Source organism: Aptenodytes patagonicus, chromosome 2 (genome assembly GCF_965638725.1).
Source record: "Aptenodytes patagonicus chromosome 2, bAptPat1.pri.cur, whole genome shotgun sequence".
NCBI lineage: Eukaryota > Metazoa > Chordata > Aves > Sphenisciformes > Spheniscidae > Aptenodytes > Aptenodytes patagonicus.
Genome location: NC_134950.1, coordinates 32,082,351 through 32,226,529, shown reverse-complemented (window position 1 = coordinate 32,226,529; position 144,179 = coordinate 32,082,351). Strand labels below are relative to the sequence as shown.

General features: G+C 40.4%; 4 protein-coding genes and 1 long non-coding RNA gene across 9 annotated transcripts in view; 2 read left to right on the top strand and 3 right to left on the bottom strand.

Annotated features, from left to right (window-relative positions):
* The window catches only part of IMPA1 (inositol monophosphatase 1), an 11,824-nt gene extending 2,593 nt beyond the window's left edge, over positions 1-9,231 (bottom strand). The window contains exons 1-7 of the mRNA XM_076329492.1: positions 9,167-9,231; positions 7,347-7,428; positions 6,015-6,148; positions 3,891-3,995; positions 2,487-2,532; positions 2,238-2,346; positions 1,390-1,498 (exon numbers count right to left, since the gene is read on the bottom strand). Coding sequence (XP_076185607.1) covers positions 1,390-1,498; positions 2,238-2,346; positions 2,487-2,532; positions 3,891-3,995; positions 6,015-6,148; positions 7,347-7,409 — 566 coding nt within the window. The 5' untranslated portion in view covers positions 7,410-7,428; positions 9,167-9,231. The remainder of the gene's footprint in view (positions 1-1,389; positions 1,499-2,237; positions 2,347-2,486; positions 2,533-3,890; positions 3,996-6,014; positions 6,149-7,346; positions 7,429-9,166) is intronic.
* Positions 9,232-16,389: 7,158 nt separating this feature from the next.
* Positions 16,390-26,106, bottom strand: ZFAND1 (zinc finger AN1-type containing 1). The gene is made up of 8 exons (XM_076329491.1): positions 26,010-26,106; positions 24,777-24,819; positions 22,746-22,785; positions 22,258-22,385; positions 22,081-22,172; positions 21,080-21,204; positions 17,052-17,207; positions 16,390-16,904 (listed from the first exon to the last, which is right to left on the bottom strand). Exons 1-8 carry the CDS (start codon positions 26,062-26,064, stop codon positions 16,734-16,736), a joined length of 810 nt encoding a protein of 269 aa, XP_076185606.1. The 5' UTR covers positions 26,065-26,106; the 3' UTR covers positions 16,390-16,733.
* Positions 26,107-27,162: 1,056 nt separating this feature from the next.
* Positions 27,163-42,882, top strand: CHMP4C (charged multivesicular body protein 4C). The gene is made up of 5 exons (XM_076329490.1): positions 27,163-27,427; positions 34,667-34,844; positions 35,809-35,923; positions 39,308-39,416; positions 41,639-42,882. The coding sequence occupies exons 1-5, from the start codon at positions 27,232-27,234 to the stop codon at positions 41,701-41,703; spliced, it is 663 nt and encodes a 220-aa protein (XP_076185605.1). The 5' UTR covers positions 27,163-27,231; the 3' UTR covers positions 41,704-42,882.
* Positions 42,883-55,050: 12,168 nt separating this feature from the next.
* On the bottom strand, positions 55,051-83,714 carry SNX16 (sorting nexin 16). 5 transcript variants are annotated; one of them, XM_076329487.1, is made up of 9 exons: positions 82,851-82,954; positions 82,505-82,583; positions 78,222-78,684; positions 73,682-73,768; positions 68,441-68,589; positions 62,618-62,687; positions 59,533-59,669; positions 57,185-57,301; positions 55,051-56,900 (listed from the first exon to the last, which is right to left on the bottom strand). In XM_076329487.1, exons 3-9 carry the CDS (start codon positions 78,639-78,641, stop codon positions 56,792-56,794), a joined length of 1,089 nt encoding a protein of 362 aa, XP_076185602.1. In that variant the 5' UTR covers positions 78,642-78,684; positions 82,505-82,583; positions 82,851-82,954; the 3' UTR covers positions 55,051-56,791. The 5 variants fall into 5 exon arrangements, 4 of the variants coding, with proteins under 4 accessions (XP_076185602.1, XP_076185601.1, XP_076185603.1 ...); XM_076329486.1 differs by lacking the exons at positions 82,505-82,583; positions 82,851-82,954 and adding an exon at positions 83,670-83,714; XM_076329488.1 differs by lacking the exons at positions 82,505-82,583; positions 82,851-82,954 and adding an exon at positions 82,036-82,104.
* Positions 83,715-84,313: 599 nt separating this feature from the next.
* On the top strand, positions 84,314-122,261 carry LOC143156274 (uncharacterized). The gene is made up of 3 exons (XR_012994591.1): positions 84,314-84,444; positions 84,585-84,654; positions 121,786-122,261. It is a non-coding gene; the product is annotated as an uncharacterized LOC143156274 (long non-coding RNA).
* Positions 122,262-144,179: the final 21,918 nt, after the last annotated feature.

Here is a 144,179-nt window from a genome sequence, read left to right as displayed (position 1 = left end):
CACAAGCATCATACGCAAAGTGAAATGAGCTAGAGAAAATGTGATGGAATGCTGCAGTGAAACAAAGAAGCAAAACTTCATTCCCAATTTTTTAAGTGGCTTGAAGCGCTCTCCCAATATAGCAAATTTCCAGAAATTACATTTATGAATTCTGTTAAACAATTTTGTTTTAGAGTAAAAACACATCTTGAACAACTTCTTAACCTAAAACATATTATGGAAGATACCTACCCATGAAACAATAACAGATATTCTACTTTGCTTTTTGAATACAAGAATTCAAGTAGAGTGTACACTGTTCTCGGCATTGAAAAAACAGTTACTTCAGCTTCTCTGGTGATGCTCAGTAAGCATCTCTGACTTGCAAAAACCCCTAACAGCAGTAATCACAAAAAATAAATTACGCAACATAAATTTGGTCTGGGTAACTTTCATCAAAACCCTTGTGCTACAAATTCCAGTTTCTTTTGCACTTAATAAGTGTGACTTGTACAAATAATTGCAGTTATTTAAATTATCAGTAAAATGTACATCAAATTGTAACTGATAGCAGCTAAGTTACTGCAAGAAGCAACTTAAATAAACTCCAATCTCAATTTACTGTTTACAAATAAAATACCAAAGTTGAACTGACAACAAACCCAAAATGTATTCCCTGCTTACAATTTAGCATATATTTTTTAATGACACCAGAAGACTTTTTGACAGTAGAAAAAAATCTACGTGTTAAGTGTCAAAACAAGAATCCTGAGAATCTCAGCATAAAACTACAACCCCTTTTAGATCAGAAACATGAGTAGGGTTGAGTAACAAAAAACTGTCTACTGAAACCACCTTTAGACGTAAAATGGTTTGTGGAAATGTAGGCTTTGGCTTATCTGGAGGACAGGAAGCAGGGAATGTAACCAAAATAAGAGCAGTTTATGGATAATTTCAACTACTTGGACAAATTCAAAAAAATTGTATGGTGTTGAAAGAGGAAAGGGAGATCTACTTTTGTCTTCTGATACATATTAAAAACCAACGATTTTCATTACTACAGGGAACGGAAACTAAGAAATGTAATATAGCTTCTGTTTATCCAGTTTTACTCCTTGTGTGTTTCTGAAAAAAAAAGAAGGGCACAAAATGGTATTTAATTTTTTTAACTAGCAAATAAAATATTTTTCAGTCCTACAACACCAAACATGCTTCGCTTCTCAATACTGATAGTTAGGGTTCTCTTAGATATGTCCCCGCTTGAAAAAGTTAAACACACTTAGAGTTTCTCTGCAGAAATCATATTTCACATTTAAGGTGTCAAATGTAATGCAACCAATCCTTCCTAAAAATGATCATATTTACAATATTAACACTATCAGTAAATGTAAAAAATAGGAAGTATCTTACCCGTGAATAGGAATACTGAGAAGCCTTTCCATGTTAGAAAGAACTATTTTTACAGTCTCTGGATCACGATTTGATCCCAATTCTGTTACTAAAAGGGATTTTGTAATGTCTGGAAAAGAAATAAAACCTCACCTTTCCAACAGTACAACTTATATAACAACAGTAATTAGCAGGGTTTACTTCATTGCTTTCTTACAAGACTGAATAAAAGCAAGGTATTTTAATATAAATATTACATATACTGAATGTATAGAAATCTGTTCTTACATGGAAAATGGCATGAAAAAATAAAATACAGCAAACACAGCATGATCTGGTTCAATTGTGCATATACATTAATCAATGTCATTAGTAAATAAAATTCTGTTGCTATAAAAATTAGAACAGTCCTCAGATCTTTAAAGGTCCCACTAAGTGTGGATTTTACTTCACACAGGGTAGTAAATATACAAGAGTGATACTGATTTAAACCACTAGTTCGCACCTGGAAGAAGCTGAATTGTTTGGTAGATTTGTCAGACTCTAAAGAACAGTCACAGACGGATTACAGACAGACAGGGAATTAAAAAAACCCAAACAACCAAAAAAACACAATCCACAGACACACAGGGAATAAAATCTTCAATTGCCGAGTTCTGATTTTGCAAAGATCACAAGCACGTTACATGCATCAAAGAGAACATAAAAGCTGTTTCTCAAAACCGAACAACCCATGGCCAAAAAAAGCCTGTCTTTGCAAAACAAAACTATGAGCTAAGAAATAGGAATATATCCAGGTTTAAAACTGTTGATGCCTCATTTGCAAAATAAATGTAATTTCTAGAAATAAGCTACTCAGTTCAGCTTACCTTCTTGGCCTGATACTTGAAGTTTTTGACCATTGCAGAATGCACCTTTTCCTTTTCTGGCAGTATACATCTTGTCTTCTATACAACTATACACAATTCCAAACTCTGTCTGCAAGAAAAAGTAAAGATACCTTGAGGTTGTTTTCCCTTTCTTCCTATTTACTGTGAAAATACAGATCTTAGTTATAACTAGCAACAAGGAATTAATTTGGTTTTGACTGATTAGATATTAAGTAATAAAAAGTATACCTTTTTGTTTACAACAAAGCCAATTGAAACTGCCACAAATGGAAACCTACAAAACAAAACATTTCACTAATTTATAGTGAGACACTATGCTTCTTTCATTACCATGCTTACTCTTAATAAAAACAACGTTCAGTTAAATGTAATGTATATTTCAAAAAGAAACTTGGACTACATAGGAAATATTAGTTTTCTGGAACTTGCACAATTTACTACGAAAATAGACCCAACAACACCAATTACCATTTAAAATACAAACTTTTCCACCCACTGAAACTAAGCCTGTTACAGCTTAGGGACTGTCATCCCTGTTACAGCTGTTACGAGCTTAGGGACCGTCATTTTATAGCCAAAGAATACAAGCAAGCCTCTACGCTACTAACCTTTCTCAGAAGGAACAAGCTGGCCAAAATGGTCTCATCAAAAGACGCAAGTCACCTCTCCCCCCACCTCCACTTTCTCCACCAAAGCAATGAGAAAGATGGATACTGAGGTGAGAAGGAAGAATGCAGGGGGAAGAGTGAAGGCAGTGGGAGTATATAGGACATGGTGGGCTGCATCTCAGTCTAAGTTTTTAACGATCAACCAATTATTTTTTTATTATTATTTTTTACTCTTCAAAATTTGCAGTTCCAAAACATTTGCTTTAATTACTAGCTGCAAAAAATACAGACTTCTAAGTCTGTAAGTCCAGCAGAACAGGTTCTTTTCTTATAGCTTTCTGAACATGTAATTTAGCAGGATTCAGCAGCTGTTTAAAGCCATGGCACACATAGCGGCAGTCATTTCAAAATTGGAATCAAGTACGCTCAGAAAAGCTCATCAGGGCCAAAATTTATCATGTTTCAAAGACAGAAGGAACAGGCAGTCAGCATTACACTGGAAGTAGTGTACCTACTAGTGTCATCCTCACCCCGGTGCAAAATACCACTAGACAGTCACTGGTGATATTCTGCTTTCTTTCACGGTAGCGGCTCCTAGATCACAGCGAATTTGAAATTTCTTAGAAATCAGCACTTGGAGCTGTTATCACTTCTCACTAAGGCCTCTCTGAAGATGCTGCAACTCTTAATTCTGAGTCCTGTTGCTCTACTGTTAAAATCTGCCCACCTATCTTTGGCACCCGTGCTAAAGGCTGCTGACTCCTGCTATATAGTATGGGCCTCTCACAGAACAACTGCTGTTGGTTACAGAGTGAGACTATTATAATACTTACAGAAATACTAAAATAATTACAAAAACTGCCCAATGGCTCTCAATAAATGCAAATAATAATTTGTAACTATTAACAAGTTCAGCGTATCTCTTTTAAAGCAATTTAAAAGTGAAAAAAACTTTCATGGAACTGGAGAAAGAAAAAAGGTAATCAGTTGAAGTTGCTAACATTAAAAAAAATGAAAGGTGGACCTGTGTACGAAGTTGGTAGTTCCGTCAATAGGGTCTATAATCCATGTGGGGTTATCCGTCAAAATGCTGCCCTCTCCAGCTGCAACAGATTCTTCTCCGATGAAGCTAGAGTAGCAAACACATTTAAAAGATACAAAGAAATTGTTTAAGAGGTCTGAATTACAACACTGTCCTTGAAATTAAAATTCTTAAAGTAACATGTAGGTTTTTGTACCATCAGTGATCATATGGAAAAAGTTGAGAAATACACAATTTATCTGAAAAGCACCAACCACATCTGACCAAGCTTGCATCGATATTTATGATGTCAGAGATAAGCATAATATGTGGGGAAAAGAACTTTACGTAATTAACTTTACATTTTAACATTGAAGTTTTCATCATTTTTTCCACTAACAGCATCATCAAATTTTAGTCAGAATACTTGTAGCTATTTACACCTTTCAGTTTATTTGTACTATAAAACACTACCTTTTAGCTTGTGTTTTAGCTGAAGAAAGCCTTTGTGGTCATATGCATTTGGTTCGACCACTGCAGTAACTGTTAAATTTGGTCTGATTTCAACCCAAATATGACAGAAAGTTGTTAGTCTCAAAACTGTTTAGTTTTACAAGCATTACAAAAATGGTAACATGGTAAAGGGATGAAATCCAAACCAGAGCTCCTCCTGAAGAAGACGGCAGAGTGCATGCTCAACCATAATACTAAACTCAAGGGATACACAAGGCACAGCGCCACAGGAACCCAAATTTCACATTTTTTGCTGCTTATGAAAGTATTTGTTTTGAACTGCAAAATTATTGGGATGAGTGTAAACAGGTGGAATTCTCTTCTACGCCTTCTGCATGTTGTTAAATTTATCACATACTACTCAACCTATGAAAAGTATGCATCAAACACATGCTTTCCTCCACAAACATGTAAAATGAGGAGAACTGCTGAGAGTAAACAAATAAGGTCCCTTTAATATTGATTAGGCATTTTATGAATAACTATGGAAGTGAAGATGATTGCTCAGAAAGAAACAGCTTGTTTCCAAAAAGCAGCGGATCTTCACAAAGACAAGAGAGAGACTGAATAGCTATTTAGGTGGATGAGTAATTAATTAGAAATTCAACACCAGTATGTCTAATGTGATCTCAATTATCTAATATAAAAAGAAGCTAAAATATTCTAAAATGTTTATCAATGTCACAGAAACTGTTATTTCAAGGTCATTCCACAAGTCTGTATGCTTACACTAACTTGGCTAGGTTACTGACATTTTGCATCACCTCAGTTGTTCCAATTCTATGCATATTTATTATGTTTCACATATACAGCTACAATAAGAAAATCTCCAAGAAAATGCAAGAAAAATTAGCAAACTCACTTTAAGGAAACTGTATTAAACTTGAGCCATTATGTCAAAATGGGAAAGAAAGTCCCATGTAAGTAAAAGTAAGTAAAATACATACAATTCACCCTTCAAGAATAAATGTCTTTCAGGGATGGGGGAGGAGGGGTGGGGGGGAGGGGAAAAAAAAAGGGAAGAGCAATAAAAAAAATCAGTATTTTGTATAGCAGACTTTCAGTTATGCAGAATCAGAAGATCCTGTCTTCTTTTAAGGATGTTTGATGTTCTTAAACTGTATGAGATTTGCCAAAGGCACACTCAGTACCATGGGACCCATCCAGCATAGACAGCAAAGGCATGCTAGTTTCAACAGCCAACAGCAGACAAGAAATTTGGGGTTCGGGTATCTTGAGGCCACCTTTGATTCTTCAACACAAAAAAACTAAGAAGTTATTTACAGCTGGTTCAGCTGGAAGTGACTTTCAGCATAAGTCTTGAGCAAGGCTAAACTCGTGTCAGTAGACCCTGGGGACACCTTGTTTTGTTACTACAGCCCTCTAAGCGAATGACAAAATTAGCTAGCAATTAATTTAGAAGCATTTGGGCAAAACTTCAACCCACTACTACTCTAAACTACTTAATATACTGAGAGTAAGGGAGAATTCTGTAACTTTCCAGCATGCCAATCATAATGAAATTTTACCAAGCAAAATCACAAACTTTCCATTTTCTTCTTCCAGTCACCTCTCCCCTTCTTCTATCAAACGCGTATTGGTAAGAAGCCGTACCTGTGAGAAGGATACTTTTCTTTTATCAAAGAAATAATGAAGTTTTCTACTTTTTGATCAGTTTCTGTCACTAGATCTACTGGTGAACTTTTAGTCATAATGGATATTTCTTCTTTGAGTGCTCCATGGATTATCTGTTAACAAAAGAAATAAAAAAAGAAAAAAAAACTTTCTCCATTAGCAGTATGGAAAATACTAGTTTTCCCAAATATCTGAGCATCATTTTTACTGTAATTTCTATACTGCACGTACAAAATACAAACACAAGCAGTGACAAAACCTGGATTTAACTGCAGGAGCTGAGGCTTACCCTTGCATCTATCTCCAGTCCCTACTCAGCACAAATTTTTACATGACCCTAAATCTAAGTACTACAAGAAGATCCACTGGTACATGAAACTGAGCTCTATTTTGTTAGGACAAGTTTTAGATTTATGAATTTAAATACCAGAGTTGAATGAAACACTTAAGACTGAGCTTAAGTCAGCTATTTTTAGCCAGACCCTGCATTTATGATCTTAAAACTATCAGAATCAGCTTAAGCAAGAATCCATGCCTCACAGCCCACAGAATTATTTTACTATAACTTAGAAAGATTTTCTGAGGGAAGACTTTAATGAGGTCATTGCAGGGACAATGTTCTGCAGATTCTGCAGCTCCAGGAGACAGAATTAGTACATGTGCCATCTTGTCTGGCTGCAATAGCATTCAAATGTACCAAGCAGAACTACCAAGAACTGAACATTTGGTAACCACTTAGGCTAAGGCTCTGCCAAGATGTGCAAACACTTTCTTGTTCTAAGCCATCTTAGATCACAAAAGGGCAAAGTACTGCCACTGCAAGGGATACTTTTTATTTATAGAAGTAAAGCAGTCTTCATAAGAGAACATGATGTGGAATCTCGTGCCAACAACAAGCCACTGTATAAAGTTGACTGAGGTGTTCACAAGAAAGACTGTCAACAGCGTTCAGGTGGTAAAATAATAAGGTAGACAGGTGCAGTTTAAGGGGAAAAACAAAGATGCTCTTTGTTTACCACAATTCAGAATTTATTTTTTTTTTTAAAATCAGATTTAAGGAACAAAAGATACTTCTTAGTCTTTAATCAGACTCTGGTCCAAAGAAAAGTGCAAAGTTGTTTTCTTAAATTAACCAAGCTGTAAACATGAAAGGCACTCCAATCGTGAACTTGAACATCATTGAATGACTGCTAATTTATGTTTTTGACAAAATACTCCTCAGAAGAACGTCTAACATCAAACTCCTTCAAAAGCTATATACATACTAGACTCAATAAATAATGTTATTATTTATAAATAGTTTATACTTACGTCCCCAGCTTTCCTTGCTAAAGCAACTGCATAATCCATACATTCTTGCCAAGGATCTGCCATCTTTTCTTAGATATAGAGCCTACCAAAAGGATAGATTAACACAAAAATGATTATGGCTTTTTTTTTTTACAAATTCTAATTTTCTACTCCCCCTGTTCTGGACTGCACTGTTTTCTCCTTGCTGGAATATGGAAGTTTGTTCTATCCTTTACTCTGAAAAAAAAAAACTTTAAAAGTATTAAAAGCTTAGTCTAAGTTACCAGATTTTTTCCCCACATTTTGTGATTATCAAAAAGGCATAACATAAAAACATTAACAAGTACAGAGCCTCAGTCTTGAAAGATACATGCACATACAAGACTCCACATTTAGACACTGACCTCAGTGTACATAAAGGCTCTGAAAAGCAACAGTGCGGTTACACACAAGCACATTCTCAAATACAGTGTACAGCTCAGGACCTTTTTGTTTAAAAATACTAGAATCTTCACTGTAATTTATTGCAGAAGACTGCCGACATACAGCTTAGTCTATTTCTAAGTATGGTTTAAATGACTTTGAATATCTTGAATTAGAAGATTAGAATCTTAAACCCAAAATCTATCCTTTCTGTATTTTAGTCCTCCATGCTTTGTTCTAGGGGTTTATTCCAAACACAAATATGAAATGGTTTTGATTCTACATGAGAAAGTTACCAGGTCCCACAGTCATTTAAAAGTGTCTTCTATATTCTTAAGTATTATGAAGCCATACAAGCTACCTTATCTTCTATGTATCGCTACTTCCGTGAGCAATGTGAAATACAAATCAGCACATCACACATTATTTCTTATACACCCCCAACAGACCACAAATTCCTTCAATGACACAATGGTATGCTGAATTTTGAAAGTCTGTTTCATTTTTGAGACCTAGCCCTTTCAGAAGCCTTCTGGGTACTTCCTATTTAAGTGATTCAGTCTTTAAGCCATGAGCTGGGTAACAGTTTTGTAACACTTGCAGATTCACAAAGATTAATGATCATAAAAAAACCAGTAGTGAAACAATATCAAAAAACCTGTGCAATTAACATGACCGATGCGTTCCCAGTCCAATTATCCTGATCTAATGGTCCTTGCCTCTTTCAGTCTTGGTCCTAAAGAGCTAGAGGTGGCTAGAAAAGCTAGGTAAAATGCAAAGGGTATGATGCTTCAATTGTGTTGATAATGTTCTTTACTGATCATAGCCTTTAGAGTATAGGTTCTGTTATATAAGCACATAAGTAATTTGTCAGGACACAGAACTGGGTACAATAGCACTAGATAAAGTTACTCTGTTATCCATAAAAGACTGGTAGTACTAGTGGAGCCTTAAGTACGCTGACATCCAGTACAACGGCACAGCCTCATGCAGCAGAGGAAATAAAATCATTTACATTTAAAACCTCACTAAAACAGTAACTCCGGGACACGTTTTCTAGTTAAACACCAGCACCTACATTGACGGGAAGAAGTGTATTTTTTTTCCCCAGCTTAGTTTTGTCCCCTCTGGACGCCCCGTGACGAGTTTGTCCCACAAACTCGGGGCGCGCATTCGGAGTAGAGGTTTTGGATCCCGAAATAGAGGTTTGGATCCCGGGCTGGAAGGGCTGAAGGACGGCCCACATCGCCCGGCCTTGGTGAGAGCACCTCCCGCCCCGCGGCTGTGTGGCCCTGCCATCGCTCGGGCCGGGCTGTGCCCGGCCCGAGCGATGGCAGGGCCACACAGCCCCCGGGGCAGCAGCGCATCCCCCTCACGGCATCCCGAAATGGCGGCTGAGGAAGGAAGAAGAGGCTCACCGCTGCCGCCCTCCGCCGCTGTCACCTCCGCCGCTGCCCCCGCTCTCGCTGAGGCGCCGGGCCGCGCCAGTGCGCAGGCGCCAGGGGCGAAGCCGTTAACCCCGCCTCCTCCGCCCGCTATCCGGTGGCTGCCGCTGCGCCTGCGCGGGGGGGGGGGGGGGGGGGCGCGGGCGCGGGCGCGGGCGCGCGCGTGTGGCAGCTGGCCGTGGCGGGAGGGGTAGTGGTCGTCGCGCGCGGCTGCCTCACTGCCTGCGCCCTTAAAGCCGCGGTTAAGGTGTTGAAATTAGCCTTTAATATCGACTTCTTTTTAATAATTGGACGTGGCAAGATGAAGATACCGTAAGTGCTCTCCCATGGAGCACGCGATTGGCGTTTACCTGGGCTTTTAGCTGCTGAAGGCGCCACTTGTTGAAAACCTTTTTTCACGCGTCGAAAAAAGCGTGAAGGCCCGTGAAAAAGAACGTGAATGTATGTGCAACAGTCCCCTCGGAAGTAAAACAGCATTTAATCAATTCAGGTTACAGTGCTTAAAAACAGTAAAACGAGCCAAGTTTCTTAAAGATGTGGTTCTTTATTATGTCTTGATTTTTTCCTCAAAAACTGTCAACACCCGTAAAACAGCTGCCTTTGCCCCCTCACTAGCCCCTCCTGCTGACGGTTCTGCTAATTAAGATAATACCAAATCAGTACCCAGAGAGACAACTGGTATTTTTAAAATATATGGTAAACACATTTTCTAGAAAACTCCCTAGCGTTCAAACAAAGATTTTTGAAAACAATTTGCAGTGCAAATGATGCATTTTCAAGACTACTATAATTAAAGTTATACAGAGGGAAAAAAGCTTTCCTTTGCAAGACTGACTGATACCAGTTTCATTGTTTTTCTGTGGTCTTTTGACCCTCTTGTCTTTCATCAAGTAAAGGTAAAACACTGAGGTGTTTTACTGATGTAATCTAGTGTCATATGTAAAATGATGATCTACTGTAAACGGGACAAGGGTTGTAGTTCGCTGTATGACTTAAAATGATCATAAACTGTCTACATCACCAAAAGAAGCAGCTCTACCCCGTTTCCCCAATGCCAATCCAACCCACAGCTAGGCACTGGTTCAAGGCCAAATGGGGGTAGTGTTGTCCTTTCCACATCAGTGAAGATACGGTTTCCATTCCCAGCAGTGCTGTTGTGTGGGACCAGTCACTTCGCCTTTTCATGTTTCCTCCTTCCCATTTCGTAAACAGGAATAGTCATATAAGCCTGTTTTTTAAAGTCTTCACAGTCATTAAAGAACTGCAGAGATGATAAGGTGTGTTTTTATTAATTATTTTGCAAGTATTCTTTAAAAGGTTATACAAAAAGCATATAGCCAGTTGAAAGAGGCACTTGGGCTCTGGTTCGTTTTTTGTTGAGGCAAGCTGCCAAACATGCCTCAGTACAAAATATGTTGGACTGCACCAGTATTATGGAAAGTGGCTTGTTTGACATTGTTAACAGTATACTTAACGTTACAGCAAGTGTTTTACAGGATCTATAAGGGGATTTCAAATTCTGCATTGATCCTAAATCAGCAGAAGTAGAACAAACAGAAATGCCTGAAATTCTCTCCTCATAAGTGTAATAATTTCCCTAATGCAAACTGTAAGTTCCGTTCCAGCTGAAAGGAAATTTTGTATTTCATGTAAGAGGCTACTATAAGGAGAACTGAGCTGCAGGGAGGTGTATTTTTATGTGACACCTGATAAGCAAGATGAACAGAGGTGATCTATTGATAAAAGTCTTCCAACCAGACTGATCACACTCCAGGGCAAATACTTTTCTGTCTTTCTAAAAGAGACACACAAAAGGAAACTGATGAAAATAAAAGTATGAGAGATTACTGCCTGCTTTCTTAGCGTCATGTATTATTACTTGTTTGCTACAGCATTGCCCAGATGATCTAACAGGTCACATATCCAAGCAAAATTGAGCTCTTGATGTTAATATAACCCTTTCCAAACTGTTTCGTATACCACTGTATTGGGTTTGCGTGGCAAGGTTTTGGTAGTGGGGGGGCTGCAGGGGTGGCTTCTGTGAGAAGCTGCCAGAAGCTTCCCCTATGTCCGATAGAGCCAATGCCAGCCGGCTCCAAGATGGACCCACCGCTGGCCAAGGCCAAGCCAATCAGTGATGGTGGTAGCACCTCCGGGATAATGTATTTAAGAAGGGCGGGGGGAAAAACCTGGGCAATTGCAGCCGGAGGGAGGAGTGAGAATATGTGAGAGAAACAGCTATGCAGACACCAAGGTCAGTGAAGAAGGAGGGGGAGGAGGTGCTCCAGGTACTGGAGCAGAGATTCCCCTGCAGCCTGTGGTGAAGACCATGGTGAGGCAGGCTGTCCCCCTGCAGCCCATGGAGGTCCACAGTGGAGCAGATATCCACCTGCAGCCCGTGGAGGACCCAACGCTGGAGCAGATGGATGCCCGAAGGAGGCTGTGACCCTGTGGGAAGCCCATGGTGGAGCAGGCTCCTGGCAGGACCTGTGACCCCATGCAGAGAGAGGAGCCCACACTGGAGCAAGTTTGTTGGCATGACTTGTGCCTGTGGGGGACCCACGCTGGAGCAGTCTGTTCCTAAAGGACTGCACACTGTGGGAGGAACCCATGCTGGAGCAGGGGAAGAGTGTGAGGAGTCCTCCCCCTGAGGAGGAAGGAGCGGCAGAGACAACGTGTGATGAACTGACCACAACCCCCATTCCCCATCCCCCCATGCTGCTGGAGGGGAGGAGGTAGAGAATTCGGGAGTAAAGTTAAGCCTGGGAAGAAGGGAGAGGTGAGGGGAAGGTGTTTTATTTTCTCATTACCCTACTCTGGTTTGATTGGTAATAAATTAAACTAATTTCCCCAAGTCGAGTCTGTTTTGCCCATGACGGTAATTGGTGAGTGATCTCTCCCTGTACTTATCTTGACCCACGAGCCTTTCGTCATATTTTCTTTCCCCTGTGCAGCTGAGGAGGGGAGTGATAGAGCGGCTTTGGTGGGCACCTGGCGTCCAGCCATGGTCAACCCACCACAAGCACAAATATATGCCAGGCAATTTTGTAGCAGTATTTGAACTGGAACAAGGCCAGGAGCTGTTTGCAAAGCCTTGACCTTGTGGATTCTCTAAAATTACTATACAGATGTAACAACCAAAAAGCTTGATATTCACCTATTTTAATAGTTTGGCTGAAAGTACTGTTTATTATAAAATCATTAAATATTTCTTTTGACAAATTCCTCTTCTCAGTTAAGTAACTTTGCATACATTTTCTTTGCATCTACTAGAAGTGAGTTTAACATTTTATTTATTAACTTTGAAGTGAAACAGTTCAGCAACTTCTAAACACAAGCCTGTAGAATTAACAATGGTTTCAAATGTCAAATGTCACCTCGAAAGTGTGGGTTTTTTTCTTCAGATCCAGTTGTTTAACTTTCTCTATGAAAATGTGCTAAGATAACAAGCTTTAGAAAAACACAAAATTGTATAGGCTAAGTAAAGATATGCTAGAGTCTAATCAGCTGAAATGTGAGCAATTCTAGCCCAGGCAAGATACTGAAGCTCTCGGAAGTTTCTGCTTTTGTTCCTGGAGTCGATGATTGGGACAGAGTTTTCACCTCTCTTCAATTATTTATCTGTCAGACTAGCTTAATTTGGTTTTGCTTCTCAGTTTCTGAAAACTAAGTGGAATGAGTTTCTACATACAATCCCAGACACATTCTTGGAAGAAGGTGAAAATGAATGTGAAAACTTTTGGAGTCTTACCAACTGTGACTTGCCATATTTGTACTGTCATTTACAGGCTGCTGGCCTTTAGCAATAACGGGCGACTGATGAAAGCAACCTTCCTGGTTGCTTTCCTTTGAGATCTCCCCAAAGATTTACTTCCTGCATCCCTAGTCTATCTTCTCTCTATCCACAACAAATGTTATTTTAATTGTTTTGCCTGCAACTGCTAGGGCAGAAAAATCAGGGGCAGAAGGAGGGGGGTAAGGAAAGGAGGATTTTCTGCTGAAAAAAAAGTATGTTCTGTAGCAGCATTTTCCACTTGCTTCAGTAACAACAACGGGGGGAGTGACTTCAGTTTGGGGCTCTTCCCCGACTCACCTGTCCCACAATGATGGTTGACCTCTTACTGCATATTCCTTACCACAACAGCCTAAGATGCAAAGAAAGGTGAATAGAGAATTGCAGAGGAAAGGGAGGAAAAGAAATAACAAGGGAAAAGGGAACTGTTCCTTTTGCGCTGGAAAGGGAGATGACAAACAGCTGGAGAGATAGGTGGGGGAAAGTGGAGAAATGCACATATACTTCCTGCTGCCAGGAAACAACAATTTCCAAAATATTCAGCCACTGAAGACCCTTTCCTTCATGGAAACCAGAAGCACCCTCCTTTTTGTGACATCCACACCACATCAGGTAAAATAATTTATCAATCAATACCTAAGTCATGTTAAAGCTACAGTAAAGAATACTGTAAAGCAAAATAAGAACAACTAACAGTGACATGCTAACTGAGATGGTTTTGGGTTTTTTGCAAGTCCAATCAATATCTAATAGTCCTACAGATATTCCTAAGTTGTTATAAAGGTATACTACTTGGTAGTACCGAAAACCATGTGTCCCGGTTTCAGCTGGGATAGAGTTAATTTTCCTCCTAGTAGCTGGTACAGTGCTGTGTTTTGGATTTAGGATGAGAATAATGTTGATAACACACCGATGTTTTAGTTGTTGCTGAGCAGTGCTACACTAGTCAAGGACTTTTCAGCTTCCCATGCTCTGCCAGCGAGAAGCTGGGAGGGGGCACAGCCAGGACAGCTGACCCAATCTGGCCAAAGGGGTCATATGCCATATGACATCATGCTCAGTATATAAACTGGGGGGGAGTTGGCCAGGGGACGGTGACCGCTGCTCGGGGACTGACTGGGTGTTGGGTGGGGAGCAGCTGCATCACTTGTCTGGTTTTTTTTCTTTTTTTCCCTCTGAGTTTCTCTCTCTCCATTACAATTTATTATCATTATTATATTATTATTTCAAATATTAAACTGTTCTTATCTCAACCCACGAGTTTTCTCACTTTTGCTCTTCCGATTCTCTCCCCCATCCCACCAGGGGTGTGTGTGTGTGTGAGTGAGCGGCCATGTGGTGCTTAGTTGCTGACTGGGGTTAAACCACGACACCATGATACTTTACAGCCACTTGAACAGGACCCTATTACCGTTCTGCCAATGGAGAGCACCTTTGAAAAAGATGCTAGGCAGGCTCCCTCTTACATTGTGATATTTTTTTCTTTTTATTGCAGCTGTGCCTAGAATGGGTATGTCATGCATGGCTATTTGTGTTCAAACCGGTACAAATGAACCAGAATCTAGCATTATAGCCAGTGGACAATGGTTCCCTTTAGGCAAGCATGTACTAGAGAAAAACCTCGACAGTTTTTCTCAGTTAGTGAACACAGTAACTGGATGAGCCAAAACACCAAATCCAGATTTGTGAATGCCCAGGTGACTGTGGTGTGGTGTCCACCTCCACCTGCAGGTCTGATTACACCTCTCTGCCTCACGTCAGCTCTCTGAACCAAAACTCCATTTCTCACAGGACTAGCAATATTCCTTAGCCTTACATCCCCTGCCCTCCCCACAGAGTTTCTCCCCACTTCTATGTATGTCCTGCAGTGGCAGGACAATGTCCATGAAATGCATCATACTGACATTTTTGAACAATGTAGACATTCAGTTTCCCTGTGGCCCAGTTACATCTCTGGGCATTACTGAGTACGTTCAGTCACGGTGCATGTACAAGCTGGAATATCCTTGCGAGCATGAGAACAGCACGTGAAGATAGTTGCCTGAAAGCAAGTGCCCCGTGTCTGAAAAAGAAAGGTAGCTTTTCTCCTTTCAAACTTGCTGAAAGGTGAGTCACACTGATCTGGCAGCGAGTCAGGCTGTGGGAGACACAGATTTCTCCCCCTCAGTCTGAATACTGCGCCCTAATCACAAGCCATTAGGTCATTTCAGTAGCAGTGGATCACACCTTACATGCTGCAGCTGAAAATCTTGCTAGCCTATTTAGTATCTGATGAATAGGTTTGCCTCAGTAGTTCACTCGCACCGCACACCACCACGGAGCAGTAGAAACACACTACAGCTTTGCAAATGGAGATTAGGCTTGTGCTTTCCACTGCTCTGTTTACACCCATTCATACATGTCCTTCCTGTCATTGTAGGATTGCCTTTCCAGCTCCTCCCAGTTGGAGAACACTGGCTGAATAATTGTAAACAGATGAAAGCAAATTGGAGGGATTAGTCTTGAAAGGGTTCTACTCCTCTAGCTTAAATAAGAGACAAGCTCAAAGCCACTGCAGAATGAGTTTAGGTTGTAACAGGCCCGTTCAAGAAAGATGAAGCAAGGCTATCTTGGTTATACATCAGAACTTATGGTTAGGAAAGTGCTGGCCCTAATATTTGTATGCAACATTACAGGTTTTTATGTTTCAGTAATTCAAAACAGCTGTAACTGTGATAAAAATAATCTTGTGGTTCTTCCTTGCCATGTTTGCTTTGAATTTACAATCCAGCTTTGAAATCCACTGAAAGAGATCCAAAAACTGGAGTACAGCTACTGATATTCTGAACGATCTTCTTAATGAGCACCAAACAATTTCAAGACACTGACAATTGAGAAAGCCATTAATTCTATAGGTCATACTTATGCACCCAGAGGTGTAAGTTCTTTATGTACAATCACTGTAAACAACCGCTTTAAAACTTAGTAAGTCCATCTTACAGACTGCTGAAGAGGAAACAATAGAGATTTACCTAAGGTCGGAAATGCCAGGATGAAACTGCAAGCTGTTGAATGCTGTGCTTCTAGTTGAACTGTATTTCTTCCTCTCTTACCACATTTCTTCCTCTTTTATACAAGAATTAGAAAAGGATAATTTCAAGTTCTCTTTTTATCCCCCCACCTAATCACACAATGATGCTGAGATTTACAAACACAAGACAGACATCTGTGGGAATTTACTTCTGCTTCAGAAAGCTTTCCTTCTAAACGTCGTTATGCTATTAGGAGGAGAGAAGGAAATGTGGACCTTGGGCATGGATGGTGCTGGATTCCAAACTCAATGAAATCTGTTCTTGTAGATGTAGAAAAGATGCTGCAATAGTGTAATGTGTTTCTTTCCTTCAGACAACTGACACACTGCAAGTTTAGATTTTCATTATTTATTGATTTCAATACATACTTTTCCCATCATTTACACAAAAATAAATATAAAATTTAAGAAAACATTATTGACATTATACAGCTAAATAAAGCAAGAATTTATTCTAGAAAGTGAGTATCTGTAATATTAGTTATTATAATAACTAATTTTCCTTTCAGGACATAGTTCTTTGTCAGTCAAGCAATTGAGAAATTGATGGGAACTGTGTCTTTACAACTGAGGACAGATTCTGGCATACCAGTGATTTTAAAAGAAAACTGGACTTGGTTTGAATACCACACTTCTAAAAAAATCAAAGATTTTTTTTGTTTGTGATAATTTACTGATTAACTAAAGTACGACTCTGTATCTTCTATGAATAGAACATCATTATCAAGATACTCCAAAATTATATTTCCACCATTGTACAATGGATAGTCTTTATTAGATAGCCATTTTTCCAATGTGTGCTCAAATGGCAAGGCTTCTCCAGAGGCAGTATGGCATAATCTCAATTTCTGTAAGACAAACAGCACAGAAATTAACATCAAGATTTGCCTATCTGAGATGCAAGAAGTGGAGTGGGGGAGGGACAAAAGGGTAAAAAAAAAAACAAAATCAAAACCCAACAACCTGGAAAATATTTGTTATTATTACTGATTTACCTGGGATGTTGATTTGTTGTTGTCATTTTTAAGGCTTGCTAAGGAAGCTGCAAAATCTACTACTTTGCCAATACTCCACTTACTGCAAAAGAACATGGGCTTGCTTTTCTCTTTGTTCCCCTTCGGTAAAAATACTTGAAAGTAAATTCTTTCTGTCTAGAAAAACATGACAAATAAACAAAAAATTATTCACAGAAGAAACACATAATTCCAGTCATACACATCTAATAGTTTTTCAGTAAAAAACTTAAACTTCAACCCAAAAATTACCAACTGAAACTTATTCTAGTCCATCAGGACCAAAGCCCCATTTTACTGCAGAATATAAATGACTGAGATCGTCAAGTCCAATCCCCTCCAGCCGTAGGCACATATATGACGGACAGTAACTTACAGAAAGGTAGAGAGAACGTCTTTCGCCAGAGTCCCACAGCTAGACTGTTATATATAGACAGACATGAAAAGGTGTCTGCCCTGGGGATACTAGAGAATAACAACTGCTCTGGGAAGAAAAAGGTGAGTTTAAATAAGCAGTGCTGGCTTTTGGCAGCAGTATAATGTCTCAAATTGGAATGCAAAGGTGGTTAAAACAGAACAATTCACCGTACTAGAAATGCCCGCTTCACAAACCAACATTCCGGTCATGGCCAGCTAATCCTTTATCCTCTTCTTCCTCCTTTCATGTACTAAATGCTCTTTCAGTATCTACTAGACTGAAACATTTGTTTAAGAAATTTCAAGAGTAACCTACGAGGGAGAGATTTTGAACAGGATTGGGACAATCCCTTCTTCAGGTTTATTTCTTCTTGACATTCAACAGAAGACACAGAGCAAGCATAACTGGTGTATTCATCAGTTAAGACCACACTTGCTGAGTCCAAGCCAGACACTATCAAACAAGACAGAAGTCTTCTTTTTAAAGGATTTATTTATGCCTTCCCTAGAAAAATATGGAACTGCCCTTCCCCCAGCTATGTTCATAAAACTGAGTCTGAATTTCAACCTGTGCATTTTCCTCAAAACTTGAGTGCTCTCCACACACAAGAAAATCTTTTAACATCCAGGAATATTACAAAGGGGCAAGGGAAGCAGGACCTGAATCTTGCTAAAATGTGAATGACCACAACTTGTAAAACAGCTAACACAACAGCTGTCCTATTGTGGACACACGCTAACATCACTCAACTGCTATCAGTGCCCCGGCACCTTCCTACAGTTGCTCCCCCAGTTCTAAGGATGATGAGACAGTCTCCCACGGTTCACTGAAACTGAATTCACAAAACAGCTCATTCTACTGTCATTCTACAGGATATGCCTCCTGGAATTTCTGTGCCATATCCAAGAAAATACCGATCAGTCAGGGACACAGTAACTAACACTATTTTGCAGTATGGCCCTCCTATTTTGAGCTGGTCAGTCTCAAGAGGGGTAACTCGTACCAGGTTTGACACCAAAAGAAGCAATCATCTGCAGAAAACTAATCTGAACAAAGAGGCCAGAGAAACGATATTTTTAAGATAGTCTGATTTTCTTGATCATAGAATAAGAAAGGTCAGGAAGGATCTCTGGTGTCACGTGGTCCAAAACCATGCTCAAAGCAGGGGAACTTTAAAGCTGGACCTAACTATAAAGGTAGATCAGGTTGCTCCAAGTCAGATTCAATCAAGTTTTGAGCACCCCAAAGATGTAGATTCCACAAATTTTCAGAGTGGCTTGTTCCAAAGTCTGACCACCCTAACTATGATTTTTCTTCCTATTATCTAACTGGAATTTCACATGTTGCAGCTTGTGCCCATTGCCCCATGTCCTTTTGCTGTGCACCTCCAAGAAAAATGTGTCAATCTTCTCTATATTGATGAGAGAACTATGTGCCTAAGAGGCATTCCAGAAACTTCATATTCAAAAAATGTGTCATCAAACTGGAACAAGCTGGGCAGAAGGCAGCTAGGAGTCTAGGAAGCAATTTAAATAGAGAGGTGCTGAAGGTTAACAGGCTTAATTTATCAGTGTTAGAATTATCGCTATTCTAGATGATAAAACAATTAATATCCAAATGAAAAAGTGAATAGTAAGAGAAATGAGCATACAGTAATTTGTGCTACACTTTTTAGAGCTTACTGGCTTTGGAATTAGGAAGCAACTTTTAAAATTTTCTTATATATATATTGAGGGTGGATTTTTAAAATTATGTTCCACAGTATTTGAAATTAATCACTTTCCCTCCAGCACATATTTATTGAAGTGGTACTATCCGTGAAGAATACTACAAGCAGGTCTCTGTATTATGACTTCTGCCTAAGCAGAGTTACCTAATTTCTAAGCATGATGAAGTATAAAAAAAGAAATTCGTAAGAGGACTCAGTAATGGAATAGCTGTAGTTGTTTTAAAAACAATAATTAAATGTACTCTACTAAGATAAGACCTAACAATAAGACTATCACATAGAATGTTTTCAGTATTATAAAATCAATATAACAGGCCTAAACTTGGTGTGCTCCAACATAACAATGTAGTGAAAAGTAATTTAAATACAGTTCTTTTAAAAGGATGCGTAAGTACAGATCTAAAGTGAAACCCTAGATGAAAAAATCAAGGTGTTTCTAAACCCAACATAATCCTGATATGTGGAAAAGACTTGAACACCAGGTTTGACTGGCCACGGTAGTGAAAAAACAAGGACTCTGTGAAATACTTCAAGAATCAAAGACATTAAAGGCTGAAAGAAACATAAAGCAACTGTCAAAACTCTTTTCCAACCCAAAGGCAGGAACAACTGACCTCAGGCCCTTCATACCTCATCCAGAAATGTAATAAATGTCTATTAAATCTGAGTAGCAGAAATAAGAATGGAGCTCTGCAGAACACAAAGCTCAGTTTCGTATAAGACAGGTTCAATCTGACTGGTACAGAGTTGTGCAAGCTGTGTCCTGTCTCTCTCAGAAGCCTCTCAGTACCCAGCATAAAAAGCATCCCTTTGAGAAGGGTTTGCCATGCGTGACCGGTACCCCCTGCTCCTGGCCCCTGGTAATACGGTTAGCATAACTAACACCATTTTATACGGCAAACGGCCATTCTCTGTGACCAAGCTGGTCACGCATCAGTTCCCTCTCCTGATGGCCCTGAAGGTCCTGCACACCAGGCAGACGACTTCTCCCCCTCCCTATCAGCCTCAAGCTCCCTGGGTGCCAGGCCGATTACTCCCCTCCTTACCCATCTTGAAGGTCCCAGGCACCCAGCCAACCTGGTGATGATGACCCCGTCACAGAACAGGGAAGCCTAGCAGCACACAGACCACTGTCCATAAAATCAAGCAGTCACAAGCCCTAAGCGGGTCTTGGACCAGAACTGCTGCTGGACTGCAAAACCCGTGATCCCCCAGCGGCCAGGGATGCCTCCAGCGTCATCTGCTTCCTCCGAGGACTGAGTGACTCGTATTCTTTTACCTGTTTCAAGTCTAGATGATGACTGTGATATTGATACTGCAAGCCAAGTATTAAGATTTGACCTGATCTGCAGAGGGTCCAGGTGATTAGGAACCGTAAGCTAAGCTGTGCTATAAAATTCTGTGCTACACTACTTACAAAATTGTGCTGCACTGATTCCGATTATAAAAATCCTGTGCTACTCTGATCATAAAATTCTATGCTACACTGATCATCAAATTCTGTTAAAATAATAAAGCTTTAATTGTAACAACTTAGTGCCATCACCATTCTGCCAAGGATGCCCAAAAGAACCTGTCTGTCCCCGCAGTGTTGGGTGACAGCTGTATGGCAGGCAAATACGTTTCCGCTATAAAATAAAGGAATTTGACCCAACTGCTCCAAACTCTACACAGACACCTTATAACAGACATAAGACTGGTGAGACTGTTTTTGGGTACCAGGCTGGAACAGATATATAAATGATTGTGGGCTTGAAGAATTAAATCCAAATCCAAACTGAAGGAACTAGATGAAGAACAAGAAATTTAGAAAATTTCCCATTTTCTTTGAGAATTCAATTATTGAAAACAAACATGACTGACCTGAGGCAAGGACTTGTCCCCGCACGCGTGCATTTTCAGTTTCATTAATGTCACTTTTGCTGCTGTCTCACTGTTTTTTGCTCCTTTACGTTTTTTGCTTTTTGCTTCCTCATTTTTTTTAGAATCTGAGAACAATATTATTCCTGTTAGTGTGATGATTCAGACTGCCTCCTGAACATGTCTTGGAATTAGCCTATTGGGCCTCATTATATCTCCAAGGTTCCCACCCCTTTCATGTCCTCCCGAGGCCATGAGGTATCAGGTACTCCTCCTATTCAAGAATATTTGGAATTGTTACAGTTCTAGCAGAACTCCTTTACACTGAAAAGCAGGTGAACACTATCACGAGGTAAACACAGGTTGCAAAAGCCAAATAGATATCAATTCCTAAGTTTCTACACCTGTGGCCATCACAGCATTCATATGGCAACAGTTTCAGGTCCTCCTTTCTACACATAACCCCACTGTCCAGTTAGGCAGTGCTGTTTATTCTCTTTCCTGTCCTAGAGCTTGTTTAAAAGCTGCAAAACATTACATTGTAGACTCACATTTTTTTTCCATCTTGGTTGTGAAGGTATAATCCCAGCAGATTGGCATGCGCACCCAATACAATACAACTGCATTATTTGCACCTGAATTAATATGCAAATAATAATGGCTAGGTACAATTCATTACATTGTAGTACTTGTAGAATGAGAACAAGACAATAATTCTGAAAGAAACCCTTTAGATCTTTAAAAAAAATCTTTAAAGATCTTTAGATCTTTAAAAAGATCTTTAAAGATCTTAATCTTCAGAGATTCTCTTTATAGACATATGCTACTGTTGTCTTGTCTCAGTCTAGATGAACAGTATCACATGCTGACATGTGAGTTTAGGGCTATTTAAACAAGGAACCCCCATCCTTTCTGCTTATTTGGCCAAACCTGAACCCTCAGAGGTCACAAGCTCAAACAGCCTTCTGAAGAAAACTGTAGAATATATATCCCACTGTACTTGCCTATAATATGTTTAACTAGCTGCTGGGTGGCAGCCATTCGAGGTTTTGGTGTGTCCAGCTTCTCACATTCATGGTCTGATTGATGCCGGTGTCTGTAAACAACAGTGTAAAACTTTTGTTACCTTTTCCATATGCTAATGAATGAGTATTGATGTTTAAACGCTCTGTTCCACTCACCTTAGACAAAAATGTTTTTCACAGTAGGGACATAAAACTGGCAAAAGCTCCTTTCCGTTGCAGTCCTTGTATGAGCATGGGTAAGATCTGTGCTGATTTGGTTTCACAGAATTGTTTCTTATATTCACCTAGGCATTAGTACAAAATAATTTGTGTAAATAAACAGATATTACAGATACAAGTCACCACCCCAGCTTTCCAAAAGAACTGTGCTAGCTCTCCATTCTATGGGCAAAACTAGTCCAGTGATCCTCTCCTACTTTTGTCCTTGTTAAGATTAGCTCAGAGTTACAAAAAGAACCATCATCCTACTCAAACTCAATTTACGTCTGACAGGCAGAAGAAGATTAGATTCATTTTTTTAAGCTTGTCACATTCTCAGTTAAGTAATTCATACTTATATACTATGTGTATATACCTAATCTGAAAATAAACAGTTAAGTTGCACAGAATTTTCATTTTAAGGTAGTCATATATTATTAGATTACCTCAGAACACCCATGAGCATCCCGGCTCCTGTGCTGAAGGCTTTGTGGCAAAAGAAGAAAATATCACACCATTATCAACATTTCAGGAAAAGAAAACTGCATGTGAAAACATTTAAGCGTTTAAAGAGTGATTGACAAGTTTTATCATGGGAATACTTCAATTAAATAATGAATCTTCTCCAAAATTTATTCTAACCTATGCATTTCACATCTTGAATGGATTGATCATATTCTTCCCAAGTAGGTACAACATTTAACTCTTGGAACTCATGCCCCAAGATAACAAACCATTTCAAGAGAATAAGAACATTAGCATGCTTAAGAATTCAGCTCAAAGCAACTGGAGTTTGTCTGTTTTAATGGATTTTGAATCACCTTCCACAACAGCAGAAATCCCTTGAAGGCTTCTAACATGTTAAAGTGAAATCTGCCCTCAGTTTATCTGAGCTTATCTCAGCTGCCCTCTGCTAATCTGAAGTGTAAATCAAAGTGCAGGCTCCAATTAGAACCTTGGAAGAAACTTCAATTTTTTTTTCTATGAGAAAAAATACCCTCCCTCTCCCCCCAAAAAATCAGTACAAAACAGGGTCTAAACTAGATGCCTTCCAAAATAATCTACCTGTATTCTAGAGATATTCCCACTGATTTCAAAGCTCCACAATAGCTGCTCGGGAAAAATGTGGCAAGTTCAATGAAACAAGTATTTTTTAACTAAATGTATCTGAATTGAGTCACAGAATGTTTTATACAACACACAGTCTACACAACTGCCACACTGAGATCTTACAGGAAAATCAACTTGATTTCCTTTTATGACAAGGTCACCCATCTAGCTGACCTAGGGAAGCCAGTAGATGTGCTATTTTTGCATTTTAGCAAAGCTTTTGATACTGTCTCTCACAATATCCTTTTGGACAAAATGCCCAGCACACAGTTAGACAAGCCATAACATGTTGGGTAAGCAACTGGCTGACGGGTCAGGCTCAAAGGGTTATAGTAAGTGGGGTTACATCAGGCTGGCGGTCAGTCACCAGTGGGGTTCCCCAGGGCTTGATTTTAGGGCCAGTGCTCTTTAATGTTTTTATAAATGAACTGGATACAGGAATCAAATGCACATTAAGTAAGTTTGCCGATGATACTAAACTAGGAGGAGCTGTGGACTCCCTTCAGGGTAGAGAGGCCTTACAGAGAGATCTGGATAGACTAGAGAGCTGGGCAATCACCAACCGTATGAAATTTAACAAGAGCAAGTGCCGGATTCTCCACCTGCAATGGGGTAATCCTGGTTATACGTACAAATGGGGGGACGAGAGGCTGGAGAGCACCCCCACGGAAAGAGATCTGGGGGTTTGGGTTGATGGCAAGTTGAATATGAGTCAACAGTGTGCCCTGGCAGCCAAAAGGGCCAACCGTGTCCTGGGGTGCACGGAGCACAGCATAGCCAGCCAGTCGAGGGAGATGATTGTCCCACCCTACACTGCACTGGTGCGGCCCCACCTCGAGTACTGTGTGCAGTTTTGGGCGCCTCAATATAAGAAGGACATCAGACTATGAGAGTGTGTCCAGAGGAGGGTGACCAAGATGGTGCAAGGCCTCGAGGGCAAGACTTAGGAGGAGCAGCTGAGGTCACTTGGTTTGTTTTGTTCAGCTTGGAGAAGAGGAGGCTGAGGGGTGGTGACCTCATCGCCATCTACAACTTCCTCAAGGGGGGGCAGCAGAGGAGGAGCTGCTGATCTCCTCTCTCTGGTGACCAGAGGTAGGACACAAGGAAATGGAATGACGCCGCATCAGGGGAAGTTCAGACTGGACATTAGGAAAAGGTTCTTCCCTGAGAGGGTGGTCGGTCACTGGAACAGGCTCCCCAGGGAAGCGGTCACGGCACCAAGCCTGTCAGAGTTCAAGGAGCGTCTGGACGACGCTCTTAGTCATATGGTTTAGTTTTAGGTAGTCCTGTGAGGAACAGGGAATTGAACTTGATGATCCTTACGAGTCCCTTCCAACTTGAGATACTCTATGATTCTATGAACTCACCAAAAGATACCTGAACAGCCATCACATACAAAGGGGAGAAAATCTGAAACAAAAAGATTTGTTTTCAGTTAGACAATGTGGTCGTTGTTTTGCTAATAGTTTCTAGCTTAATTTTTACATGATTAACTTTTGCTTACCTATGTCATGGGGTAGGCGTCTTTAAAAGGACACTTAGCAACTGCATCTACACAGTACCTAGAAGTGGCTTTTGTAACACAGTTACACTGTTAACTCCTCTAGTTAGTATTACTGAAAAACATGAGAGTAGGTAAACTATATTTATATACATTCCAGAAGTTGGAATTTTGCTTTAAATTCAATTTTTTTCAGTATCAAACTTTGAAACTAGAATGCTTGGCTAGCCATCAAACTTACCAGTTATGCTAAAAACTGAATTTATTGCGAGACCACTCAGAATACTATTTACTGACTGCTGGAGCACTGGACAATTTACATTTTCATTACATGGACTGCCAACTGGAGGAGACGCTATCCCTTCCAAAAAGCCAGCACCTCTTCCATTTGACAGTCCTGATGACCCTGCTCCTTCCTCTCTATCCTTCATATCATACATACTGTCCTTGTGTAATTTAAATTGCACATACTTCTTAAGTCTCTGCACACATCCCCCATCTACTGCATCAATTCTTACAGATAAAATCACTTCACTGTCTGCTGAACTCAGCCACGTCACCAACGGCAGCAAACGCCCACCTCCAGGCCACTACTCCATTTCTCCAGCCTTCAGGTTTGGTCTTGATGGACCACCATGCAACAGGACTACACAGCTCAGGTCACAAAGATCTCAGTGGCTTCATCTATAAGACCGAGAGCTCCCATCAGAAAGCTTTCGGTACAAGTGTTTTTGCTGCCTCTTTCTGAAAGGTTACATTTTCGCTAACGTCATTCCCGAGATCAGTGAAGGCAAGCAAGGGTGAAGAATGGAAAAGCAGGCAGTAACAGTTGGCAAAGCCGGGGATTGAACACCTAGTGACATAACTGACATGACGGGCCCTGCCCACGGATCGTGCAGGGCTGCAGCAGCGCCGAGGACGCCCCGACGGGCAGGCACCACCTCGCGGCCCCTCACCGCCGCCGCCGGCCCCGCCGCCGCCGCGCCCCGCCCCGGGCACCGCCCCCGGCCCAGCGTCCCCGCCTCCGCCGGCGGCGGCCCGCGGGAGGCCGGGCGCTGTGTCCGCGACCCTGCCGGGGAGCCGCCGCGCCCTCCCTTACCGAGCTGGCGGCAATCCGCCACCCCGCAGTGCTGCCCCAGCTCCAGCTCCGCCATTTTCCGCGCGCCCCAAAAGGCGGGGGGGGGGGGGCGGGGAGAGGAGAAGCTGCAGAAGCGGGGCGCGCAAGGGCTGTCGGGCGCGACTGCTGCGCGGGGAGGGGCGGAGCTGCTATGCAGATGTACCGACGATCCCCGCCCCGGGGCGTGGCTGGCGGCGCTGTGGGTGGGTGGCGGTTGAGTCGCTGAGGCGGGGCGCGGTAGGCTGCGCCGCACCGGCCCGGGGCTGCCTCGCCGGGCTCCGGGAGACCTGCGCTGACGAGCCCGTGTCGGTGTAAGCAGAGCCCCAGGCTTCCAGTCCGCCCAGGGCCGCGGCGCTGGGGCTGTTCGTGCATCGGGCTGCTGTTACCGGGGAGAAAAAGTCTTACTTCTGTCGTTAGTTGCGTCAGCCCTCCGGACAGAGCCTGTTCCGAGAGGCAGAGGGAAGGGGAACGCAGCTTTCCGAGATGCTTCTTGCACTCCTGTAACTTATGAGCGCCGCTGTGGTTTCCGTAGCGACGCACCTGGACTTTTAAAAGCCACGTTCCTCAAGAATTCAGTGTTTACTTTCTCAGTCCTAACCCGCGTGCGTTCCTGTGCCTGAGCGTCCTCCGGCAGCGCGTTAGAGACGGTGACTAACGCTGGGTCTGTGTCACCCCCGGCTCTGCACGCCGCGGTTACGAGGAGCCGTTCCGCCCGCGTCACCTGCTCGTCGCTGGCCGGGCGCGGGGTGTTCTGCCCTGGCCAGCGCTGCTACAGCCTGCAGCCCTCTCAGAATACACCTTCTTGCGGTATGAGACTGAGAGAAAACGGGGGGAAGCCCAAACTAAGCAGCCGCCTCCGCAGTGCGGGCACGCCCGCCCGGTCCTGGCCGCCCTCCGCCCCGCCCGGGGCTCTGCCCTCTCCCTCCCGGGGACCCCTGCGGGCTGCTCCCCGGAGCTCGCTTACACTTCCCGGCGCTGGCGGAGGGCACGCGTGAGGCCCGCGGCGGGCAGCGTTCGTTCGGCCTCCCCGGAGCCGCCCCTGGGCGGGCAGCCCGGGGCGCGGCCGGGCCCGCCCCGCCGCCAGGTGCGGTGCCGCCGCCCGCGGGCCCAGGAAGTGCCGTCACGGCGTGTGCCGGGCGGGCAGGCTCCTGCGGGCCGGCCAGACCCTTCCGTCGGCGGGTGCCGAGCCGGGGCCGCCGCCGCCATGAGCAAGATTTCCAAGTTCTTCAAGGGGGGCGGCTCGGCCGCCTCCAAGGGCCGCGGGGGGCCCTCGCCGCAGGAGGCGCTGGCCCGGCTGCGGGAGACGGAGGAGATGCTCAGCAAGAAGCAGGAGTACCTGGAGACGAGGATCGAGCGGGAGCTGGCGGCGGCCCGGCAGCACGGCACCAAGAACAAGCGAGGTGAGTCCTCGCCTCCCGGCGGCCGGGGCCGGGCCGGGCCCCGCTGCCCTCCGCCCGTCGCTGGGGAAGCCCGGGTGTGCCCTGCCGGGCCGGCGGCTGCGGCAGCAGCTCGGGTGCTTGCGAGGCTTTAAATCCCAGGGTTCAAACGCCACTAGGTGCGGGGCTCTGTCAAGAAGAGGGGAGACTCGGGGTCCCGCAGGGGCTGTTGCTGGGTCGGGCCTGTCGGCTCCGCAGGTATGCAGCGTGGTTCGCGATTCAGCTGCGGACTCCGAGCCAGCGTCACCACGGTGCGTGCACGCTGGGGCACGATGGTGGCTTTGGGTCTTTGGCCTCTATTAGTATTTAATGCATTGTGGATTCATTGTGGTGGGCTGATAACAGGGTGCTTTATTCTTAATTAATTCAGTGTCTGTTGTTCCCTGTGCGATACTTTTGTTCATTTTTTGTGCCACGGTCGCAGCAGGTATCAGCTGGATAAATGGTGCTGCAAAGTACTGTTCAATGTGGGAAGGGGATCACAGCTTGGGTGTTGAGCATTGGTTGTGCAGATAGCAGATGAGCTGAAGCATGTGAGGATCTCCTGTATATTCGTGGATGAATTCACGTTATCCCCACTGTGAGGGTTGGAGAATATACTGCTGGCAACTGAGGAACAAAGTGACTCTATGATTTGCCTCAAATCACATAGGAAGTACGTGGTATCACTAAAAAATGAATGATAGTTCAGAGCATTAGTGACTACTGGTCTGGGCTGCTGTTAGCTGCAAAGGAGAGGATACTAAGGGGTAATAAGGTCTGGATCCTGCTTATACTGATGTCATCTCTGGGAAGCAAATGATGGTAGCCAATGACTTGGGGATATACAGGCCTTTGAGAAACAAGGTAATTACTTCCTAAAGTCACCTGGAGTCCTGTTTGTCTACTCTGAGCTTTATTTTTCTTTACTTCAAAACAGAACAAAACATTTCAAATTAAAGATTCACGATGTAATGAGAAAGTAGCTCTTTCATCTGCTTTCTCTGTTATTGGATAATTTAAAAAGTCAATGCCATGTAACTTAGAACTTGTGAGGAGTTGCGTGTTAAAGGTGTTTTGGTTAGCCCTTTTATGTATTTGTAGTACTTCAGCATTTAATAATTATTAGCAAAAGGCATTTATTTAGAAAGGATTTAAAAGCATCTGTCGAGATGGGACAGATTTGAAGGCACAAACAGTCACAGGGAGTAAAGCCAGTTCAGCAGCGCAACTGAGCCTGCTGCTCTGTAGCACAGGAGCTGTCAGGGTTGTCCAGGTCCTAACTTTCTACTTCCCTGCTTCAACTGGAGTATCTGTCTTGTCCCCTTGTGCAGGTACTGGCACCTCTGTGCTGGCGCAGTGAGCTAGTTCAGTAAGGTGATCCAGCTGAAACCTAATTTGCTGTGGGACAAAGTGACCAGGTGGCTCTCGGGACTGGTTCACTGTGCAATTCCCTGAGTGACAGGGCTGATGCAAGAAAACAGGCCTGCTCCTGTGACTGTAGCAATTCCTGTTTAGATCCAGACACGCTGCTGTGGAACTTCATCCTAAGCCTGGACTTAGGCTGGCATGGTTGCAGGAAGAAGCAATGCTTCCTGCCTTGCTTCTGCCCCTGTGCTGCTCCCTTCCTTTCCTCGTCAGAGCTCCCTGAAGGGTGTGTTTCAGAAAGCTGCATGCAGCTGTAAAATGTCATGGGGTTTTTTGGCTGGGTTATTTTTTTACCCAGGGTAGGTTAAGTTCCACTTACCCAGTTGACTCCGCAGCTGCACAAGTGCTTGGGCACCTGTGAAGCCGAGGGCGGTGCACAGGCAGGAATGAGCACTTGTTGTTGGGAGAAGGTGGATCTGCTACTCCTTTAACTCGGTTGGTTGATGCTGGTTCCAGGTGTTCATCACACTACGGGCTTGTGCTTCAGGTGGGCAGTGTTTGACATATGAAGCTTTTCTCCCAGATCTTTGTTTCCACTGCTGTGCTCAGTATGCAACTCCCCTGGTTTTATCTATGCCATTGTTTGTGGAGTAATGCTGCAGACCGGATTGTTGAGCTGATCGTGGTTAAAAATAACTCCTTTTTATCTTGCTGTTTGCTCAGGAACCTAGAGTTAAGGACAGTAAAGAGACAGGAGTAGGGCAAGAAGTGCAGATTGGGAATTTTTTCATGCCAAGAACGGTTCTAAAGCCAAAATGGGATAGTGTAACTACAGTCAGAAGAGAAACAACAGAAACTAACCTCGCTGTGCCGAAGTCCTTGAATTTGGCAGGCTAGTGAGTGAACTTAAATCCCCAAGAATACCCCTTCATTTGATACGTCAATTGCTTTGCAGTTTAATTGCTGTTGATTTACATATACCAGTGTATATAATAGCTGGTATACTCTATGGTTCAGAGGAAATCTGTGCTAACCAGCATCTATTGTAGCATTACGTAAACATACACACAAATGAGAGAATAAAAGTTTTAATCTACATTGCCTTGTTAAGGTGAATGTTTCAAAGGGACCTTGCAGGTAATTTTTTATGTCGTTTTTTTCTTAATTGCATCTGTGGCGAAGCCTGTGGAAACTAAAATGGGAGTGTCCGAGACTGGAGCAAGATGTATGTAGGTATAGAAAATGCACCAAATTAGCATGACCTCATTTGATTTTTAGGCGCCTGAGTCTGAGTCAGTTATACTGACACGAGAGAGCAGACTCAAGCACCAGAAATTTTTCATGAGTTCAGATGATTCCTGAATGGGTTCATGTGACATCACTAGGCTTAACTTGATTTAAAAGCCGTAACACGTTAGCTATGCAAATAGATGTGAAACATGACTTAAACATTTTTGGCTTCTCCTTTATGAAGTGAATAGCTCTGCAGTTCCTGTACCTAATCTGAAATTAGCTATGATTTTGGGGTGATACATTTCCAGCATTCCCCATTAATAACTTACTGTCACTAGACCACTTGAGGGTTTTCAAAACAGCAATGTGTGTTGGAATTCCTCCTGCAGAGGTTATGTCATGATAAGCAATGTTTCTTTTCACAGTTAGCACTGCCTTTTAATCTCTTCCCATTTCAGTTACAAACTTATGATTTTTCTTTTTATATCTCTTGCTGTACTTTTTTGGGTATCTCCGTTTCAGCCAGTGTGCAGCTGCCAACTCCATCTGCAAATTGGCCTTTCATCTTCAATATTTTGAAGGTCACACAGGAAAATTTAAAGGACAGAAAGTGATACTGAATATTTGAGAACTCTGTTTAAAAGGAAATGTGTTTTCTGAAGTGTGCCTGTGAAAACAACATACATGTGAATGAGTGTTGTTTCAGCCTGGAATCTTTCACAGATCCTAAAAAATGACTAAATTAAAAGAATTAAGTTAAAAGAAGCCATCCAGAATAGGATTAAATCTTAACCGTAAAGACCCACATAGTACTACTGAGGACAAAACCTATATAGAAAGTTGGAATAACAGGTAGGCTTTTACAAGTAGGTGCTGCAAAATATGTTGTGTGGTACATTTGGGCAGGGCTTATGTAGCCGTGTAGCATTCCTTTTCAATGAGTTAGTTGTAACCAGAAGTCTGTTGAAACCAGATGACGATGTAATAGTTGTGTGTTAACATGGACAGGGCTGTCATGCCTATGGCAGGGTGTATGACAGGTTGGGACTGAGGGTTTCTCGAGGGGAGATATGAGGAAGCCCTTAGTGTGTCTTTGTTCTGTGAGTTACAGCTATTGTTCTCTGATCTTCATGATCACGTTTCAAGTGTCTTGCCATGAACTGGAATGGTTATAATGAGTCAAGTGCATTATTGTTCTTACAACTTGCCTCAGCTGTAACTGTATGTGGCTTCCCTCACAAGGTTTTAAGGATTGTCAATGCTGATAATGAGTTCAAGGTGGTATGATTTTTATGTCTTCAGCCACATTTCTTTTGCTTGTCCCTGGTGTAAGGGACATCGGAAGCTGTAATCCATCAGTCCCTTGCAGGACTGAAGTGGAGGTTTGTGAACTGTATCCAAGAATGAGATCCAGTATTTTCACAGTGGTGTATCTTCTGAAAAAACACTCTTTTCCTTCCTCACCAGTTTCCCCCTGGGAATTTTAAGGATTACTAGACAATGCTTTTATTTCTGCTTTAGAAGATGAGATCAGTGATTCCTGTACTGATGGGTGTTGGTGGTGGGCTTGACAGGTAAAGGTGGTGTTATCACTGTACTGTCCTTTCATTCTGATCTGTCATGAAACCATGAGGAGGGTGCCACAACTCTTTCTATGTCACTAATTTTGTTCTTTCCTTTAGAAACCTGGATATTCAGTGTGGCCAGGATTACTATTGCCCAGCTGGCCATTTCTGCTTCCTTAATAAAGTATCAGCATAGTAGTGATATTGGAAAAGTGTCCTTCTGTATGTTAATAACAGTAGTTCTTTAATATGCATACTTAAACTGACATCATAGTCTGCTGTTGTTCCAGCCACTTATCTTGAAAATGAAATAAAAACTCAGACTAAAAGCAGTGGTTCCTAATCTATGAGCTGTGTCCTGCTTGCTGGTCTCAGAAGTAGAGCAGAGGAAACGTGCTAAAGCCCGGCCAACGGCTAACCACTTCATTATGAAATGCAGGAGTTGAATCGGCTTCTTCAGAGCACAACAGAGACAGAGTACGAGATTGCTTTTTTCCTGGAGAAGACCTCCACCTCTTCCTGATTGAATTGGTATTAATTACACTTGCTTCCTGAGATTCTACCCCTGCTTAGACTCTTCCTCCCTGGGCTGTCTTCCTTCTTTGAAATCTTTGGAACGGGCAACACTCTTTTTCAGTGCCATTCTTAGACCTTCAGTGAAGTAAGTTTATGTTCTCTGCTCAATTTATTTATTTTTGATAGATATGTTCTTCAGTTTGGCTATTATAATGCAGTAGCATTTCTGTGAAGCATTTCAATCTTCTTGTAAGAGTTGCACACAAATTTTAAAATGCTTGTATGTGCAGTAGAAAAGCACTTAAAGTTCATTGTAATCTGTAAAACACAGAAAAACAGATTTCGAGTAACAAGGAAATTCTCGTATCTTAGCTATAGGAGCTACTATTACAAAACACTGTGCAGTGAAGGGCATTCATTTAATATAAATGAGAAAAATCATATAGTGTGGTGTGGGAATTATGCCTTGGTTGATAAGGAAGGAGTATGAATTGATTTCCTATGAAGTACTTTGTTATGTAAGTCACTGGTAAAACTAAAGAGAATTAATAAAGATGATATGTTGCACTGCAATAATTGGGAAAAGCTGTTTATGAATAGGTGAAGTCACACACAGTCTAGCTGCTTCTGTGGTTTCTTAATTTGGGTGTGGTTTAATTCAATCTTAATACAGGAACCTTCAGGATTTTGAAAACAACTGCTTTGTGTGTAACTGAGGAAATCCATTCTCTCTCTGAGCAGTCAATAACAACAGCACCATTACAGAGTCCCATTTCTGAAAAACACTGACTGGAAGTATTTCCCTGTGGTAGCTACCTATTCCAGCTGAAGCCTTTCAGCATCAGCCAGTTAGTGCTCCTCAGTCCACAGGGCTTTAGAGTCTTCTCTGGCACAGCTGGTGTTATGCACAGTTTCAGACCATTAAATTTACCTGGAATTTCTGGCTTCCTAACCTAAGAATCCAGGATCAAATTTTGATTCAACTGAAGCTGAGGAAGGGAGTGGCTGGTGTCCTAATGCTACCAATAATAAGCATAAATAAGTAGGGAAATAATAAGCAGGTAAAAGGATTATTTGGCATTAAGCCAAACTGATGTATTTTGGAATTGCCAATGAGAATTGTACAGTTCTCACATTTGCCATTTGCATGACATCATCTGGGGTTCATGAATCTTTTTCAGAATATGCATGATCTTTGGACCATCCCCCAAAACCTGCAAAAATCTTGAATTTGAATACTGTGATTAATCTGCTGAGCTTGTGGTTTGCTGTCCTGAAACGTTTTACTGCAGGTGCTAGAAGGCATTGTGTATCTTAGCCTGTGTGAATGCTTGTCCTTGTGCAGCTGATGATGAGCAATTTTGACCATGTTGATTCAAGCATTTGTCAACAAAGCACTAAATTTTTTAGTGTGCTGTTACACACCATAAATCTATGCCCCCTCCTTGGAGGGATCCTGACTTCATTGCATGTGGGCAATTATTTGAATGGGACAGCAACAGTAATCGCTGCTAGCAGTTGTTTCAGTTTGGGGGGCTGCAGTTGCTTGCTGGCTCTGAACCTGATTTAAAAATTAAATGTAGGAGACAAGGGAAAGGACACGGGTATTAATAGCATTGAAAAAGCAATGGGTTAACTCAGTCTCTTTTGGTTTTGCTTGGTTTTTTTTATTGCCTGGCACATGTGTAGTTTGGAAAGGACAGTGGTCAGGAAATGCTTGTGGCAAGATTGTGTGTGTTCCACACCCAGAGGCTGAGAGAAAGCCCTATTCTCCTCCTGCTCGTCACATGCGTTTATTCTGGTAATGATTTACTCTGGGCAAAGTATGCTGCTCATAACTTAGCAAATATAAAAGACCAATCTCAACGATTACAGAGATAATGGGGAGTAACTGGATTTGACTGTGGCCATGTCTACAAAATTCTATATGTTTTCAAGTTCTAAGGTTTAAAAATCATGCTCCGAAGTGATTGTAAGAAATAGATGCAGCTGAAAGCCGAAGAAATGTGAGTCCTCCCCTGATGTAACCCACCTGCTTGGTTAGGCCATTTGGGCTTTCCCTTGCACCTCTGCTGCTGAGACGAAGTTTAGAAAGCAGCATTGGTGGAGGTGTGGTTATCATGACAGATCTTCTTATGCTGTCTTCCTTAGCTTTTACTTATGTTTTGCAATCTCTTCTTTTCTTTCTTTCCCCTGTTTCCTCCTTTGTGACTTCTCTCTGATGTTTTTCTTTTTCCTCCCATCTTCCCCGCTTTGCCTGCGTGCACAGGATGGAGTTCAAGATCTCCCACAGTGGAGGAAGAAGCTGCTCTTCCCTGTGGTGCTAAAAGGAGTTAATCTAAAAGAGGCTTCCCAGCATGTTCATGCAACGGCATGTTGGTGATAAAGAGGCTGCTGATCTGGTGTGGTCAAAGTTTGGCTCCCTACTAGTAAGGTAGGAGAGTGGGAATTATAAATTCCGCAGGTTGGCTTGGTGCTGAACTACTTGTCCTTGCGTTTTGCTATGAAATTACACAGTGCACTTTGCCTCTTCCCATTCCAGCTGCCTTACAAGCACTGAAGAGAAAAAAGAGATACGAGAAACAGTTGAATCAAATTGATGGGACACTTTCGACCATTGAGTTCCAGAGAGAGGCATTGGAAAATTCCCACACCAACACAGAAGTGCTAAAGAATATGGGTTATGCTGCACAAGCTATGAAAAAAGTGCATGAAAATATGTAAGTGCTTTCTAATAGCTTTCAAGTTGAGCTTGCTAACCACTTTCAAAATGGTTCACCGCTACAGACTATTGTATCAAGTCAGCCAGTTTTGACTTCATTTTTGGTTCAGGCATTTAATGTCAGGAATGCTATTGGTGCTGTAGTGTTATTTTTGGCAGAAAAATATCTTTTCTTAACAGCGAGTCTAGAAGGAAGTCCACATAACTAGAGAGATCTATATGGTACCTGTTTTGTTTTGGGTTTTTTAAGTCTGCCTTGGGAGTGGAAACTGGCCCCTGCCCTTGGTTTTTCCAGAAGAAAACTTAGTTGAAGAAACTAAGTGCACTCTTTTCCTCAAAGTCCATAAGCTGGACTATGTGATTCAAAGTACTAATTAGACCTGAATAAAAGAGATGGTAATTTTTTTGTCCGTGTAGTATTTTTTATATGTCCTATATTGTTTCATGAGGCATTTTCCTGCCTGAATAAACAGAGTTAAATCAGAAAGGTTGTTCTGGGAGAAGTAAACAGGAACTGAAACAATAATGAAGTTAACAATAAGGGGAAGCTTTTAAATTGGGTATAGTCCTGTTAAGTTCCCCTCAGTTCTGGTGAAAGCTTAATATCAAAAAATATCCATCTGTAAAGATGCTGACCTCGGGAAGGAGATGGGATCTGCCCAGGAGATGTGACTGTTGGCTGGCGGAAGTATGAGAAGCACAGAGAGGGAGGGAGACACAGACTATTGCAGTTTGACTTTTGTTATAATCCCAAAGTGGAAGAAATTGGACTGGCTAAAACACACAGGAGCTTGCCGGGAAACATTAAGGCGTTAGGTGAGGGAAACTATTCCCTGTGAGTTCTGCTGTTTATACAGCCATGGGCATAAAAAGAAAATAGGGTCTGCTCAAGTTTTTCTGAGTGTCTTCTGTAGGATTTGAGTGATCTATCTTTAAAAAATGTTTCCATGTTGTCTTGCCAGGGACTTGAACAAAATTGATGATTTGATGCAAGATATCACTGAACAGCAAGATGTTGCCCAGGAAATTTCGGACGCTATCTCAAACCGAGCCGCCTTTGGTGATGAGTTTGATGAGGTTAGTACTTCAGGCCTGTGAGTTTTAGCTGTTACATGACTCCGTAGTTATTTTGTTGTGCAGTGGCTTGTTCCAGTGGTTTGCTTCTCAAAAGGTGTGGATGTGAAATTCCTTGGTTCTAGCTTACCCTATCCAGGACATTTTTATAATTTATATATTTAAAAAATAAAATTAATATATATAATATCATAAAAGTATATATGTAAAATATAAAAATATTTTTTATTTATATAAAAACTTTAAGAAAGGCAATTTTAACTGCACTCCGGTAATTGTTATTCTCATTTGTACCATGGAAGGAGGAGGTCACTAAAACATGTAATTTGTACTGCTCCAAGTGGACATTGAAACATATAATTTTTTGTGCTCCAAATAGACATCCGTTTGACTAAGTGCATGTTCCTATGCCACGAGCAGGCTGCTGTTCACAATTCTGAATGTTTGGACCAGTTTTTTAAGGTTGTTTTTGGTGCTTGGAGATGCAGGTCCTTTCCCTGTTTTCCAGCTTTTCTCCAGAAGTGGATCCATTAGGTAGCAGTAATTCCTGTTGGAGGCAATAAGGTTTCTTCCTTCAGCTCTTTTCTTCTGAAACCCCCACAAGGCACTTAGGACCTTCTGATAATTTGTTGCAGTAGCTTTCATCCAGTGTCCCTGGACTTGATTTTGTGTATCTAAGCAGGGCATTACTTATTTCTGATCCAGCCATGGCTTGAGGACTCAAGGGTCAAGTATACTCAAAATTCTTGCAATCTGTGGAATGCAGAGCTGGGGATCAGGCTCAGTATCACAACCAGTTTGGTTTTGGTTTTTAACTATGTTTTAAAACGACCAAGCGCTAGGGATCATTTGAAGAATGTCCTAAAGAATCAAATAATTCACTCCCTCCGCAACTAATTCATTCCTATGTGCCCAAATGGACAACAAAGAAAAATACATAGGCTATATCATATTTGCTTGACTGGGGGGGGGAGGAGTTCAGCAGATTCATATAACTTCATTCAGTAGCTATAATTTGTTGAAAATAGTAATGATTCCTTGTATTTTGTTCCCATTATCTGCTTTCCTATTTTTCCACTTCGAATGTAAGTAGACTTTTCAAGAAACATTTAATCAGTACTGGCACAAGGAATGGGATTTAGCCTGTATAAACTGGGCTTCAAACAACTGAAAAACATAGTGCCACCCCTAACAGCTATACAGTGTCCCTTATTTTTCATCAGTGCTTAACTTTTAGGAGCCTAGATTTAGTAAGCGTGTTGTAGATTAACCTGGAAGTTCCTAAGAGATACTCGTCTAAGTTGATGGTCATGTTTCCGGTTCTGGGAAAATAAGCCACTGTCACATGGGGCATCATTGTACCAGCATCTGCCTTTGCATAGGAGCCTAATACTTATAGCACTTGTCCAGTAAGTGGGAAACCTGGTTTGCAGGCCACTTCAGTTTAAGAGCGCTAGAATCAATGGCTTAATTGCTGGGTTATGAGGTGATTTGTGTTGCAGGATGATACTTAATTTTATTTTTCTGAAGGACATTTTGACCACACACTTGGATTTCCTCTTCACATGTGTGCCACGGGTGTAAGGAGATCATGGAAGTGTGTAATTTCTATTGATCCAGATAGACACAAAAACATAAGGGTTCTTTCTCCCTGGGTTGACACAGTGTATGCCATGAAGAATGCACAAAAGCTCTGTCCTACCTGAGTAGGATGCTCACTGGGAGGGATGATCCTTGCCTGGAGGCCTATTTCTGATGACCAAATGCAAAATACACACATTCCAGTGGACAGAGCCTGGAACCTGAGAGTTCACGTGACATCTTCCCTCTGCTCTCTTTTTGGCCTAGGTTCAAGAGGAGAAAGGGGATTTGTTACAGCTATTGCAATACTCCACAGCCTAGCTGTAGAGCAATTCCTGAGCTGTGGGAAATATAAGTTAAATCCATGCTTGAGGATGAGAAGAACTTAAAACTGAGTCTCCCACTTCGAGAGACAATGTTCTAGCCATTACATCATTATGTTAAAGGTGTAGGGGTCATGATCACGGTATCCTTTACCTCTTTTTTTTTTTCTTTCTTTTCTTTTAAAGAGAGCCTGTCATGGCTGACACTACCACTTAGTTGTTTACTTGTTCAGCAGAGGTTGGCAAGGACTAATTTGGTGTGGGAGAGGGTTAGATGACCATCTAGAGGTCTTCAGAAATACCTCTTTCCATTGACTTTGCAACAACTTGGGCACTAACTTTTTAAGAAGCTTGTATTCACAGCACTGACTGAGGCCCTTAAAGGACAGACATATTTGCACCTCAGCTAAGTGCCTAAGTTAGACATTGGGCCCCAACTCGTACATTTCCTTGAGATCAACTGTGAATTGAACATCATCAGGTGTTTCACCTGATGCTGAAATTTTTAGATGATATCCTAGGATTTGCATTGTGAACTAGGTCAGGTAGGCAAACTGTAGCCTTTTTTTGGCCTTAAAATATAAAACCATGAGAAAGTAAGTTTAGGAAGGCCTGTGGTGGCTATGTAATTATTTTAACTTCCGTGTTGGTGATAAGCAAGGTATAAATGGGTAGGCAAAGCCCATTTCAATACCTAGTAGATCTCACTTTGCTACAGCCACTTTTTCCCCAGCCACTTTTGCCCATTGTTTCTTTGTAAACCATTTTATCAATGTGGCAAAGGTCAATTTCTCTACAAATATGTAATATTTAGCTTCCTTTCTTTGGGAAACTCCAGCCAAAGAATAAGTCTGTGGCTTTTTTAAAAAATGTATAGCCTTTTTATTTTTAGTATTAAACAAGTGGATTAGATCATCTGTCCAAATCAGCTTCTGCAGCTAAAAGCCCAAGAGTGTTATGTGCTCCAAGAGTGAATAACAGGACCCAGGAGGACAGCTCTGATTCAGCGCTGCTTTGAAATCATATATAATCCTGGACTTGTGTGATATGGCTGAAGCATAATGTTTAATGACAGTCTACCTTATAAGCAGTGGAAGCTGTTTGCTTTTTAAAATGGGAGAAATCGCACATTAAAATTAGAATCTGTTAAAGGGTACAGGGAACAAACCTAAGGATGGCAGAGGGACCTTTTGTTTTTCTTGTGTTTGCCTTTTTGACAAGTATTATGCTGCCATCAGTTTTCTTTCTAATTTTATTCCTTGTCCCGTTTCTAACTATTATTGTCTTTCTTTCAACTAAAGTTTATTGTTATCACCCACATTTAGTAAAAATTATACTTGTGATATGCTGTTTTTTAATATTTGTTTTCAGGTGTGAACTGTTTTTTTTCAGTAGTGCTTTGCTTCATGGTGGTTAAATGTGCCCTTGCCTGAGATCGCTGTCAGGACAATGAATTTGTAAATAATGTTTTCCTTGAATTTAGGATGAGTTGATGGCAGAATTAGAAGAACTGGAGCAAGAAGAATTGAACAAGGGAATGAGAGATGTCAGGTTGCCAAGTGTTCCGTCCACATCGCTGCCTTCTCGCCCTGGTAAACTGCCTGCTTGCCATTTTACATTTCTCATGATTAAGCCATGCTGTGAGAAGGAGGAGAGGGAGATAGAGTTCCAAATATGTATTTAGCTCTGTTTTAACTTTTAAAGTATTATAGATTCCTTTTCCTATTTTTGTATCTGTTTATCAGAAAAAGCAGAGTGGAATTCTGGTTTGCTGTATGAAAGCATTTAGGATCAAATTCTCTGTAGATTTGAGGAGACAAACTCAGGGAACTTGACCTTGCACATATACTGATGCATCTCCTACTGAAATGCAGTGAGATCACTGAGGAATGGGAAGACTTTTTTTTTTTCTTTTTGGCAATTAAATCCTTAGTCTTTTTTAATTAGAGTCTGACCTAGATTCAAAATGTTTGCGTCACAAAGATCCAGCTTTGTAGGGTAGTGGTTTGATATTTGCCACTGGTATTTTAATTAGAAATGAAGGAGGCAGCAGGAAGTACACATTTAAAGAAATACTGTCATTCCTTTGCTTTCTTTCTACAGAACAGACTTATTCCTGGTATTAAGCAGTAGTCTTATTTTTCTGTAGTTCTGCCCTGTTCATTTTGAATTAAGCCAGAAATGGTCAATTTTTACTACCCCTTTCACCATGTCCCTGTTGTCTTCTATCAGCTGAAAGACTTGCTGTGTACTGATGCTAGTAAAAGAGTATAAATATTTGGTGGTAAGGACAGGACACATGTGACACAGGCTGTTTATGGTGCATTCTGCTGCAGAACAGGTTACCTAGACCAGCTCAGCTCAGAGACTCTTAACGTGTGTTTTGGCAGATGGCACTTAAATCCTGAGAAGCAGTTTACAGTGTTCAAACTGGGATTGTGGCCTCATCTACTGAAGTCAATTGCAGAACAGCTAGTAAAAAAAGAAAAATGCAGTCTGGGTATTTATGGCTTGTTCATACATCCTCTTCCAGATCCAGCTGTGCCAGTTGACATTTTTATTAAACCCAGGCCATCTCCATGTGCTTATCACTATCTTAATTTGCTACTTCATCTGTCTGTATGGCTGCTTCAGGCAAAATTAGCTGGTTATAATTATATAGTTTAAGGCCTTGCAAAACCGGCTCATCTTTTCTGAAACTCAATGCTTACTGTTACACTGCAATAGCAAAATAAGAACAGTTAATGGTTCTAGAATGCTTCTAATTGGAGATGTATGTTATCCTCCTGATTTTAGCGATGAGGAAACTGAGATGGAGCAAGGCATAGCGACCTTCCTCAGTTGCACAGTAAGCCAGTGGCACTTGCAGAGTAGGGACTGGACCTCTGGTCTCCCATGTCCTTCTCCCACCTTTAATTCCCAAAGGTGGTAGTTGCAGCCCCTCTCAAGATGGTGGCTCCCAGCCATATGGCTGCCACAGGCGTGAGCCAACTGGCTGCTGTAAACGTACACACAAGGGTGTTGCACCCAGTAACAGTGTTCCACTGATGTTTGGAGGAATGCAAATCCTGACATGCACAGCCCACAGGTGGAGACAGCCTGAGGTTGAACCTGGGCTGTAGGGCATCCAGTTTGTAGGTCAGTGAATGAAGACTATTTGGGTGAGGTTTCAGTTCAGTGAATGTGAAAGATGTGTGACAGATTTGGGTAAAAAAAAAAAAAAAAAAAAAGAGAGAAAGTGCATGTGGGACCTGGTACAGAGCTGGGCATTGCTGTTGCTGTGAACACAGCAGTTAACTGATGTAACCTGAACAAAGTAAGTTCAGGAATTGCTTTCTCCCTTTTAATAAATGGCACCTCTCATTAAAATGGGGTGAGTCCATTTGGAGACTGATCCTGCACCTGCAGAACTCTTCAGCACTATTTGGAAAGGTAGCATGATGCACAGATGGCCAGGGGTAGATCACTCGTGCCCGCTCAAGTGGCGGTGAGAGAACTGGCAGCATTCTTGTGGACATTTGCTCTCTGTGACAGCTTTTAGAGATTAAATGTGTTTTCTGCGGGAGTCTTTCAGTAGGAGTTACATCAGACCTATCTTATTAACCTCAGGGTTATATGTGGGATAATGGTGGGGCAAAATAGTCGCATTTCTCATAGCTTCATTACTGCATTACCTATGTTTAGCTTGCTACTCAGTACATTGATCCGAGATCTTCAGACTGAAAAGCACTATGCAAGTCCTCATGCTAACGAATAAAATGGTTCTGACTGTTACATTAGTTGATGGTTATTGTTAATCTCTCTTTCTCTGCAGCATCGACCAGGAAAAGAGCAGAGGATGAAGATGAAATGAAGCAGCTGGCTGCCTGGGCTTCATAAGAGCATGGTCTTTTTATAACACTGAACATTAGAGCTGTAATGCTGTTTTATAACCGTACCGATTTAGTGTGGTTGCATTTCACACAGGCTGGGTTTTTTTATGGCCAATCTTGCTAAGAAGTAGTGTTGCTTCCATATTACAAAAGTAATTTAAAAACGAACAAACAAAAAAATGCAATAGTTGCCAAAACCTCCAAGCATCAAAGTTTTTTTTTTTTTCAGCCTTGGCGAGAGATTTGTTTTGTTATTAGTATCAGTTTTTATTAGGTAATGTCTTACTATATCTTGCTGGTTTGTAAAACCTGTGTGCCTCACTTATACACACAGCTGGATTCATTGTTGAAATGAAAAAGTTCAATAAGTCATCAAGGCCCTATCCTGGAGGGTTATTTGGTTCAGACTATTTGAATGTTAGCAAAACAGCTTTATACATGTCCTGACTTGCAAGTTCCTTTGAGGCCAACAGCTAATAGCCATTCATTTGGGCATGGAGATTTAAAGAGTCTGCCTGGAGCAACTTCTGGTGTCCTAGATATTAAGAGGAGACTCTTCTGTAGATTTTTTTGAAGTGGGATAGGTTTTCTGTTTTGTTTTACTTTGGCCAGAATATCCCATGCATTCCTATAGGTCAACTTGAATCATATTTTGAACTATTTCCAACTCAGTTAAAGAACAGTTTTACACTGATTGGGGAAAATGAAATGTCCAAGTTCTTACAGATGCCTGCCAAACAAAACTGATTTCCGTTAACCCTGTAAAAAATCCAGAAGAGATTTGACCTTCCTGTGTTCTTCTCCTCCACTGTGTCTTCTAGGGTGAGTCTTTACTTTGTATGATGATACCCATCCTCAAAGGAATTAGTAACGCATTTTTTTAATTATACAATTTCAAAATAATTTTAATTTCTGAGCATTCAGTTCTTTTCTCTCATTCAGTTTCTGAATGGAAATAATACCACCATGTTGTATTTGAAATGCCTTTCTAACCCTGGTTAAAAGCTGATTCTGAATTACTTGTAAAGTTGACGTGTTATTGTCCAACTGACAGTTTTTTAGCTTAAGGAACAAATGCCATTCTGAGTGCTGAAGTACTACGTATATAGAGAAATCACTGTTCAAATACAAAACAAAAATTAAATAGGCTGCTTTGTACTAATAAATTTTATTAAATAAGACTTAAGCTCTATGCTAGTAGCCTGCTGTCAATCACAAGGAAATAGTAAAACACTGTGGAGTTCCTAGGGATGTGGGAAGCAGAGTCACATTGATCTAGGTTTCTTGTTTTCAAATTAATTTAAATTTACTGGTGATTGAACCACTTGGGGAATAGTGGGAGACCTGGTTTCTGTAGATCTATAGCAACAGAAGACTGACCCCTTCTCCTGTGGGCTTTAGCCTGTGACTTGCTGGGTGTTTAGCTTCAATAGGCTACAATAGGCTCCGGCTTATTGGATTTTAGGTTAAGCATAAACTAATGTGTGTTTCTGGACACGGCGTGCTGGCATGCTCAGAACCTTTCAAGTTGAGTTCCATAGATGAAACCCAAAATACACAAACCCTGTGGAGAGATTCAGTTTTTCAGGACTTTGTCATACTCTGTAGTGGAATTGCTTTTGGTTTGCATCCATATGAAAGGAGAATCAAGCCTTGTCACTTTACTTCGGATAAATTTCCTACTGGAAGAAAGTAAGTGTGTTAATTCTGTCCCAAAGTTTGGAGGTACCAGGAAAATTCTCCCTTTCTGTTGAGAGTAGAGAAAACCTGGAACTATTCAATTCTTTGTTTTTTTTAAAAAAAAACCCAAAACCTAAAGACCTGCCTTAAATTTAAAAATATATTTTGAACTCTCAGTAGGAAACCAAACACTAGCAGAATGTTACTCAGTTTTAATGCTTGCTGAAATTCAGGATGAGATGCCAGCTGAAAGCAGGCATATTTAATAAAATAAGAAATATTCTGAGTTATTTAGAATCCACTTGCTAATCCTCTTGGCTGGAATCCTGTTTTCAAGGTATGCAGCCTATGCAAGTCTATGAATTGGGTATAGAAGGTATTAGCGTACCATGCGAGGCTGGCCATGTGCTTGTGGACACATCTGGTATTTCTAAATGTGAGGCCATGCCAACATAGTCCTGTGCTTAGCTTGGAAAAGTTGGTTTCTAGCATCTGTCCTTGGTTAAATTAGTAGTTTTCCAATACTTGGCACTTACGTAGTACTTAGCATATTTAAAATGCTCCACAACCTAATGAAAGTAGGTCTCTAAGCTTCCAGTTTGAAACTAAAGTGATTTTAAGTTTGCTTTGGAAGATGTGGACCTGCAGTTTTTGTGCAAGAACTTCCCATGTGAACACCCTGCAGGGGGAAAAAAGTCCTAGGGAAGGTTTTCTCCTTCGCAAGCTAGCGTCTGACTGCTGACCTCCAGCAATGTTTTGGCCAAGTGTTGGTCCTGGGAATCTTCAGGTGTCTTCAGCTTATTGGTTTCAGACCAGGTACTTTAGGAACAAAATTTCTGAAGGGTGAAGAAAAACTGGTCGTTTGGGTGAGCTTCTCTAAAAGCTTGTGTGTAGTGGCTGGTGATTCTGGAGGACAGAGTCCCATAGCAATTCACAGGCTAGGACACGTGTGGTTGGTGAAGCTATACTCAGAAGTACTATAGTCGTGTCCACAAACCAAAATACAGTATGGACCTCCAGAACTGAAGTGCTTGTTGCCATATTGGTTTGGGAGATGGTAGATGACTGGTTTTCTTCAAAAGCAAAGGGGTTCTAGGGATTTAATTCAGCTGAGGAGGTGGCTCTTTCCTGTGTAAATTCAGATGGCGCTGGGACAAATGGCTCTTCCTTTTTTGAACATCGGTCTCTCTTCATGCCAAGATGGTGTTTGTTTAGTATGTAAGCAGACGAGAGTGAGTGGTGTCAATGTGTTACTGTAAACGTACTCTCTATTAACTGGAACATACTTTACGAGAGGACTGTGGCAGCAGATGGTGCACTATAGCTGACTTCCTTTCTTGTTTCTTATTTATTTTGAGAATGTTTTGTTCTCTTAACAGGCTTGGACACTTTTAATCTGGATAGCTTTAAAAGGGGGAAAATAGATTAATAAAAAGTAAAAAGGATTTATATATATATATGTGCTGTAAATAAATACTTTGGTGACATATTTGTGTTATATGATTGTATTAAATTTATTTTCCTACCAGGCAAAACTGTAAGTACTCTCCTTACACTGTCATTAGGATACAGTGCTCTTTAGAGGATGTGAGGATATTTTTGAAACATTTTTTAATGTATTAATCTTTCAACATCAGGTTAGAATTCAAGAATTCTTCAAAGGTGATTTGGTTTAAAAAACCAATCAAACAAACAACCCCCAGTGTATGCTGTGGTGTTTGGGCTGCATTCCTTTACACTTAACAGTTGTGTTGCAAGAGATTCTTTTATTTTAATATGCCCCGAATACCTACTTTTTTTTCTGCCCAGAAGATCTCTTCATTGTTTCAGAAATGTGTGTATTTCACTTTCCAGGCCTTAGTTGAAAGGAAGAATGGTCAGGTCTTTTAAACATTAAAAAGAAAAATTACTATAGGCAAGGATGAATTGAAACAAATAAAATAATGCATTTTTCATGCATCTCATTAGAATCTCCTTAAAGTGAGTGTGTGTGTGTATAGTATCTCACATTTTATGTACACACACACACGTGTATATTTACACATATGGATAAAGTGTTGGAGCAGTGATTTAAGACCATCATTCATTATCTGGTCTGGAAAGGGTTCAGTTGCTTGGGCAGCTCATCTTTGCCTCTTTGTAAAGCCTAAAGGCTTCATCACAAAATGTCAAGGAATTGTTCCGGTACACACACGTGCCTGCTGTGTATACAGCTGTTGGAGGGGGGAGAAGGGGGTGGAAGAAGAGGATGGGCATGTATAGGGAATATTTCTGATGAGAAAATCTCAGTTTTACATGATGTAGAGCCTAAATTATTTTATGATATCTTTTCTTAGAAACATAAGGAGGAAGCTTTACTCTCAAAAATTACTTAACAGCAGGGACTAGCTTGAACATCTTTAGAAATGCCAACTGTCACCAGTCTAATCTTACGTAGCTGTCATATTTTCTCACATCTATCCCCACTGCGGGGACAGTTGCAAGACCCACCAATGCATCAGTCAGATGTATGTTGTAGGGAAAACCTACAATCTGCCTGGTTCATGTGGCTGATCGCAGTTTAAGTGGTTTATTGTTTTATTATCAACATGTAATTAACTGGCTATTGCTGAACTATACACTTGGGATCAATATCTGCAGTGCAACAGATAAAGCTAGACAATATAGTTACGGAATGTTAATATGTGCCTGGAAGTTTCTGAACATCCTTGTATAACTAGGGTGGCTGTGTTTGGCAGGGTCATGCCGGCCCCTCTGCTGCCCTGCTCCCCTCTTCTCCTGCACACTCCACATCCTCATGTTTTCATGTTTTGCTTGTATGTCTGCTTAGCTGACTTCCCCCCGCCCCCCACAACTGAAAGTCTCCTGGTAATTCCCCGGTTGCTATCTAATACAGCTGATGATTGTTGTCTCCCTTTTTAGCAAGGTGAGCTTTGGGCAAAGGCCCTCTCAGACAGTTTGGGCATCCACTCACCCAACCCCCTTACACCCCCTGTGCCATCTCACCAGCCGGCGTTACTCAGGCTGTTTTTAAGGCAGCAGAGCTGTGTAGGTACCCATTCAGCTGGCTTTCCCAAAGAGTAGGCATCTCATTCTCCTAGACTTGAATGGCAATGTGTGTCTAAATTGAGGATCTGCGGTGTGTAAGTGAGCTAAATTTAATAAAATAGGTGGGAGGCTAATGGGTCTGAGCTGGCAGTCTTCTTCCATGTAGGTATGGGAATACCTCTCATTGGTATGACATCAGCTTTCAAAGACATACTGTCTTACTGGGTGAGGAGTGTTTTGTGAGTTCAAATAGGATTTACGTGGACCCCGCTCCACACTGAGTTTAGCACCCTTTCCTCAAAAAATAAAATGTGCACTTTAGGAGGCATGTAAGTCTTCAGATATATTTAATATGTAAATATATTCAGATGTATTATTGTTACTTTTGTGATTGGATTCAGCTTACCAAAGGGACCTTGGTGTAGCTGCTGAACTAACTGAAGTCAGCTAGGACTGCCTATGTATGTATATATGTAAGGTTACTATATTACCCTACCCTATAACTCCCTATTACATATACCCTATATGTATATAGGGTTGTTGAAGTGCCTGGTGCACTGCTGTTTGTGCCAAGCAGCAGCGACGAGCTCCACCAGCGGCAGGGCTTGGACTCCGCGGACCTCCAGGAGGAGCTCTGGATTCAGCGTACAGCAAGAAACTCCAGCGGGCTCGGAAGGCTGCGATTGGCACACAGATCCCAATTTCAGTCTTTCTTATTGCTCATGCTGGAGGGAAAAGGGCCTGCTTGGAAGTGCTGCTCAAAAAGTGGTGGTGGTGGGGTGACACCATCCCACCCTCCCCATTCCCCCCACAAATCCCCACTTTTTCAAAGCTAAAATGCTCTTTTAAATACTAAGTCACCTTCTCGGCTGCTTTTGGCCTCTGTCTTTCTCTTACCTTCCCCTGTCTGTGGCCACCTTGGCACCCAGCTTGGTTCCCTGCTCTGGATTTGCAAACATGCAGGACAGCAGGACCTCAGAAGCAGACCTTAGTGCAGAAGTTTGCCAGGCCCATCCTTAAGGACCCACACAATGACAAACTGGAGCTATGACTCAGAGATTAAATCAGTTAAAAGTACCCATTTTTGAAGAGAAGTTCAGCCAGCGCGATGAAGGGACTTTTAACCTCTTGTCCTGGTTTCGGCAGGGATAGAGTTAATTTCCTTCCTAGTAGCTGGTACAGTGCTGTGTTTTGGATTTAGGGTGAGAACAATGTTGATAACACACGGATGTTTTAGTTGTTGCTAAGCAGTGCTTACACTAGTCAAGGACTTTTCAGCTTCCCATGCTCTACTGACTGAGAAGGCTGGAGGTGCACAAGAAGCTGGGAGGGGGCACAGCCAGGACAGCTGACCCAAACTGGCCAAGGGGATATTCCATACCATGTGATGTCATGCTCAGTACATAAACTGGGGGTAGTTGGCCGGTGGGTGGCGACTGCTGCTCGGGAACTGGCTGGGCATCGGTCAGCGGGTGGTGAGTAATTGCATTGTGCATCACTATCACTTATTTTGTATATTCTTTTATCGTTATTGTTACTATTATTTCCCCCTTCCTTTTCTGTCCTATTAAACTGTCTTAATCTCAACCCACGAATTTTACTTTTTTTTTTTTTTCCCCGATTCTCTCCCCTGTCCCACTGGCAGGGGGGAGTGAGCGAACGGCTGCGTGGTGTTCAGCTGCCTGCCAGGTTAAACCACAACACCTCTTTAATACTGGTCCAGCAAATTGAGCTTTGCAGTACCAGCTGCAAGCTGGATGTCATTGCAACACATTGAGGCCACTGAACAGCGAAGAGGGTCAAGCGTGTGTCTCGCTGCCCTTCCTAGGGTTCAGAGCATGTCTGCAGCTGTGTGGTAATGTCAGTGCTACACTGGGTTAGGTGGGAACACATGGGACGTGCCTGTAGGAATTGCAGCTGTTGGTTTTGAGGCTGGTGAGAACGTTCAAGTGTAGAATTAATCACTTAGATTTACTGAGGATTTGGATCTTAAAGGTAATTTTACCAAGAAGGAGAAGTCTTACTTGTCAAAGGAGATTCAGTCTGAACTGACCCAATCAGCAGATTGGCCCCATTTTCAGGACTGGCTACACGGTAAAGGTGAATTGGGTTTGGGCTCTTTGACCACTAAGGAACAAACTTTGCAGTCCCATTAATTGTTCTAGTGCAATGTCTATATGTAACTAGGTTAATTTACTGAACTCTCCAGAAAAAAGTTTTACCACGCTTGAAGAAGTATCACTATACTCTGGAGCACCTCATGTATCCTCCTTCAGGTACTGTGAGAGTACCTGAAGTAAGGCACTACAAAATGTTCCTCCTGAAGGAAGATAATAGGCTGGAAAGAAGAAGCTGGAAGAGGAGAATATCAAGAACAAAGAGAATAAATCATATAGATAACGCTTTGATTCTTTCACCATGCTTTGCAAACGTACTTTTTACACTGCACAAGCAAAAGCTTGAGAGAAAAAGCCCTTCAGATCTTCTGCAACAAGAGGCTGTTAGTGTCTTGGCTAAACTAGAAATGGTGGCAATGGCAAATACCGAATTTGGTCGCAAGAGCAGGTAAAAAAAAAAAGCTGCCTTTGGCTCAGGTAATTTCTGCTAAAACAAATACAGTGGAAACTGCGTATGGCTGCACAAGTAAAATGGATTATGTTACTAGTGACCTCCCTATGGCTGCGTTGTAAAGTTTCAGAAGTTAATAGCTGGATGTGGATAGCAGAGACCACCTCACACTTTTCAGGTTAAAACCTTCAGCTCCCAATGCTTTGCAAGCTCTGTCAGCAAAATGCATCTAATTGATTTAGTTTCCTGAGCTAGGGAAAAAAATCCTCCTGCATGGACCAAGAAATTCTGGAAGAGGTTTGTAATAGCATTAACCTGACAACAGATCTTATCTATATGTTGTATCAGATGCTGTGGTTGAACTCAAAGGGTTTTATTTCATAAAGAAGATGATAGGAGAAAAAAAAAATGATGGGGGAAAATTATAAGTAGTCGAGACGTTAATTGATGTAGCCTGAGAATCTGTCTAGAGTGCATACCACGTCTGAATAAACTGAAATCTGAGCCAACAGCTGCTTCACTAGAGCAGAACAGAGCAGCCTCTTTGTTAAGAGAAGAAATCTTGTGCTCTGACCTTTGGACGATCACGAGTCTTGTGTAACTCACGTCATTTGAGAAGTGAAAGATGTTGGTCTTCCCGATTTTCCAGTTTTCTAGATTCAGAACTGAAACACGTATCTCACAGAGGATGCCAGTAGTTGACTACAGCGTGCTGACAGCAAAGGTAGAGAAAAGTAATTATTTGCATGTTCTGTTTCTCAGGTTAACTCACAACAAGGTTGAGCTTAATTTTTCATTGTTTAATACTCCTTCATAACACATTACTTTGCACATTAATTTTGCAGCACTCTCAACTTATTTTTTAATTGCCTATTTAAGTAGGGACGATTGAGTCAGATCCGACTGGTGTGAGATGAAAAAGCAGTGATCTCCACAAGAAACTGGGTTATCTGGGCTTTTCTTGTACACGTAAGCAGAAATAACACCTCTATAGGCATCTTACTGAATGGCTGATTTTACTGTGTTTCAAAAGATTACATAGAATGAGACAGTTTTCTCATCTGCCTCTTCCCATGCAAGTTATTATCCCTTTGCCCAACTCAAATCTAAGAGGAATCACATGATGTTTTTGTTAGTTTTACATTATCCTACAAGCTATGCTGTAAGATTTCTAAATTAACACTGCACATCAACACACAAAAAATAAACTCAGGGCAAGATTTTATCTAAATGTACAAAGCAACTGCTATAACAGGGTAGATCTCTTGCCCCATGCCTCTGCTTATCCCTGTAACAGGCATATTTGTACTACAGAACCAGGGGGAAAGGGAGACCCCTTCACATCACAAACTATCCACCCCATAACCCGGTTATCAGAAACGCTGAGAACATCCAGGAAAAAGCCACAGAAAATTTGGGAGGAGAGATCCTGTAGGAGATTTGCCACATGTTGCAACTGCTTCCTAAACTAACTAACTATCATCTGTCTGTCTGTCTGTCTATCTATCTATCTATTTATTTTTCAAACATGCAAAGCGGTAATGAGATCTTGAAAGGTCAATGCGCAACCTTCTCTCATTAGGCACTTGCCAGATGAGCAATGCTTGACAAACCCACATTAACTGCCAAACAAACTTATGAGCAGCATTTCATAGTCATCCTCAACACCTCCATAAAACAGCTGTGGCAGCTGTGGTTTCTTCTAGATGAAAAGCATTAATCCACAGGAGGTTCAGAGAGCAGAGGCTTGTTTCTCCACCACATTAATGCAAACGTCCTGGCGTTTTCAGTTTGAACTGAAATAGAATAGTAGAAGAATATTATAAAATCTAGAAGAAGCTAATAATTCACGAGCAAGGATATTTGACCTACTCGAAACCCAGTCGAGATATCCCAAGACACAGTTCCTGTATTATACAGACGGGAGTCTCACCGGATCAGTGAATCATCTAATTTTAACCTGCTGACAAGTCTATGGGATCAGCAGTAACACTAGGACTACAACAACTGACTTAGTGTGCAATTAGGGTGAATCACATAATTGCTTTCTTCCTCATTTTCCCTATTTGCAAAGCAGAGGGAAATACAATACTTATCTCTTAGATACAAAGCGGGGACAAATTCATTATTTGGAGAGCACCTTGATGATCCTCGAGTCACAGGAGTGCTGAATACAAAACAGCAAGCATTTAAGATCTCCACAAAGAGCTTAAAAGGGATAAAAGGGGCAAAGGTCTCCATGAAGATTGTGTTGAAAACTATGAAAACATCGGTTAGAATACTACTCCTGGAGGCTTAACAAAGGGCTGTGCAGAACCTGCTAACTTCCCTTAAGACAGATGAGACTCAGCCAGCGCTGGGAGTTGAGCCCAGAATCCCATTTATTAGGCAGGTGCTTTAATCAGATGAGCCACGACGCGCACTGGCAGGCAAGACCCACGCTGATGGTTTCTGCACAGTGGGGGGGGCGATCGCTTCTCTGATGATGCATGTTCCTGTCTCCTGAAGCCGAAGGGTTCAGCTCTGGCTAGTAGTGACAGCACGTTTGAGGACTGGACTGAAATTACTACTCAAGTTTACCACTCCCACTTCCAAGTCTCCTCTTTCTCCAGAGCCATGCTGCCCTGCTTGCAGTTTGGGATCTTTACAAGCAATACCAGACCTCCAGCCTGGGCTGGTCCTCGGCTGGTCCCTGTGATACCCTTGATGAGACAGAAAAGGCACAAGTCACACAAACAGGGACAGGCAGAGGGTAAGGCTCTGGGCTAGACACGCGACAAATGTGTTGCAGACTACTTTCCTGCCTGTTGGTTGGAGGTTGAAGGTATAAAACGAGAAAGAGAAGCTTTGCCAGTTCAGCTAGAACATCATTAGCTTTCCTGTATTGTAATTTTAGCGTCAGGTGCTGTTGTGTTGCAGACAGACTTCATGCTAAAAATTTTCATTATCTGTTAAGTAAAAATGGCCTACACATCAGGCTTTCTGATTTATCCAGCTACACAGATTTACATTTGAGGACTCAGTGACTCTGGCCATTTGCATAGCTCCTTCAGCCTTCCTGTTACCTCTAAATGACAATGAAAAACGCCTGTCTTTCAGAAACATTCTGCCTGTGCACATCCTGTGCTCTGGGCAGCCTAAATGTAACTCAGACTGACCCTTGTTAAACAGGATCCTTCAGTGCTAGTATCGGTTTATTTTGATGATGCTGGAAAAAACTGCAGTTCGGAGCTTTAAAATGTGCCCACCGGAAGAAAAAAGATGCTTTGTTATGTGACATATGGGGTAATGCTCAGACACATCTCGTGACAGCCTTCTAGCTCTGGAACAACCATCAGAATGGTTCTGAGTTCATCAACCCAAGGAGAAATTTAGAGAGAAACATTTTCCTATTCCAGCATAACACTCAAGCTCTCCAACTGGAGAATAATCTATAAAGCAACAGCAGGATAGATATGGCCAACAGTCGCTGTTACTCGTAAGTGGGGTTGACATAAGTTTGTAATTTGTATCTATGACAAGATAAGAATATGTTAATCTTTTTTTGTTTAGAATAAAGGACTGCATTTTCCCACCTTTCCACTCTTCCAAATCTGTACAGTTGCATCAGCTAACAAAAGATAGGTCAAACTTCGGAAGAAGATTGAAAACATTTAACAAAAGCTCTAGCTCAGTTTGTTTTCCTTGCGATGCACAACCTGAGAAAGACCAAATACAAAAGGTTGCCCTTTGAAACAAGACTAGGCTACAGGACAACAAGGGATTGCAAAGGAACGCCAGCGCTAGGGAAGAAGAAACCCTAGAAGGAGGTTCCCAAACGGGTTAAGATAACACAAAACCTAAACCACTCACAACACAGAAACTAACGTTTGGTGGAGAAGCAATTCTGGTTAGCAAATGATTGAACCATTTTTCACTTTCAAAGGGGAAAAATCCTCAAGTGTTAACGATGGACAAGGCAATCCCCTCTTATCTCCTCTGCCTTTTCCATTTTCTCATCTTTTCTTTCAGTGAGGAAGTGCATTAAAAATGTGATGAAGATAAAAAATCAAAATGTAGAACAAAAAACTCCACTGGTCAGTACATTTTGACTGCTCACCCAGAATACAAACTGCTTAAGAGAGACATCTTTTGGAGGCAGCTGCATTATCAGTACTCCAAGTTCAAACAGAGAAACATGGATGTGAGGATATAGCTCGGTTACCCTAGCATCCCTTACACCAAGCCCTGTATTTTATAGGGAAAGCACGTATCTAGTTTTGAATGTTGGACCTGTCTAGAAATCTAAATGTGCTGATCTCTGGGACAAAGATTTAATTGAAATATAGAGAGGAATGATAGGAAGAAAGACCCCTAGACCTGGTATTCCATAAAGGGAGCGTTCCCTACAGGATTCTTCCCTTCCTTGGTGATTCATGACCTTAGACTATTTATTTGTGTTATCTAACATTTCTTAAAAAACCTGATTGCAGCAGCAGCAGCAACTTCAGAGCGTAACTCTTCAGAATTCCTCCTCCAGTGTGTATTAGAGCCAGCTGTAGCATGGGAAAAAAACCCTCCACAAACAAAACCACGTAAAACTTCCTACCGAGAGTTGCATTTGTTATCAGTTCTACCAGAAATGCAGATTTCTGGCAGGATAATTGCTACTGCTTCATAGCTACGTTTCAACGAAGGAATAGAAACCGCAGAGAGAAAAATCAAACTACTTAGTGGTCTAATGGGACGCAGAGAGTAAAAACAATTTGGGACAGACGTACCACCTAGAACGGGAGCTTTCCATGTCCCTTTTCTTCACAACCGTGACTCCCCAGAGCAACAGAGAGACCCTTAACACAGAGGTGAGGGCAGTGGGGTACTGGAAAGCACGCTGCCTCGGCTACTCCTACAACCGCCAGGGGCGGGTTCATGAATTAGTGAATTTGCTCCCTTCCTTGAGTTGGTTCAACAGGACTGTTATAGTCACAGTAATTAATGGCTGTCACAGTGGGAAAGGTATGAAGTGAGGGTTTTATATGGACTCATGCTTGATTCAAGACTAGTCAGCATTTTAATTGATTTAGGAGTATACAAATCAAAAGCAGAGAAGTGGCATGGGCAGACTGCAAGTGCTTTGGAGGATAAAAAAATCCAGCAGGATTATTAAATTTAAGATGTAGTATTAAAAAAAAAAAAGCAAAACCCCAGTAAGATTAAGCTGGGTACAATGTATTAAAATCTAAAGCTAAGGGAAAAAAAAAACATTGTAAATCAGTGGCTGAATATATTAAATCATTCCAAAGGTAATTGTCTTAAGAAGAAAGCAGAAAAGAACAAAGTGTTACTGGTTGCAATTCTTGTAATTACTTCACTCTGCTACAATTCCAGTTTGAATACTCCTCTGCTCATCGTGAAGAGCACAGAATTCCACTGTCAAATTCTCATGAATGAAATAATTGAAAGTTGGCTTCTTCTGTACTAAAACTGCAGCAGTGAGCGAAATGAGAAGGAAATGGGTGGAAATAGTGTCAGAATGGAAGCAAGCGCACCAGAAAAAATGCAGTATGGGACAGACTTGGGAGCCACCTCGACCAGGATGTTCAAGGCCCCCGTGGGTTGTACACCTCCAATTTTGCATGTCCCTTAGGGGGGGGTAACCATCCATTAACCAGTAACATAGGCCAAGAGATACCACATGGCTGCTCAACGAATTCACATTTTTCAGCTCAGTTTAATTAAAAATCAAGGTCCCCCTAAACAAAAATGTCTATTCATGTGATACTAAATATTTTGGGTCAGCAAAATATCTTATAAACCTTAAAGACAGAGCACAACAAAATTTCCATTCCTTTGCCCTCTCGTGACTAAATTGTAAGTTATATTAGCGTTTTCTTTAGTGACTAGATTTGCAGATATACCTGAAGTACTTCAGAAATTCCTAGCACGTATGACCCAATCACCTTTTCAAGATTTTTAAAACATTTGTAGTTGTAAACCTAACACTATTTCAATACACACAGTTCAACCTTCTTTTCAAATATGTAAGTGACATCCAACAAAAGATTACATGAATTTTCAGTAAGGTGTCAAAACTTTATTGAGTTCACTCAACATCTATGAGGATTGATGTAGAACATAAAAAAAAAAGATTACTTCCTTTTTTATTTTAATCTTCAACAGAAGCACAGTAAGTTTTCTGGTGTCTCGTTACAGAATTCTCATTCATTTTCATGCAGACAATTTTTGGTACAAACAGAACTCGCACCAAAAGTTGACTAACTGTAGGAAATCACTGAGGTAAGAAATGTCTCTTCATAATAGTATTTTTATCCTTTTAGTAGACAAAGCGTTGAACATTTTTTTCTACAATGGAAGAGAAGACAGGTGTTTTGTCCATAGTTTTATTTTACCAGGAAGGTTTATACACTTCTGCATAAAGGTCATTGTATGCACAGCCTGAAGTACAAAGCTCCCTTTGAAAACTCCAGCACAAAGACACTGCATATTGACAACATTAAACAACGATGTGGGTGGTATAGGGCAAAAAAAAGATTAAAACAAAACAGCATTCTTCCTATTTGGAGAAGCAGAATAAAACAAGGCACTTTCAGTAAATAAGTGAAGAACAGAAACAAGCTGCATCACAGATTCCACAGAGCTGACCCAGAGCACTGTAACAAAATTCTGCAGTAATGAACAAGTAAAATACAAAAAGGCACTACATAATCCTCTCCCTGCAACTCCCCTTTCTCAAGCAATTAGCCAACTGAACTTGGCACAATGGAGTCTTAGTTATAAAGTGCATCTCCTGTCTTAATACATTTTGAAAAATAGGCTATAGAACACATGTAGCAATATCCCCATGTGTACAATACATTGAAACAAAAATACACTGCAACTAGATTCAATCTAGTTACGAACTGTGCAGGAAAAAATATGGCTTCTTTACAAGTCTTTCAATCATCTCCATATAATCTGGAATATTTTTAAACAAACATGAATGTATTAGCAAGATGGTAAGAGGTAGTGTTCCAAGTAAAAGGCAAACTCACCAATTCTGTTGTTACATGGGTATATAGCAAAGGTATCCCAGATTTTAAAAGCAGCATTACTGAACAAAAATTATTACAGCATGCTATCTTGGGATGAAAATACACAGTGTTTTGGGGGTCTCATATTAGTTCCTTCAGCAAAAATGACCAGTTTTTTGTTTTGTTTTTTTTTTTTTTTTAAAAGGTCCAACTATAATCCCATTTCGTAAGTACTTTTCTCTTGGTACTGTAAGTTTTCCTATTGCATTGCATTAAAATCTCCAGAGAAATTTTCTTCAACTTTAGAATTTAAAAACACATTCTACACTCTTATGAAACGTAAGATGAGTCCATTTTTACTTCAACAAGCATTAATTTATGGCTATGAGAATATGAAAACACAAACACCAAACAGATGAACACATCAAATGTGTCACATCAGTGGCAACATATGACTTGCTAGTTAGATGTGTTTGATGATTTAATGGGAAGTTTTTGTCACTCCGCTAGGAAACTCAGCCAAATTGTGTATGTACGCTACCTAAACTTTAGCTGATTTTAGCCCTTATTAGACTTTAATATATTAAATATATAAAGGCTAGATAAAAACTGAAATCAAAGCAGCACTGGGTATATTTCTTACATTAATAATTTGTAAGGATTTATGTAAACATTCAATATGTGCATTCTTGCTCTTTGCTGTAAATTCTTCACAGCTACTACATGCCCCTACCCACAGAGCATGTCCCAAACATGAACCTTTCCCAGGTAACAGCAGCTGCTACTGATCTATTCTTCTTCATCAGCGGTATATGCTACTTCAGCAACTTCAATTTCTGGTACAGAATTTTCAGCCAAAGAGCCACTCCAGCACGCCTCATGGTTCTCTTTATCTGAGCTGCAACAACAAATCAATAAGCTTTGTCAAATGGAAACTAATATGATTCTCCATAGTCATTTTATGCCTGCAATCCACAAAACATTTACAAAGCTTGTTCAACTTATCACTTATTCCAGATCTAAAATTATCTATCCCGAGGGCCTTTATGAAACATGGGATAGCTACAGAGAGGTGCAATAAAATGCTAAATTCCTCAGCTGTTCAGAATTTATGCAAGACCAAACATTTAAAAACATACTTAAAAAACCCTAAAATATAATAAGTAAAATAACAGTATTTACCAGCTGTCCTCACCCAGGGTACCCTGGTCTGCTTCTACTGCAGAAGACTCCACCTCACCACTGCACTCACTTTCTTCTCCTGACATTTGACGAGTCATGTTTCCTAAAGATAAATCCCTACAACAAATAAGAACAGAGTACCACCAATCCATACAGCAAACATTCATCACTGAAGAGCTGTTTGTTTCATTTTAAACTTTGCAGTTTCTGGGAACCTATCAATCTCACTCCTACATGCCCCATTTCTTTTATTACTACAGAGATGCAGGGCTTGCACTGGATAGCTATTTAAACAGTTTATTTGCTCCAGCTGCTTATTCCTAAACTAAATTCAATCCTCTGGATGCATCACAATTTAGTAGCTTTACAAAATTCAAATCCCAGAGGAGTGATTATGACTTTAGGTAAAAAAAATTACAAGCAGATAATTTAAGCCATGCACATCTTGCCTAAATGGCAGAAGAATTACAACCAAAACACAGGTCAGAAGGAAGACAGGCAGGATGATAAAAAGATTTCTTCAACAGTTTCCCAAGTCTCTCATTGTAATTTTAGAGTCACATATGAAGTTTCAGAGCAATACGTTTTTCCATTAATGATAAAGAGACAGGTAGTATTCTTTTCTTAACAGCAACATGAGTTGGCAGTCTGACTAGCCTGGCTACAAATGGGAATATGGTCATGTAAAATTGTAAAAAACCCCTTGTTTCCAAAATATTGCTCTGTGTGAAAACATCTGTCAGTGTATTGTTGAAAGCTGCCACTTGAATTGGAAAGAAAAAGCTTGAACAATTTTGTGTTGAAAGTGGTATTATTATATTTCACCCTCTTTTTAAATTACTCTAACTACTACTGTTTCTATAGTTTTATTTTAATGCACACCTTTTAAGTAATACCTCAGCAGTATTCTCTAACATGATTACTGGCCTACGTTTGGGCCAAATGCAGCATGGTATGTAAAGGCCTACAAGTCTGATGCCTTGTCCAATTGTCCTCTCCTACCTCACATACATTTTAGGTACCTGGCCTTTAGAACATATAGGCAGAAGATGCTTACTTCTTGTTGGGCATCAGATCAAAATTCCACTTCAACAAGGCCAAAGGCAGACCCGTTTCTTTTGGGTTCAATTTCCATCGAACAAGCTGAATTTCTTAAACAACGTCACGGGTTTACTTGGCAACTTTTACAACTAGAAAATCACAGGAGTTATTTTCCATTAAGACTTCAGATACTACTTGGCTGACTTTCAATAATTTTAAACATCTGGGAAACTGGCAGGGTGTTTGCATGTTAAAAAAAAAAATCTATCTTCGGGGAAAGCACTAAAAAATAAAATCCCTTTTTGCTACTCATGCCTTCCTATTTTATTTTGAATCTCACGGAATTTCCTATCATGATGTTTTAGCCAAATGCGAGTTATTTAATTTTTATTGGCTATTTCACTGTTTAAGCCAGCAGTAGTCAGAACTTTCTCATCAAACAGGGAAAGCATCTTTCAAATGTAATTACTTGCCTTCAGGAGTAAGTGACAAACTGAATATAGTATTCAGATCAGACTTTTCAATAAGCCACAACAATTCCATTTAAATCCTTTTCCAAATGTAGTTCACTTAAACCTTATATCCAAAGATGCGATTTGTTAGTCAGCCCACATATGCTAGACTCAACAACCCAAGCAGTATTAAAATAACTTCTAAAGGGACCATGGGAATTTACTCCTTTGCTAAGGAAACCCCACAATGACTGACTCAGCAGGTCTATCGAGACACTGAATAGCCCAACATCAACTCCCCTGGGCCTGCTACAAAATTTAGTAGACAGGCACCATAAAGTTTTATTATAGAACTCCACTATTTTTTTTTCCTTAGATTTAAATGGATGATCAGCGGCATCATTCCAGGCAATTCAGAACAAAGTTGAAAACATTAATACAGACATTTGATTGCCTGATCACTACGCTCTGTCAAAGCTTTGAGTACAGGTAGAATTTTATAACTCAAAGCAATTTTTCCACTGCTCTCATCTCTAGCAGGGCATTTCACATATCCAACATTTCAGAAGCAGAAGAGAATCTTTGCCTTATCTTTACAGGACTTAAAGGATTAGGAAACATAAACCCAGTTACTTCAGAGGTAAAAAGATGGGACAACACTTTCTCAGTCATTTGTACTAAACAACAACTTGTTAGCCAGCATATGAGAAAGAGCCTACTGAAAACATTGCTTTGTGTGTGGTTATGTGGGGAAAATTGTTTCCAAGAATACATTTAAAGCTGGTGCTTGTGACTACATAGACAAAATGCTTTCATGGAAAGAAACTCCTAAACGCCCTAAAAATTTATACCTACCTAATTCTTCTTTCAATAGCATCTATGTGAAGTTGCTTTTCACTTAACAGTTTCTTCAGCGATTCAACCTCCCTTTGTTTTTCAAGCAGTTCTTTTTGTAGGCGGTAATTTGTTTCCTCCAGAGTTTCACAGAAAGCCTAAAAGACAAATTTAAGAACATCTTCCATTTAATTTCAATGGACTGCCTTTATTGATTTTTTCTTTTAGAAATATCCACCTGTAACAGAATTGTAGCTGCTTTTCTTTGTATTGACTACCATGAAGAGCTATATAAACTTAAAAAAAGTTTTGTCTTTAATAAAACAATGCCACTTTGCTTTGAACAATTAATTTATTTTACTAAACTGCAATGCAAATATTTTATCACATCATTTGTCTCACAAGAGACTTTAGAAAGAGGTCTCTCTCCTTTGGTGCGCGGTTCCCAATTTTGAACCTTTTTGCTTACATGGAACATCAGCTGAACTCCCTACTCCCCTTTTCGCTCATATAAGCTTTGCTTTCATGTGACTTGGAAGTCAATTTGAAAGTATCTAATTATTCCCAAGATGCTAGGAATATTTGATAAAGTGCACGTTCTTCCCTTACCCAGATAAAGACAAAGTTGTACAGTTCTGTATCAAATAGCTATTACAAGTATGATAGTCATGAGAGTCAGAAGACCAATACAAAAACAGTTTGAAAAAGTTTAATGAAATGCTAAGAACGCTAACTACTCAACCATGATAAGTGTATGTTTGTATATTTGACAGTGAGCAATCTCTAAACTTAATGTGAAGAGCCAACGTATAATGCAGTGTCCACTGAATGCAGGAAGTGACGGAAGCGTTGGCACAGAGCCTGCTGATCCATTACTGGAAAGAGCAAGTCTACCAACAGTAATGTGCAATTCTGATTTAATAATTTACATGTTCTCGCTAAATAAGAAACCCACGTAGGCGGCCTTCTTGGCTTAACATTGCGTGCAGCTAACCACTAATTCACGGAATCCACTGAATATAAACATTTTACATGAGCTCAGTTAAGAACAATGCTGTTAAGAGACTGTTGTCCTGAAGTTTTAAAATGGGCTACAAACATCAAGAAGATACTATTCTTTGCTTTAACTGAAGCAGACTTATCAACTTTAAAAAATTAAGTTTTCCTGTAATTATACAATTCAAACAAATGTAGTGTTTTTCAACCCAATAACCATTTTTTTTTTTTCCCCACCAAGTTTTTTATTGACTCAGATAGCAAATTTATCTTGGTTGACAGGCATTGAAGACCAACCATGAGTTAAGCCACAGCTTTATTCACATCTACTAGAGCCGAGAACATGTGGCATGCAACTTATTCTTCACACAGCATTTTTAGTGATTGCTTTAGCAATCATTCCAGTTAAGCCGTCATCCTGTTTCATCCAAGCCAGTTAAGTGAATTCTAGTGTATTTTGTAAAACTGTTCAGGGTTGCTGGTGCCCTAGCTGAAAATTGGCCATTATTTCCTTAAGAATATAATTGTTATATTATTTCTACCTTTAGATTTATGCATATGCAAATTTCCCTATTCACAGAATAACTAAAAATATTCCATGTGTTGTGAACTGTTTCATTGTTCTATATGAGAACTGAAGAAAGCCTTTTGGAAAAACTCATCTCTAGCTGCAATCTGTGTATCAGCTGCCCAAGGAAAGGAAGTCACTCTTCACAACTGACTAAGAAAACATCAACATATTCTGAAGGATGCTGTAATAGCAGAAAGGTGAACGAAAGCTGAGAAAGACCTAGCAGGGAATTGTGTATAATGAGGTATCTTGCTCCTTGAAGAGCTGGACACCTGGAGTCTGGTACAGTTCTAAAACCCAGGTGGGACCAATTTTCCCTGTAAGTTCTGAAAGGGCAACAGAACTAGGCCAGCTGGGAGAGAGCTTCACTTCCTTCTTCAGTGGATCATGAAACACTGATGGCTGGGAAAGGACCTGTGGAAACAATTACCAAGGGTATGTGTATATTTTGCCTACATATGGCAAATTCTGCCTGACCAGAATTTTATGACAGCTGTGTCCGACAACTTTATAAAAATGATTAATAGCCAAAACTACAACAGCACAACTATTTTAATAGTTTGCCTAAAACGCTATGGTGGAAGAACAACCCTGAGACTTCACCACGGCATGCATGATCAAAATCTCTATGAAGGCAGTACTTACATTTCTTAATTATCTGAACAAATAATTCCTGTAATTTTTATTTCTTTTCATCAACTTAAATAGTTATGATGAAAAGTGACTGTATAGAAATCAAATATGAGCTCATAACACAAAAAACCATACCAAATCCTTCAGATGTACATAGTAATGTAGCAAGAGCCAAGGCACTCCCACTTACTTGCAAAACAAACTGGTAAGTACAAATTTAGTTGAAGGAACATCACTTAACATTGATAATTCCTACAGCATTAACAACATACGTGCAATTCCAAAACACATTGTTATTCTATAAAGTAAGAAAACTAAGACAACCTGTTCTAGACAGACTTGGCATAGCTCTGCATGCCAGTGAAACATACTTCTAATAAAAATAGGCTGCAGCATACAGTATTATTTGTTCAATGTGCTCATATGCATGTTGAAAGGCTGCTGTTTTACACCACTAATTGACACTGCTCAGTTATCTGCAAGAACACTATTTTTGGTGGTCAGAATTAATCCTTTCATTACATTTCATAACAAGAACATTTTACTGCAAGACCTAAAGTCTAAGGTGTACACATTGTGACGAGTTGAATGTAAACCTACAAAAACTCTCCTTATATTCAGTAGTTGCCTTTTGTAAGTAGTTGCCTTAAAAACAAGTTTCATCCACTGATTGTAAGAGGCAAAAAGGAGATTATAACTTGGGATAGGGATCAAGTACAGCAGTCAAAGATTATCAGCGTGCACCAATAATCAGACTGTGTCAGTTTTAGAAATACATCCATTTGCAAGTTTTTGTGAAAGAACAGAAATAGAAATGTTTCATACCGTTCAGCAGATTTTACAATGTCCTAACAACAGCTACTGCCTTTTGCATTCTCTTTTTAAATCATACTACATAGCACTTACCCTGCTCTCTTCTAGACTGTCAAAAGGACCCGGAGGATCATCCAGACAAAGAAATTCTCTCACTGCAAGGCTTTACCAAATAAAAGAGAGTGAATTACTTGATGTACAAAAAAGCAACAATACTTAAATATGATGATATAAGGGCAGTATTTAAGGGACACAAACATCTATCCTCAAATTTACTCCCAAGTATTCAAAATAATGTTAACAAACTATTAAGTCTCAGTTGTATGTGTTAACCAGGGACAGTATTTAAAAATATGACTTAAGAAGTTGCACAAGTACAGTTAAGAGTTTTCAAACAGAGTAAATCAATTTAGAACATGGTTTTTTAAATCTTCAGAGAATTTGTTGCCACATGACAACTGACAAGCAAGTTCATCCTTTTGGTATTGAAAAGGTTTGAAAAATTCACCTGGTGAAAAATAAATATTAAAAGATGGATGAAAAAGTATGCTGCTAAAAACCATACGCAGATCCCTTCAGGAAGTATCAGCGGAACTAAACATGGGTACTGAAACACGCTTACATGTCTCCATTGCTAAGATCATAATCCACTGACATATACACAGTACATAATTTTTATATATATATACACAAAGTATATAATTTTTTTATATATATAAAAGAATAGTAAGTTATAAAAGAATAAGAAGTGACAAAGTTAGTGTGCCATGGATACACTACATAGCATCTCTAAACACACATTTTGAACTAATGCATTCAACTTAAGGTTGTGTAGAACTGTGTAACGGTTGTCATCCCCCTCTATGCATTATTTTGCAAAGGCCAGAAGAAGGAAGTATGTGCAATCCTGTGGTTTACTTTAGAGTATTTTGAGCATCTTGCTCATTCTGTCTTCCAAGTTTAGATTACTTTTCACAGAACTCAACATCTCCAAACATGTCCCTTCACCCACCTTTCCTGCTCTGTTGTATTCAATCATCTATAAATAACTTCCAATCAGAATACTGTATTCACAATTAATTAGCAAGTAGTAACTTATTAGCAATTCTGTGCTTGCACTCACTACTACAAATTTTTAAGTCATCTCCCACTGCAATGAATGCACAAAAATGGAAGATATGAATCCAAACTAATCACCCGTCTCTTCCTCCCACCTAAGTCCCGTGGGAAGGTGAGGGCAAAAGGAAGTAGTTTTCTGTCTTCCGCTGATTCTCTGCATTTGAGGCAGACACAAAGTAAACACAAGAAAGGAAAGTTCTTTTACCTACTGTCGTGGTACCTACTTACTAATCTAATCAAACAGCTTCAGGTTTAGCAAGCAAAATGGGGAGAGAACTTTCTTCAGCAAACATTAATCATTGATTATGCCATCACTTTTAGTTTTAGAAAGGCTCTGAAGAATATTTATCTAACATACGTTGAACCTTTATTTTGATGCTGGATTTTTGTAAGCCTGTTTTCAAGTGCTTATTGCACATGTGAAGATACAGGTGGGTTTTTTTGGCCAATGGTTGGTGAGAATTCTTGTCTTCGTATCCACTTTCACCTCATCAGCCTTTACACCAACCTGAAAAAATTTCTCCTATAATTATGATCATTCCTTTCCCCACTGAATCTATGTGACAAATGTGATAAAACCTTCCTTTTTCAAGCCCTCTCTACTGCTTTACATCCATCAATCCGTGATCTGTGCAAGCCATAGCCTAAACCTGTACTATTAAAACACCTTCTCCCACGTACTCGAACAAATAAATTTCTGCTACTTAAACCAAGACTATCACTCCAATTAGCACAAAAAATGACAGATGGTAACAAGTCATTAGTTAAATTATTAGAAAACATAACCTCAAACCAAACGAAAGGTTTTTCAGGCATATAAAGTACATTTTCAAGGAGAAGAGCAGGGTGGGGTTTTTTCCCTCTCCAAATAGTTTGTTTGAAGTGACCCTTTTCCAACATGATGCTCAAGTCCATTTTTTAATGGTTGAATTGTTCTTTTCATAAAGATGAAAGTTGTTCTGAATGAACTCACATATGCCTAATGCAGAAGAATGTTACGTGGAAACACTTCTGTTCACCATTTTTCTTCAACATCTTCATCCTTATTCACACAGTTCAGTTCAAACATTTTAAAAGTATTTAATTTCTACATTTTGCTAGTAATTTTTTTGTGTTAAAGGGTAACATTAAAATGGCACAACATGCAGTAATGCTTGTGAGTGAAAAAGGAAACATCCAGAAAAATACATGTGCAAAAATATCCAATCTACATATATCATCTGCTTACATCAGGTCAAACCCATTTTTTTTGTTTTCCCTACAGCTGCTGGTAGAAAACTGTGTCTTTTTCTAGAGTTTTCAAAAACTTTCTTGAAATTGAAAGCTTTAGATTCATTATTTTACATAAGGAAGGCAAGAACCTTAAAGCCACAGGTCACTGAAAACATGGTTTCTTTAACTAAAATATGCACCTGATGGCATAAACTTTCATTTGCAGCCTAGCTTTACTCTGAGAGTCTGCTTTGACCCTGCTCTCCCCTCCATGTGTTACACCTCTTCCTTTCATTTAACAAATAGGAGAAAATTCTGCCTTAAAAGTATCACAGAAATCTTCTACATCACATAACAGATTGCTGTACATGGCTTCTTTCTTTGCTCTTATGCTAGCTGACATCCTTCTCAAGAGAGGCAGCAATGCCGGTGTACACCAGCATTAAGAAGGGCTGCAAGGGACAGTGCCGCACATGGGATCCCTGACAAGAGTCAACAGCTGAGTGAGTTCCTCCCTTTCAACCTTCTTACACAGGGTGGAGGCAGAGGAGAGCTGTGTCATCTATATAAAGCCAGATGACACTTCTGTTTAGCAGGTTAAATTTCTTTCTCATACTTTGTGGGTTATATGAAATTTTCTTGAATGCATTAAACTCCATGGGTGGATTTCAATTTGATCCTTCACTGAATCTTCAATACAGGGCAAAATATGAGAAGAAATCCATAAAACGCAGAATCTAAATTTAGTCACCCGCATACCATCCTACATTTGATCTTTAAACTACTTGTGAATTTGGTTTTATTAAAAAATAGGTATACCAAATGAGGTCTCCTATCCCTGAAGTGCAAATATTTCCCATTGTCAATATGTCTCAATGATAATACAGTGTATAAAGAGAAATGAAAGAGACTTCTCAACAAAGAGAAAAGGGTCATTTGGTTTTGGTGTGACCCAAGCAGTTTGACCTATTTGCAAAACTGTAGAAGTAAATGGTGGGCTTTTAAGGAGGAAGCAGGGTCAGATGCTCACCACTGCTCATGTAAGGTGCAAATATTAATTTCCATTAATAACAACTTTTATTCTCTAAGCAGGTAAAAAAAATCAGATCAAGTCTCCCTGGTTTTAATCACTTCCTGAGGAATCCAGACCTTCCACAGATCCAAACATTACAACATAAGCCATACCAATAGGTTATAAAGTTTATTAAAAAGCCTTAATCTTCATGCAGAGCCTTACACAGCCAAGATCAGAGTTTTCCTCAAAACCACATTTCAGTTAACTATCTGTTCATTAACCAAAGTACAAACTGATTCCACAAACTTTTACATTCCCTTTTGTATCTGATGAGCGATGCAGTCTAAAAGTTATGTTTTGGATTTTTTTTGCCTTAAATTATGACAAACACTATTTTGTCCAATATGGACCATCATCAAGACACAAACAAGCTAGATGAAGTACCAAACTAGCTGCAACAACATGAAGCATAAAGCCTTCAGATCTATTCAAGCAGACCAAAAGTCCATCCAGCATACCAGTCTGCCTCCAGCAGCATAACATAAGTGACATTGAGAGAGTAATTCCTTTTTTTTTTTTTTGGCACACCTATTATTGTGTAATTTAATAATCAGGAAGTTCTTAAACTTCTCGGCCACATATTTCACCCATATAATCATGTTTAATAGCCACCGACAGAGAAACTCACAGGTTGATCCCAATTTCCTTTCGAAACCATTTAAGCTTTCTGTCTCTGACATCTCACAACAAAGCTTCACAACTCAGCGTGACATATTGAGATATGACTACGAATCATTCAAAATACTAACATTCTTTACTCGTCTTCCCTATCCCCTTGATGATTTCATATGCCCCATTTAGCCAGCCCTTTCCCAAGACAACAGACTGAAGAGAAAAGTACTCTTCTTGCAGGAAAGTCTGTCTGTAGCTCCATCTGTTCTTGTTTGCCTTCTCTGTACTTCCAGCAGACCCTCTTTTGAAATGGAATGCTGTGTTTTAGCACTGGACTACATGGAAGTGCAATTCAGATTCCCACATCAATAACTTTTCCCCCCACTCGCAAGTTCCTCTTCAGCAATTTTTATGCAACTTTTTGACTATTGCCGAATACTGAACTGATTTAGAAAACCGTATCCATACCAGTAGCTATTTTCCAGGTTGAAAAAAACAATTGAGTTTATGATTCTGTATGTATGTACTTACTGTCATTTTGCACTTCATGACATGAAATTTAATGTTAGTAACTCAGTGCCTCAGGATCCTTCTACAATACTTCATGATCTCATGGTCCATTCCCTTTTCCAGATAATTTCCAGATATTCTGAACATCAGCGTCCATAACTGTGATCCAGCATTCTATATGTAATATCCCTAAGTTTCCATCAACCCTTTTCCCCTTGTCTTTCAACCATTTTATATGAACTTCCTCATAACTACTTTAAGATAGATTTCCCTCTGAAAAAGACATTATTGCTTTTCCAAGTACTATTTTTGTTTACCTGCTTACGACTTTGGGGTTTTTATTACAAGCAGTACCAGAAGGCAGACTTACTAATCTTTAGTCCCCAGACTTAACAGTCAAATGCCTTATAAAAATGTGCCAAATGTAGTAATAGCCATTCTACTAAAAAGTGAAGTAGATATGAGCATTAGATGGTCTCAAACCACAGCTCAGCAATTTTACATTTTAGTTCCTTTAAAATTCTTGAGGGAATGGTGTTTGCTCTAGAGAATTTCTTACTCTTCCTTTTTAATGACGTTTCAGATGAAGACAGTTCCTCAGACTCATTCCCCAAAGTATCTCTGGTACAGCAACCTCACAACTTTATTTCTGGTGTTGGAAAAGGTTTTTAGAACTAGCTGCTCTACCTCTAGCATCTTGCTTACTAAAATTCTCTTTTGGCCTATATTAAAATGATCTTACATTTCATTTGCCAGAATTATGTTCTACTCATCTTCAAGCTTTGGAAGAATCTTCCACTTAGTATGAAAAAAGATACCATTCAAAGAGACTTCTGCACTTTGTTGCTTAAACACATCATGTTTTTCAGACTCTTGTTAAGCCTTTTTTGATTTGTGGTTTACATTTACTTATGTAAAGCAATCTATAAAGGTACTTCTATTGCTATCATGTCATGTAAATTAAAAACCTTTAGTTTAATACACATTTTAAGAATTAATTGCATGATAGTGTAGGTACTTTCCATTATGAAAGCCTAACATTTAATCTCAATATAAATTAACAATGTATCAATTCTGCATTCGGCACACAGAAGTAATGTTTTAGGAGTAAACATGGGATTAGTCTAACATTTTAATTATTACAGCTTTTAGTTAGCAGTTAACCATGTACAATTCAAAATACTGCAATTCCCCTTTTTTGCTTAGGTTAAGATGGCATTAATTTAATAGGACACTAAATAATTCACATAATGACCAAATGCACAACATGAGTGTTAATGCAATTTCTTACTATGTTGCTCAAAGATATACTGCTAGAATCTAGGAGCCTATATGAGGAGTTTGGACACAAAAAAATCCAAATCCACAAGGAAAGTTTAATCACATACCAGTTAGCAATATCTTTGTGAGCTACTAGGTTCTGGAGGAATGCTTGTAGTCCCAACTGTCGATCTTCCAAGAAGTCAGGATTATAATTATCCTTGAACCAGCGCTTTGGTGGAAGGGCCAACCGAAAGCCCGGAAACATATCTTTTAGCTGAAATAGAAATCAAAGCCAAAGAAAACCAAGAAAAAAATTCTTGATGAAATACCGAATTTGACACAGGCACTGACTTTACTCAGAATTACAGGATCTTTCTGTCTTCTGCTAAGTTCAAGCACAAGGTAAGCCCCAATCATAAGTACAACCCAAATTATAGCATAAATTGTGGACACAGTTCTGTCACTTGCTGTGTTGCCTTATGCAATCAAATGACCTCTAAATTTACCATATAAAAATAGGAATGAAAAATTTTGCTTTGTTATTTCATGTCTCTGAGTCTGCTATTTAATAATATAGTAAATATAAGAAAATTGTACATAAGAAAATTGTACGTAAGTAAAAAGTATCAGATGAGTAAGCATTTCAGTGGTGTTTCTTCTAAAGTACTCAGGGATAATAAGTACTATATAAATAAAATATATAAAAACCCATTACAGACCTACAACTCTGCAACTCGTCTTTTTTGGGGGGCTAGCAGAATGAATTACAACACATGCATGAGATACTTCTAGTAAAGAGTAGCTCCTTGTACATCCAGAATATTAAAATTTCAATAGGCATGGGTGTGGCTCAAACCCTAGTACTAACATGCAAAATTGTATTTGAGTTACTTAAATAGTAATGGGGCATACTCAATGTCAGAAATACCTAGAATTTTTCTTCGAATTCAGAAATGAAATACGCAAGTGAATGGAAGCATAAGATTATGTAACGATGGACCTGTCCAAGGATGCCAATTAATTATTTTTCTAATACGCATGAAGATCAAGAAACCATTAATGCTTTCATAAAAACCAATTTTTAGATGCCTTTTCTTAGAAGGGATGCTTGACACAGAAAAATCTCGAAGAGTATTTATAACCAACAGGAAAAAGCAAACAGGTTTTACAAAATCTAATGTTCCTCCAACTGCCACAAGAATTGTTACATCTTTTTCTGAAGACAGGATCAAGCCAGCTTCTGTCAGGGATGTACTGCATACACCTAATATATTCGTATGAATGTTCCAGTGACAGGGATTCCAGAACCTGCCTTGAAAACAGTTTAGCACTCAATGTTTACAGAGCTGCAAGGTAATTCTTCAGTGGGTGTCTTGATCCTTGCACGGCAAAATTTAAGCCTTCTGACAATAAGTTTTACTTAACTACTCCTTACGGACCCATGGAAAAAAGCTGATGGGTAGCTCTTTCAGCAGATTACGTTTTTAAAAAGTTGAAACAGATACTGTATTTCAGCGAGAATCTCTCTACACAGTTTAAAGGAAGAACCAGGTTAGCAGATCACCCTTGCTCATGTAAGTACCATTTCACAGCACAAGAAGGGTGCTTTTTTAATATCACAAGTATTGTATATTCAAATAGCCCGTAACTACTAGCTTCTTATTTATAGAATTGTTTATTGTCAAGGCCTTGCTCTTTATTTCTGCATTTATTTAAGTATGTGTTTTCCTCTTCTCTTACTGAATTTCATCTTGATATTAGACTACTCTTGGTATTTTTAAGTTTATCTTTGGTCATCCAAAATTCCTTCATCTCTTACCAAGTTACCATTAATACCATATACGTAAGTATCCTCTATGCTCCATAACCCCGCTTGAGTTAATAAAATACTGAATAAAACTGAACCCAGAAAAGATAACAAAATGAGTTCCTGTGTTAGTTGTGGAGAGGACCACAGATAACCATTGCTGGGAAAGCTTTTCAACCACACAGATTTCTGCTTAATGGTATTTTCCTTGTCTGGTTACGTAGATCATGTAATTTATTTCTAAGGAAATAGTATGCATACCTACAGATTACTCTTTTTGTGCAGGAATAAAGTACGAGAAAGCTAGCTGCTGTCAGCAGACTTATTTTCAACAGCAGAGTCTTGGGGCATTCTTTCTTGAACACTCCTCAGACACAGCAGGAAAAACTGTGGGTCAGATGAGTTATGCTGGCTGTTGTATCTTGCTTGGATCCAGCGTCTTTCCTAGATGTCTCTCCCCACATCATCATGCATGTCACATGAGGCACAGTATCAGGGAGAAATGGTTAACTTCTTGGTTCTTAAGGCTGGCCATATCATTATTTGTTCAACATCTCTAGCAGCATAGTAATAAACTTCACAACGTTCTTTTCCCATCGTTTTTTGGGACCGAAGAGTATTTTTCACGTACTTCTCCAACCCACTAGATGTTCTTAACAAACAAAACCTATGCACCTAGCCAAATGTCTGTATTTCAGCCTTTGCTCCTAACCCCTCAAATTGTCATGTTCCAACATCCACCAAGATTAATTTTCTTGTTAATATTACAGCAAAAGACAGTATTTCGGTCTTTGCTGTATCATTCGCTGTTTGCATCCCATAGTCTGCTCTCAAGTAATAGATCTTTTATTTTACTGCCTCCTTGCCTTACTTCTGTCTCTAATGATTTATAGAACTTTACCTATTGCTCTTAGCATCTTGTGACAGTCCATTTTGCATCTCAGCACTTCTGCCTTAGCCTTTAGAAGTCTGTACTACTCTCTTTGTGCTGATCTCTATTTGTATTTTTTAATTACTTTTGACTTTGAGATCATTATGTGGCTTCTTGTGTACCCATACTGGCAATATCTCATCTTTCCTTTACATTAGACTACTTTGCCATCATCTTCTATTTGTCTTCTTTCAGTACGTATGGAGTTTTCATAACCTTTTAATTGCCTGGAAAGTAGATAGCTTTGTCATTCAAATAACTTGTTGCTCACACTTGAAATCTGGTCTTTTCAAGTCTTAACCTGCTGCTGCACTTACTCACTTCATTCATGAAACGAGAGTTCATGGTTTTGAGCTCTTTTACTCCCATTCATTTCTATTTTATTAGCTGTTCCTTACTAAAAATCTTCAGAAACTAGTGGAAGTACAAGACACTCTCTAGGATCCTATGGCTATCTATTTTGCCTTCTTTATTTTCTTTGAGAGATCAGGACGAATAAAGAACACTATTACTAAAGTTCACTAGCTCTTCTATTAGCTGAGCTGCATTCATTCATCTAGCCCTGATTTTATCTACACGTCCCCATTGTGACACCGTTCCTATTCTGACATTTTCTCCATTTTTAGCCACTGCCAAAGTCCATCTCTCAGTTCAGTTTGGAGCTGCAAGTATATGCCTGACACATACAAAACATACTGCTCTTTTGTCTTTACCTGGTCTTCCTGAAAAGCCATTCCCTCTCCGTTAATACTTCAAACTGATTCACATAGTGATTGATTATTCAATTCAGTTGGCATTTAATGCCAAGTTTCTAATACCATTTCAGGGAATGAATGATTTGCCACCAACCTCAAGAAGGATGGTGGGGAAAAGGATTTATAAGGTAGTATATTTCTCTTGTTTATATTGGATTTCTAGGAGATAGGGTACAGAAAATCCTGAAAGTATACATGCATGCAACTTCATGTCTATATTTGCCATTAGAGAACAAGGAATTGCAAGTGTTGCACCGTGCCTTTTGAACCACTGAGGTGTGCATATAACCATTTACTCTTCAGTTTGTAAAACATTATGCTTTTTATAATACAGAAATGCCAGCTCCAGGAACTGAAACATATCATAATTCTGAAACTTCTAGAGAATTACAGAATAGTAACATAATAAAAGTTTAGATGTATACTGAAAGATGAAAAAGCTTCAGTCAGTGACACAAGGGAAAAATAAAAGTTCTTTTTAAACAGAAATCCTAATACCTATAAATCGTGCTAGAAGCCAAACCTTTTTGACAAAGATTTGACTGCAAAGACTAAAGACTTCACTTGTAAAATCTAAATATCTATTCTAAAATGAATACCTGCGGCATTTTAATTTTTCAAACTGCTGATAACCACACTAAAAGTCAATGCATGTAAGCCAGTTCTTGACCTATATCTGACATAGCTGACCAAAATACAAACTGCTGTATGACTTGACTTCTGAAATTTGAGTTGAAATCCCCAGAACATCATCTCAAAAGAAGTCAGGCTTTTGCCAATACCAAGGCATTCCTTAATTTAGCATAGACTGAATTAAAAGACAGAAATTTCTTCAGAAAGAAATCTCTGAACTAATTCACATTCAACAATTTGTGGTAGTTTTAGACTGCACTGATGTTTTGAAGGTACCCTAAAAGATATCCAAATAGGTCAAACCAAGAACCCAGAGAAACGTATACGCTCAAGACCATATTCAAAATCTCAGCAGAATTATGTTCTTAGTTGATTAGGCACATTGATCCAAGGAGAAGAAAAGGTATACAAAAAAAATCCCTTACTGTGGGTAAAAAAAGGGAGTGTTAAAAAGTTACAAGTTCGAACATGAAAGAACATAATAGCAGAAAATGCGTTAAACTTGCAATGAAAGATTATTGTTAGGAGTGGACAGCAAGACAAAGAAAAGTGTAATTCTGTTTTTCTACTTTTATGCTTCTATAGAAACAATGCTAAATGGGATAGCCAAACGCTATTTACCAATTAAAAAAATTTGTGCTTTTTAGACAAACATTTTTTGCTTTCAATATTCTAAAAATATTAAGTTGCTGACCCAGAACTCCTATTTACCCAGCATCTCTGTCTTCAGCTTTAAAGATCTGATACAGTATTTCACAATTAACTTCAAAGACACTGAAAACAACTGAAGACTGACCAACATACAACGAACTCCTTATGTTCATGAAACTTCAGTTTTATCATGAAAAAAGCAGAGCTTGTTGCACTGAAAAGGACCGAATAATTACTGGATCATTCCTGCAAGAGAATACATGCCCCTAGTTCTATTTCCATGCAGGGGATACAACTATTAAAAAGTTAATTTCCTTTATCACCTAGACTAGGAATAAATATAAAGTATGAAGCACACTAACAGCTTCAGATAAAGACATACCTTCTTTATATTAGCTGTGGTTGTTTCATGTGTCTTTGAAAAAATGAGGAATAGTATGTTTTTCGTTCATTAATATAGTATGTTTTATATGCAGTAAAAAAGCAAGAAAGGAAAAAAAGTGACAAAAACCATGAGAGACAAAGAAAATGAAACATGAAAGAAGAGTGAGACAAGTTAGCTGAGAATTTACTAGTGTATAATTCTCACCTTGTCATTAAGCCTGGAGAAGTCAGTGTACCGTCTGAAAACCACCCAACTTTCCTCTGGACTTCTTTTTACCAGTATTTTGTATACCTGTGTGGAAAACCAGGAATATCAGAAAAATGTGCAGAACTTCATGCTGCATTGGCTGGAAGGCTGAAGTTATTCTTTATTTCTTAATGAAACAAAACTCGTGGATAAAAAAATCCTTAACTGGATTTAAAAAAAAAAAAACTTAATTATCAGTACAAACAGTATAAATTAATTTCAGAATTTAAGGAAGGAGTTTCTATAATTCCTAAATACAGACAGAAAATAGTTAAATGTAAGAAAGGGTTTGTGAAACTGCATCCAGATTTCTTCCCCAGGAAAAAACAAGTCTCAGCTATCAAAGAGGTAAGTGAAGTATGTTTTAGTGATCTACTTTAACCTTTGCTGAATTACAGTTTTACTCATTAATCCTTGAGGCCAATCTGTTTTTAAAATGACTGTAATAATCAGGTACTGAGTGTTACATTGTTTTAAAATGTCTCATCTGACTTGCTTCACAAGGAAAAGTGATGCAGGATAAAAATAACATCCTCCTTTGGTTCCATCCTCCTTTGGTTCCATATGTCTTGAACATTAGGTTTTGTCTTTCCAGGCACAATATCACCACTTCCCTAGATAACTGCATTAGAACGATAATGCTAGCACTGTAGAACTGAAGTAACGGATCCTTTGAATCAGATTTAGCAAGACAACAGCACAGCAGTACCATTCTCCTATTTAAAAGCAAATGGATAAATAAACCAATAATAATTAAAAAGAAATCAATTACCTTTTAGAAGCACTGATACTCAAATGCCTGAACACAATGAATCTAACAACATACAATTTTGACTAGAAAATATTAAACAGTGTCTAGGAAAGAAGGGTTCTCATGTCACAACCTTACTTTCTTCAATGTAAGGAAAAAGAGGCTCTGCAATTATACTGGGTTAGCTTTCCCAGTCTATGTGTTCTCTAGTCAAAAAAAAATAAAATACAAGGAAGAAAAAGGTATTTTGGGAATCAAAATGATAAACGATCCCTTATAGGCATTTAAGCAAATTCTATTTAAAACATTTTCTAATCTGTTACATAGTAAAATCTTTTCCAGTATTTCATGTCTTCACAACAGGTTGTCTCAGCTGATAAATGTATTTATCTTATTGCAGTCCCAGCATGTGGGACTGCAGTGCTATCCAACTTCTGTACACGTGTGAGACTGTTTTTAGCATTTTTGTATTCTATAAATATATTGAGTTGCAGACAGTTACACAAACTACAGATAACTACGGTGCAAATTAAAAGCAGTTTTTCAGCGAGTATTTCTCTTATCTACTTTTTAAACACAGAATTCCACTTTCAAGCATCATCATCTATGGAAGTCAGGGACTGTGATAGAGGCAATATTTCAGTCATTAACAAAAAGCTATTAGCTTTTGAAATTCAAGCTGCAAGACATGCCTATGAAGCCAGCATTAAAATGTAATTCTTGTCACACGTTTTCTGTATAAATGTTTGTCTAAATGTTTTAGCTTTCTTGTCATACCAAAAGTATAAACAGTTTCATTTTATGAAAATTTCATAAAGCAGAACTGCTATATAAAATTATGAAGACTCTTTGCTAGTACACATTAAAACACAGAACAAGCAGCTTTGGAATATGCTTGCGGATTTACTTGCTAATCAGTATTCTATTCTATTCTTTTATTCTACTAACAGTTCTGCAAAGGCATTGCTTACAAATGCACACATGAAAAAAATCCAGTTAGTCTGACCCTCACTTTGAATGGTTTCCAAGTAAATATTAGACAACTTAAAAAAAGTCTTGACAAATTATGGTCAACTTAATTGTAATAAGGAGCACAAGCAGCTCGTGATTACTGGCTGAAAAAAATACGGTCAACCTGAAACAAACATTTTCGGTTTTCTTGCCAAAGTTGAAAAAAGTTTTGTTTTTTTTTTCTTTTTAAGATTTTTAATTTATGAACAAGAAAAACTAGAGTATTACAAAACCAACTGCCAGTTCCTTCACACAAGGTCTTGGGAAAAAACTACAAATGAATTCAACAAATTCACATAATTCCAGTCAATCCTGAATTGCCTTATTCCACAAATACAAAATATTCAATGAAAATATGCCAATATTTAGTAATAATCTCTGGCTGATTCAGCATCTCGTTATCATTTCTAGTTGGCTTAAAAAAAAAAAAGAAGTGCCAGTCGAACGTTCCAGGACTGCTAACTCATTTGAGACCAATTGCTTACAGAGATGTTTTTCAGCCTAGGTTTTTTGCCCATAAGCTTCAGCAGCCATGTACTCCAACAGGCACTAACATTTAACTCTTGAAGTTAGTGCATCACCCAGCTTAAGTAACTCAGATTCATATTTTTGAATGCATCTCATAACTATGAGATGCTAACAAACAGTAAAAAAAACTTCAGCAATTGAGTCTCCTCTCTTTTACAGGTGATTTCAGTTTAATTTCCACTGTCTTCCATCTCCCTGATTTTGCACTGCAGAAGCAACCAAAATTTCTAGAACTAATTACTTGCTGGTTTTAATGCACAATAGCAAGCTTATTTTCAACATGCAACTGAAAACAAACAGTTAATTATGTGCCTTCAGAAACAAACACAGCAACAGAAGTGAATTCAGAAAGAGCAAAAATGCATCCAAGCATTTTAACGACGAAGAATGTTTCATTTGTTCTGTAACCTGGCCTTCTACATAAAATAAGGAGTCAAAGTTGTCATTGTAACTACAGTTGAACACTGGAATATGCACACTGGAATACGCCTTGGCATATTTCCAGACTAACCCTTGTCAATATAACAATACCAATCATTGTTTTAGTTTTGAAGGTATTATTTAAAAGGAATCTTTTAATCTACATGTAAAAAAAAATTGGCTCTCCTCTTATGCTACCATGCATGAAGATGTTTGTTGTGGTTTAACCTCAGCCAGCAACTAAGCCCCACACAGCCGCTCGCTCACTCCCCCCTCAGTGGGATGGGGGAGAGAATCGAAAGGGTAAAAGTGAGAAAACTCGTGGGTTGAGATAAAGACAGTTTAACAGGTAAAGCCAAAGCTGCACAAGCAAGCAAAGCAAAACAAGGAATTCATTCACTGCTTCCCACTGGCAGGCAGGTGTTCAGCCATCTCCAGGAAAGCAGGGCTCCATCATGCGTAATGGTTACTTGGGAAGACAAACGCCATCACTCCAAACGTCCCCCCCTTCCTTCTTCTTCCCCCAGCTTTATATCCTGAGCATGACGTCACATGGTATGGAATATCCCTTTGGCAAGTTGGGGTCAGCTGTCCTGGCTGTGCCCCCCTGCCAGTCCCCCATGCACCTGCAGCCTTCTCAGTCAGTAGAACATGGGAAGCTGAAAAGTCCTTGGCTAGTGTAAGCACTGCTTAGCAACAACTAAAACATCGGTGCGTTATCAACATTGTTCTCCTCCTAAATCCAAAACACAGCACTGTACCAGCTACTAGGAAGAAAATTAACTCTATCCCTGCCGAAACCAGGACAATGTTAGAAACTGAAAAACTTATGACAAGACAAGCCATCATTCTCAAATAAAAAGCAGCATTATCTAATTCTTTGCAAAAAAAGCTTGATGATTTTACTAGTATTTCAACTGTCATAAGGGCACTAGATTCCACGCTTTTCTAATCTAGAAGAAAATAGGAGGGAAAAAAAGAGTTTCTCTACTATTTCCTCCTCCTTACCTATTTGTGATTAACTTTGCTCCCTGAAGTAACATAATTAATAAATAATTAGTAACAAACAACTATCAGTCCCACAAGCATTGCTGAATTATCTCAAAGAAATGTTTCAACCACATCCACAAAAACAAATGCACAAATGCGTTAATATATTTATGGCATGTAAAAAAAATTGAATTGCCAGCTACAGTACACTTTAAGAAAAATCAATACAAATCAGTTAAGCTGGTGTTCTGTCATGAGATACTGCATATGTGACATCTCATTCAGATGTTTTCAGAACAGGTTTCCCCTTATTAGAAACTAAACTTAGCAATGCAAAAAGCTGAAAACTATGTGTTTCCACTTTAATGCAAGTGTTGTATGTTACTAGTAACTGTAAAAGGCAAATATCAGGGTGTCTTATTCATTTCAAATAAAAGACTACATTTCATTTAAGATGTTTAACTATGCAGAGCTTCTACAAATTCAATTTCACAAGGAACTGTAACTTTGCAAGGAATTCTTGACTTTTCCAGGAGAAATTGATACCTGAAGTAGAATGAATTCGTTCTATTCCACGTACACAATTACAGGAAAGACTGCTTCTGAGTCTCAATTTTCCCACCTGTATAACAGGAATGATATTTTCCTGTCAGATGGCAATACTTTGAAGCTAAATTGGTATTTGTAAAGTACTCCAACATCCCTGAACTGCAGGATTAATTACTGAAAGAGAACGCAAAGTACATTCAATTGTTATCTTGTCATTACAGGATGAACTATACTATCCCCAAAACTTACAGTGAATTTTGCCCTTTCCTCCATCACCTCATAACCCAGTATAGTAGGCGTGGACGGTCGATCTTCCCAGCTCCTGGAATCTGTATTCTGCTCTATTTCTTCTACGGGCTGAGTACAGTATTCTATGGATGTATCCATACCTGTAAATTTAGTCCTAACAAGTGGACTACTACACGCAGATGATGTAGAATCAATCTGGTCAGGCACGCTCATCTTTTTAAAACTACCAACTGTAGAGTCCTCCAGCTGTCCTTTTGAGGAGCTGGAACTTGTCGAGACGCTCCCAAAAGAAGAACTTCTTTGGTTTCTGTTTGTAAAGCTGGATGATGAACTTCCAATAGGAATAGGAACAGGAACGTACGGTGTTGCCATCCTTGATGAAAAAACCCTCAGTTTTTGGTCCAGGAGCTTAAGGTTCATTCACTGTATAAGCCATGTTTTCTCTTCTTTTCAAGAACAGTACCTGCAGTGAAGGACAGAAAATATTGTTGTAATTTTTAAGTGACAGCAACACTAAGATATTGCTTTAGAAGAATCTGTATCAGCATTGCGATGGTACATAGCAGTATTGATGGTTAAACATTTTCACAAGGACTTTGGCATCACGTAAAATGCTGCTTTTAAATTGCATCTCTACAATTTGATGGACAGCTTTACAGGAGTTCTCTGTCTTTCACAGCTATTAAAATGACAGAAAGTTAAAGTAAGATTACAAAAGAGAAATCTTTTTGTCCTTTATGATTTAAGTGCTATTTTGTTTTATTGAAAGAGTCAGCAATTTTTAGGCCTACAAGAAGCTGGTGTCGTTTTAATGACTGTTTAGTATAAACAGTACAAAAGCTTTTCTCAGAATTGCTTCTGTAAGGTATCTGGAGCAGACTACACGAGCCAAACATGCATGCAATAATATGCATGACATGAATCAAAAGATAACACAGTAAACAACTTAGGTGAAAAACATATTTGCATATATTACGTGTTCACTGAAGTATAATGGATCTGTTTTCAAAGTGAAGTATTTTTTCAAAACAACTCTGTTGCATGTAATACCGCAGACATTTGTAACAACGTTAACTGGGCACGTTTTCTGTAGCTTGAATTGGAGCAATTAAGTTTTACAAGCCCACACATCAAAAGCAGTGTTGTAATAGCAGCTAGTTTTCCATTCCAGCAGATTATAATGGAAAAAACAAGTTCGGGGAAAAAAGATAAATAAAAGATTTTATATTTTTTCTTCAAGAACACCATTTCAAGCCAAAATTAATCTTTTGTGTGCATGTGTGTACATTTCTAAAAAAAGCAAAAGAAAATTAAGACAGCAGTATCAAACTGCCAAAAAAGCATCATCTCCTCATTTTAACAAAGTACCCAAGGAAGAGCTCTTACAAGAAGGAAATTAGATGCCACCTCTTTGGATTAACAGGATATGAGTCACCACTCATTTCACTCAAGAGTATACCAATCAGTCACAAGGCTGCAGGCAGCTGTGAAATGGGAAACCATCAACCTGATTCAGGTCATACATATAATCAATCATCTACTGGAGCAAAAACTAAATGAGTTTCCTAATTGCCAGGGTGAAGTGATGCTTTCATTCTCTTGCTCTAAATAAATCTTAGAGGACATGAATAAGGAAATAAATATGAAATGAACCAGCATCAACAAGAAAGACTAAAAAATGCTCTTGAAAGAATTCCTTGAGTGAAGGGAAAAAAGCAAACTTCCTCATCCTTTCAGCTACATAGGGTAATCTTCACACACTCTGTATGTCAGAAAGCTCAGGGGACTTGACCAACAAGAACAATTTCAAACTGGCAGTGACTCTTCGGGAGCACTTCCGCTTCACTGCGGGATGAGGCTGGACACTTGGCAGCATCTGAGGGAGCAGAAACGTTAGTATCATAAACCCCTGCTGATTGACTTTGCTGGTCAGGTACAGGATTTGGACTACTCAGCAGCTTCTGTTGCAGCATAGTCCTGTGCTTGGTTGTGTGACTTAATCCCACGTGTCAGACAGCTGACCTGCTTCAGCCTCACATAGTTTGAAAGAAGCAAGTCACACCTGTCTTGGAGACCAGACATTCTCCTGGAGCTAGACCAAGATCTAAATCCCTTTTTCCACCTGTATCTCAGTAAGTGAATCTGTTTTCTGCCTCGAACAATAAACTTTGCAATAATTTTTTTTAATAGAAATAGAAGTATCAAGACATGAAGTATTCCCTGGTAGATTTTCTTTAGCAATATTCTCATCTGTATAAAACACCAGACAAGGTAACTCCTTTTTCACTTGCCACTTTAGTGACTCTTCCATGTTACCAGCATAAAGAATTGAGAGCATCCCCTTAAAGGATGCCCCACCCAGCTACGTTCCTGTGAGGTGCGGGATTAAATCCCTATAAACAGAAGAACCCAATTGAGTCCAGGTTTGAAACAAATCGAAGGATCTGTAAATAAAAAAAGTGGTTATTATCTTCTGTTGCACGATTTTATGAATCTGAACCAGGAAAGGAAAATAAGCCCACATCTCAGGGAATCTGGTGAAGTGCACCCAGGAGTTCATGGAACTTTCAGAAGAGAAAAAGCCTGTGCTTTTCAGCACTTTTTGGAATAAAAAACCAAAACAAAAAACCAACCACAAACCACGACGACATTTTCACCAGTTACAATACTTGTGAACAGTGTCTTTTCTAGAAGAACTTCTTTCTTTAAAGTGAAATGCCAGTCAAGAACTTACTATCTTGAACTTATATACGTACTAGTACTCTTAAATGCACATGCATTACTGAAAGGCTGTACCTACACTGGCAAGGAACACAGCTCAACACAAACAGACTAAAGCACTTGGTGTTAAGAATCCAGCATTTGCACTGTACATGCTTCAGCAGCTTTTATGTCAGACTAGCTGTAATTTGGTACCATTGACTGAATGCTTATTAGCAGCTGGACTGCATTAGGTCTGCTCCCAGGGTACGTTTTCTGCTTTAGTTTCTTTTGTACTCTGCAAGACCATCCCAAATTGTGAGCCAATGCATATTAAATGGTGATGGTCACAATATTTGCTTCTAAAGGAAATTCTTGACTCAATCTGACACAGTAAACATACCCATGGATAAATAAAAGGGGCTGATACTACCAGTGTCACACCTGGATTCCTGTAACTCTGAAGAGTAACAGAAGAGTATTCTTTGAGTAACAGAAATGTCAGGTCAAGTGAGCAAAGGGCACACCGCACCATTTGATTTTTTTTTCTTCAAGAAAACAGAGAAGGAAACATACAAAAACATTACATTAGAACTTACCAGACTCATAAATACATATATATGCATATATATATGCAAACCCATCTTAAACTGTAAAAGTATCACAATTTCCAAATATCTAAAATATTTACATGCTATGAATCACAACAGTTTAAAATTGCATTAATTTGCACTTTATGAAGGCTAAACATTAGAAAAAGAATACAATGCTCAAATGAGGGTCACAACCTTAGGACTCAAGCCTTTTCTATGAATACAGAAGTTTACTGCCAATTCATGCAATAAAAGGAACAGAAAATAATTTGATAAAAACAAACCCCAAACTTTTAGACAAACCATATCCCTCCTTGCTTGCGTTGGTGCAGCGAGGAGGGAAGATTTAGCTGCACAGTCTGCTACTACTCAAGCGTCACCGCGGACTAGTCTCACATGTCACTGCACTAAGCCAGTAGAATCATTGCACCACATCAACTTTCAGAACAAACAGATCGCTAACGACACCTGAGAGATAACCCAGCGACTGCACTCTCTTTCTTGTCTAGACATTTACTTACTTGTTGTAAGAAATTTGTTTCCTGTTCAGAACCTGTATTTGGTTTAGTTCGATTCCCAACTGTAAATTAAGAATGAAATAAAAAAAGAAGAGAACATTTGCTGGAAGTACTGAACTGCTAGATCTGAAACAGGATAGGACAGAGTCCCAGGAACCCTACAGTCACATGCTACAAAACAGCATGACACCAACTTACTCTACCAGGTGTTTACAACAGCCGCCTCCCTTTTTGCAGGTGAGGCAAATAGGCTATAATAAAACCACTTGAAAAGGGTTTGCCTCCAGCTTGCAGCTATTGCAATTCCAAACCCTTTTAAGCTAATGGTTTGTACGTTCAGTGAGAAACATGTAAGCCACACGATTCAAGGAGAATAGATTAGAAACAAAACAATCCTTACTTAACAGTTCTAATTGGACTTAGAAGACGTTTAGCTATGCAATACTGCTTGTGATCTGGTTACATATATTACCTCGCTGTGTGGATAACGCAGTCAGGCTGACCTCTGTTGTTTAGGATTTAAGCGCTCCCACGGAATGACAACTGAAGAACTAGTGGAATATTCAAAGAGACAACTCGCAGAGTTCGGTTTTACAGAATTTTTAAAAAATAATCGTTTTGTGCCGACTTCGATCAAGTTACTTCACAACGTATTTCACCCGTTTATGAACTCAAAATCGGGGCCTATTTATCCCACCTCGCATACGCACACACAGGAGGGCAATTCCTGCCCCAAAGAGTCCGTTACCGAATTAGAAACAACCGAAGGTAACTCTCCCCCCCCAAACTCCACAGTAGGATGCGCATACGTTGCCCACCTCTGGCTGCGATTTAGTGGTTCTGAGACAGACGAAAACCAAACAAAACCTGCAGTCACCTTCTGGCGAACCACCAGCCACCGGCACAGCCCTAAAGCGGCGGGAACCCGCCGCAAGCGTGGGGCGGGCGGGGCCGCCCGGAGCGCAGCCGTTACGCCGCTGACCGCGGCCGCCCGCGGCCGTCAGGCGCGCGGCACCGCCACGGAGGGGACGCGGCTCCCGCCGCCGGGCGGTCACGCCCGCCGAACGCCGCTCGCGCCGTTTTACGTAACTTCAGGAGCGGCCGCCGAGCCAGCGGCACCGGAGGGGCCGGGCTCGCGCGAGCTGCCCGGCCCGGCAAACCTCGCCCAGTCGCGAGGCTTCGGAAACCGGCAGGTTTCACAGCAGCGCCGGCGGGGGAACCACCTCTGAGGTGAGGCGCCGCTTCTCACCCCCGCCCCGGGGAAGGGGGGGTTCCGTCCCCGCCGTCCCGCCCGAGCGGGACCGGCCCCGGCCGCGCCGCAGCCCTCCCGGCGGCCCAACCGCCCGCGGCGCCCCCCACCGGCGGGGGCCGGCCCAACCAACCGCCCGCGGCCGCCTCCGCACAGGTGTGCGGGAGCTGCGCCACCGGCCGGCGCGGCGAGGAGGCGGCGGGGGCCGGCCGTGCCCGGCGCAGGACGGGCGGCGGCGAGGCTCCGCTCCCCCGGCCGCCCCAGCCCGAGCTCCCCACCGCCTGCCTGCCTGCCTCGTTCCCCTGGGCGCTGGCGGCGCCTCCTGCCCCGCTCGCCCCTTCCCGCCTGCCAGGCGGGCGGCGAGGGGAGGGCGAGCGCCCCCGCTCACCTGCTCGCCGCCGCTCTCGCCTCCCTCTGCCGCGCCACCGCTGGGGCCGCCCCTCCCCCTCGGCCGGCCCCGCCCCGCCCCGCCCCGCCCCGCCCCTCCGCGCGCCGAAAGGGAGGCGCGCGGCGCCCCGGGCCGGGGTGGGCGGGGTAGCGGGCTAGTACCTGCGGCGCGTGGCGGGAGGGGCCGCAGGGGGCGGGGGCCGCCTAGGGACCGCAAGTACCGGCGTGCCCCGCCCGCCGGTAAAGCCTTCATTTGCCGGCAGGCAGCGCGAGGCTGCCTGCGGCGGGAGCCGGCTGCGTTGCATTTCGGGTGCTGTAGTTCCTTGGCGTCGCGGTGCCCGCTGGGACCTGTAGTTCCGCGGGGCGGGGCGGGGCGTGGCTGAGGGGAGCGGGGGAGCGCCCTGCGGGCGGTTGGGCCTCCGCGGCGGCTGTCACTGCGGCGGTGCGCGCAGGCTCCCCGCCTGGGTGTCCCCAGGGCCTCCAGCCTCCGGGCGGCCGCGCAGGGGGAGCGGGGAGAGGGCTGCGGGCCCCCCGGCGGGGTCAGCCTGGCCCTCGGCCGGGCGGGCCCTCGGCGCCCCCGCCGGGAAGGGGAGGAAGGAGCGGGGTGGGAAGGGCCCGCGGGCACGCAGGGAAGGGCGGCGGGTCTTCGCCCTCCTGGCTCCCGGGGGCGGAAGCCCCAGGAGCTCTGTCAAGTACGGGGTGTTAACGTGATTTCACGTACCACCGCCATAAAGTCCTGCTGTACCGCGAGGTGTTTTCATATGGCAGCGTAACAGGTGTAGTAGTGGAGCGCCATGTGAAATTTCATGGATAAAAGTGATTAGTGAATTTGCCGGGGGGTGGGGAGGAGAGAGGGGGCGGAAATGACTGTTCTTAGATAGCAGTGGGAATAAAGCAGTATCTCGCTATCTCATAGTGACCTAGGTACTTAAACAGGAATACGATGTTCTGGAGAAAATGGAACACAGCACAATTTGTGTTAAAAGGTACATTTTCTTTATATATTTTATATTCTTTATACATCACATAAAAATGTGATACCTAGGTTTTCTGAGAAAGTCTTTTGGTTGAGTTTTCGTCCGGAGGTTAGCACACACCTGGTTTTCTGGGATTGACTTTTTCCTCCCTTTGGATCTTTTACCGGGAAGGTACTTGAGCAGTTTGGGATTTTAGGGTGTCAGCAGCCTGCTGGAACAGTAGCTGTGACTGCTGCCCGACATCTGTCTCGTGTTCATAGGTCTGGAAGCTGTTAGATGCATCCAGAAAATATTGCATCTCTTGTTCAAATGCTGCGCAACTGATCTGCTTGTTTATAATAAACCTGATACTTTCTGCAGGGCATGGGTACGCAAATAGTGTAGCAAAACTATGCTGGTAAGGTGATCTCATCTGTGATTGCTAACAGTAGCATAGGCCTGTTGCATTACCCTTGTCAGTATATACTGCTCTGGGGGCTACTGCTACCACCAGTTCTGCTGCTGCTGGAATTAGTTTCTTAGGGAATTTTGTTCCTTGTTTTTTCCTGTGTCATATTTAAGCAGTACATCGGGCTGTTTGGAATTAATTTTGAACTTAGTGGTTTTTATGGATGTTGGTCTTTCAAGCAATTTCCTCAGATTTGGCAGGGTAGGTAGCATTCATCATGAGTAGAATTAATAGATTTGAAAAGCATTTGTGAATGACTAGTTCAGAAGCCATGCCACGGGGAACTTTTTTGGATCTAATTCTCTCTTTAAATTCCCAATTCTGTTTTAAATATGTAGTACTCAGAAGAGATAATACACTGGATTTTTGAAATGTGTTATATTAATGCATATATTAAAGCAAAGGAAATCTAATCAATTGCATTTTGAAAATTGCACTGCTGAACCTGATAGGCTGAGCATATAACTATTACGAACTTCAAACTTTGTCTCATTCAAGATGAAAATGTCCTCTAACGTATAGCGGTAGAGGAGAAAAAACTGCTAGAAACGAGACTTCCAGTTATTCAGAACACTTTTTTTCTATAGCAGTTGAACATGTCTAAGCATTACAATAATTTAGTTGTATATTCTATATATTTTTTTAATTTTACTCTAAATAGTTATTTTTGAAGTTTTCTACCTGTTCCAAGATACTTTTTAAAAACAAATGAGTTTTTTTTCACTTCTAGAAACATTTGATAGTTATAAATGCATGTTTTTCAGTCTGTTGGTCAGCTATCCTAACAGCTTGTGACATGACATTTATTGTACAGGTTAACATAACATTTTTAACAGCTCCCCCCCCCCCCAATGATAGTGAGGTCAGTTTTCACTATGACACAGTTGATCAAGCAAGAGTGCTATCCCAAATCCTTTGAAGAGAACAGTGGGATTTTTGGTTGCTGAGGAATGTGAGCTCAGTGCCTTCACATCACAAGGCGCTATCCACCCACAGAGTTATCAGGAATGACTGTTGCTTCACTGGGGTGAGAGAAACTATGCAGGATTAAGGTGAATTAAAATTGGGTCTGTGCCCTTCCTGGTTTTCTCTTTATAGTAGTTCTTCCCTGTGTACTCCGGCTGTAGCAATCCATAAAGCTTTGAGACTGCCTTGCTTCAGCTGCTTGTGTAAGCTGAAAATCTGTGGCTTCCATTGCAGGCTAGATGAGCCACCCTGTGGCAATACCATGCATTTCACCTGTATTGAGTCGAAAAGACGACAAAACTAGTTACTAAATGTGTAAGAGACTGGAAAGTATTTGCTGGTTTTTTTCTGCGCATATTGGTACCAGACCGCGATAAGGTCTCCACAGAGCCTTCTCTTCTCCAGGCTGAACAACCCCAACTCTCTCATGTTCTGCCTCCATCTACTAGTTATTTGGTTTTCCAGAGGATTGGTATATATATTTGTCGTGGTTTAACCTCAGTTGGCAACTGAGCACCACACAGCCGCTCGCTCACTCCCCCCCCTCCCCGGTGGGATAGGGGAGAGAATTGGAAGAGTAGAAGTAAGAAAAACTCATGGGTTGAGATAAAAACAGTTTAATACTTGAAATAAAATAATAACAACAACAATAATAATGTAGTAATAATAATACACAAAGCAAGTGATGCACAGTACAATTGCTCACCACCCGCCGACCGATGCCCAGCCAGTCCCTGAGCAGCGGCCCCCCCGGCCAGCTTTCCCCAGTTTATGTACTGAGCATGACGTCACATGGTATGGAATGTCCCTTTGGCCAGTTTGGGTCAGCTGTCCTGGCTGTGCCCCCTCCCAGCTTCTTGTGCACCTCCAGCCTTCTCAGTCGGCAGAGCATGGGAAGCTGAAAAGTCCCTGGCTAGTGTAAGCACTGCTTAGCAACAACTAAAACATTGGTGTGTTATCAACATTGTTCTCATCCTAAATCCAAAACACAGCACCATACAGGCTACTAGGAAGGAAATTAACTCTATCCCTGCTGAAACCAGGACAATATCATAGGCCTGATCAAAATCTGTCAGGCCATCATAACCCTTTGTGCCAAAGACATGATTTTTGCCAATGCTATCTGGTTAGCTAGCTTGATTTAACCTTGTTTAGGGGCTAGGGCTTGCAGAATCAGAAAAGCCTATTAACGTAAAAGAACTTTAAGCAACCTCTGTGAACTTCCCAGAACTTTCTCTGCTGGGAAGAAGAATGCAGGAACTACTAATTGTGTAACACTAGTGGTCCAGCAATTCCATCTTCTGTTGTAAAAAAATACAAATAATCCTACAGGTGAGAACTCGGAGATAATCGGTTATTGAATTAAATGTAGCTTCTGCTGTGCTAGTTGAGGCATAATGCGGTATGTTTTCAAAGCCCCACCTGCCCTCATGATCATGTGAAACACTGAGGGTAGATTTTCAATCAGGTTATGGGATTTAGGCACTCAAATCTCATTACATTTTAATTGGATGTAGGCACTCGAATTCCACTGTATTTTAGAAGAATTTAGGCATTCAGTCCCGTTATATTTTAATGGGATTTGGGCCTTTCTCTCTCAGGATACTGTGAAATCTGTGACTAGGAGGATGTTTGTTTTCTGACAAAAAAAGCCAATTTTTTTTCTCAGCTGTAGAGTCTTCAGCATGGAGTTTCTCCTAAAGGCAATAATTTCTGTAATTCTAGAATCCTATAATGGTTTGGGTTGGAAGGCACCTTCAAAGATCATCTAGTCCAACCCCCTTGCCGTGGACAGGGACATCTTTCACTAGGTTAGGTTGCTCAAAGTCCCACCCAACCTGACCTTGAACGCTTCCAGGGATGGGGCATCCACAGCTTCTCAGGGCAACCTCTTCTGGTGTCTCACCACCCTCATCATACAACATTTCTTCCTTATGTCCCATCTAAACCTACTGTCTTTCAGTTTAAAACCATTGCCCCTTGGCCTATCATTACAGGCCCTGGTAAAAAGTCTGTCCCCATCTTTCTTATAAGCCCCCTTTAAGTATTGAAAGGCCACAATAAGGACTCCCTGGAGCCTTCTCTTCTCCAGGCTGAACAACCCCAACTCTCTCAGCCTTTCTTCATAGGAGAGGTGTTCCAGCCCTCTGATCATTTTTGTGGACCTCCTCTGGACCCGTGTTAACAGGTCCATGTCTTTCTTGTGCTGGGGACCGCGGAGCTGGACACAGTGCTCCAGGTGGGGTCTCCTTCCAGGTTCAAAAACTACACAACATTAAAAAAGTACAGCTGGATATTTTGAAAGTAGGCATAAGCATTGAAACTGGGAATTTCATAAAATACGGGCATCCAGATCCTGTTGCCCTGTCATTCTAATGTGTCTCCACTTCATAGATACTGTATCAGTGTGTGTGTGTGTGTATGTTGTATTTTAATACTTTCTATGTCTGTGAGATGCTACTTCAGCACATGTTCAGAGGGCCCTTGGCTTTTAAAGGGCTGAAAAAGTTGACCTTTTATACATACCCTCTGAGACCTCCTGCCCTTGGGAGGTTGTACTACACAGTTTCAGATATCCAGTGGTCAAAAAGGACTGAGGGAAAGGTAAGAGATGGGATTTAAACTCCGTTGCTGTCTGGCTCTTTGCAGGTTTGGTCTGACTTTCTGTGATTCACTGCTCTGTGGCTGGCTATGTTCAAACTTACTTTGAAATCATCATGAGGGATCTCGCTTGTGCAGTATAGGCTCCTGGAAGCCTGCACTCCTTGTTCAGAGTTTGAAGTAGCATGCTGAGGACTAGGCTCTCCCAAAGTCCAGTTCTTCGTTAGCTCTAGATCTTTTATGGTTTCTAGGACTTTGTTCTAGCTCAGGTTTTGAATTTCAGACTTGACCCTTGTCCAAAACACTCAGGTGTGGGATACAGATTGGCCCTTTGTCTCTTAACTGATTACTCTCAGCCTGGTAACATCTATATATTATCTTCTGATGCTTGCCATAAACTTTATGTGGTGGTATCCTGATAACAGACTTTTTATGGAATAAAAATAGACTTAATAGACTTTTTGTGGAATACCAGATTCACAGGTATAGTTCAGCTTCTGTGTATTATTCTGGCAATTCACTGAGCTACAAATGGGACTTACCAGCTTTCTATTCAGTTATGCTTGTTATGCTTCTCTCTTAGATGGGAGTCCTTAAGTAAGAAAGCAGAAGCAGCAGCCTCTAAGGAGTTAAAAAATTCCTGCCTGTCAGAGGCTAGGTCTGCTTTGAGTTATAGAGAATTTTTGTCTCTCAGGGACTGCTTTTGGGTAGAGAAGCTCGCAGGTGTTATGGCCAGTATTTTCAGATGAATGAACTATAAGCGTGGATTTTGAAATAATATGAGAGTTATAACATTCGCTGCTGTTCTGTGGCAGGTATCCAGATCCCTAGCAAATTGTGTCCTTCCTTCCTTTTTTCCTCACCATCAGCATTTTCAGCCCCTGTCCTAGCTAGGTATATCTTGCCTTGGCTTTAAAATACACAAGTAATTACGATTACCAACTGCTAATAATGATGTGTCATTAATAAATAAGAATATACGGAAGTATTCTGATAATTGATTGTATTGATGCTTGGGCAAAATTGTCCTAGAAATTGACAACTAAAGACTCATTGACATCTGGCTACCCTCTGAAAAATGAACAAAATAAGTAATTTTGACAATAGGTACACTTTATGATATTCCACTGGGGTCCGGCTTTCCCTGCCTTCTTTGCCTTGGTCTTTACTGGTAAAATCAACTTTCAGGGACTCTCAGTCCCCTGTGATCAGTGGGAAAGTTTGGAGCAAGGCAGATTTACCTTGGTGAAAGAGGATTATATTGGGAAACATTTAAACAAATTGGACATATGGAAGTCCAGTGACCTGGTGGGATATGCCCATGAATGTTGAGGGAGTGGGCCAATGTCACTGCAAGGCCACTCGATCATCTTTGAAAGGTCATGGAGGTTGGGGGAGGTTCCTGAGGACTGGCAGAAAGAAGATGTCACTTCCTATTTCAAGAATGACAAGAGGCAGATCTGGGGAGCTACAGGCCTACTGTTAATCCCTGAGAAGGTGATGGAGCAAATAATTCAGGAAACTGTTTCTGAACATGAAGGACAAAAAGGTGATCAAGAGTAGCAGTTAGGAAGGGAAAATCGTGTCTGACCAACCTGATAACTTCCTGTGATGAGATGACTTGCTTGGTGGGTTCAGGAAGAGCAGTGGAAGTTGTTTATCTTGACTTAGTTAAGGCTTTTGACACTGTCTCATGTAACATCCTGACAGATAAACCGATGAAGTAACATCTTCATTAATGACCTTGATGATGGCACAGAGTACACCTTCATCAGGTTTGTGGACAATACAAAACTGAGGAGTGGTTGATATACCAGGTAGTTGTGCTGCCATTCAGAGGGACCTCGACAGGCTGGAGAAATGGGCTGTTAGGAGTCTCATGAAGTTCAACAAAGGGAAATGCAAAGTCCTGCCCCTGGGGAGGCATAACCCCATGGGATAACCAGTACAGGCTGGGAACCAACCCGCTGGAAAGCAGCTTTGCAGAAGAGGCCCTGGGGGTCCTGGTGGACACCAAGCTGAACATGAACAGCAATGTGCCCTTCCGGCGAAGAAGGTGAATTGGTATCCTGGGCTGCATTAGGAGGAGTATGGCCAGCAGGCTGAGGGAGGTGATCCTTCCCCTTTGCTTAGCACTGGTGAGTAACATCTGGAGTGCTGTGTCCAGGTCTGGGCTCCCCAGTACAAGAGAGATGCGGAGGTACTGGAGCAAGTACAGCAAAGGGCCATGATGATGATTGCAGGCTTGGAGCATCTGACAATGAGGAGAAGCTGAGAGAGCTGGGATTGATCAGCCTGGAGGAGAGAAGGTTCAGGGGTGTCTTATCCACGTGCAGAAATAGCTGATGGGAGGGTGCAAAGAAGTTGGAGCCAGGCTTTTCTCAGTGGTGTCCAGTGACAGGATAAGAGTCAGAGGGCACAAACGGATATACAGAAAATTCCATCTGGACATAAGAAAGAACATTTTACTGTGAGGGTGATCAGACACTGGAATAGGTTGCCCAGAGAGGTAGTTGCTTGATGATATTTAAAACCTGACTGGACACAGCCCTGAACAACCTGCTCTAGCTGACCCGGCTTTAATCAGGGGCTGGACTAGACAATCTTGAGAGGTCCCTTGCAACTTCAACCCTTCTGTGATTCTGTGAGCTTAGAGGCCTGTCATCCTGCTGTTACTGCAGAACAAAAAGATACCAGACACAGTTTCTATTTCTGTTTTCTTAAAAGCATCTGAAAGCATCTACTCTTCAAAGAGCATGGGAGCAAAATTTGTTCTCCTTGTTTGCTGTTGGGTGATAAAATAAAATTCAACTTGTAGCAAGTTGACAGGTAATCTTTGAATGTACTTTCTGATACTTTTTTTCTTAATAAGGTTTTTTTTTTTCTTCTTTTCTTCTTTTTTCCTCCCTCTAATCAACGTGAAAAGAAAAGAACATTGTAAGGAAAACCCAGGGAGTAGAGAATAAAGAATTGTTGTTAATTGAATAGTAGACTACATGGTTTCTTTTCAATCTAGATAAAATTATTATGACAGAGGTTTCAGGCATTTTGATTGAGGAGTCGTATTCATGTGCAATGACGACTTCATTACATGCATTCGAAGCTTCAAGTTTAAAAATGATTAGTTTGCTCTTAGCTAGAAGAAATGGTTTTAAATGTTCTTTGTTTTACATCATTGAAACATTCGCTCACTTTCCTTGCGGGGAAGAGGTGGTTCTTGCCCAGCAATAACCTTTTGGACACAATGGTACCCTGCGTTGTAATTTGACATGGCAAAGCTTCTGGTCCTTTGATTTGGCCTCTGTAGAAGGTTTTGGTTTTCCCTCCTAATGCTCTACAGCTTACTGTTTTGTGTGGCACATTGTATTTTAATATTGATTTGTGAGATGTCTCAAAAGTATTTCTTTCTCTGTGGGGTAAAGAAGAAACTTGGTCTTGTTAAAACATGAACAGACACACAAGTGGGACAGGCTGTTGTTTCAGGGGTTTCTGTGTGACCTTGGATAAACCATTTCAATTTCACTTTACTGTCAATTCCCAGGTTTTGCATAGGCTCATTAGGCAAGCTAACAAAGTTACAGTGAATATAATCTTCTAAATCTGGAAGGCATCCCTATTACTTGCACAACCCTGTGTTCTGAATTTAAAGCGATGCTTGTCTTTCTGGCACAACACAGCTCTGTTACAATGTGCTCCTTCTGCACGCAGTCACTAATACAGCCCTATAAAGGGCAGTGTTCATTAACTGTATCCTGTGCACAAAGGATGTGAGTTTCATTGTTTTTAACAATAATACAGAAACCTTTCCATTTATTTCCAAAGTTCAAATAGCAGCAGTGGTGTGAAACAGCTTTGTCTTGGAGAAACATGTGGTGCATTGATATGGAAATGAGCACACCCGGTGCTTCAGTAAGTGCCAGGGTGGCAGTGTTCGGTACTGCCACACTTAAGTGAGCTTTTGCATTGTGCTCAGCTTGTGTTCAGCTAGCCAAAATTCAAGCAGTGTTTCCTTCTCTGTTAGAGGTGGACTTTGAAATACTGCTATACTTGACATTCTTGCATGTAAAGTTGGATAGAATCATACTCTTACCCTTTTCTTGTGAAGTAGCAACATGTAGTTAGTTGTTTTTAGATTAATATTATACAATAATATATTTCATTTATGGTAAAAAACACCAGATAATTTGGACTTTTGGCTTTGAAGAAGAAAAAAATCTCTGTCCTTTAGAAAGACTCCATCTATTGCTTTCTGTTTATTTAGCGTTTTAGTCTTTTTCTATTTCAACTCTGCCTTGTGAATTGCAATTCAAGAGTATGTTGCACACTGACATGTTAATTTAGCATTAACATTTGCAGGCTACTCTAGGGCCAGAGGCTACTGTTTAGTGATTATTATTATTGCTATCTTGCAGAGCCCAGAAGTGTGCTAAACATTTGCAGACGCATAGAAAAACATTATTTTCTGGATGGATTTGTAACTTTATATTGAACAGGATGAAACAAGCGATGATAACAAATATTTCAGGCACAGGTTGATAAGAGAGAACAAGGGTTATCACATGAAGATCAATCACTTACTCATTTTAGGCCTTGACATAGAATTTTTTATTATCAAACAGTATTTATCGTGATGGATGATTACATGGAGCAAAGGCTCTTTTAGGAGAGATGAGCTCTAGTGGGAATGCTTCAGCCAATCTCAGCTGCAGCAAGTTTCACTGAGTGTGGTAGGAAACGCCTAATCGCAGAAACTGAGAGGCAAGTCCACCGTGCAGTGTGTTCTGCACTACTTGTCTCACTGTCATCCGGACACGGTCCCAGCATCTGGAATGCCCACCCCTTCCTTTTGAACTGCCCGTGTGTCTTATTTCCCAGTGAATGTAAGGTATGGGAGGGAAGCAGAGGGTGGGATGGTCCCAGCCTGCCGGCAGGACACAGCCACATCTCGCACCCTCACCCAAGGCTGGGGAAGAGCTCCCAGGTACAGCTCACAGCTTAGAGGTAGTAATAGACACCTGAAATGTCATTTCACCTAGAAACCTGGACACAACCGATCACTAGCATATTGCAGCATTCCCAAAAACTCAATAAATGAAGGGGAAAATTAGACAGTTGGATGAGTGAATAATGTCTTTTATGCGCCGAGGAGGAAGGCAATTTTTAGGATGCCTTTTGAATGAATACATTGCTGTGGCCGGAGGTAATGGAGACATCAGGCATTGCAAGTGTAGGGTGAGACGGGAAACATGAGGGTGGTTATAAGAAAGGTAAGCAAATATCAGGTGGAGTTTTGCTGTCAGAACTGTCACAGATATTTCTAAGGAGATACAGTATATGACGGAACAAAGTCAATATTAAAATGGACATTTTTTAATAAGAAATCAGTATTGCCTTTTGTCACTACAGGCATGAATACCCATATCCCCACAAATGCATACTACCTGCATAATTTAAAAACACCATCAATTTAATTTTGATGGTGTTAACTTCAATGGAATAAGTGTTCCTAAATGGTCTGATGTGTTAGCCTGACTCTCTCACTGTACGATATTAAGGACTTGGAGTTTCAGCATGAAGACCTTGGCCTACTAAGTCCACTGAGTCCACAATTGCCACTGAAAATTGTTTTAATCTTTTAATCGAGATACAGAAAAAAGAAGAAAAGTAGTTAGAGCATTTGAAATGTAATTTAAGTGAGGTTTTGAAGTATACATTTTAAAATAAAACCTGTAACTATAAAAATACGTAATACAGTGAAAGGTAAAAAGTTTTCATTTCACCAGCATCCCCTAATTGCTTTCCTTTATATATAAAAAGATTTTAGAAGGAAGTTATTCCTCCTGTTAAACTATATTATAGCTGGTATTAAAGACTTTATCAAATGTCTTTTTGGAAAAAGAAAAATTTATTTGAGGTGGATTAAAGCTATTGCTTTTCTTAAGTTTATGTTCCCATATGGCTTTGCTGGGAACAAAACAAGACATAGATACAAAAGGGGAGAGAACAACAAAAGCTGACATTGCACTTTTTATTGTTGGTGCTGATTTTTAGCTTGCAGCTTCACGAGTTGGAATGACAGGCACACTATGCCATCTATGCATCCAGCCCAAGACCCAGCAAACCTGCATCAGCCACCTTTCAGGTTGTGAGTTGACAATGAAATGAGAAGAGGTTCTGTCTTGGTTGGCTAAATCAGATTTCTTTCACACCAAAGAGGAAAAGAGAAGTAGGAAAGAGCAAAAATAAACCAGAGCAAGAAAAAGAGAAATAGCAGAGATTTTACATGCAGGACCCAAATCTTACGTTCTGGATGATGTTACAGATTAATCTAAAAAGCAGTGAACAATCATGTGACAAAGGGAGCTGGACTTCTCTTACTCCGTACAATGTAGAATACAGGATTTTACACCACAAAGCTCAGTGTACGAATTCTCCTTGCCTGTTATTAAAGGGAGTTTCTTTGGTGTGAAATGAATTGTGTGCTGTAATTTGAATGGTAGCAATCTGACTTTTGTGTAAGAGAGATGGTTGAGAGGAAGCATAAATAATAACCTTACCATTTCTTTCTGACACGTAGATCATGCTGCACATTAGATGATGAAGATATTTCTGTCCTTTGATATCCTGTGTTCTCACAACAAATTATTATACATCAAAGAAATGAGCTCTGAGTCAAAATGATAGTAAAAGTGATGAGCTAGAAAATAATGTAAAGAGCTGGTGCCTATGAAATTACTGCAAATGTCTGAAGAAATGGGGTAAAGGAAATTGGTCACAAAGTTGTTCAAATGACTTAAGCTGCTGTCTGAAAAATAAATAATCTCGGATATGACTATTAAAAATGAAATGTGGTTAAAAGCGGAAGTTTTTGAAGCACTGTATCCGATACTGCATTACAAGCCATCTTTCCTTAACCTCCTTCCCTGATTAAAGTTTTAGAAAGATTGTAGCGGGGGCAAGTAGAGGGCAAAAAGATTGCCAATGTCTTAAAGAGTCTTTCTTATCTAAGTCATTAGTCCTTTTCCAGCCATGTCAGTCATGGGTTGAAGTCATTACTGCCAGAAGACTGTTCAGTGGTCTATGTGCAATGAACTGATTGTTTCATTCTTGTTCCTGTTAGATATTTACACCACCAAAAACGTTTGCTAGGTTCGATACCTCCCAACTGATACCAGAGACTAAGCAGTGGTTGGAGATTCACTGCAGAGAGAAAACTGTAGTTAATATGGGTTAAGTGAGTCATGTACAGTGGTAGGGAAACTTGTCCTTTTTGCGGACTAGGCTCGTGTGATCTGGTCTAGACTCGTCTCAGTGGAATGTCTTTCAATACCTACTTGGGGACAAGGCTGCTTCTTCCATGTTTAGCCATCTAAATTTATGTTTGAGGTGGTTGTCTAGGATCCCTCATAGCCCATACAGAGAGACAAAAGCATTTTCAGAGGATTTCAGTTTCCCTGAGATAACCATTTTCGATCACTTTGCACAGGTTGTCCGTGTAGTACTGTTCAGAAATGTTGAACTTCAGGTTGTCCCCTCCTGCAGAAACGGCTGAGTCTTGGTTTTATTCATATGCCCAGAGAGGAAATTAATGTAAAAACTCTAAGTAAAATGACATGTGTGTTAAACTTTTCCTTGATGGCTACAAGATTAAAAGCAGAGATGAACAGAAGATAAAATGTATTCTGGGAAGCTCTTCCTATGAAAAAAACAAAGGAGGAGAATGTAACGTTTTAGTGCATGTTAAATACTGACACTGAAAATGTTAGTGATGAAACTTACTCTGAAGGGAGAAAGCGGTTTCCCGTTACTCAGAGCATAGACTTTCCAGAAATTCCTGCAGTGTAATCTTGTCTCTGATAGTTCTTCTTTCTGGGGCCTCAAATTAGTTACTTAGCTCTCCATTCAGTTTCGAAGTAAATAAAATGGGGATAACAGGACTTTCTATCTCCCTTGAAAAATGTTACTTAAGAATCCAGTGTTGAATTACAGGTGAACAGTGGTAGGTATGTGCTGTATGTGCTCAAAGGCCCTGACTAGCACCAAGATCTCTTGAAGTCAATGGTACAGACTTAAGTTAAATACGTAACTATCACATTTCTATCAGCAAACAGATATAAGCTGTACATAAATTTTTCAGCTGCAGCTTTTGAGACCTCCCTTGTGCTTCCTTTTTGGTTGTGGCCTTAAATATATATATATTTTTTTTAATTTTTTTTTCCCCAGAGGGAAAATACAGAGCAGAAGGGTTACTTTAGGCTGTGCTCTTGGTGATATATTTGGATGTTATGGAAAATTGGAAAACAAATTATTGCCATGTCTTATTAAATATCCATGTGTCTGGACCAGATGTTTGCTCTACAGCCAGTTCTGCTAATGAGGAAAAGGGTAACTAACCATAACATGATTGAAACCATAACATGATTGATTTCTGGGTGAAGGTCCATCTTTGCCTCTAACCCTAGCAGGTGTGTGTATTTATTTTCTGTATTGCAGAGAATATTATATAGGCTGTCCACTACCGGGACTTACGAAAGAAAACACACTGGCAAAGACCAACAGATGAGGTCTCTTTCTTTAGGAACACCACCCCACCCCTCTCCCCCCTTATTTATTAAAAGTATCCAGACAAGTGGCAAGTGAGTTGCTTTGATTATACTTATTTTACTGCTTCTGTTGCCTTGAACTGTGAATTGTGATTGCTTAGATAAATGCACTGAAAGACTGTCTGTTCTCACTTTAGCTTCCAGAGATACTTCTTCATGTTTTTCGGTGAGGTACTGTTTTGTAATTTAGAACATCAGTCTCATTGTGTGAATTTTTACAGATATCTCAGCAACCTCTTCAGGAGTAATATAGTGTGGGTACCATTTCCCTCTGCTTTCCAACAGTGAAAGAATAATGCTCTCGCAAAGCTGTGCTAAATTAGAAGACTAGCTTTTTCTGTGCTAACTCCCTATTGTTATGTACAATTTTAGTCAGTATGGTTAAAGAAAAGGATGAAGCATCCCAGCTTTCTGGGTGGTCTAAAAAATCTGTCATCTCCCCTCAGGTTTTCTACAAATGTACTTGAGCTTTCCTTTAAGTCTCATGTCTGAATTTGAGAATCCACATAAAGGAAAGAAAGATTCAAGCAATCTCTGAATGTAACTTTTAAAAGTTGGAAATAGGACTAGTGAAATCTCAGTGTGGGTCCCTAAAAGATAATTTAGTGATAGGTACTGAATAGAGCATGCTGTGTGATTTGCTGATGAATCCTGTGAGATTTACTTAGACGCAGGATCAACCACACCGAGAGCAGAGCAATAATTCAAGCACTTCTCCTGGGTGACAAAATTGCTGTCTTCCTGTAGCTGAGTTAGTGCTGAAAGGTGCAACAAGCTAGCTCATATATTTTCAACAGGAATTTTTTTAATAAAAGGCAATAAATTTAAAGCACCCAGCTGTTCTATAAAGGCATCCTAAAGAAGGGACAGTGTGCAATAAGTTACCCATCATTTATTTTAAAAAAAGTTTCTAATGAAAGCTTAGCACTAATTGGATCTAATCCACATTGGGAAAATTTGGTTATTTTTCAAGACATTTAGATCCTGTTCATAGCTATTCTACTTTAACACTTTCTAGATTTCTCTCTCATCTGCAGTTGTCCACTGTTCTTCAAAATTACTGTTTCCCTAAAGACCAGAGACTACATATGCTGTTATAAACTATAACTTTATGTAGGCAAGCAGAATTTGAATCTTGACTAACTAGTCCCACTTACAGAGCTAACTTTTCCTTTTTGCAACAAAAAAAGTGTGGACGTATTAGTTGTTAGCAATGTATATTTGTTCTCATGAAGTCTTTAATCTCTCCATATTTTCTTAGCTTAGTGCTATGTTTTCTGTGCAACAGAAAAAGTTTTGAGGTTTTTTTTTCCCCATCAGTCTTATTCTGAATTTATCCCCATTGAACTGCATATGCTGTCTGCTTGTTTGACGATTTAGTTTAAAGCTCTTCTGCACTCTCTATCATCATTTGCTGTGCTTCCAATAAGGTATCGTCTGAACATTTGTCCATTTCCCAAGACATTTAAACAATTCATTTTTTTCTTTTTGCTTACTTTCTTTTCTGTTTCTTTAAAACCCCTTAAAAACTAAAGCAAACCAAAATTAACCTGATCTTTAGATAGGTTAACATCCCAAAAAGGGAAGAAGCCTTGTTAAATAAATGGGGCCATGTTAGTTCTTGCAAAACTCTCTTCTGTTCCTATTTAGCTTACTTCATTATATTTGAGTCCATTCAATTATTTCTACTAGAGAATATAAAAAATACATAGTTTAATGCAGAGTAAAGACACTGATACATATAATTTTGCATTTAATACAATCTAATATCCTCTATTTTTTCCCTCCATGCAAACAGAGGAGGCTTTCAGGGACAGTGACCATAAATAGAAATGGACTGATTTCCTCTTTAATAATTTTTAAAGATTTCTTCAGATACTCCTGTTCCTGTGGTCTGCAGACTGAGAAGAAGACTTCTACCCTCAGAAACTCTCTGCAATGAATTGAGACATCAGTGCTTCTTAGCACTGATAAAATAACACCCTGTCAAACATTTGATGGTGGAGGGATGGTGAGTTACTACCTCAGATGACTGACCAAGTCACAGTCTCAAGTTTTCAGGGTAGAGGCAAAAATATGCTTTTGTTAATGCTTTCTCTCACCTCAAGACGCTGAGAAGTCAGGTGAGGTGAAGCAGATCTTTTATAGGAGAGAAGGTTGCCTGAAGACACTTTTACATTTCTACTTCGTGATGTTTAACTCTTTTGCCTTCATCTAAATAAACATTGCATATCATTGGTAGAAGATGAATTCATTTCCTTCAGAGCCAGTCTTCTCAGGTGATGCTTCTTTTCTTTTCAGTGATGCCTTCATCTTACTGAGTTTTGAGCCATGGTTCTTTGGACCCCAGTCATGTCTCAACATTTATGATAGACCAATATGACTTTTTATAAAATTTGTAATAGAAAGAATTAGAAAAGCTCATATGGTCTCAGGGACTTCTGCTGGTGGTCTAAGGGCTGCAGTGGCCGCTGCCGCTGTTGTAGGGCATTTTACTTTCCCCCTTTTCTGTGCAAGGATCTGTGGCTGGCCATTTGAATCTCTGACACAGGAGTGGAGCACTGACTGTTGTATTGCTTTTACTTCTGACGACACTTGTCACGCACATCAATTCAGTCACTCATTGTCTGTCTTCTGTGCACAGGAACACCACCTGTGTCTCCATCATTCACACTGTGCACCTTGCAGTAGGCATACACACAAATGTGTGTGGGATGGGCCTGGTTTTGGTCTAACATTCATATTTGCACCCATTTCAAGGTCCTTTTAAGCTGCTGGATCAGTGTAAACAGGCAGTAGTGGTATGTACCTGAGAATTAAGCCCTGTTTAAACAGGAAGGGCTCAATTCTGTCACCCTGACTCAATTTCACGTAATACCTTACTGTACAAGTACTACTAGATTCAGTGAATCTGTTTATGTGACAAAGTGCCGTTTATGTGACAAAGGGCAGCAAAATCTTAAGCTTAAGCTTGCACTTAAGCCCAATGGGAAATAGGATATTAACTGATTCTGTTACAGAAGAAGAGCTGTCATAAAAGAAATATTTGACATTGGGAAAGAAAGAACAGGTCAGCAGGATAACACACCTTGAAGAACACAAGCAGTGATTATATGTCATTATTTGTCAGTATTCCTCTCCTGTAATCTAGAGCGGCGTGGGCAAAGTTAGCTGCAGAGCTCGGGCGTAACTCTAATGGGATGTTGGCATACCTGAATGGCTTAAGTAATGTGAACTGAGTGTGATCTACCTTTATCAGCAGCAGGCAAACAGAAGGCAATTTGTTCAAAATTCCTTCTGTTATATTTTCAAGGATGTAGAAGAAAACATTGTTTTGAAATGTATTTGTTCTGAAGCACTTACATTCACAGAGCTCATATTACCTCCGAGAACTCAAGAATAAAGGTTTGAGAGGAACCTCTGTGCATAACAGACACTTATACTTATGAACTACATTTTCCCAGCATGCATAATCCTAAATATTGAATGACGGCAATTACTAAGGGCATTTGAAGAGTGGGACATTGAGGAGTGTTGTCATATTATATTAGTTATGGGTAATAGCTGCTGACTTTGGAACAGTGATGTGCAAATCAGACCACTTCAGAAGTTCAATTTGGAAGCTGGGAGAGTCGTGCAAGGTGACAGATCAGTACTGATGTAGGAAATGTCTTAGAGGCAGATAACTGCTGTTTTATGCATAAGTAGTCAGGGTCCCAATATTTTTCCTATGCAAATCAATGTCAAAATTCAGGTTAACCTTATTAGGATCGTCTCCTTGCAGAGAAGGATTGTCTGTTGCTATATCACAGAGAAGAGTTGTAATTACATTTTAGATGGAGAAAAGTTATGAATTCCATCATTTATATAATATGTTGAATCTAGCTGACCCTAGGAAAGTTCTTAATATCAGTTATTGTCTGTATAGAACAATTCTTGTTCAGAGAAACAAATGAGGAAGGTGCTTTTCCATGAATTTAGGAAGGCATTTCGAATTGGTATGCATGGTATGCATTTGTGCTGATCCTGCAACGTGCATTTCTCATAGACATATTCCTAACTCGCACTTACATTTGGTGAGAGTACATTGAACATTCCAGCAGGCTGCTCACTCATCTTTGGTAGTTTGCCTAAAACAGTGTGATCTCCGTAGCTAATGATGCTTAAGGTTTCTTGTTGCATCTCATCCCTCATCTACATGGGGTCACCTTTGCCATTTTTGAAGAAAGACTCCTGCAAAAGAAGGGTGTTCAGGAGAGATTGGCAGAGACCTGCAATATGTCTCAGGGAGGAAGGAAGATTCCTTCTAATCTGTGCTATAAGTAATAAAATGTGGCCAGGCAAATCATTCTTCTTCTCTGGAAAAGTTCAAATAAACCATAAGGGAGATATTACGAACTCATCCAGTATGTAAAAAAAATCATGTTCTCATTCATTCACGAGGCAGCAATAAAGAATTTATTTTGTGTCTTGCATATTTATCATTTTTGGATGTCAGAAGTATTGCTTTCTGTCATCACTTAAAAAGATTTTCTGGTGAACCCCTCACATCTTCCAAGGAAGATGTATATTATACCAGGAAAAGAGTTCTTTTGCTATCATAATATAAGCTGTATTTTAGAATGGAATTAACTGTATTCACAAAGGACTGTTTTTAACATCTGGGTATCTAGATTAGCACTGTTGCCATTGTAAACAGAATTTCCATATGGGAAAATTTTATAAATGTGGAATTACTTTGGACTATGTAGTGGCTTACTGAATGTAATAAAGTATATCAGTCTCAAGATTTTCATAAGCTGTGCCTAGTTAACAAGAAGTGTATGCTGCAGTGAGATTGGTTTAGTAGGATGTTTTGCTTAAATATAGGAACACTCAATGCTCTTGGCAAATACATAATTTCAAAGTTCATTCCCCTGATTTGTCTCTGTTTGTTACCTCATTCCCCCTCTCCAAACAGTGAGGCTCCTATTTCTAGAATATATCTAGTATCATCACCAACATTAGTCCTTAGCTGATAAATCCAAACATTAATGCAAATTTTTGGCCATTGAAAATGATAGAAGTATTTTTCTGTATGTGCTCTTTCAAAGTCATTTCTTTGCGTCTTTGTTCCAGTGCTACTTTTTGCCTTTGTACAACCTGATTTTCTTTAAGTGGTCTGACAGAAAAATAAATGTGCTGCTGTTTAGATTATTGCTCACATTATTTTAGGATTAAAAATTGGATTGTTGTGCTGTGTTGTGTTACTGAGTATCTACAGTGATATGCATCATTGAATATTAGGATGAGAAGCAACTTTTTTTTTTTAAATATAAAAGGAAGGAGAAGCAGAAAAGTGCACAAATTTTGAATATATTAATTCCTATCGTTATATCTTGGATATAGCCCCATTCTCGAAGTAGTAAGGCTCATGCTGATTGTAAGTACAGAAGAGCTGTGTAATTTTTCGTGCTTGAAGTAAGGTTTGGGTTTGTGTCTTTGACGGTTCTGGCCCCTATTTCTTTTTAGGTATTGCTTTACATTTCAAGTAAAGCATAATATAAGTGTATCTAAAATTCAGAAATAAAAATTGAGCATAATATGAACTGAGTCTAAATCCATTATGTGATGGTAGGTGTTGCTTATGACAAGAGTGATTGTATTATTACCTGACCTGGACTACTTTTTGTATAATTTCTGTATTAATTTTCATAAGATTTCCCTTTCTAAGTATGCTTCTAAAAGGGATTTTAGAGATGAAATAGTGGGGGGAATGTTTTCTTTTCAAAGCAAACACTCTGGCTTCACTCCAAAGAAGCGCTACTGGTATCTCTATCTTCCTCTCTTGATAACTCTGGGAAAGAGAGGTTAAATTGCAGTAAATCTCAGTGCGTACTACAAATTATATATTTAATTATGCCTGTTCCCTGATAGACAGGTAAGAACTTTAACATTCCCAGGTCTGCAATCTAAAGTTACTATTTGTTGGAGACTTTTTTTCCTAAGTAAATGCAATGGAAGTACAATGAAGCTTCCTTTCTGGAAGCAGGATGATGATTTTTTTCTGCTGTTCAAGAAACTTCAAAACAATAGGAAACTCTTGAATTTGGTGCATTTGCATGTACTTGGAAAAAGTCTACTTTTAAATAGGACAGCACTGTATCATTATAAAGCACTGAAGAGTAAGTAATATAAAATCAACCAAGAGGAAAATCTCTTGACATTTACAAACATTTATAATGGCATTAGTTCCAAGTAAGTTAGCTGAGGCAATTTGAACCTGTAGACCTGAACAAATAAATAAGCATGGTTTGCCATCAGCTATTTCAGAAATGTACCAGTATTGCTGTGGAGCTTTGTGCATCCAAATAAGCAGGGAGATCTACCACATTTCTCTGGGGCTTCCTTCAGTCAAGACATAGTCTGCTTTATTAGGAAGTATTTCACAAACAGGTAAAAATGCTGTGTTGCAGAAATTTCTGGGCTTTCTGGAATTTCTGCTGCAGTTTTTAGAGCTGGTCTGAAAATAATGGGCTTACACAAGACTCGGTGACAGGGCTTAAGGGTGAAATTAGTTTTGATGAAATGTCCCTGATTGGTAGGTCTGGCAATAGTTTCCCTTGCTTACCTGTGAAACGAATTCATTCCTTATGCAGCTGTATGCAGTGGTTAGACTGTATGGGCCTGAGCTTGCACTTGATCCCAAACTGACTTGTCCAAATTCTTTGAACCCAAGCCAATGCTGAAGCAGCTTTCTGCAAGCCCTGAGGAGTGCAGGGGAATAATAACTGAGCCTATGCAAATTTTTAGCATGAGCAAAGTGTGTGCTTAGTATCAGGAAGGAGAGCTAAGCATAGGCGTGCCTGCTCTTGCCTAGCCTCCATCCCCTGCCATAAGTGCCAAAATGACTTGCAGTCATGTAATATGGCCATATGTGGATCAGAAAGACCGATATTATGGTCAGCGTGCCCTTATGGGAAATAGGTCACTGTGGCACAAGTGACCTCGGCAGTATGAGTGTGCAGAGCCTGGCTCGGGGAACGCACTGTGCTTTAGCCTGCTCTTCGGTTCAGCGGGCACTTAGCAGGGCAGGCATGGCTGCAGGGCTTTGCAGCGCTGCCTTGTCACCAGTATGTATTGCTATACGAGGGACAGAAGCACTGATACTCGCCTCTTTGGACTGAAAAGCTAATTCAGTTCCTCACTTACTCAGTTGCAACCTGTCTTCTTTATTAAAGATATCATCCACATGCTTCTTCAGGGAAAAATGTGAAGAAGAGGAAGAAGAGGTGTCTGAGTCAGCAGTCTGAGGGGCAAAGGAGTTTGGACATTATTAAGTAGACATCCCAGCAATTTCTGCTCAGAGACTCAAGCAAGAGTGTGCAGAGTGGGGCTGACCAGTGGCAGAGACCCTTGGTAGGACAATATTCATCAGGGTCCCAAGTCCCTGCATCAGCAGTGCTCAGGGAAACCTCTAGCCGTCCAATCTCAGCTCCAACAACTTTAAATATTTGCCCTGAGAACCATTTAAGACAATTAACCTGATGTGGTGTTCAAAACTAAATGCTTGATTTAAAAGTAGAGAATTTACAGAAGCACAAATGAGAGTTAAATTTGGCTTGTGAAGCCTTTATTTCTGGTACTAATGTTTAAGATGGAAACAACCCAGCTTGACTTCCAGTTCCCCAGAGTGAATTTGTAGGCCTGAGATTTAGAAGAAAATGCCCTTTTACTGGTATATTGAGATATTTAACCTGGAAATCCATAAGAGAAGACAAAAATGCAATTCTCACAAGGCTTTGATTGCATTTTTTAGGGGAAAAACATATTTAAAACCTGGAAAGAGTGCTAAATGCCAATTGTAAGATGCATGCTTTAATGCTGATTTCCTGCTACCATCTGTTCTGTAACAAAAAGACAGTCTCTTAGTTTCTGGGTCAGAAACAAGGCTCTGGTCTTAACTTTGTACTTCTTGGAGGATGTCATGTGCTTTAAACCAATTCACTCCTATGGTGCTGTGCAGTGGGAGGTCAGCTGAAAAGTTTAAGATAACCCAGGACAATTTAAATCACACAGTTTTAGCAAGGGTCTGTTAGTTTTAAGCACCAACACAATTTGGCCAAGGACTATGTGTAGATTGAGTCTTCAAAGTTGAGTGTACATCTAAGTAAGACCTGGAGGCTTGCTGCAAATGGTTTTATGTTTATTCTTTTTCAAGACTTCCTTTATAAAAGTTTCTGAGTGACACTTTCTAGTTTATACCAAACTTTTGTAATGGTGAAACTTAGAGTACAGGATGATCATCCTGTCTGTAACTGCAACTACAGCCTCATGGAATATAAATCTGTTGTCCCATTCTCTACACTATTGTTCTAATGAATGCCTGTTTTGTGGGGTTTTTTTTGTTTGTTTGTTTTTTTGCCAAAGATGTGACAGAATTAATCTTAGAATATAGAATAGAATCATAGAATCATTAAGGTTGGAAAAGACCTCTAAGATCATCGAGTCCAACTGTCAACCCAACACCACCATGCCCACTAAACCATGTCCCTAAGCGCCTCATCTACACGTCTTTTAAATACTTCCAGGGATGGGGACTCAACCACTTCCCTGGGCAGCCTCTTCCAATGTTTAACCACTCTTTCAGTAAAGACATTTTTCCTCACGTCCAATCTAAACCTCCCCTGCCACAACTTGAGGCCATTTCCTCTCGTCCCATCGCTAGTTCCTTGGGAGAAGAGACCGACACCCACCTCGCTACAACCTCCTTTCAGGTAGTTGTAGAGAGCGATGAGGTCTCCCCTCAGCCTCCTTTTCTCCAGGCTAAACAACCCCAGTTCCCTCAGCCGCTCCTCATAAGACTTGTTTTCCAGACCCCTCACCAGCCTCGTTGCCCTTCTCTGGACACGCTCCAGCACCTCGACGTCCTTCTTGTAGTGAGGGGCCCAAAACTGAACACAGTATTTGAGGTGCGGCCTCACCAGTGCCGAGTACAGGGGCACGATCACTTCCCTACTCCTGCTGGCCACACTAGTTCTGATACAGGCCAGGATGCCATTGGCCTTCTTGGCCGCCTGGGCACACTGCTGCCTCATGTTCAGCTGGCTGTCGACCAACACCCCCAGGTCCTTCTCTGCTGGGCAGCTTTCCAGCCACTCTTCCCCAAGCCTGTAGCGCTGCATGGGGTTGCTGTGGCCGAAGTGCAGGACCTGGCACTTGGCCTTGTTGAACCTCATGCAGTTGGCCTGGGCCCATCGATCCAGCCTGTCCAGGTCCCTCTGCAGAGCCTTCCTACCCTCGAGCAGATCCACACTCCCACCCAACTTGGTGTTGTCTGCAAACTGACTGAGGGTGCACTCAATCCCCTCGTCCAGATCATTGATAAAGATATTGAACAAGACCGGCCCCAAAACTGAGCCCTGGGGAACACCGCTCGTGACCGGCCGCCAACTGGATTGAACTCCATTCACCACAACTCTCTGGGCCCGGCCGTCCAGTCATACGTACTCTGTGTACCCAGTGCAGAGTACACCTGTCTAAGCCGTGAGCCGCCAGCTTCTCTAGGAGAATGCTGTGGGAGACGGTGTCAAAGGCCTTACTGAAGTCCAGGCAGACCACATCCACAGCCTTTCCCTCGTCCACTAGGCGGGTCACCTGGTCATAGAAGGAGATCAGGTTGGTCAAGGAAGACCTGCCTCTCATGAATCCGTGCTGGCTGGGCCCGATCCCCTGGTTGTCCCGCTCATGCCTTGTGAGCTCCCTCAAGATGAACCACTCCATAATCTTCCCCGGCACCGAGGTCAGGCTGACAGGCCTGCAGTTCCCTGGATCCTCCTTCCGGCCCTTCCTGTAGATGGGCGTCACATTGGCAAGCCTCCAGTCATCTGGGACCTCCCCCGTTAACCAGGACTGCAGATAAATGATGGAGAGTGGCTTGGCGAGCACCTCCGCCAGCTCCCTCAGCACTCTTGGGTGGATCCCATCCGGCCCCATAGACTTGTGAGCATCCAGGTGGCGTAGCAGGTCGTTGACTGCTTCCTCTTGGATTATGGGGGGTTTATCCTGCTCGCTGTCCCTGTCTTCCAGCTCAGGGGGCCGAGTACCCTGAGGATAACTGGTCTGCCTGTTAAAGACTGAGGAAAAGAAGGCATTAAGTATCTCAGCCTTTTTCTCATCCTCGGTGACAATGTTCCCCCCTGCATCCAATAAAGGATGGAGCTTCTCTTTGGCTCTCTTCTTGTCATTAATATATTTGTAAAAACATTTTTTGTTGTCTCTAATGACAGCGGCCAGATTGCGTTCTAGCTGGGCTTTTGCCTTTCTCATTTCCTCTCTGCACGACCTAACGAGATCCCTGTACTCTTCTTGAGTCGCCTGCCCCTTCTTCCACAAGTGGTAAACTCTCCTTTTTTTCCTGAGTCCCAGCAAGAGCTCCCTGTTCAGCCAGGCCGGTCATCTTCCCTGCCCGTTCTTCTTACGGCATATGGGGACAGCCTGCTCCTGCATCTTTAAGACTCCCTTCCTGAAGATCGTCCAGCCTTCCTGGACCCCTTTGCCCTTCAGGACCGTCTCCCAAGGGACTCTCTCAACCAGCATCCTGAACAGGCCAAAGTCTGCCCTCCAGAAGTCCATGGTTGCGGTTTTGCTGGCTCCCCTCCTCACTTCACCGAGGATCGAGAATTCTATCATTTCATGGTCACTAAGCCCAAGATGGCCTCCGATCTTCTGAGTTAACAACATATCATATTGTCAAAATTGTTAAAAATTTGAGTTTTTAAAAGTACCCAAAATAGTTATTGACCATTGGTAAAAATTGACAGGGCAAATTATTGGTAAGCCTTAGTGTGTGATCTAATGCTTTTATATGTATGAGGTTTTGTGGGAGCTGAAAGACTTCCTTTCCCGGCGAATGGACTTCACTGACCGCTGTTCCCTTCTTCTGTGGGATGAGTGGATGCCTAGGAAGTCCCCTGGGACAGTGCCCTGCGGGCTGGCCCACTGCCCTGACACAGGGCAGCGGGCCTGTTTTCCCCTCCCTGCCAATGGTAGTAAATCACTCATAACATTTTCAGGGACGGACATGGAGTCCTCATGCTTGTCTGCCTTGTCTTGTCTTGTCCTGGATCTTCACTTTCAGGTTCAGTGGTGGGTTCCCAGTGTATTTAGCAGCCTACAATGTTGATAGATGTACTTAGTCACTTAATCATAGATTATGCTAGAAAGTAACTGCTTGGATTGCTGCCTTGGACATTCAGTGGGTTTTCTGGAGCTTTCCAAATATTTTCCTGTCTTCTTTCTTCTCCTGTTAACCCGGGAATGCTAATAGTTGAAATCCCCTCTTTATTCAGAGAAACATGGGCAGTGGCCCAGCAAGGCTGCACATACCAAACACTTGTAATTTTACTTTGCCTGTAATGGAGGCTGAGGACAGAATCCAAATGGAGAGATTAGAGTTAATCCTTGGAAGTAAGATGAAGTTCACAAATTGTTTATTTGACAACTTAGTTTATTTGTCTAGATGCTGCCATCTATAGAGTCCACCTATCCCTTCTTGATAAAGAGATCATTTATCGTTCAGAAACATGGCTCAGTTTTTTTCTGTGCTGGTGCACACAACTAATGCATGTCATTAATGCGATCCAGAGGGAGCGGTTCGGAAGATGAGAGGATAATTTACTCACCATATGCGTTCAGTCCTTGGCCTCCTTGCTGAGATTCCCCTGCTAGTTTGGATTCTGTCTTCCGACATAAACCTGCCCTACCTGTAATAAACAGAAACGTAGTGAGCCTACTAGTTTAATTCAAGGATCGGATGATACAAATTCTATTTGCAATCTTCGGAATTCAGAAAGCGCCATTCTGTTTTAATCTGCAGACCCATGCCTGGTTCTGGCATTGCTACCTCTGTATGAGTTGAGAGCTACGTTAGGAAAGCTAATAGATAGATAGATATAGAAAGATAATCATAATCACTAAAATATGAATACATTTTTCATACTGGTTACACTGGAAATAGGTCTGGTTTGACTCCACATGAGAAAGAAAATTCGGGGGGGGGGAGCCGATTTCAAGATGTGCTGGGCTGCAGGGGTGTTGCACGGTGCTGTAGGTACTGAAGTGCCTCGGCCTTAGCAAGAGCCTGCTCCTTGCAGCTCTGTGACGTCTCCCTGAAGCCGTTGAGCCGTTAGCTGGAGCCTGTGCCAGAATTTTTCTGTTATTGTTTTCATGTTGTTATTCTTGTATCATTTGCATGGACTTGCACCTACAAATCCCGACAGTGTTGTTACAGCGGGCTTTCATGGAAGTAGCTACCACTGGTTTGAGAATCACCACTCTTTCCCCTCTTTTATTTCCCTCCTGTTTTGTAGATTTTAATTTATATTAGAGAAACCAAACACTTTGCATAATGAAGTAGATAATAGTGGTCCAAATGCTCAATAAACTTTATCCAATAATGTCTGTGGACAAAAGCTTAACAATCAGTCGATGTACAGCGCTTGCACCTGATTAGCGTACTCTGGTCAGTGCTAACAGCATCATAAGCAGGAGCAATCCATAGGGAATTTGAGTGGGTCTCAGTGAAACATTTAGGATGAGGGGAAAAGTCCTCCTCCTCCTCCTCATCACCACCTAGCTCCATCACCACTGGAGACACTGCCCAGAGGATGATGCTCACCTGGCACCTCATGGCTGCCCTTACTGGCTGGCCTCTGGGGAGCTTTTCCTCCTCTCCACATTTTCCCCTCTCCTGTCCTCTTTCCTCTGTCCTTCTCCTCTGCTTTTTGTTTTTTGTTTTTCCCTCCAAATTATTTTGTCTGTTAGAGTCAATGCGTGTCATCAGCAGTGGATCCTGCTAAATCTTTGTGCACGTTACCCTGCCTCAGCGTCCTTTGTGCAGCAGGGGAATTGATGATCAAGGTTGAAGTAGAAAGCTGTAAGAGAAAGTGAAAGGTTGTGAGCCAGACAGGCAAAAGCTGAAGAGGAAAGAGGGGTTGAACAGCAGGACCTTAGGCCAGATATAGTGCTGGTATAGATATGCTGGTATGGTTGTGCTGATCTTTGCTATCAAAGTGCTATTGCTGAGGGTAGTTTGTAACAGGAAAATTATGGGATGCTTTCAGCTCTCTCTGCAAAAGTGCAGTTTTTCTGGAATGAATGCATCTGTCCAAGGACTTCACTGGCACTGATATGTCAGTCACAAGGACTCTTAGTGCCAGCAAATGTTTGTAGGACACCAGAGTGTGTTTGCACATGTTGAAGAAAGCGGGGTGCGTGCAGAGGCACAGGCCTACATCCCCAGCTGGGCCTAGCACGTTTCCTCTGACAAAATGGGATGCAGACTGTGTCAAAGTTCTTTTGCAGCCCATGAACGACTCTGGCCTTCCTGCAGTTTGCTTATGAAATGTATGTTAGATTGTTTCTCCTCCTTCCTGGTACAGAGGGTGCTGGACACTACGTAATCCCCCATATAGAGAGGCGAGCATCCCAAGCACTGAGCAGTCTTGAGGGCGTGTTAGCCCAAAAGCTGGCTCATGCGCAAGTGCTGCAGGGCTGAGGTCCCCAGCATGGGGTGGGCTGGGCACTAGATCACGCCAGCAGTCCCTGCCTCTGCCTGTCACCCCCAGCAGAGCTTCCAGCCCCTGTCAGAAGCCTGTCTGCGCATCTCTAGGGCCGGGAGACTGTAAAGTGACCTATTTTCACATTTGCTACTCCTTTTGCTTACAAAAGCAGATTTAGCTCGGTCCTCATTTTGTTTCGATTCTATTGTGTATATAGTAATTGTATATTCCATGGAAAAATACAGCTAGCTGACATTCACAAAGAGATACAATATCAAATATGGTGTTATTTTTTTCTATTCATAAGTAATTGATAGAAAACAGCAGGTGTTATATTTTATCTTAGAGTAGATAACATTCAAGGAAGAAGAAAAGGAAACCTCTCCTTTTCCCACGGGTAAGGGACTGATAAATTATTCTGTGATAGATAAGGATAAAACTCACACAGGTAACAAAGCTTTGGAAAAAAAGCACATAATAGTAGTAGTGGTACTAATGATAGTAATAATAAAAGATGAATGTATGCTTACACTGCTAAAAACTTGTTTGGATGCAGAGCTCCAAAGCTTTCCATATTATTGAATCTAGAAGAAAAGCTTTATATTGCTCTTAAACTAAAAAAAAAACAAACCCACAAAAACAAGCCACTGTATAAATGCAGTGGATTTGAGGCTTTGACTGACAATAGATAACCCAAAACTCTTTTATTTTTACTTGCTTTTCTACATTTGTGTGTGGCACAAAATTGAAATTCCAGTATAAGAAGAATTTGTAACTCCAGCTGTCTTTGCATCTATCAAATAGGGAGAATAAATATGTCGAACACTTCTAAAACCCAAGAAAATTCTCCTGGGAGGAAGTTGAAGTAGGAGAAAAGGGGTATAATGGTACCTTACCATTACAGTGGTACCTGTCCCTGGCTCTCCCGTTTGTCTCCCTTTTGTTTCCATTGGCTTGTTCTTCATCACGAGGAATATTCCTTCAGCACGTTTCTCCCATTGCTGTTGAGCTGCTATTAGTATCTAATAAGTATATCATATACCCAATGAGCTGTCAAGATTCAGTCAAGATTCCTGGTCTATTACACAGCATCTCTAAGTGCACTCTCAGAGTGCTTAGCTTGGGAACAAAATCAGAGTTTCCACCCCATTTGTTCGGTCACACTGAACTCTCCTTATTCCGGTGCTCCTCAATCCGTTCTTGGTGACCTGCTGGGTGGTTTGGCCGAGGTCTGCTCTGCGGGAAGCTGTACGCCAGGTCTGGGTCTGCTGTGCCAGCCACTCAATCTGCTGACCTGTGCCTGCAACCTGCAGTGCTGCTGTGGCTGCTCTGATGGGCCAGGGGAATGGTAAGACAAATCCATGCGGAGAAGTTCACCAGTGAAATCCACACCTAGGCCCTGGCCAAGACAAAATTTTCCAGTGGTCTGGGTGTTGGCTAGAGTCTGTCATTGGAATAATTCTGCCAAGAACAAGGCAAAAACATTCGCTGATTATTATGGGCTAGACCATGGGCTCTGTGCACAGACTTACACTACTTAAACAGTCTTGTTCACTCCGTCCAATTCATCAATGTGAGAAAAAGTGAAGAAAAGTTTAAAAGTTGGTTTTAATGAAATACAAGAGAATTAACTCACAAAATGTGTCCACATTCTTATATTTCATGCAGTCCCCTGCTGATTACATCTTTTATTGATATCCATCTGAGTTGGTGATGAATCTCTTCTATGTATTCTTCACTCCTCCAGTGTAATTGAGCCTTACCTATCTGAGGTATATTTAGATAACTGGCTGACTGTGGTGCTGTGCAATTGATTTTAAATCGATGCTGAATAGTGGAATAGTTGCTTGTGGTACAAAATAATAAATGGAAGCAGCTCTGAGGTCTGTCCAAGAGCAGTTTAGAGATCAGGGTTAAATCAGACCTTGTGAAACTGGGCACAAATCTGCGCAAGTCAATGGAATCACTTTTGCCAGGGCTGAGTGTGGCATAGTGAGCTACGAGCTGGGTTTGCAAAGCTTTTTGGGTGCACAAAATACCATTTGAACTGAGCTTTTCTTGTTGGTCTTCGTCTAACATAGGGAAAACTTCAGATATTTTGAAATTTGCTAGAAAATAATGAGAGCGAAAATGGAAACCTGCTATCTCGGAACAGAAACTATTCAGGTATTTAGGACACTGGAAGAACACAATGGTAAATAAAGGTGTGAATCTCTGCTTTCTCTGGCTTGGAACAAGGACTTAAACATAGTTGTCCCTGTTTTCAGAGGCCAACACAAAATAATTTGCCTTTTGGCTCTCCTGTTAGGTCATTCTTCACCCGCCCTCTGAAATGGCAAACAGATCTAAGACATGTTTCCAGAACAAAAGTTACAAATGCCTCATTCTGGAAATGTTTGCATGAAATGAACTTTTCTCAGAAATTAAGTTAAGCTTAACATTTTTTCACCTAGCTCCTTAGTACATCCTTTTACCTGAGAATATGGCCTGGCCTGATCTTCAGCCAGCTCTCTGATCTGTGTCTTCAAATTGACTGAATTTTGTGTTAGGCATCTAATAACTCTTTGGAGGTGAAAAAGAGTTATAACTTGTGATTTTAAAAGTTGGAAGTTTTAGTATGGATGTCAACATAGATGTTTAGACTGGCTGATATGGTAGGTAGGAGCTCATTGCAGTTTCACCAGTTATGTAAAAAAACTTTCCATTGTATTTACCCTGGGAAAATGGTGCTTCTCTGCTAACATCTGTATGTCAAAGACAAGGATGGGCTTAGTTTGAACTTAGCTTATTAGCAAAAAACTCAGGATCTACTCTCTTTCTTGGGCTGATGGTTTGTAAATAGGCTCAGAGCTGAATCAGAGATTTTGTATCGTGTTGCCATTCATTAAGTAGACTGAAGTAAAAGAAAGGGCTGAAGGTCTGACTTGCTTGGCAGGCGGCAAGGAAGAAATCCTGAGCTTGCATCTCTGCCATTCAGTTTAAAAATGTTGAATGCATCTGATGAAACGGAACGTTATTCCTGCCCATTTTAATTCTCTCTAAAGCTTTTGCAGACTGACTTTCCACAAGAAAATGTGAAGGTTTCTCTGCTTCTCTGGACATGTCCTGGAAGATGCCTATTGCTCCCAGCTGCCTTTGAACTAATTGAGCTGCAGCTCAGATAACAGGACTCTCAGTTTTGCCAGTTGTATTAATTTGAACTTGTCAAGTAGGTGATAAGAGAAATGAAAATAACTGAGCCAGAGTTACATTTTTTGTGGCAAAATTTGACATAAGGGAAATGGCCTTTTACTGGTTCTAGCTGAAGGGGAAGGTATGTTTTACAGATGCAAAGGAATTTTTGCTGAAACCATTCTTGTCCATTTTTCTTGAAGTGAAAGGATGGAGTCGAGTTCTGAAGCAATTTATTTTAAAATCAAAAACTTACTATCAGGTTGCAAGGAATAAAAAATAGTAAAAGCATGTCTGTGGACTAAATTGTATACTTGGAAAGTTTTGTCAGTTATTTCCCTTGATGTGGTTTGCTGTTTTCTTGAGATACAAGGTAAGTATAGGTAAGAATGTTTCAGATTCTTGACACAACAGTAGTACAGATGTTTAGTATCATGCTTCAGAAATTTTTAAACAGCAACATTTTTAGTAATATTTTGCAGATCCTAATGATGATTTTGAATTCTTACAGTCTTCCTCTGTTGAATGATTTCGTAGTAGTTTTTTCCATGTGATCATTATAAAATGGGGATGCCATAGTAAAACATTTACAGTGGTTTTCACGTTTTTTCAGTGATGGAGGCATGCTTTCTTGTTTTAGAGTATTGCATAGTTTTCACCTGACTGTCTTCTATCCAGTTACATACTAAATAATCTATGTAATTTTTGATTACTCTTCTAATAGAAAAAATGTTTTGGGGTTAAAAAGTACTAAACTGATTCACAGCAGGTCTAGTGTTAGTGCCCAGCTCTGCTACAGGTTTCTTGACTGGTCCTTGGCAAGCTGCTTTATCTCTCTGAGCCTCCTTCCCTGTCTGTTAAACGATGGGAGAGGGTTGATGGTTCATCCTTTGTCCCATTCTTCTTCTAGAAAAAACTTATTCGGGAGAGTGTTTAAACATAACTTAAATGCCACTGTATCAGTAGCTTAAGTACATGTTTACAGCTTTGCTTAAATAAGCATAGATATATGCCATTAAATCCTTTCCTGAGCCAGGATCATGGACTGAAGGTTGTTCAAGGTAAGAAGCACCCTTGAGAGCGTGCCTGTGTTTGTACATTATGTAGGGGCACCCGCCAGGGAGGAGAGCTCGGAAGGCTTAAGGGGTACAAATGATTGTAAAGGGTGTCACTGTTGGAACTGTTCCCTTGCACACTGAACTTGCATCAGTTCTGATACCACAGCATGTCTGGAGGATGGGCTGAGGTTGCTACTTCTTACACTAAAGGATTCATTTATGGTCTATTTCTTTGATTTCAGCATGATTGTAACTGCGCTGCATGTGAAACGGCTCTGCGATCCTATTAAAATGGGAATGACTTTGTCTCACTGTCCTTCCTGCAATGGAGGAGTCAGCAGCTACTGTCAGGCTGTCTGAGAAACTGGGACAGTGAGTTCTTGGCTGTTTCTGTCTTGCTAGGCTAATGGTAAGCAGAACAGCGCAGTTAAGAGTCAGGTCTGGTCTGGTCTTTTTGCCAGTGAGTGCTGACTGCAAATGCTGTGAGAAGTGCCATTCTTTAACTAAAATTCTCACTATAGTAGAAAAAGCTGCGCTGAAAAGAGATTGTTACTGTGTTCAGCCCTGAAATGTAAAATAAGTATATTTTGATTCTGTATTTGGTTATGAGTATGATTACTTCCTTATTGCAAAACATGGTATAAATAGCAGCCCTAGATGCAGCCCTGGCAAGCATTATTGGCATTATTGGCAATCAGTGTGAAAGGAGGATACTTGGTCTTTTGCAGAATTGGGCTGTTTATAATTGGAGTTGGTCGAAGGGAGGCTAGGCTGTAATTTTACTGTATTAATCCCATACTTGGAGATTAATTTTAAACTTTTTTTTTTTTCCCCTGGAGGGAAGATTATCTGTTTGTTTGGCTTAACATTCAGTGGCATATACACTAGGTCTAAATGGCTCACATAATTTCATTTTTAAGTCTGAAACTAATTTTGGATTTTGAATCTCCTTTCTTCCCCCACTACTCAGAAGGGAGCTGGAGATTTTTTTAGCTGTCTCATCACCTATGAGCAGTTGCATTATGTTTAGTTTTAATCAAGTTGTGTATAAACAAAATGCTTGCTCCTAGGCATTTCTCCTGAATGCTGAGGAGCTAGCATTCATATAATTTTATAAGAAATACATTGATAAACTGAATGAATTGATAAACATATTTTTCCTTAATACATGATTGGTAGGAGCCGTATGAGGATAGTGAGGATTAGAATTATCCAAACAGCAACAGAATTAAAAACAAAATCTGCTAATATATTAGTTGTACAGGGAAGAGACTGTAACAAACTGTCTATCCCTTCTGAAAAAATCTTATTAGTATTTGTATTTTAAAATATCTGAGTTATAGGTGGTGCAGTTGAGTGTTTGCTTCAGGAACTGTGTATGTTGAATCTGATTTGGATCACCTCTGTGTGTGCAGCTAGGCATCCTTCTGGAAGACAATGCACAAGCCTACTTTATCTATCTTATTGAGAATCACCCCCTCACCCCACTCCAAACTGGTTAGAAAGGTACTGAGGCTTCCCTTTGTTTCTTTTTAGTTGCATCATTTTTCACCTGTATTCGTTGGTGGTTCTTTTCCAGTGTAAACTGTGTCATTGATCCTCCTGTGTTACTACAAATTAAAGCATGATCTAACTAACTTTAATTGCACTTCCATTTGTAGATCAAGCTGTTCTCTCCTTATGTCCCATGAGACCGAGATATGGCCAACTGTGAAGCCAGTTTCCATCAGACATTTAAAACAAGGCAGAGAGATTACTGTGTGCATATCCATAAATTAAAAAAAAGCTCCTCTCAGAGCTGGAATTAATTTCTTCATGTTTTTTTCCCTAGTCTCATGTACCATGTAGAAAGTGTTTTATTCTAGGTGAACGGGCATGTGAAAGGGTATATTGTCCCTTTAGATGACTTGATTCAGGTTTGAGTACAGATGAAAGCATGCCTGACATTTATTTCCAAGACTGTATTGGGAGACAGGGCGATGCTATTCAGCAGCTGAGTTTTGCGTTCATGCTGAGAGGCAGCAACATGCTAATGTACCACAGAATCCTTTCTTACAGGTCCTAAATAAACTGCACTGGGATTTCACTGACATAGTGTATCAGGCTTCAGCAAGGTAAACTTTGTTAAGGACTTATGCATATTCAGTAATGGATGTCAGTGAGTGCACTAATATATTTATTGTGATGGTGAAAATGGAAGATTTTAGCACATGTCGTGGAGTTACTGTGTTCAGAAGCCCATAGAACAATACCGGTTCTTTTTCATATCTATCATACCAAATCATCTTTAGAATACAAAATTCAAAGTTAGTTAGTTTTATTGCACAGATATAACTTCAGTGAACCATCAGAAGCCCACATCTACCTCTAGCCGGACAAAGGATCAAATCTTTCTGGTATGGATTCTCTTCTGCTGTGGGAAAAGGGAAAAAAGGAGGATTGCTCAGCTGCCTTTATTGGTGGTGGTGCAATATGAAGGTTAAAGCTAAGACGAGAGTTTTACCAGTCTGCCTTAGCTTCCATGCCAGCTGGAGACTGCCAGAAAGCATTGTGCTCCTGTCAGTTCCCATCACTGTTTCTAGAGCTTTTTGGAAAGGTGATGCTGAGGGTCTGTTTCTGCTGAGAGCTCCCTGTGCCTGGGGAATTACCAGCAGGGGAATGTGGAGCTCAATTCTGATCTTTCTGCACACCATGAATAGCACTTAGGAAGTAGAGCATTTGGCCTTACGTGATGTAGTTATATTAAGCTGCTCCTTGCCCTCAGGTACTGCCAAAATATATATATCAAAGTTAAGTTCCATGTCATTCTGATGTCTGCCCGTGAATACCCTGAAAAAGTCATTGCACCGTTGACTTTCAGTGTATAGTGTGAGTCAGAAGTCTCCCGAGTGCCTCTCTCTGCCTTTGCTGCTAATGATTTTATGGTAATAACCTCACTTGGAGATGTTAGATGTACAGAAAGACTGAGTCTCTTTCCCAAACAATGTACAGGCTAAATCCAACAAAAGAAAGAGATTAAGATGTGTGGGAAAGGCTTACGGTATATATATCAAGCAGACAGGTTGATGATAGACGTGCTGATGTTCGTTCCCACTCTTCATTGGTATCGCTTGAATAAATATGAATTACTTCAAACTTCCCAGTCTTCAGACCTCAAGAAACCAAATGGCAGCTAATTTCAATCGTTTTTTCAGTGAGTGCGTGCGGTGTAGAAACGCATCCCTCCGTTCCTGCTTTGTGGTTGGAAATCCTTCTTTGCCCAACCTCCCGCTGAGGCTTTTGGCTATTTGTGGCTTGCGCTGCATGCAGCTGCTGTTACTCCAAAGTGTTGCAGTGGCAAAGGTGTTAGCTCGGTGTTCATGTTTTGTGTCAAGACTGAAGGCCGTGGTGTGGGTGTGCTGCTGGGAGGAAAGGACTTTGTGGTAGCAGCTCCTCACTTTGGCCTTGATCCTGTGGGGACGTCAAGGCCATTGCTTTCTGGTGCATGTATGAGCAGGCTATGGACCCTGGCTTAACTGCTGCTTTAATCTCAGGGGCCCAGGATAAATAAAGGTGCTGAGGTAGCTGCAGACAAATGGTATTTTTACAAAGTTAAAATGTAATCATCCAGGTGGGAGCAGGCAGGCTCTCACTGATGATGGATCAGGCTTTGCTGAAGGCTTCAGCCTGCTCACCTCACTCACTCACCTTCAGGCTGTATTCACTGACTGTTGGATGAGCCCCTAGTTAATTTTGCTATTTATACTGCTTTTTGGGAGAAGTCAAGCAATGCAGAATGGTACAGACACATTCTGATGACTCTGTGCCCATGCCTCAGCTATCCCAGACCCAAGTGTGGAGCTGTCCCCAGGGGCAGCTCTGTCATTGCTGGAGGTCAAAAGGGACTGCCCCGTCAAAAACCCTTCATCGAAACATAGATCAAAAAGTACAAGTGTTTGCATAATGCCTGGTTATAACATGTGATTGAAAATTTTAGCATTCAAAATTTTTGAAGGGATAGAAAGGGACACTTGTTTTCCACCTCTACCTTGTAAGCTTATCTGAGCATATAAGCACTGGGAACAGGTTGACCTTGGAGTCACGTAGGCTCCTCAATATGGAAATATTTTTTGTCTGTTGTGGTTTGGTAGACTGTCTCCTGTAGTTCAGGGCTTGTCCTTGTACAGTTCTCCTCCCTTATCTCCCCTGAGCCTGAACTATGCTCCAGAAAATAAGTTTTTATATAGGGAAAATGTGTTTCCAATCCTTTAGTTGCAGAGGCAACTTTTAAAGTACAAACTAGTAAAGTCTGTGTGAGTTTCCAGGCATTCTGGCTATGTCTAAAATGAAGATATAACCAAGCTGGCTTTGAACCATGTAGCTTACATATAACAAAGACAGTGTGCTGAATTAAAGTAGCTAATTAGTTCTGATGAAAAGCTGATACACGGGGCTGGGTCAAGGCAGCTACCTTGCTTCTGGACTAGCTTGTTCCAAGGAGCCTCCAGGATCTCTCTGCAGCACTGCACCATGCTGAGCAGGCACATCTCCAGCAATGAAAGGTTGTACAGCTGTAAGCTGCCATTACTAATCTTATTGAGGTGCTGTCTGAGGCTGCATCCTGGCTCCTTGTCAGGCTATGACCCTGGAGTGCACAAGGCTGCTTCTTTGTTGCATCCCATTGCTGATTTCTGCAGAAAGGAAAGCCAAGCAAGTTCCAGCAGGATCCCAGCTGGGCAATCAAAATCCTGGAGCATGCTCTGTTTTTTCTTGGTAATTAGGTACAGCCTTAGGCAGCAAGGGTAGGATTCATCTCATTTAACTGAAAGTACTGCAAAGTTAGCTATCAGTTCTGGACTGGTTGTGTAGGTTGCCTCAAAAGGAAAGAGGCAGGTACTTCCAGTGGAGCTTTCTCTTATCCTGGAATAGATGAGATGAATCACGCTCCGGAGGTGTCTGTCTTTCTCCATTGACTGCACAGAAGAAGCCTCGATGATTATGTTGAGCTTGATGCCGGTCTTTTAGACAACTAAAGTTCGGTGAGATGCAACTTTTGGTATTTGAAGCTGCATATAAGCCATGCGCTGGAACATTTCTTGTTCAGGGTATGGTAAGAGAAGAGGCATGTTCCTAGTCAGAGGAACTGAACTACCTAGTATAAATAACAGCTTGTTTAAAGTGATGAGAAGGTGATATGTGGGAATAAACCATCTGAGACCATTTAAGAAAAAGACAAACTCAAAAATCCCACAAAGCCCAAGAGTTCAGCCAAATCAGTATATGAATCTAGCTGGAGCAATTGCATGAGGAGCTCAAACTAGCACCTTATTAGATCAGGTTAGCAGGGCACATTTTATGGGTAGTATTCCAGGGAGTATGCTGCTTTATTTTCCTTGGTTTGACTCCTAATCTAGCCATATAGATAACAAATGCCTTTCTATTTAATTTCCAATAGATAGCAGCAGTTCACACAGAGTATTTTTTTCTTTTTTCTTTTTTTCCAGTGAATGTACATGTGAATCAAAAAGGACCTTAAAATGTCTCCTTTTCACTCAGAAAGTTCAGTATAATTCTAATGTATGCCATACATGCTGATTTTGTCACCATAGCTAATTTGTGAGGAGTATTGTTGAAGAGTTGAATTTATCTTGAGAGCGAGCCAATTAAAAACACTTTTATTCACAACACCAAGGAATAAAAGGAAAAGAAGAGGAAAACAGGTCTTTCCTTGGTCAAATTTGTAGATTAAAGTTACGTTAAATCCGTTAGTTCAAAGAGAGCATTATAAAGTGCATTTTCGTCAGAAGCTTGATTAAAGTAAACTCAAAAGTTGTTTTAGGAGCTAGAAGCATCAATGGCTTGAAATGCCTGCACAGACCATGTCTGGGCTGTTGAACTGAATTCTTCAGGGTTCCCGAGTGAGTTTGGTGCACACCCTGGCTGTGACAGAGTGACAGTTTCAGACTACTGAATTGGAGTGGGTATGTGGTCATGCATCTGCCAGGTATCTCCTGAAGTGATTGTGGGTGTACAGACCAGGTGGAAGCCATGGTGTGCTCTCAGGGGTGTTGGTTCTGTTCGGCTTCAGTTACCAAACAGACCCTTTCTTAACATTTTTTGAGTAGATTGAGAGCTGATTTTTGGGAAATGCTGAGAAAAGTTACAGTGTTACTGGAGGACAGGCAGATCCCTAGAGGGCAGAAAAAGCAGATTATGAAACAGGAAAGTGAATATTATCATTCTTATGTCATGCTGTACATTTATTCCACCTAAACTTCTAATTATACTTAACACATAGTGATATAAATAATTTCTTTAGCCTTGCCTTTTGTATAGATCATTTTATCTGCTGTAAGTCTTTCAATATGCTCAGAATTAAAATTGCTACTCACTTATAATTATCTGAGATTTCCTGCACAGCATTTTTCCTCTCTAAGACTGGCTGTAGCTCAGTTTGGCAGAGGCAGCATGCTGTGTACAAGCACCTCACTTCCAATAACCAAAGGCAGTTGCGTAGAATTCAGTTTTCTTTCATATCTGTAGAACAATTGTGGGAATCTTCATCTGTGTCTGCATTCTGAAAGTATGCAAGATATTCAGTAGAATAGGACAAGATGAAACAATTTAAAATAAAGGTCAATTCCTCAGCATTTTTATTTTTTTAATACATTTAGCTATTGTTGCAGTCCCTGTTATGTATTTATTGTACCAGTGAGTTGAAAGCTGAGGTGTTGTATTCATGGCTTGACTGTTAACGTTCTTTTTGTCTTCAGACCATATGTGAGTTGTGAGGAGAAAGATACTGCGTATGATGGACTCCTTTACTTGGCAAGCAGTTCCACCAAAATAAAGGATGACAAAATCTGAGCGGAAATGATTGAGTTATTTTTGAATTGTGCTAAATTCACAGCTGATGAAGTTCAATACGGGAGCCTGACAAATGACTGAAATCTACATTTCTGCTACCTGGCCTTAAACTGTCTGAAGGCCAAAGTAAACAGCAGCTTAATTTGCAGCATGCTCAGGACTGAATCTGGACTGAGATTCACTTTGTGAAGATCTGACCTGCCTCTATGGCCCATCCTCGTTCCAGTTATCAAGCAAATGGGTGAATTATTTGGGCTTGCTTTTTCTGCTGTTTTTGAAAATACTGAATACATGACTTTGTAGCTTATTGACATTAATCAAGCTATATTAAAATGTTAGGAAAATGTGAACTACCTGTTTCTTGTACAGTAATCAAACACTGCATTCAGTTGCCACACTGTGGTGCCAATGGCAGCAAAAAGCTCCATGTACTTCTCCACGTGCAGGGCAATGTGAATAATGATGCTCCAATCTGATTCTGGAGCTTCTTGTATTTGTATTGAGTACTTTTTGTTTTGTAAATCAGAATATAAAAATATCAGCAAGTATTAGTTTTCTGACCAAACAGAAATGACTTTTTCCTAATCTATTATCAAAGCAATTTCATGTGGATAGCGTCATTTCAATATTTATGGATACCTTCTGGATTTGTAATATTTATACACTTTGAATAGATGTATAGAATTTGTTAGATGTCTGCTTTTTTTTTGTCAGGAGGAAAAAGGAAAACATCAAGAGCTAAACTGTTGTGGCTTTATCTACGCTTTTAGGTGATTTCTTTTCCTAAATGCTCTGAGGTCAGGTTAAATGAGTTAGCTCTGATTTCATCAGTGCTTGAAACTTGGTTGGCCAGCTGCCATCGAGCTCTGGAACGCCTGCCCCAACCACTGCCTGTGCAGGTATCCCAGCATGCTTTGGACTGGTGTGTAGTGCTCTAGTTTTAAGCAGAGCAGAATAAAAGCCACTTAGAAATTGAAAATAGTTGGCCAAAAATGTGAAGGAAAATTGAAAAAACTTTGAATTGGTGGGTGTCTTGGCTATGTTTATCAAAGCTTAAACACACATGATTAATAAAAATTTTTGCTCAAAAATAGAACAAGAGATGGTCAATTGCACATCCAATAATTGAAAATCCTAAATGGGTCAAATTTGGTGACAGTAACTGGTTCTTATTCCATTATTTTTAATAGAATGACTGAAACTGCCTCATTGTCCCTGTTTCTGCAAACACTTAAGCAGTTAACTCCACATGTAAGCAGCAAATAAAATAAATGAAAAACCTTTTATATAGTAGCTGGGAGGATTCTTCTGCACAGTTCTGTAACACCCATGCAATGTAAATTGGTTTCTTCTCAAGCTTCACAGATACATTAATAAGCAGATCTCTGTGTGACACAGTGGAGTATACAGTTTGGTGATGGCAGCACTACATTTTAATTAAGTGATTATTATTTATTTTAAGTAGATTTTATAATAGGAACACAACAATACATAGGCAGCATCAAGCTAGCTACATCCAAAGACATGGACTGGTAAAAATCAGCCTACCGGTTGCATTCTACTACTGTTGAGTAAATTGACTAAAAGACGACAGTTTATAAGAATAAAGTGAAGGTAGAGAAAAAGTGAAATTGAATTTTACATAAAAATAGTAAATTTGGTGTTTAAAACAGCATCTTGCTATCAATTCAAAATCCAATCCATATGGAACATGGGGCCTTGAGGATTTAGAACATTGTAAGTCCTCATCTAGTGATTTCTTTTCACATTTTCATTGACCCTGGCCCTGAAAATTGCTAAATGCTTCTCTTTTACGAAAGGAAGAGTCTTAAACCACAAGCATTCCCTGAGCATGTATATTTGCATTTGGTATCAACTGGTGATTTTTAGAATTTGTGTACACCCCTCTCAAAATGGACTATAAATCTCTGTTATTAGTAGAGACAGCTTCCATATATTTAAATGACTGGAATTCCTCACAGATAAACTTTTTATGATTATTTTGGTGAGAAGCAGCAGCATTTAGTGAGATGGCCCAGTGATACGGGTAATTCAGTGCTTATTCACCAAAATGGGAAAAATAAAAATCCTCAGCATGATGGGTAATGAATGTGTCTGACTTCAGTGACTTCAAGGGGTGGATGGTGAATCATCTTCCTGCGAGACTGAAGGAAATGTCCCAATACTTTTTGACATTTTTCATACTGAAGAATACATAAATCCGTCTTTTTTTTTCATGCAGCTTGGCTTTAACAGCGCCAAACAAGTTATGCTGAACAAATCAGTCTATTACTTCATGTCTGTTGTTAAAGTTTATTATTCTTTCAGATTATGATGAAAGTTATTAACTGTTATGATTTCAAGTGCACTGTTTTGCCTATCTTCACTTACATAGTTACTTTGCATTGTTTTAAGGAAGTGATTGATTGCAAAAGACATGCAAGATATTAGGCCTTCAATATTACCTTGGAAACTACGGAGTTTCACCTTCTTATTTCAGAGCTAGGAATGGGAGCACATTACTTCTCTCCTGGCAACTTCTGAATTCTTTCAAGGTAAACAGTACTAATTTCTTACTTCTGTCGCTGACTGCTGGTTTTGCTTTCCATGTCCAGAAGAGACCATTATGATGAGATGATCTATCCCTCAGCAAAATACAAGCTGTTCACTTACACCAGATAATTTTGTATCAACAACATAACCTTATGTTTGAGTTATGACAATTTTTTTAGGATATGTCATGCAGTAAACACTATCTTGATCCATGTTCTCGCTCCCTCCCAAATTTCTCCTTTCCCTGTCTTGAGGAGATCCCTTTTTCAATCTGTTTCTCTGTACTTCCAGCACTCTCCAACGTAGTTCACAGATGTATATGGCTGTGGTTGACTCTGCTGTTGGGCAACATGACTGCCAGATTGAACACCGTGCTACTTGGCTCTGGACAGGACTGCGATGCGGACTATGTCACACATCGAGTGACAGCATTTATAAAGTGTTTTCTTGCATAATAATGTAAAACAGTGTCATTGTTTCAGTCTCACTATTTGGTCCAGATAGGTGCATAATTGGCTTTATTGCTTATTAATCTTACCTATCAGGTAAGATCTTACCTATCAGGTAAGATTAATTAGTCTTTTTAGTCTAATGAATCCTGACTCCTGATGAGGTCCCAGAATACAGCACAGGGTTTTAAAAGCAAAGGAAAGCAAATACTGTTTTTCCTTCCCACAACACTCCTATTTTTCAGTGCCAAACACTGTCAACCTGCCAAAAATAAACATATATAATACATTTATTCATCTGCTTCTCTTGATTATCTCAAAAGACATGTCAGTTCCAAGCTTCTGAGCTAGAATCTGACCTGCTGTTATGCTGGTGTGGAAGTGGTCTGAGTTAAGAAGAGAACAGATACTGTCTTGACACATTGTCTCAGTAAAGGGATGGGGCAGGAACTCTTTGGAGCCATCCATGCTGCAGCGTCTAACTAGGGATGCTAGCCTTTGCTACCAACTTAAGTCCCTTCAATGCCAGTCCTAGATGCAACTTACAGGTGAGAGACCACTTGACTTTGAAAGTGTTCCTGGAGGGCACCGCTGTCACCAAAATGCAGCCTAATAGCTCTGATTTGGAGGCTTTAAAGAAAGGGCTGTCAACTTAGTGAGAAATTACTTATAGACAGAGACTTTATTCTAAATCAAATGATATTTATTGATCATTCATTTTACAGGAGGAAAAGACTTTCTGCAGAGACTTCACAAAAGTCCTTTCAACATGGGACCAGGTGAAGTGGCTGTGTTCCTCTCTGGAATATAAACTGACTCCCTTCTTTACCTAAAGCCAGTTTTCCTCCACGTGGTTTCATTTTCAGGGTTAGGAGTGCAAGGACTTAATAGGAATTTGTCGTTGAGATTTACTCTGCTTCCAGTTTCCAATTTAGAAATAAGTTATGTTATTGTCATTATGTAATGAACTGACCAGTTAATGAGCTCTTTAACAGTTACTAAAAATATAAATTAAGACCTTACAGAACTTACTAAAGGACATTAAAGGCCTGATTTGAAGGAAAGATGATTTTATTATTGAAATTTCAAAACCCAGTCAGATATTTGATGATAGATCTGAGTGTTTAGAGAATGACAAAAAATTGTTTATCCCAGTGTTTTTTTTTCTTTAACTAAGGAAAATCTTAATATAGTGAAGGGTAATATAAATTAACATTGGCCCTGAAACTGGACATCAGGATTTTGTTGATTTGGGATTGACCCAAATACGAATAGAGTATGTAGTCCTTGCTTTCTGACCCCCTTGGAGAAGTCTGCATTCAGAGTCATACACGAACAAAAGAAGCTTTGAAGCTTCTTAAAACCAAGTATATATACTAACACCTTTGAACAAATGGAATTTTAGATCCAGAAGGCTGGAGGTATATCGAGATTTGAATCTTACATTAGGAAGATCTTGGCTGATAACCCTCTAGCCATTTCAAAGTCCTTCTAGCTGTGACTGTATGAGGCAGGAATGTGTTGCTGTGGTGCTGAGTCAGCTGCACTCTGTGGAGATTAAAGACCTTTTATCACCTGCAAAAAGTTAATCTAGCAGTGCTCAAGGCCATAGGAGTCTTGCTTTTGTCTTGTCACCCTAGAAAACAGATCTGGGAAAGACCCATTTGGTACTTAGTCCTTGGCAACACAGCTATCCATTTTAGCTACCCACTTGAAAATGTAGACCAAAGCATTCCTTGTACTAACATTAGCTATGATGAGATCACTGGACATATTACTGGTGATTTCATAATTTTTGCATAATCTATTCTGCCAATATAAAATAACCAAATGATTGTTTAGGGACTGGAACTAAGAGAGTGATGCTTTTCTTTTCTCTGTCCTGCTTCTGCTACCCAGGACATGATTGGTTTCTTTCTGATTCCTTCTTGGCACCCACGCTTGGGTTATTCCTCTTCCCTTCATGTTGATATATGCTTTTTGTTTCTTCTTGACCTTCAGGAAAACTCTTTTAAGATGATTGAGCTTAAGGCAAACTGAGCATGAGGATGTGTCCTGAATGAGCAGGAGGTGCTACCCAAGGGAGGGGAGAGGGCGGAGGGGCAAGGGAGCCTAGCAGAAAAATTCAGTATATTTCTTAATTTTCCTTTCACAAATTGTTTTTTAAATTGTCCAGAAGAAAACCAAACACTTTGGAAAGGGAGCGCTCCTCTATGAATTTCCATTTTTTTGGAATTTCTCTTGAGTGACCTCCATGGGCTGTTTTCTTGAGTTGTGTTTTTGCAACCTTTTCTCTTCGAAATCTTAAAGAAAATTTCTTTACATGAAGACCATAATTAATTCATATTGTATGATTATTTTTAGCCACATTTGAGCACATAGCCAGACATGCCTGCAGCAAAATAATGTTGGTGCTGGCAGAAAACCGGTAGTTAAGCAGGTAGGCTGTAAATATCTACAGTCATTGCTTGAAAGCTATCAATTATTTGTGTTCCCAAGTTTAACTATTACACTGAATATTTACCCTGCAAACTGAGAAATGGCAGCCAAGCTAAGCAAGTAATTTGCTTTTCAGTATTAATTTCTCTTCTTGTGCCAGGCTCTGTAAATGTTTCCTCATACATCATTGTCACGGTGCCATACATTTGAAATGTCATATTATGCGGTGTCTGGTGTCATAAGAATAATATTAGCAGAAGGGAGAGACAAAAAATACCCTGCAGAGAATAAATACTTGTTTTCAGTAGGTTCCTTACCTGGTGTTGCTGTTCTACAGAGTTATCTGAGGGTTGTTTGGATGTATAGAAGATACATCCTTTGAGTATTTTAGTCACCCCTTGAGGAACCTTTTTCCTGTACTGAAAACAAATGGTTTGTGAATTTCAGCTGCAGTATTTCTGTCTTTCCCTAGGCTCTTGCATCCAAAATGAAAATGCCAGAAAGGGCAGATAAATGCCATTCTTTTTAGTAGTTGTTTTCCAATTATTGTTAGTTCACAAGCCTTTTATGAGAAAATACAGTGCTAAAGCAAAGTAAGAGGCAAACTTTCAGATGACTATGTATTGTATGTAAGAGACAAGGGCCCTATTCTGCTCTCCTGCCCCCCATTTATCATTAGATTTATACCACACTAGCACAGCAACTGAAGATTAAACAGGGATTAACCTTTCTGGTTATCCACAATTTCTCACACTATTTGTAGAAATAATGTAATTTACCACTGGGTTATTATTTTGCTAGTGGAGTAATACTGCTAGAGATTAGAGAAGTCAGGGCTGTGTAATAACCTATTTATAATAATAAGTGAAAGGTGATCACATTATTATCCTCAAGAGGCTTCACAGAAGGAGGTCCATGTTATGTTGTGTTTTGTCATTCAGACCGTGTTATTTCTACCCAAAGCAACAGATTCTGTGCTGCATGTCCCTGGAGCAAAGCAATGCCGACTTGCCTCCTCCATCCCTGATCCCTTTTCATGCCTCTTCCTGCTCTGTCAGAGGATTTAACAAGGAGGTGCAGAGCTATTTCTGTCGGCATTTCCTCTTATGGTTTGAACATTTCTGGACTGGTGGATAAGTTGGGAGGGCTGAAGTCCAAATTTAGTGTCCTTGGGCTTGATTAATTTTCTTATGCATGAACATCTAGTGCTGTCTGAGCTATTCGAGGGGATCTCTCTAGCAGCCTCCAGAAGGGAATGGGTCTCACAGAGGTCTTATGAAACATATACCAGCTCTGCTGGGATTTGTCAGATACTGTAGTGCGTGGCACTAAGGTATTTAACTATGCATCACCACATCAGGCCCTAAATATTCAGTTTGCAAATTGGAAATGCATCTTCCATTTTCTGCATATCCAGTTCTATAGGATAGCAATGAAGAGGCTGTGATGTTCCTGAAGGGAAAGCAATTGCCTGTCAGGATCTCTAAATGCCCCATGCCATTGCTCAGGTCCAGGAAGCAAACACAGAAAATGTTTGTCATTTCAACCACCTGCCTGTGTAGGAGCAGGGATGAGCTGGATGAGCGCCATTGTTGTGGCGCTTCTATAACCTGAGGAGACCGTTAAGTCTCTCCAGGACACAGCTCATCTTGGTGTAATGTTAAAATTAATCATAATGTAACAATTTAAAGTAAGATGAACTGGCGCCTGCAAATGCCTATCTGTTTTCATTGTCTTCACAGGCAGCTTAGATGACTTGCTTAGACCACACATCTGACTTGCAGATCGCTCGGTCAGTAAAAATGAATTCCTACTTTCAAAGAAAAAAGAAGGGCTAGTTTGAGTCATATCCTTGACCCAGGCAGAGGTATCAGAAATTTGCACGGAAGATAAAATGTCCAAAGTACATATTTTTATACAGACTTCATACATAAGTCACTTGCTAATCTTTTGCTAGAGTTACCTATTTTTTGAATCACCACTTTTAGTGTTCCTTCTCTATTTCTGGACATTAATTATGACATCTCTTATACAGTATAATCACATTCAGATAAATTCCTAGTACCTTTCCAATAGCCTGAAGCCCACTGTCTGAGCTTTCCAAATAGCACAAAACGCTGGATTTCATGATTTAAACATGTGGCACATCTATAGTCATGTGAAATTTAAGGTGTCCAATGCAGAAGACATCTGTGGGCTACTGTACACAATTCAGAATGAATCGTGATGTGTTGTGGTTCCTATTTTTGGTCTCTTCATTGGCCCCTAGTGTTTCATCTTGCGAGTAAATCATATAAACTTTCTATAAAATTGTCTATTTCAAGCTATATGATTGTACTAAATTGTATATAGTTCTCTGGATGTCCTTGAGAATTTATAAAAGTACATTACTGTGTTACTCAGATTTATAAAATACTTTGAAATATACAGATGTAAAAATACTACACATACTTAACAGTGTGTATGTCTTGGTTTCATGTATGTTTGCCTGTTAAAAAAAAAAGTTGAGTTTTTCTTGATGTTGATTTTTATTATTTGTCTTGATTCCAGTGTGGTTAGTCTCAGTGTTAAAAATCATGAGCCAATCTGGAAGTCGTGGAAATTTGGCTTCATGAAATGTGAAAAAGAAATAATGCATGTGTGTTCTCCTGTATTCCATTTATAGTTACATTATGGTCATATTTTTTTAATGTACCCATGACTAAGGAGATACTGATAAGAAATAAGCAAGAGAAATCTATGATATCATTGAATCTTTTGAGCTGAGACTGTAAGAGCAAGTCCAAATGGCAAGAGTCCAAATAATGCTTCATCTGTTCTTAAAACCCTCTGAACGCAAGGATTTCTTAACTTCCCCAGCTGCTTCAGGACTTGACTTAACTCTTCTTATAAACAGACAGATTTTCCGTACACCTTGCATAAATGTTCTTTTTTATCGGTGTTGACAATTTCTTGTATACAGAGGGTACACGGAAAACAATTAATCACTGCCATGTTTATGACAGTATTTCACATACTCTCATTATGTGTCTTCTCTGTTTGAAACTAAGCCAGTCCCATTGCTCTATACTCTCTCCTCATAATTTGTGTTTATCAGTCTTGCTGATTTCTGCTGAACGTAATTTCCTAAATTGCCACTTCTGTGTCTGACAAACTGCACCCACACCTGTACATCCCAGATTTGCATTTGCCTTTTTCGCATCAGCATTGCACAAGTGGCTCCAGTGCAGTTTATAGCTCCCTGGTCCTCTTTTGCTAGTTTTTTTTTTTGCCAATTGGCGTGATGATGGTGGAAGGAGACCCTGCCGCCTTCTTGAACCCCGGCAGTGCTGTGCTCCCTAGGACAGTGAGATGGTTCCTCGCTCATGACTTACTCAGCTCAGCTGAGACTCTGTCTCATGTCTACTACTTGAAGCTTAACTTCCTCATTGTTTGAATGGATTGTATTAAACCTCCTTCTGTTTCCAGTAGTTAACAAGAGTTAGCTGAAAGGAGCAATTCTCGGGAGAATGTGTGCAGATAGTTCCTCCTTGTAACAAGGAAACTGCTGCTGTTTTTATCCAGCACATCCTCAGAAGGTAGAGGTTTCACCCTGTGTGCAGCATGAAACTGTTGGAGTTGCTTTCTGCAACATTCATTTTTGCACTTGGCATTACAAAGCCTCAGTTAGGAAAAAATCTCACATAGTCATTATATCCAGACTGGGGATATAACAGGTCGGTCACATGGATCAGTGAAAGCTTTGCTTTAGTGATCGATAGGGCCAGGATTCCACATGGTATATCATAAAGTACATTTTTGTATTCACTGATTCTGCTTCCCCCTGTCTTAAGCAAGCACTGAAAAGGTATCTGGTGTCTCCGGGTGACATGAAGTTGGTTGGCACAGTTAGTTAAGTCATCCTGGGGAATTAAGACTTTTAGAAAGCCAACTAATACAGTATTTCCTTTAAATCCTGTATTTCTTGTATCCATCTTTAAATACAAGTATCTCTTCCTCCTCTCTCCCCTTTCACAGTCATTAAATGAAAATGAGAATTTTAATTTGTAAAACGGTTTATTTACCTAGCTTTGCCTGGGACTTAGCAACTGCAGCAATGTCACAGACAGAGAAGTTGTATTGACCATAAACATTTGCTGTCTGTGGCTTCTTAGGCTGGGAGGTAACACCGCTGACTGCAGCCCCGGCTCTTTTCAGCAGTATAGCACACGTTTATGGTCACAGGAACGTACGCACACTTGGCTTCTTGATTTTAACTGCTTCATGAAAAGAAATAATTGTTAAAAGCTCTGAGGAGAGCAGCATATTGAGCCTTTTTGTGGAGAAGCGGCAGTGCCGTTCGCCGTGGCTGGCTGTCCTGCAGGTGGCAATGCACAGCAAGGAGACGGCTCGGCGGAGGGACGTGAAGAAAGCGCAAAGTTAAAATTAGCTTGCTTCACAAGTGTGTGTCAAAATGCCTTCTTGTGCTTCTGACTGGTGCACCCGCCTGCTTTTGCTAGCAAACATAATAAATCTGAGTCCTTGTGGAAACAAGTGCTGGAATCATTGTTGGGATCGCTGTATGTTTGCAGTTCGCTCCCTGGGCTCGGTCGGGAATGAGCATTTGTGATCCTATTTCCTCCCTTTTTCCATTTGTAATCTTTTCTCCCTTTGTTTGTGCTACGTACAGAAGTCATTGGTATAAGGGGAAGACTGTAAAATACCTGCAAGCCAATTTATAGCTTCTGTTTCTGTAGGTGGACCAGAGGGTTTCTTTCCTTGTGGTATCCTTCCAACTAGTTCTGGTGGGCTATTTGCTGCCAAATCATTCCAGCTGTTTCACTACAGACTCAAACACCAACCATGTTTTCCAGTCTTGTTACTGCAGTATTTCATATTCAGATGTTCCCTTCACCATTGTCTTGGGGCTCACACTTATGTTTTTGGTACAGTAAGAATATTCTGCAATACACTTTCTTTGTAAAATATGAGTATCTTGAGCTTTAAACAGTCACTGCCAATTTTTTTGTCACAGAAAATAATTTTTTTTCTAATTGAGCTACTTTTGCAGCTAATAGTGACATTTACAAAAGAGAAACTAGAGAAGCTGTAGCAGACCACTCACTGAAATCTAGCAATCTTGATCATAGACTTCATTACTCTTCATGTAATTTTATTCTGTTCATGTTTGATACGATTAGAAATATTTCCAGTGAAGCAGGTTGCAGTATTTGCAGTGCTTGATCTTCTTTAAGCCTTCTTCAGTGCTTAAGGAAATACAGAAAACCCTTGGATTTTTAGCCTGTATTGTTTGCTGCTGTTTTTTGTCTGTGGATCTTAGAAACCTTAGTAAGGCAAGAGATGGTAGTGAGTATGCACTGTGGTAATGGATATGCGTGGCTCTCGTAGTGCAAAGTCTCTAAAATGATGCCTTGTGCAATACCATTTGTGTACAGAAATGAAAAGGCGACATGTGCAAAGTTATTATTTCTGAAGAGAAACAAATGCAAATAAGGCAGGTTTGCTACTATAAATGCTGTAATTTGCATGTCTGGGTGGAAAGCTATGAGTGTGATGTAAATTTTGCAGATATAAGTAGAAGGTTCAAATGTTTTCTGATGTAGTTGGCAACATATCTGATTTATTTATTTTTATTTTCCTCCAAATGTATGTACACCCATTATTCCCATTATTGCCTTTAAAGTATCTAAAACAGGCTGCAATGTAAATTGTAGTCAGTTATTTTAAACAGAGTTTTACATGGTATTATACTTAGGATGGTGAACCCCAGAATTTGGGGCAACCTTCAAAATACATGGGCTTTGTATCATTTTATGTCTTTCCCTTTGTTTCTTTGTACAAAGCCTTGTTTGTTGACTTTTACTTTTGCAAAAGGTCACGTATTTTAGCCACTGTCAACTTCCTTTGCCACATTTGGATCTGATTTGTGCTTTTTTTCAAGATCATATGAGGTGATTAATGATTTGACTAAACTATGTATGTCTCTTTTTCATATTTGTTTTTAGAGTAGCGGAAAGAAGTTCAAATTAATCATCGGTAGTCTGTAAAGAATTTAACCAAATTACTCTTCATCATGCAGTGTATTTTTATCACCTGCATCAAAATGTATTTATGGTGTCCTTCTCAGATGTGGGTTCTTCTGCTCTCTTACCATAATTTATTAATCTGACAAATATGATGAACGTTCATGGCAGCATTGAGGAAGGGCATTCAGCAAGGTTCACTCAATTTCAGATCCCTGATTTTACAACAGCAAAGTTCCACCTGAGGACTGCAGCTTTGGTGATTTATTATTTTATAGCACTGACTCTGTGACCCATTTCTGCTGTTGTGTTCTGTCTAGGATTCCCAGGCATTGCAGGGCACTCTGTCTTGCAGTTTTACCATTGGAAAAAAAGGAGTGTAAAGATGAGCAGCGCAGTTCAACCCTGAGTTTCATGGGTCTTTGCCCTGGGGCAAGGCATTGAACGAGGAGGTTACTGCATTGCAAGGAGCTGAGTATTTCTCATTCTTGAGAGGCACCCAAGCGTCCAATAATGATGTGCAAAGACAGAAAAGAGTTGGAAAGCCCAGGAGATCCCTTTGATTCAGTGCTCTGGCCAAAGCCGGAAATAATATAATGTGGCACCAGACTGATGGTATCTAGCTGTAGCGGTACTCTCAGAAATGGTGGTGGTGATGCAAACCAGACTGGTCTTGTCTGGTGGCATCCATTAGAGCTCAATAGCCCAAAATAGCAATTTTGGCATCCTTTTTTCCCATTCATTTCCCATTCAGTTGTATTATTATTATTAATTATTGCTATTTATTATTAATATTAACTTGATGCTGCTGCTGCCAGATTTCCTTTGAACTTTTTCTCTACTTTTTTCACTCCCCTTGCTGAATTAAGCTATATTTGGAACTCTTCTAATGGACTATTTCTACCATCTGCTCTCTGCAGCAATTATTCAAATTATTTGCAACCCTCTGTGCCAGCAGGGGTGAATCTAGCGCAGTCCTTTAAAGCTACAGGTTTCCTGACTGACATATTTTTACCCTGGAATATGGCACAACTGGTACAGATCTGTAATTCTCTGGGGTCGAGTCAGGGTGGAACTCTAAGGAAACTATTATCTCTTAGTTTTTACAGGACAAATCAAGAGAAAGCTGGTACTTTTTTTTTTGTCCCAGTTTGCTGGTTTTGAAGGTTCTCCTTCCTTTACAATCTCAGCCTGTGCTAGAATCCTCCAAATCCTGAATACTGCAATTTGTTCACAGCACTGAACACAGCACATCACGCGCCTGTGCTTGCTATTCTGTCATTCAGAATACAGGTCCCTGTCTGTTTTGCTATGATTAAGGTAGTGCAGTAGTCTGTCCTGTGTTTGTCCTACCTCTTGTGATATTCACCTGCTAGTATAAGAGGAATGATTTTCCTACTTCGTGTCCTGTATCACTTCTTCCTAGTAAATCAGGGTTGTTTTTGAAATGCAAACCGAAGCTCAAGGTATCAGTGGATCTGCATAAACACTTTGTAGCCTTACTGTTTGGGAGGAATTAATATGAAGGCAGGAAAAGTAATGTGCATGTTACTGTGAAAAGAAGAATCTTAAACTGCATTTAAAAGTGTCAGAATATTCTAAAGAGATAACTAAACACCCTATATGCTGACGGGCATGCATGTCAGCTGAGAGTTATAGGCAGTTCTGGTCCATTTGTGGCCTCCTCAATTAAGGAGGTTTTCAGAACAGTATCAAAGTAACTCCACAGCCAGCAGAAATCTTTTTAGCTTTCAGCAAGTATTTATTCATTTTATAGACACACATACTTTAACTATAACATGAGAGGAGCGTGCAGCCTCCACCGCATCCCATGTTTTCAAAGCCGTGTAGGAACCACTGACCATGCTTGTGTTATGGGCAGCAATTTCTCCCGGCATTTAAGACTGATAATCTCTTGGTCTGGGCACTAAAATAATACAATGTAATACAATCTCCACATACCCCACAGATGGAGATAATGATGGAAGATTTTAAAACAAATGGCTGTAAATCTTTGTTTCGAAATATATGAAGATTTTTGAGAATTTCCAAATAAGTTACTCATTGCTATAGTTACAGAAATGTAAAGCACAGTCAGCAAAGGAAAGGTCTTTAGCGTGGTGCTTTCCTGAGTACCACAGGTGATTTCTAGGAAAGTTCCTGTTCTGCAGCTATTAATAGGTTCTGCCCATACTGTCGTTCATCCTCATCCAGTTGCTTTTTCTCCAAAGGTTGCCGTCAGAGTTTTCACGAAGCTGCCAACATCCTTTCTGCTTTACTCTATAGCATGTTCTATGAGAGGGGCTGGGGGTCACCATCATTGCTCCTCCTTTTCTTATGGCTATTATTTGATATAATTTTAAAGCAATATTTTTTTTATTACTAGGAACCTGGCTTTGTCTATCTTAAAGAATTTTTACCTCTTTGCATATTGTGCAATGCTACACATATATGTATAAAATGTCTGTCATAACTGCCAGGAGTGCACAAGTGATACCACTGCTGCTTTGATAGTCATTCCAGCTGCAGGCAGGTTTTATGTTACTGAGCTGATAACCTCCTATTCTGCACATTGCCTCACTTCTGAGGAACTCAACTGCTTTTTGGACATTTGGACTTCTGCAGAGTTAAAATCTGTTTAGGCAGCATCATCAAAGAGTTACAAGACCAAGAGAGGTGGAGATTGGCATCATACAAAGGTCTTAATCCCCAGAACAGAAAGCCAGGCTGAAGCTATGTGGAGGTAACAAGAGCTCTTGCTTTTTAGTACAAGGTTAGCTTTAGCAAAGGTGTTACATGGATAAGTTCAAAAAGCTGGTAATTCACATTTCTGTGGTTGTATCTTCTGAGACACCCATTGCAAATCTCCTTCTGGGAAGACCACCTGCTAGCTAGTGAAGGAGTATGAGCTCTGACTCCATCTTCAATCAATAGTTGGTCTATAGGCTGAGGCTGCGATCAAGGCTTCCAATTACTGCCAATCGTGAGACCACTAACAAATTTAGGAGCTGGGATTGTAGTTCTGAAAGTAATAAGAAGTGATTCAAACCAAAGAAAAATGCAGGAAAGAGATGAAGCTAAAGCTCAGCATGATTGGGACAGCTTCTATGGCTTATGTAAGTTTTTAGGTTAGGTGATCTAATGGTAAATTTTATAAATCTTTGAATAAAATGTCTCCCTAGAGAAGTTCATTGCTGTATGGAATTGTCTGTACCCATATAATAAAGTGAAAATGTTTCCACCTGAGAATATTGGTAAAAATCATTGTCTTTACAGTCCCTACCAAAACATTTAAAACAAGGTCACCACCCACTGGCGTTTTCCTGAGTGAAGCACTAAACTCAGTATGTGTGAACACAGGGTTTGGCTCGGGATTCAGCTTCAACTAGAGCTAGATAGCAAACTTAAATTTTCTTATTGCACAAAATTTTCTGAGTTTATCTTATAATATTTTCCACCTCACATCAGGATGAATCAGAGACTTTTCAAAGAGGTTCAGGGAAAAGAGAAAACAAATTCTGCAGTTTATTAAATGGCTTGTTCATCAGGAGAGTTATGCGAGAGACTGAAGATTAAGTTTCCATCATGATTTGAAATAGCAGCGAAGCTGAAATAGAGCTTCAGATAGCCCAAATGAGTGTTTGGTTATTTATAGTTCAGATGCCTGTTGTCTTCTTATTTCTTATTTTTAGCAGAAATTTAATGCTGAAGCAGAGAAGCCTTCTTAATTTTTTTTCCCCTGCAACTTCTGTATTCTCGCAGAAATCTTTGTTTTGATCAACCAACAAAAATACATCTCCACCTTTTTTTCTTATGGTGTACGTTTACAGTGTATTTTTTCCCTTTCCATTTGTCTCGTTTCTTGTGTCTCCTCCCTTGTACTTTCCAGGTTTCTCGTCTCATGATCCGAAAACGCTGCTGAATACAGATGAGCCAATAGTTAGTCCAATCCCAGACGGTCTTTTGTTCGGGTAATTACTCGGAACCACAGCAGCTCTTAAGTGCCCTGACTTCCCTGACTGAGATTGACTGATTGAAAGATTAGGCAAGGCAGACATTTATAGCCAACCTGGTAAGAAGAAAGGAAAAATGTAGACTCATTTAAATAAGGTTTTTTTTTCCTTTTTTCCTCCCCTCACTGTATGGAGGATGCATCCTGAATGTTATCCAAAGTTATGTATTTAGGTCAGAGCCAAGCTCGTTTGGTTGGAGCAGAGGCAAGCATCCCTCCAGCCACTCCTGAATGGCGCTGGAGCCATGCTGGTATCGCTCCTGCAGCTGGTGTCACACCCCACAGGAGGGCTAACTTCTTAAAGAAGAAATTCTACCAAGTTTCTCAGAGAAAATAATGCAATTCTCCTTACAATAAAACCAGTGATTTAGATTTGTACCTGATTTATTTGCCTTGGTTTCTCAGTTGCTAAAGACATTTGCCGGTATATACCAGATGACACAACCCATTTAAAACAAATGAAATTGGCTTTGAAACCTTTACCCCCATCTTATCAATATGGCCACAGCAGATTCTCAGTAAGTAATAGTAACATTTTGCAAAACAAACAATGTAACCTCATTTCTATATGGAAACAAATAAACGCTTTGTAATCCCTGCTAAAATATATTTAATGATTCATACAAAAATGTTACCAGCCTATATCTAAGAGAGATATTCATGAGCAAATACATAAAATCATATCCCTAAACATGAAAAAATATCCCAGGGCTCACGGATGAATCAGAGTAAATGTATTCACAATATTGCCAGCAGTGTTTTTTTTAAAGAAAATCTTGTTAATGAAGCACTGAACGATGGAGAAACAATGCTATGTGTTGGCCTCTTTTTTAAAAGATTAGCATTATAAAATGACTGGCATCTTTACATAGTCTGGAATGGCTACTATTAGAGCATTTAATGTAAATTGCAATATCATAGTCTCTCCTGAGTTATGGTCAGTATTACAGCTGTACAGCTCCAGGATCAAACACAGCGTAGATGTCTATCCCCAGTGTAGACCAGTAGCAGGGTCTACACTGGGGATAGTGTAGACTATGGGGCTCAGCCTATAGATCAGCAATACTAATTTATGCTTGAGAGGTGGAGCCAAAGCTCCCCCCTTTTCTTGCCTTTGGACCTTATGTGTGTGAGCAAGAGGGCAAAGGAGAACAATGCTTAGCGGTGGCTGCTTTCTCTCATGGCTTCCAGGGGGACCTTGGGGTGAGCAGCCTGCAAAATTCACCATCATTCACAATTCACAGCGTGGGAGGTGCCAGTTGTGCCCTTTCTAGCACGGCTGTTCACCAGCTAGAAGAAACCTTTTGTGTTGTCAGTCCTGAGACATCTTGGCTTAAGAAGTCACAGGGAGAAAAAAATGCAATATATTTTCAGTGCAAAGCTTTTGATGTCTAACCATGTTGTATGGGGTTAATCATTGCACTCTGATGTAAATAAGATCGGTCCTAAGATTTTTTAAAACTGAAGCATTATGCTTTAATCTCTGGTCTTCAGACTACTAATATCTGTGAAGCATATTCCCTTTAAATTAGTAAACTGTTTGGTAATGACCTTGATGTACAAACAAACAGGCAAATATTCAGAATTAAGTATTGAAGAGATGGAAAGATAAAGAACACAGAAGACATAAAAGTTCTTAGATTTATGTACTTAGATGATTCTATTATCTGTTTCAAGAGTTACCCAGCATGATATATAATTTCTATTAAAAATATCAAAACACTGTCTGGACTGTATCTAAGCAAGTGAACATCCCTAAATCTTTGTTTTAAGTCATTCTAAGAAAAACGGTACTTGTTTACCCACGCACTTCACCCTCTAGTCTTTGCTCAAAACACAGCTTTAGCTACAATAACAAGGAGGAAATCAACCTTTCTTGGATCCTTAATTTCCCATGGAATTAAATGCCTCTTTCTCTTGAGAAAAAAGTTTCAGCTTGCAGGTTGGATAATCCCTTCACTTTTCACTCTTTAACTATGTAAAAAAAAAAATGCATACAATACTAATCTTCATTCCCTTCTACAGCTTTGTCCTCTAAGCCCTCTGCAAAGCACATCTATTCTCTAAGAGCAATTCACAGTAAGATTTTTACTTAAGGCAAAGGTGGGGTAAAAAAGCAGCTCTGTTGGGATTTATATCTGGGACACATATCTAAAATTACACTTTCAAAATCAGTTCGCTAAGAACCCATTGTCTAACTGTGTTGCACTTTGATAATACATATATTAAAATAAAAATAAATTCTTTGTCACTGGGTATATTTTGAAAGTATTTTCACCAGATATTCTCTAGAAAGTAAATTTCAAGGGCTAATCCAACATCCCAGTTTGTTAGAATATTATCTTACTCTATGAACAAACCTCAAGTAGGGCTAAATATGAAGTATCTTTGCTGCCAAAGAGTGGAGAAGTTAATGTGCAAGAATGAATGATACGAATTTTTTGAGATTTGGTCCAAGATATTAATTATCTAAAAAAGGTTCCAGTTGTCTGGATATGTGAAGGTTTCCCAGTCTCTGCTTTGCCAGCTGAACGTTGCAGATCTCTACATAGTTCTAACTCCTTCTTTAAACCAGTGCTTTTTCCTTAATCCAAAGAAAGTGTTAAAGGCTACATGGAATAACTGAGTTTGAAGGAAAAGTTGAAATAAATTTTGGGCAAAAAATATTGATTGGGTTCTATAAGGAAGGGTCAGAAGGGTCCCTGTTTTATGAACATGTTATCTATCGGTCCTGTCTGTACATGCAGAGGTCTGGAGAGAAATGTGCAGGTAGTCCTATGTCTGCTGGAATGTCATTAAATTCATTACGTGGTGAATCTACCCTGGTCTCGGAAAAGGAAAATATCTACCAGGCTCAAATTGCTAATGGAATAAATAAAGCGGAGATGGGGGAGTAGGTAGGATTTTTTACTCACGTGATGTGTCCTTTGCAGGAATGAAGCAGGATTCACATTGTTATAGTGCTATTTAAAGCTGAAAGCCTGTTTTTCCAATTAGACGTGTGTATCTGCATTTGCAGTGTGCCACGGGCAAGGTAAGTGGGATCAGCAGTAAGCGTTACTGAAAGCTGCAGCTGGCTGACAGTTGCAATTCTACAAAACTCCCTTTTTTTCCCCTCAGAGTCTATGCAGATGTGAGTTTCAGCAATACTCGCCTCCAGCCTCTTTCAACTTTCTTTTTAATTAAAAAGCTTAATTTGGAGTAATAAAAATTCCAATTAAGCTTTTTAAATAAAACCCGAAAGCTCAAAGTGGCTGCAGTTGCAGATAACTGCTACTGCAACCCATGACTAGCAATTCTATTTGAACAAGGCTTTTGTTTCACTGTAATAAATATTGTGGTTTATGATTGCACCTCCACATCTTTCAAAAGTACTGTACCTTTAAGTCTCACAGAGCTATCGTTTGCATGTGAACTATGGGCATGCTTGTGAATTTTGCTAAGTGCAGCACAAGGACTCAAGTCTCCATAGGTTGCTATGCATATATGCCCCTCAGCATCACACCACATGTTATATCTGTAAGCAGAAATAACAGCAGTAACAAGTGCTGATCAACCAATTTCCCTGTGAATTCATGTGATTTTATGGGTAAGTGAAAAGTGAAAGCACCAAAGGATTTTTCCAGCCAAACACCTTTACTTCACCCATTGTGTGTAATCATTTAGGCCAGCTTGGTGGCTTAATTTTGTGTAACAATTTATGCTCTTTATATGTGTGGCTTTTCTTCCTCAGAAAGGCCAGTGAGAAAATGCATGAATTAGATCTTGTACATCATGATATCTGACTTCAGGGGTCATCCATAGATGTAATCAAGGAGAAGTGTAAACGACGTGAAAGTACCTGATACTATTGGAATGAATCCATTCCTGGATTCATTCCTATTCAGGAATGAATCACTGAAACTTTTACTGTTCTGCTTTTGGTGCAGAACTTCATAGAAAGTAGCACTTGTTTCCAGTGGTATGTCAGCTGCGTGCATGGGGCATAACCATGGTTAAGGCAGAGTGATTTTAAAATTTGCTGCATTATTAATGGATTTCTTTTGCCCAGTTCAACCTAGCATTCACTTCTGTATGGCAGGAGGTACCTATAGATCTAGAGAAGTCATTAAATCACAATAAACCAGAAAGAAAATAAAGAGGCAGCTGGCGAGGTTGAAGTTAAAAAGGGAGAAACTTGACAGGGTGCTAACTGGTGCTTACTGGTGCTGCACAGCAGCTCTGAGAGAAATAAAGCCTGGACCATCACTGAACGGCGCTGCTCGCCCAGCTATGCTTCATTCCCAGCTCCAAGGGCACGTGCAGAGAGATGGCAATAGAACCTCAAGCAGGAAGAAAGGAAGTCTTGCTTTTACCTGCATTCATTGCAAATTTTAGGTTATTCAGTTTCTTCCAGCATAACCTACAAACAGGGACCTGGTCTGGCAGCAGTAGTGGCACTCAGTTCAGGAGCTTGAAGTAGCAAAAGGAGGAGGAAATTTAACTTTATGTGGCTATCTGACTGTTTCCAGGGAATGCTCTATGATGGTTTATGAAAAACTTAGAGGATCTCTGGAGCGGAGAAATCATCCTGCGTTGTCAGGGGAGGTAGGCCAAGCAGCTTAACAGGGGTTTTAATTTCTGTTTAACTCTATTCTTCTGTGAAAATATCAGATTGAGTTGACCTTACTCAGAGATGTGGTCCCAGACAAACCCCATGGCTTAGTGCTTGACCGTCCATTTTTTCCACTTTTTAACTCAAATCGAAGTTGGGATGTTTCATGGTGCTGACTATGCCTGAAATTCCCAGGACTGCTTCCCCTACAGCTTCATATGTTTTTTTATTTTTTTTTCATTTATTATTGACTGATTCCTAGCTCTTGTTTTGAAAGCCTACTTGTGTTGGCTCCAGATACCACTGGCATTAGCTTCACAGGCTTTTCTCATCAGCTTGATGGACCCAGGTGGCCTTGTCTTTCACTGCTGTTGTTGCTTTCATTTTCTCAGCCATCTGTTTCTGACAAGAATGAATTACAGCCCTGGTTTCCAAGAAATACATCGATAGTTGTAGCTCAAATGATTACAGCAAAAAAACCCCAGGATGACTTGAAAAGCAAAATATTCATATAGAAAACATAAATGCATGTAAACACTCATAGGACTTTCAAGAAAATAAAAATGCTAATCTTCTGCTCAGCTAGTATTTAATTTATTAACAATGTTGAACTTATTTAGTTAAATGATGAATAGAGTTGGTTAGAGAATGGCTGTATTACAACACAAAATGTATTTTTTCTCCTCAAATTAAAAACTTAATATAAAGAATTAAACCAAGTTTTTTGTACTTCTTGCCCCAAAATTTTGAAAACAAGACATATTTTGTCCAAGAACTCAAAACCCCTGGGCTGTCATTAGAAGGGATCACCTTCTATCCCAGCCTGGAAAATTTGCTTCCAACCCAGTGGTCTAATAGAGTAATAATGTGGCAGTGTAAACTGAATAACGTGCTTCTGAAAGATATAATGCCCTGTGTCACCAAGTTGCATTTCTGTCCAGCAAACATACATTTGCCATAGGTCAAGGGAATTGAGAGAGACATTGTAGGTTGGGCTTGCTTGTCTAGTCCTCACTTCCTGTCAGTCGTGGTTTTATCTGCTGGATCTGGGCTCTGACTAACAGCTGTATTCAAGGAGAATTGGCAGCTTGAATTACAGGAAGGTAGGAAAGATTATGTTTCAAATACAGAGCTTTCTTTTTTTTTTCCCAGAGCTTTCTTTGAAAGCATTTTCTGGGATAAATCACAGTATCTGTAACCCAGTGAGGCTTTTTAAGTGGAGTTTTAAGAGTGTACCAAGGTCTTAGTGAATCACATTATATACCATTTCAAATCCTCTTGAAGTTAGTTACGAAGAATAATAGTTATGTGTTCAGTCTGAAGAGTCTGAAGATTTTACTGACTTTGGATTAACAGAAAGATTTCCAACTATCAGTGTTTAAGCTTCACCTCTCTGTCAGTCATTCCTGACGAGGCCAGAATAAGGTACTAATGGCAGTGACTTTAGAGAGGGTGGTTTTTCATTAGTTTAAGCAGAATGTCAATTAAAAAGGAATTGAGATAAAGGACCAGCAACTAGATTAAGTTTACACTTCTTCACAGATGATAAGAAAAATCCATTTACAGGTTCTATTTCAAACTGAATATACTTCCTGAGGTAAAGGCCTGTTATATTATAGCTTTAAAAGTCTACTGACTATTTCTGAAAATATTTAATAACTTTTGTGTCAGAAATGTGGAAGAGTTTTTTTAACCACTGGAAATAATTATTTCTTACCTAAAATGAATATACTAAAATTAATTTAAATTTAATTTCACACATTTTATTACAGAATGTTATCATCTACCATCATTTCTTCTCCTCCTGTCTGACTATTATTGCATTCTCTAAGAACTGACAAAGCCCTTTTAAAATAGGAAGAGAAATGTATCTTTCTGTGATCTCTGGATGGGGGAGGGCAGCCTGGGGCCGATTTCCAGCAAAGGAGCGTAGGACACTATGGAAGGCTGTGTGTGCTATTTTTTACTATTTCTGTGGACCATTTGCAAGATTTTGAGCAACTTAGTAGGAGTTATGAACTCAGAATTTAGCAGACTGCACAGGACTGTGGCAGCATTGAGCTTTCATCAGGCTTAAGGCAAAAGAGGGTCCTACAGGGATTCCCCCTTTATAGCCTTGTCACTCCTTTGGACAATACTGCTCTTCAGGGTTCAGATGAAAATTATTGTTTCAGGCAGACTCACATAGGTATTTATTACGCTGGACTCACATATTCACTATTTTTTTTGC

Excerpts from the sequence above, each read along its gene's own strand:
- CHMP4C (XM_076329490.1), top strand. The coding sequence starts at position 27,232 with ATGAGCAAGATTTCCAAGTTCTTCAAGGGGGGCGGCTCGGCCGCCTCC. Across the intron at positions 27,428-34,666 it reads CGGCACCAAGAACAAGCGAG|CTGCCTTACAAGCACTGAAG; the intron begins GTGAGTCCTCGC and ends TTCCCATTCCAG. Across the intron at positions 34,845-35,808 it reads AAAAAAGTGCATGAAAATAT|GGACTTGAACAAAATTGATG; the intron begins GTAAGTGCTTTC and ends TTGTCTTGCCAG.
- SNX16 (XM_076329486.1), bottom strand. The coding sequence starts at position 78,641 with ATGAACCTTAAGCTCCTGGACCAAAAACTGAGGGTTTTTTCATCAAGG. Across the intron at positions 68,590-73,681 it reads TCTCCAGGCTTAATGACAAG|CTAAAAGATATGTTTCCGGG; the intron begins GTGAGAATTATA and ends TTTCTATTTCAG. Across the intron at positions 62,688-68,440 it reads CACAAAGATATTGCTAACTG|CCTTGCAGTGAGAGAATTTC; the intron begins GTATGTGATTAA and ends TATTTGGTAAAG.
- ZFAND1 (XM_076329491.1), bottom strand. The coding sequence starts at position 26,064 with ATGGCGGAGCTGGAGCTGGGGCAGCACTGCGGGGTGGCGGATTGCCGC. Across the intron at positions 22,173-22,257 it reads GAAAAACATTTTTGTCTAAG|ACACCGGCATCAATCAGACC; the intron begins GTGAGTGGAACA and ends TGTTGTTTACAG. Across the intron at positions 21,205-22,080 it reads GCTAGTTAAACATATTATAG|ATTCTAAAAAAAATGAGGAA; the intron begins GCAAGTACAGTG and ends TATTGTTCTCAG.